The sequence below is a fragment of the Dryas octopetala genome, chromosome 3 (assembly GCF_963921425.1).
Source record: "Dryas octopetala chromosome 3, drDryOcto1.1, whole genome shotgun sequence".
NCBI classification, from domain to species: Eukaryota; Viridiplantae; Streptophyta; class Magnoliopsida; order Rosales; family Rosaceae; genus Dryas; species Dryas octopetala.
This window is the reverse complement of record NC_141368.1, coordinates 27,496,728-27,636,697: the sequence shown is the minus strand read 5'-3', so window position 1 is coordinate 27,636,697 and position 139,970 is coordinate 27,496,728. Positions and strand designations below refer to the sequence as shown.

The window sequence follows — 139,970 nt, the reverse complement described above, 5'->3', positions numbered from 1 at the left end:
TTAAAAAAAGAAAGTGAGTTGACTATTTTGGAGAGTGGTAATTAGGGGTGCAACTTGGGAATGTAACGAATGTTTGAAAGCCTTGGGATTAGCTCAAGTGGTGAGGGTGGGTATGGTATGGGTTAGAATTAGGCTAAATCTAGGATTCGATTCTTTCCAATGTAACCGAAAAAAATAACTTGGGAATGTTGGAAGGTCAACCCAAACATAACTGGTCCTTTATATTTGGGTTTGTTTGGGATTAAAAAAAAAAAAAAAAAAAAAAAAAAAAAAAAAAAAGAGGATACCACATACTCAATTGATGATAATTTCATAAGAACTCTTGCCCATTTTTATCGAGATGGGCTCAACCCAACACCACCTTGAACTACAAGAGATGAAATGACAAAATCTTATTATTTTGATCATTCAAAAATAAATATAACTATTGATTTATTCAAAATCCAAACTTAAAATATATTTTTAGGGTAAATCGTAAATTAAAATTTAATATCTCAACCCCTCCCTGCAACCCCTCCCTGCAACCCAGCCTCTCCCCACAACCCAGCCCCTCCCCCTCCCTGCAACCCAGGCCCTCCCCACAACCCAGCCCATCTCCGCAACTTAGCCTTTCCCCACATCCCAGCCCCTCCCTGCTGTTGGCAAAACAGACAGATCCGTCGCCCAGCATCACCATCGCCGTTGACCACCACCATCTTCTTCACCCTTCTCCCCCCTCGCCGCCCCTCTCCCCCCAACCCAAAGAAAAGAGAAACCCACTAGGATCGCATTGCTGGAAAAACTTCTGAACATCTGCAAAAAAAAAAAAAAAAAAAAAAGGTAAACTCATATGGAGGAAATTGAAAGAGACCCCATATCTCTTTCAACGCAAATAGATATGTAAATGATGTAGGACAAATGCATGAGAAGGAATTGAAGGAGTTGGAGGACCGGTCCACCAGCCCAAAGACCGGTCCTTAGATCCTCTGCCAGTACACCTTAGTTCCTCTGCCAGTACACTTAGTACACTTAGTTGACTTTTAACTTGTCTACTCAGTGATAGCCGCCCTTACTTATTTTCATTAGTCATGCTGATTGTCTTCCCCTGTTTTAAGGATTGCTCTTTGTGTTGAGAGGCACCTTACTGTTGGACCATTGGTACGTGATGAGTTCTCTCTTCCCTTTTGTACTTAGTGTTTCAGCTAGCTCCACCATGATGGTGGCTGATTGAGTGTTAGTCACTCAGCTCTCTTTTGATTGTATCTCAGTTCTCTTTTGATTGTAACCTCCCTATAAAAGGGATAGCCTGTGTGTAACTGGAAATTAATGAATATTGAAGATAATTTGTTTCCCCATTCTGAGAGTATCCTCTCTTTCTCTTTGTGTGTCAAAGAGAACCGTCCCTAGCCCAAGAGCTAGCCTCCCCAGCAACCCTGCTGCGTCAAAAGTGGTATCAGAGCGAGGACTACCCTTGCATCGATGGCCGCCGGCGACAATCCCGATTTGGCTAACCTCGCGGATTTACCCGAGGAGACCCGAGTTGTGATCACACAATTGTTCGAGACGTTGGAGCAGAGAATCGAGCGACGACTTGAACGATTAACGACCACCATGGAGCGCCTCCTGCCACCACCACCACGTGAGCGCGAACGTGGTCCAAGGGTAGTGAATGCCCCTCATCAAGAAGATAATGGTGACTCCACCGACGAAGAGATTGAAGATGCACTCTTTAACGAAGTGCCACCCCGAGGGAACAACCATGGTGATTTTCGAATGAAGATGGACCTTCCATCTTTCAATGGCAGACTGGGGGTTGAAGAATTCCTTGATTGGTTAGTCGAGGTTGAAAGTTTCTTTGAATACATGGAAGTTCCAGAAGAGAAGAAAGTTAAGTTTGTCTCATACAAACTTAAGGGAGGAGCATCAGCCTGGTGGGAACAACTGCAAATGATGCGAACTCGACAACAAAAAGCTCGAATACGGTCTTGGCACCGGATGAAACAACTAATGAGAGGCCGATTTCTTCCCCTTGACTATGACCAAATCTTATTCCAGCAATATCAGAGTTGTCAACAAGGTAATCGATCTGTACAAGATTATGATTTTGAGTTCAACCGTTTGTCGGTTCGTAACGCATTGACAGAAACAGAAGGTCAATTGGTTTCCCGATTCATTGGAGGGTTGAGGCGAGATGTACAAGACTTGGTCTCTTTGCACCCTGTTTCTACTTTGAATATGGCAGTTCAGCTAGCAAAGAGAGCTGAGTTACAGTTGAATCGGCGATCTCCTCGTGTTCCACCCCCTGGAAGGACGTATAATGCTCCACCTTCCCCACTTCCTAATCTAGAGCAAGATAAGAGTAAGATGGCAACCCGAGCCCCAGAGCCGAGCCAATCAAAAAACCGAGCCCCCACTCGTAACCCTGTTGGTGCTAAGCAAGATGCAAGTTCTTCCAACTACAAGCCTAACAGCACCAACCCCTATGCAGTCCCTAGAGGAAACACTTGTTTTAGGTGTGGTCAACCTGGCCATTACTCTAACCGTTGTCCCAACCGTGCTGTTAACATAGCCACCCATGAAAATGCAGATGGCAACACCGAAGATTACTACCCAGAAGATGAACACACGCAGGAGGAAGATCCATCAACATGGACTTTTGGAGACGAGGGCCTATCCCTTGTGGTTAGGCACTTATTATACACCCCGCGGAAGGAGGCTGATACTCAGCGTCACAGCATCTTCAAAACTCGATGTACCGTCAATGGGCGAGTTTGTGACGTGATCATCGATGGTGGGAGTAGTGAAAACATAGTCTCAAAGACTATGGTGGAGAAATTGGGCCTAAGTACAAAGAAGCACAAGTACCCCTATAGCATCGGGTGGATTAAGGAGGTTGGCAAAACAGAGGTAACTGAACAATGTGACATCTCCTTTTCCATTGGTAAAAATTATCAAGATGTTGTGATTTGTGATGTAGTGGATATGGATGCTTGCCATATGTTACTTGGGAGGCCATGGCAATTTGACAAAGATACTCTTCATAGGGGCAGAGATAACACATATACCTTTTACCAAGGTATTACAAAGATTGTCCTTGCTCCTGTGAGAGCAGGAAGTCGCCCTTTACCACCACAATCAGAGGGCAATTCCTTCTTGGTAGTCCCGGATATTGCTAAGGAGATGGGAGAGTCCAATCAAGTCTTTGCTGTAGTAGTAAAAGGAGAAATGGAGGTTCCAGGTGGAGAACTCGAGATTCCAGATGAGGTGAAGCCATTGTTAGCTGAATTCATGGATTTGGTACCGAAAGACTTGCCGGACGAGCTACCACCCATGCGCGACATCCAGCACCATATTGACCTCATACCGGGAGCGAGCTTGCCAAACCTTCCCCATTACCGAATGTGTCCAAAGGAGTTCGAGATCTTGCAAGGACAAGTAGACGACTTGTTAAAGAAAGGACTAATTCGGGAGAGCATGAACCCATGCGCTGTGCCCGCCTTACTCACTCCAAAGAAAGATGGTAGTTGGCGTATGTGTGTTGACAGCCGAGCTATCAACAAAATTACGGTGAAGTATAGGTTCCCTATACCACGGCTAGATGATATGTTGGATCAATTGGCTAGTTCCAAAGTATTTTCCAAGATTGATCTCAAGAGTGGCTATCACCAAATTCGTATTCGACCGGGTGATGAGTGGAAGACGGCTTTCAAAACAAGAGATGGGCTCTTTGAGTGGCTAGTCATGCCTTTCGGATTATCTAACGCACCAAGTACATTCATGAGGCTTATGAATCAGGTATTTAAGCCCTTTATTGGAAAATTTGTTGTTGTCTATTTTGATGATATCTTGATTTACAGCCACCATGAAGCCGATCACCTACATCATTTGAGAGAGGTGTTTATGGCATTAAGGCAAAACAGCCTGTTTGCTAACATGAAGAAGTGCACCTTCTTAACAGATAGCCTAATCTTTTTGGGTTATGTGATAAGTGCTGAAGGCATTAAAGTTGATGAATCCAAAGTAAAGGCAATCCGAGAATGGCCCACACCGAAAACAATTAGTGATGTTCGAAGTTTTCATGGCCTTGCCACCTTCTACCAAAGGTTTGTGAGGAATTTTAGCATTGTGGCTGCCCCTCTCACTGATTGCTTGAAACAAAAACAGCTCCAGTGGAGTAAAGCCGCTGAACAGAGCTTCTCTGACATCAAGGAGAAATTGACAACTGCACCAGTCTTAATTCTGCCCAGCTTTGACAAGGTGTTTGAAGTTGATTGTGATGCATCTATTGTGGGCATTGGGGCTGTTCTATCCCAAGAAGGCAGACCTGTGGCTTACTTTAGCGAAAAGCTTAGTGAATCTCGACAGAAATGGACAACTTATGAGCTTGAGTTGTATGCAGTGGTTCAGGCCCTACATCATTGGGAGCAATATTTGATTCAAAGGGAGTTTGTGTTGAACACCGACCATGAAGCCCTTAAATACCTCAACAATACCACGAAGTTAAACCGTATGCATGCTCGGTGGGTTGCCTACATTCAGCGGTTTACATTCTCCTTGAAACATAAATCCGGAAAACTCAACAAAGTGGCGGATGCCTTGAGTCGTCGAGCCTTGTTACTTACCACCGTGCGCAATGAGGTAATTGGTTTTGAGTACTTGAAAGGCTTATATGCAGATGATGAGGATTTCAGGGAAAAATGGGAGCAATGCAATTCAGAAGGACCAACCAATGGGCAATTTCAGATTCAAGAAGGGTATCTCTTCATGGATACACGCCTCTGCATTCCAAGAGGTTCCTTACGTGATCATATCATCAGGGAAGTTCATGGTGGAGGTCTGGGAGGACATATGGGCAGAGATAAAAGCGTTTCTATGGTGGAGGAACGATATTATTGGCCTCAGTTGAAGCGCGAAGTAGACAAGTATGTTCGGCGTTGTTACTCTTGCCAAACTGCCAAGGGTGTAGCTCAAAATACTGGATTATACACGCCACTCCCAATCCCATAAGCTCCTTGGGAGGATTTGTCCATGGACTTCGTCTTGGGTCTTCCGCGAACTCAACGTGGTATGGATTCTATCTTTGTTGTTGTTGATAGATTTTCAAAAATGGTACATTTCATACCTTGCAAGAAGACATCAGACGCAAGTCACATTGCCCAATTATTCTTCCGAGAAGTGGTTCGCTTGCACGGATTACCTAAGACAATCGGCTCGGATCGTGATAGCAAATTCCTTAGCCACTTTTGGCGTGATTTATGGAAACGATTGGATACTTCTTTGAAGTATAGCACTACATGCCATCCCCAAACCGACGGCCAAACTGAAGTGGTAAACCGAACATTGGGGAACATCTTAAGGAGCCTCACAAGAGAGAAACCGAAGCAATGGGACGTTACATTGTCTCAAGCAGAATTCGCCTTCAACAACACACCAAATCGTTCCACTGGCAAGACACCATTTGAGATTGTGTACGGTCGTCGTCCTTCTCACACTCTTGATCTAGTTCCACTACCAAAATTGCCAGGAATGAACATTGTGGCAAAACACATGATTGAGAAGTTTGCAACAGTTCATGCGGAGGTAAAAGAAAAGCTGGAAAAATCAGCTATGAAATATAAAGAGGATGCAGACAAACACCGCCGTGAGAAGCTCTTTGATGTTGGAGACATGGTCATGGTTCATTTGCGGAAAGAACGGTTTCCTGTTGGCACGTACAACAAACTTAAGCAGAAGAAGATTGGCCCATTTCAAATCCTACAAAAGGTTAATGACAATGCTTATGTGGTGGACCTACCAAGTGAGTACAATATCTCCAAAACCTTCAATGTGAAAGATTTATTTGAGTATCACACCCCAGAGTATCAATTCTTGCCCATGGAGAACTCGGGGTCGAGTTCTTTTCAAGAGGGAGGGACTGATGTAGGACAAATGCATGAGAAGGAATTGAAGGAGTTGGAGGATCGGTCCACCAGCCCAAAGACCGGTCCTTAGATCCTCTGCCAGTACACCTTAGTTCCTCTGCCAGTACACTTAGTACACTTAGTTGACTTTTAACTTGTCTACTCAGTGATAGCCGCCCTTACTTATTTTCATTAGTCATGCTGATTGTCTTCCCCTGTTTTAAGGATTGCTCTTTGTGTTGAGAGGCACCTTACTGTTGGACCATTGGTACGTGATGAGTTCTCTCTTCCCTTTTGTACTTAGTGTTTCAGCTAGCTCCACCATGATGGTGGCTGATTGAGTGTTAGTCACTCAGCTCTCTTTTGATTGTATCTCAGTTCTCTTTTGATTGTAACCTCCCTATAAAAGGGATAGCCTGTGTGTAACTGGAAATTAATGAATATTGAAGATAATTTGTTTCCCCATTCTGAGAGTATCCTCTCTTTCTCTTTGTGTGTCAAAGAGAACCGTCCCTAGCCCAAGAGCTAGCCTCCCCAGCAACCCTGCTGCGTCAGTAAAAGAAGGAAGAAGAAGAAGAAAGCGGTAGATTGGAAATTATGAGGAAGATTTCGGCAGCAGATCGGTATGTCTGAGATGGGTTTTGGGTTAGCAGAGGAAATTATGCTCTTGCTTTTGGTGATTGGAAATTTCAGATAGGAGGTAAACAAGTTGGTATTGTTGGACTAGGAAACATTGGTTACATTGGTATTGTTGGTATTGTTTAATGGTTTTTTTTCTGGATCTAATGCTTTTCTCCATCTGCAGGTGTTGAGCGGCGACGGATCTACGACATCGTCTTGGGTCATCGACATTGTCAATTTTGCCAACAGCGGGGAGGGGCTGGGTTGTGGGGAGGGGGAGGGGGAGGGGGAGGGGGAGGGGGTCGGGCTGGGCTGGGTTGGGTTGGGGGGAGAGGGGTGAAGAAGATGGTGGTTTAGGGGATTGCTCAGGTGGGTGAGGGAAGGAAAAATATTTTGTTTTTGACCAAAAAAAAAAAATTAAAAAGAATTTTTTTTTTGTAAATGATTTTTCTGTTTTTTTTAATATAAAAATATTTTTTTTTTACATGTGGCAGCTTAGGTGGCTAATTAGAGTTCAAATGGATGAAATTAAGGTGAAAAGACGAAAATATTCATGACACGTCATCAAAATGAAACAAAATGAAAGTTGAGGCATGTATTTGTAAGTTTTTGAATTAGAGATACTAACTTGAAATTCGAGATAAAATTGAAGTATTAAATTGTAATTTACCTATATTTTTATTTTTACCGATATCATACATGCATATATAATGGTTCTTTAGAAGGATGAACACTTTTTTTTTTTTTTTTGTGGTGAATTTTCTTTGTCGAACATTTGGTAGTAGTGCCTTCGTTTGACGCAGTGAGAATTCATTGCAATTGTTCTAGAGATGGACTATATATATGTGTATATAAATTCAGGTTAAAATCAGGTTCGAACATATAGAGTCTCGATTCAAATTAAATAAAATAAAAATAAGATAAGTTATTCCCAAGAATAAAAAAAAATGCAATGCACCTAAAAATATCAAACTAAAGGACATTATAATGCGCATATGAGCTTCCAACAATGTAAAAAGGCTACCTAGCACTGGGCATTCTTGCCGAGGGCTCAACAAATGCATATTCAGCTTGCATCTACATCTCCAAAAGCTGCACATGCATCTACATTTGCATTTTGTGCTAATTTTGGAGTTATATATGTTGTATTTATGAGATTTTAAGTTAATTTGGAGTTATATATACAGTTTTTATGTTTCAAATGCAGACTAATTTTTTCCTACGAGGCAAGTTTTGTGACAAGTCAATTATGGGTTAAGTTTTTTTTCTCATTTTGGCCTACTAGGTAAAAAATTCATAAAAACAATGGTCGGGTTGACATTGAACTTGAGTTTGAGCGGGTTTTACTGTTTCTAACCCGTCCATACGGATTGAAAAGGCAGGAATTGGATTCGGCGGGTTGGAGTTGACCCGCCCCAGGTTGTGAATTTGTGATGTATCTGTCCAAGAAATCAGGCTAGGGAAGCAAAATAGACTTACCTTTATTTTTTCGGGTCTGAAATAGAAATATAGAATTGCCACCATCTCCAACTTGGGCTATATATGTACATATTTTGCTATAAAATCCAGAACACGAGCTCTATCGTCTTTGTTCCCAAACTTAACTCTCAAGCTGAAAAAATGCCTCTCAAGCTGTTGGATGCCACCGTCTCCACCTTTGACAGTGTGTTTGAGAAATTCAGGGCTGACGCACCCAAAAACAAAGCCAATCTCATCCTCTTCTTGGCTGACAAGGACCCTTCTACCTCTCTTAGCTGGTGCCCTGGTATTTAATTTACTTCCAACATTATTTTTCTTTTTTCTTTTTTGTTTGGTGTATATTGTGCAAGAAAATTACTAGTACCCATGATAGAGTTCTTGTGAAATTTCTGTTTTCTCTCTGGGCTTTTATTTTGATTGTTTTGGTTTGGTATTTACAACCATCGTATACAGAAAAGGTACTAGCATTGTACCTCATGATAGAATTCTTGTCAATACTTGTAAGTTGTTACTGTAATCTCTTTGGTTTTGCAATACTGATTCTAGGTGTGTATTTGTGTTCATTGAAAATTTGTTAAGAAATCTGGGCAAAACTGATTCAAATCAGAACATTCAAAATCCAAGAAAATTGACTTGGACTCTTCATAGATTCAGTTGTGTAGATAATGTCGCATTTTTCACCTTTTGAAAAATCTCTATTCTTTTGTTTTGAAGGGAGCTCATGATCACTGTCTTCTTCAACTTCATTGGCCAATTTACATTGAGGGTCTGCTCACTTTATATACCATTTTTTATTCCAAATTCTACATAAACCTTGTCATTAGTTTTTCGATAGTTTTGGTTGAAAATTGCTTCTTAGCCTTTCTCACCATGGATACTAAAAGAAGGAAATTGCTATTGTGCCATGAGAGCTTGCAGCACAATAGCATTCTCTATTGGTTTAAGCAAGCTTCTGTTTTGAGGGAGCCCTGATGTAAAAATGGGTGCTCGGTGCATTTTAGAAAAATGAAGTTGGTTCCATGCCCGTCATTTTAAGAATAGCTTGTGTATTGAGGGAGCTTGAATGTGAAAATGGATTCTTGGAGCTAGTTAGCAAAAGACGCTGCTATGGTGCATTGAGAGCAGCTCATTTCCTAAAATCTCAATTTTTTTTTTTTTTATTTAGTATTGGAAAATCTTGTGTGATGAAGGGCCCTTGGCATGAAATTTCTCCAATAGGACAATTGTTACTTGCTAACATGCTCTGAGCATCCATGATAAGAAGGAAGGCTGCAAAGGGCAGACCTTTACCAGATCTCTTCAAATTGCCTTGTGAGAGTTGTAGATATTGAATCAAGCAGAGAGAGGCAAAAATGATCATGATCCTGATCCTATTGAAACTCATCCTGGTGATGCATCCTCAGACATGTCAAATCATGAAACATTATTTTGCTATGTCGTCAAGTAAAACTACAGTGATCAGGAGCTCACATAAAAGAACTAGTATTATGCTTCTCCTACTAAAGACTGTCATAGAAACTTCTTGGGAGGAGGATCCTCTAATTTATTGAGAAAATTATTTTCAACATAAATTCAGTGTGCAATTGTATGTCACTGATTTGCCCTTTTCTGTGCCAGATTGTGTGAGAGCTGAACCTGTTATCTACAAAAAGTTGGAAGCTACACCTGATGATGTTGCACTTTTGAGAGCATATGTTGGAGATAGACCAACATGGAGGACTCCACAGCACCCATGGAGAGTAGACTCAAGGTTTAAGTTGACTGGAGTTCCAACACTAGTCCGCTGGGAAAATGATGCAGTGAAGGGTCGCCTTGAAGACTATGAAGCCCACGTTGAAAACAAAATTGATGCACTTGTTGCTGGAAATTAAGCTTTTACCATTTCAATATCTAAGATGGATGAATTTCGGTATGTCTTATGACTTGTTAGACTTATGACATTATTGTGTTTCTGGATACTTTAATAGCTGATAAGAATAATGTCATAGTTTTCAGAGACAATGAAAATAAAGGCTTCATGCTGGTTACAACATGCAATTTACAACGTAGATATTATGGGTGACCGATTAACAATACTTTAAACTTGTTGCAGTTTACAGCAGCAAGTTGTTCTTGTTTCTTCTGTGAACTTGCTTTTGATTACAGTCTAGCAGATAGATGTATGTCCACTGCCCAGAATTTGATTTTCGAGTTCAACTGAATTCTTCAACTATAATCCTCTTTTAAAAATGATTGTCTTCTCTCACCAAAAAGTGTTTGCCTTCTTTCTTGTTCATATCCACGGTGGATTTGAAACCTAAGACATTACCCAAACTCACCCTTTATAATAAAATAATTAACAAAGTAGCGAAAAGGTTACAGAATTTTTATCAATTTTCGAAGAAATTAAAGTGTAATTGGGTTGTATTCTGTTGTGTCATTATGGATTCGATATTATATGACCTTAATGCGATTGGTTTGGTGAATCTTGTTAGATATTGATATTAATCTAACCTATTTATTAATTGTGTAATGCTTATTTCATTCTAATTTGAAACTCAAAAGACCGGTGCATATCTATTAACTAAAACCATCATTCGTAAAATAAAAATGATTGAATCCATTTGATGCATATATATACTAATAAAATAAAATAAAATCCTCTAATTCTACAAGGATTAATACAATACTAGATTAAGAAATGAAAAAAAAAAAAAATATTAATTTTCTTCTCACTATACTAGTAAAACAGGGTTTTCTTGTTAAGAACAGAGTGTTTAGATAATGTATGCTAGAGTTGGGAAAGATACGTTATTCAATTCAATAGCAAGGTTGGCTTATAAATAGCCTTACAAGATAACTCAAATGAAACAAAGTGCAGCCCACGTTTAACAACCTAATAACGTGGTAAGTGGCTAAAGAATAGGTCAAACTAAACAACAAGTCCCTTAACAATAGGGATTATTTAACAGAGCAGTATACCCAAAATACTAACAACTTTAACATCCTCCCTTAAACTAAATGCACTTCAGTTTACACATGGATTCAAACAAACTCCAAGCAGGTTGGCATCTTCACAAAGGCTTCCAGTTTCAATGGTTTTGTAAAAATATCAGCTATCTGCTCTTGACTTGGGCAATGAATCAGTTCCACCACTCCCTCCTTAGTAAGATCACGAAGAAAGTGAAATCTGATATCTATGTGCTTGCTCCTCCCATGCATTACAGGATTTTTTGACAACTTAATAGCTGAACTATTGTCACAGAAAATTGGAGTAACCTCATGTTGTGAGCAGCATAACTCTTCGAGCAATCTTCTCATCCAAACAGCCTGACATGCACACGAAGCTGCAGCAATAAACTCAGCTTCAGTTGTTGATAGAGTGACCACAGGTTGCTTTCTCGATGACCAAGCCACAGCAGCTGAACTTAACATAAATGCATATCCTGAAGTACTCTTTCGATCCTCCAAGTCACCACCATAGTCATTGTCACTAAATCCCACCAAATTTGATTCAGTTTTTCTTTTATAAAACAATCCAAAATTGACAGTCCCCTTTAGATAACGCAGAGCTCTTTTTGCTGCTCCCAAATGTAGCTCTGTAGGTGATTCCATAAATCTGCTAATGAGACTCACTACAAACATTAGATCAGGTCGTGTGGCTGTTAAGTACATCAAACTTCCCACAATCTGTTTGTAATGAGTGCTATCAACTTTTATCCCATCAACATCCTTAGTGAGCTTAGTTCCTGGCACAATCGGATTTTGAACAAAGTTGCAGTTGCTCATTTGAAATTTTTCAAGCACTTTCTGAGCATACTTCTTTTGCCCAATAAAGATCCCACTAGTTGTTTGCTTTACTTCAATACCTAGGAAATAGTGCATTTTCCCTAGATCTGTCATCTCAAACTCATCCATCATAGACTTCTTAAACTCATCATACATTGCCTCATGTATATATAAGATCATCTACATAAAGGCAAACAATTAAGATCTTACCTTTATCGGCTGTTTTGATGAACAAAGTATGTTCATAGGGGCACTTCTTGAAGCCTTCTTTCACAAAGTAAGACTCTATACGACTATACCAAGCTCGAGGAGCTTGTTTAAGTCCATATAAAGCCTTTTTGAGTTTATACACCTTCTGCTCATTGCCCTTATGTTCATTCCCAGGAGGTTGTGCAACAAAGACTTCTTCACTTAGTTCACCATGCAAGAAAGCGGACTTCACGTCTAACTGATAGATTGTCCACTTCTTTTGGGTAGTAAGAGAGATCACAAGTCGAATTGTGTCTAGCAAGAGAGATCCACTCCATGTTGTTGAGTGTATCCTTTTGTGACCAACCGTGCCTTGTATTTGTCCACTTCTCCATTTTCATTGAGCTTGGTCTTATATACCCACTTTACCCCAATCTTCTTTCCACCATCAGGTAATTCTGTCAATTCCCATGTATTATTTTTTTTTATAGTTGCTATCTCGTAATCCATTGCCTTTCTCCACTTTTCACTTTTCACAGCTTCATCATATAAAATGGGATCACTATCTGCAAACATGGCAAGATAAACCATGTCTTTCTCCTCAGAAATACCTTTTCCACTCTCATAGTCATGCATCCAAGCTGGTTCTTTCCTGATTCGTCCTTCATTGAGGCTAGACGAATTTGCATCCAAGCACTCATCTGCAACATCGTGGTCTTCCATTGCTTCTTCTGTGTTGTCATTGAGAATGGCTTCATGTTCTCCATCATTGACATCAAAAACAGCAGTATAATCATCAGCTATGACATTTTCTTCATCACTTTCGCTCCAGTCCAAATCAGCTATGATGGCTTCTTTGTGATTCTCATCCCAATTCCAACTATTGTCTTCTTCAAACACCACATCCCTACTTACTATTATTTTTTTTGAAACTGGATCATATAGCTCATACGCCTTTGACTCGTCACTGACTCCAAGTAGCACACATTTCAGACTCTTATCATCAAGCTTTGTCCTCTTGTTATCTGGAACATGGACATGAGATATACAGCCAAACACTCTGAAATAATGAACTGATGGTTTGGAACCGCTCCAAGCTTCTTCTGGAGTTTTGTTTCTCACTGCAAAAGTTGGACTTCTATTCAGAACATGAACTGTCTAATTGACTGCTTCAGGCCAGAGAGTCTTTGGAATATTCTTTGCTGAAAGCATGCTCCGCACCATGTTCATAATGGTTCGATTCTTCCTCTCCACAACACCGTTCTGTTGAGGAGTGTATGCAGCTGTCAATTGTCTACGAATTCCATGTACATTGCAAAAGTTGGTGAACTCTTGTGATGTAAATTCTCCTCCACGATCAATACGAAGACCTTGTATATATGCACCTGTTTCTTTCTCAACACGACTCTTATAATTTTGGAAAGTAACAAAAGCTTCTGACTTCTCTACCAGGAAATAGACCCAAGTTTTGCGGCTAAAGTCATCAATGAAACTGATTAGGTACCTTTTCTTGTTGTTTGACATGGGTGTGATGGGTCCACATATGTCGGCATGCACCAGTTGAAGAACATGAGAAGCTCTCCATGTGCTCTCCTTTGGGAAAGGATTGCTTTGTTGCTTCCCCACCATGCAATTTTCACACACCTCCGAAGATGCTTGAAGTTGGGGTAGGCCACTCACCATTTGCCTTTGTTGAAGAGTCTTTAAACCATTGAAGCTTAAGTGTCCATATCTGCAGTGCCAAAGTCGAGCTGTATCTTGAGTAAGAGAATTGAAGCAGTTGTGTTCTCTTGGCTGAGACCGAGCAAGCAAGGTGAACATTCTATTTGAAGACATTGCAGTTTCCATTATCAGTCCTCTCTCAGGATGATAAATTTTGCAATTCCCATGTTGTATGAGGATTGCAAGCCCCTTCTCTTGTAGCTGACCAATGCTTAACAGATTGTTTTTCAACTCTGGTACATAGAACACCCCAGTGATTACCTGAATGAGTCCGTTTACTTGCATTCGTATATTGCCTTTTCCCATCACAGCCATGCTTGAATTGTTCCCCAACTTCACTGATTCTTTGAAGCTTCCATCAAAATCTGTGAAAAGTGCTTTCTTGCTGCACATGTGATTACTACAACCTGAGTCGAGGAACCATACTTCTTTTGTGCCATATTGATGGGCGTCTACGACCGTCATTAATAGCATCTCTTCATCAGCTTCGGTGTAGTGAGCTTTGGTCTCTTTCTCTTTCTTTGGACACTCATATTGAAAATGACCAAGTTCATGGCAGTGGTAGCATTCAACTGTGGACTTGTCAAAGCTTAGTCTACCTCGTCCTCTGCCTCTTCCTCTAAATTCGCCACGACCACGTCCTCTTCCTCCTGATTGATCGTCATGAGTCACCTTCAGTGCTTGTTCTTCCATAACATGACTATTCATACGTTGTTCATGTACCAGAAGGCTGCTTTGTAGTCCATCAATGGATAAGAGGTCTAGATCATTAGACTCCTCAATGGAACACACAACATAGTCGAATTTAGGAGTCATAGATCTCAAAATCTTTTCAATGACTGCAACATCCCCCATTGTCTCACCATGAATCCTCATCTTATTGGCTATAGTGAGTGTTCGAGCAAAATACTCATTCACATATTCCCCACCTTTCATGTGAAGAACTTCGAATTCCCTTCGAAGAGCTTGAAGTTGTGCCCGCTTGACTCGTGTTGTCCCTTGGTACTTCTGCTTGAGGGAGTCCCAAATATCCTTTGCTGTGTCTTTGTTCAAGATGGTCTCCAGGATTGAACGATCAATTGCTTGGAAGAGATAATTCTTGGCCCTCAAATCTTTTAGCTTTTGATCTTCAATTGCCTTCCTTTGGCCTTCAGTGAGATCAGCTCCTTCTGCTACTGCAGGTATCCCATGTTCCACCAAGCTCCAATATTCTTTCGAACGCAAGAAATTCTCCATGAGCATACTCCAATGATCGTAGTGGCCATCAAACTTTGGGATCGTTGGTTGCACAAATTAAGCTGCTACCTTCAGTCGTCATATCCTTGTTGCTACACCCTTAGAAGACTGCTGCCTCTCAAGGTGTATTCAGGCCCCTTAACGGAGCTCTGATACCAAATGTTAAGAACAAAGTGTTTAGATAATGTATGCTAGAGTTGGGAAAGATGCGTTATTCAATTCAATAGCAAGGTTGGCTTATAAATAGCCTTTCAAGATAACTCAAATGAAACAAAGTGCAGCCCATGTTTAACAACCTAATAACGTGGTAAGTGGCTAAAGAATAGGTCAAACTAAACAACAAGTCCCTTAACAATGGGGATTATTGAACAGAGCAGTAAACCCAAAATACTAACAACTTTAACATTTCTGGTGTCTGAAAGGTGTAGGCCCAAACTATTTCATCAAGATTGAATTATTTGTTTTGTCACTAATTTGAACAATTTATTCATGTTAACAATTCGTGTCAACCTTATAGTACTAATTTCATTTTAAGTTTTAATTTTGTCGAAAAGTTTCACTTTTAACCTAAATTTACAATTAAATAAGTAATTTGAGTTGGGCAACCAAGCACCTTAAACCAAGATAGATTCTTACCTAGTTACCTGAGCTTATCATTTCTATACTAAATTAAACAAAATCAATAAGTTGGCCCAACCAACTATTTCTCTCTAATATGTTTTAAGTTCGAATCTCATATTAAAAAAATGGGTTAAATACAAAAATAGTCTACAAACTTTATAGTGAATCTCAATTTGGTCCACTAATTATAAAAAGTATCAATTTGGTCCACGAACTTTTCAAATTGTATCAAAGTAGTACAAATATTAATTTCTATCGAAAAATTTAACGAAAACTGGTCATGTGCACAGCAAATGACCACATTTTCAGAGACATTTTAGTTCGTTTATCACATTTTTATGTGACCAATTCTGTTAATTTTCAGATGAAAGTTAACGTTTGTATTGTTTTGAAACAACTTGAAAAGTTTGTGGACTAAATTGATACTTTTAATAGTTAATTGACCAAATTGACATTCACTGTAAAGTTGATGGACTATTTTTGTATTTAACCCTAAAAAAATTTACTTGCAATCCAAATGATGTAACGTCGGTCTTCTTTATCATATGATTTGACCATTAAAAAAAAATGCATTCCAAAGCCGTGTCATGGCAAGCCTATTTGATAAAAATAAGATAGTTCACATACATGTTGCGTTCTTGAAATGCATTGTCTGACAAAGTGCTTCCTAAAATGATTCACATCCATATTGTTTCATTCTTAAAATGAATAAATGATTGACGTACTCACATACATATCTTTTAATTCCTAAAGAGGATTGCTATTTTGCACACCTTTTTTTTTTTTTTTGCACACCCCTAATCACTTAATTAGTAATTTTACACATTTGCCCCATTGTAAAAATACCCTAAAGCCCTCCTCCAACACACCTCATCTCTCTCCTCCCTCCCCTCCCAACCTCCCTTGTCTCTCCTCTCCGGCTCCTCTCTCCTCCCAGCTCGCCGACCTCTCCACAACACCACCCTCCCAGCGCAACATCATCCTCCCTGCTTGCCGTCCGCAGCACCACTCTCCCCACAGCAACATCCTCCCAGCTCTTCGACCTCCCCGCAAGCCGCAACACTGACCCTCATTTCTCTCTCTTCTCCTTGCAGCACCAATTTTTTTTTTTTTTTAAGTTACAGGTTCGGCGAACCAGTGCCGAACTTGGCTGATTTGTTCGGCAGACATCCACCGAATAGAAGAGGATTGTTCGGCGGGTACCTGCCGAACGAAACAGCCAGGTTCGGCACTGGTCTGCCGAACCTGCAAATTATTTTTTTTTTTTAAGTTGGTGTTGCGAGGAGGAGGTGGTGCTGCGAGGAGGAGAGAAATATGAGGGTCGGTGCTACGGGGAGGAGAGAGAAAGAGAGAAAGAGAGAAGGAGGTGATTGGGTGAGGGAAGGAGAGTGGGAGGGAGGTGGTCGGTGAGGGAGGGGAAGGGAGGAAGGTTGTCGGGGTGAGGGAGGGGGAAGGGCTGGGATGGCAGAGGCTTGTGGGTGGCTGGTTTCAACATTTTTTTTTTTTTTGTTCTTTATTTTTTTTAATTTAAAAATTCACTTTTAGGGTAGGGTGTGTAGTGTTTGGATTAGGTGGGTCTGTAGTGAGAAATTTTGGTGAGATTAATGAGGTTGGGGTATTTTGGTAATGGGAGGGGTGTGTAAAAAAGAAATTTTAAATTTTAGAAGATGGTAGGAGGTGTGTAAGAGAAAAAGGTGTGCAAAAAAAAAAAAAAGGTGTGCAAATAGCAGTTCTCTTCCTAAAATGCATATTGTCTCCCAGTTACTTCGATAGTAATCAACAGAGCAAATGACAATAATGGTCCTTAAATTTTACTTTTAGTATCACTTTAGTTTATGAACTTGTTTTTTAAATTTTATTGTTCGTGAATTTTTACCCATGTATCACTTTATTCGTCAATTTCATCCACTTTTTTCGTCAATTTTAATCATGTGTCAAACATGTGAATCCCTTTTAAAAGATAATAATAATAACTCACCTCCTTTTTTTTTTCTGAACGTGATATACGTGACTAAAATTAACAAAAAAAACATAGAAGAAATTGACTAAATGGACTAAAGTGATACATAGATGAAAATTCGTGGACTATAAAATTCAAAAAACAAGTTCACGAACCAAAGTAATAATCAAGATAAAATTTGAGGACCTTTGCTATATTTCTCTCTAATCATTAACGGAATGATGGTTAAGCTCTTGCATCAAATTTCAAAAAAGGAGTGAAAACTAACACCATAAAAATCTTTTCATTATTTAAATGTTTGAAACTTATAATTTATCATTCCTTTCACGTTTATGTTAAAATAAATTGAAGTTTACATATTCTTTGTATCACCAACTAGTTTGTGGTCTAGTGGTATTTTGGTCTCACAATGTTGCAATCTCGAGTTCGAATACTCTTAAATAAAAAATAGGGTCAAATATATTTATATCCACCAACTATAGGATCCATTTCAAGTTGGTCCACGAACTATAAAATATTTTAAATTTCCCCATTAACTATAGGGTTCATTTCAAGTTAATCCACGAACTATAAAACATTTCAAATTTCTCCATTAATTATAGGGTTCATTTCAAATTGGTTCACGAACTAACAAAAAACATACAGAATGGTAGACAAAACCGGGTTGAGAAAAAAACCAAACCAAACCGAACCGGATTTTTTATTTTTATTTTTTTATTTATTAAATAAAAGTTATATATTTTGAATAAAAAATGTATAAGGTATTTTTGGAACATGTTGGATTCGAACCCATGACCACTTGAGAAGAGTGAAAGTAAGAATTCCCGCTACATCATTTAGTCACTTATGATATTTAAGTACATGCAATATATTTATAGGCATACTAATACTTGAAATATAATAATTTATCAAATTATAATTGGTATTCTACACCATAACCTTATACACTAAACCATAAAATCTGAAACCTTATACCTTAAAATAACCCTATACCCTAATAATTTTAGTATATACATTATAAATTATAATTTTGGACTTTTAGTAATATGTTTACAATCTAGAAACTATAAATTATATAAAATATAAACTAGTAAAATTTTTAGACTTTTTGCAATGATAATATTTAAATAAAGACCTAAAATAATATCTTAAAAAAAAGAATCATATATAAAATATGTTTAATTTTATAAATTATTATATTTCAAGTATCAGTATGCCTATAAATATATTGCATGTACTTGAATTTCATAAGTGGTTAAGTGGTGTATTGGGAATTCATACTTTGACTCTCCTCACAAGGTCATGGGTTTGAACCCCAACATGTGCAAAAAATACCTTACATCGTTTTTTATTCAATATATATAACTTTTATATAATATAAATATCTAATAAAATATATAAATAATCCAGTTCGGTTTGATTTTTTTGTCAACCCGATTTTGTCTACCCTTCTGTATGTTTTTTGTTAGTTCGTGGACTAACTTGAAATGAACCCTATAGTTAATGAGGAAATTTGAAATATTTTATAGTTCGTGGACCAACTTGAAATGAACTATATAGTTAATAGGAAAATTTGAAATGTTTTATAGTTCGTGGACCAACTTGAAATGGACCCTATAGTTGGTGGATGTAAATGTACTTGAGCCTAAAAAATATATATTATTCTTGGTACCATTCATACCTTGAAATATTGGAGGATACTAAAGTAATTATAATGAATGTTAATCATTATCTAATATTGGCAATGTCAATTACCCATGGTCAACCATGTATTCCGTAACATAGTGGATCATTAGTGTTCAAAAAATGAAGGTTTTTTTACTCAAATAACACCTGAACTATAGAAGGTGTGTTCAAATACCACCCAAATTTTTTTTTTTTGTTAATTTACCACCTGAACTTTCACATATTGGCCGATCTACCACCTACCGTCACTTTAGTTAAATTTTCTGTTTATTTCAAGGGTATTTTCGTCAATTTATATGATAAAAGCATTTTAAATATTAAAAAAAAATCTAAGTAAACCCCCTAAAAAAAAGGTATTTCCATTCTCTATTTTTTACTTTTTAAGTTTTTTTATAATTATATTTTAAAAAAAGTTTTTAAAATAATATTATTTTTTTATTGTATTTAAGGACAAAATGGGAAGTTTAGGAAATTTTTTGATGATTTAACAGAAAAATGGATGTTAGGTAGTAAATTAGCACATATTGATAATTTCAGGTGGTAAATTGACAAGAAAAAAAGTTTTTGTGGTATGAAAGCACACCCCCTATAGTTCAAGTGGTATTTGGGTAAAAAAGCCAAAAATGAAATGTGCGTAGTTATATATATCGATCACAATTCAAAATAGGGATGTACAAAGTGAATTTACGATTCCAGTGGCAAGTTCATCTGCAACCAAGCCATGGGTTCCACGACGACAATAAGAATAATCTAAGGCTATACAAAAAAAAAAACAAAAAAAACCTGTGTAAATGAAAAGAAGACCGACAATATTCAATATTGGGGGGGGGGGGGGGGCTATTCAGACCACCCCCTCATTTGTTTGCCCATTTTTTCCTATTTTGCCCTTGCATTAAAAAAAACTCATTTTTCCAATTTTGGCCGGCTACCCATCCCCACCGCCGGCGCAACCCCACCCCTCTCCTTCGCCGGTCGACCCCACTCCTCCCCATCATCGGCGTGACCCCACCCATCATGATCTCCCTTTTCTCTCTCTCTTCCCTCTCTCTGCCGCCCTCCCTCACCGAACCACCATGGGTGGCCGACGCGACCCCATAGACCTCCAGATCGGGGGTCGCGCCAGCCACCCATAGTGGTCCGGTAAGGGAGGGAGGCAGAGCGAGGGGAGAGAGATGGAAAAAGGCAAAGAGAGGGAAGAGAGAGAGAGGGGAGATCAGGGGTGGGTGGGGTCGCACTGGTGATGGGGAGGGGTAGGGTCGACCGGCGATGGGAGGAGTGGGGTTGCATCGGCAATGGGGATGGGTGGTCGGCCAAATTGGAAAAATAAGTTTTTTTTTTAATGCAGGGGCAAAATAAGAAAGAATGAGGGGGTGGTCAACAAAGTAGTTTTGGGTGGTCTGAATAGTCCCCCCTTCAATATTTCTAAAAAGTATGGTTCACTATTTTTTGCAATTAGAAGTCTCATTGACTATTCAATGCAACAACCTAATGAAACTTTGCGCCTTCTTATATATCTTCTTCCAATCATCTATAGACATACTTTGTGGCTTGCTCAAGAAACCCTCTAAAGCAACGTCCATATCATGTTGAATTAAGACATTCATCATCTTCCTCGACCACCGTGTAAAGTTATCATTCTCGTTGAACTGCTTAATCAACGCCTTCACACTATTATCCTTATCATCTATCATCACTAACCCTCGAACCTGAAACCTTGAACCTAGAACCATGTCTAGAAACTTGCTCTGATCGATACCACTTTGTAGTGATTAAATCACTAAGTGTGATTCAATACCCCTACAAATCTTGTTATTGATGGACTTTGATGAAATCTCACAAAGGAAAACTATATTTCCCGAAAAAAACAAAATTAAGTAATGACTCGCGCACCACAATTAATGTTTTTTGACAATTTGCCTACGCTCACGGAGAGCACCCAAAAAGATTTCACTAACTCTGAGAGAAAATTACAATGATAACACAAACTCTCTCTTCAGCCCTTTAGGTCTCTCTCTCTCTCTCTCTCTCTCTCTCTCTCTCTCTCTCTGGGGGTCTTAGGTTACAATCCAGGTTGAAGTAGCAATCCTAAAAACTTCAAAATGAGGCTTTGCCCAACTTTGACATGGTAGGTGCTAGAGCCCTTTCAGGGTGAAGCTCGAGCACCTCCAAAGAGCAAGCAATGTGCTTGAGCACCAACTAAATTAGCTCAAGCACCACCCGCGGGTATGATGCCTTCTCTTGCCATGTAGCTTTTTTCTGCCTCCACACTTCATCCTAACTTCATCCCAATGCTCTATGAAGACTCTCATGGACCCGAAACACTCCCAATGCGAGCCAAAACACTCCCAATGCGAGCCAAAACACAACAATATGGAATTTTAACCCTTTGAAAAACCTTGAGTTTTGTTTTGTAAGGAGCTCATGATCATTGACTTCTTCAACCGCCCTGCCAAATTGTCATTGATAGTCTAAGCACTCAGTAGGATGCATATATTGCAGCATAAGGTCTTCATTTTATATACCATTATTAATTCCAAATTATAATACCTTACCTTTATTTAATTGATTCAAGATTTTAATTTTGATAGGATGAGTTTTGGTTGAAATTTGCACTTAAATATGTTCTTTCGCACCATGGTAGCTAAATGTAAGTTGGAAAAGAAGGAAATATCAATTGTTCTATGAGAGCATCTCTATCGACTTAAGAAGAGCTTCTTCTTTGAGGGAGCTTAAATGTGAAAATGGATGCTCCATGCGTGTTTGAAAAACAGAAGCTGTTTTCTTGCCTATTATTTTAAGAATAGCTTGTGAATTGATGGAGGGCGCTTCAAAGTGAAAATGAATTTTTGGAGCAACTTGACAAAGCTGCAAAATAAGAAAACATCTCAAATTTAAAATCTCCAGATTTTTTAAATTGGAAACTAAATCTTTTGTTGTGTGATGAGGGGACCTTGGTATGAAATTGCTTGTAGAGGACAATAGTTAGGTTCTAACATGCCCTGGTATCCATTGCCCAACAGATGCATCCTCGATCTCAAACATGTTGAATCAATTAAGAAACATCGATTTAATATGTCATGGAGTAGAACAACAGTGATCATGAACTCCCATAAAAGACTACCATATGAAAAACTACTTAAGAGGAGGATCCTCCAATTTATTGACAAAATTTTGTTAAAACATAAATGGAGTGTCCAATAATTTTGTTAAAATTTTGTCATTTTTTTGTGCCAGATTTTATGAGAGTTGAAAAGCTGAAATCTACACCTAATGATGTTGCACATTATAAACTAAGATATATCATTTCCTAGTTACCTTTTTTTTCTTTGAGAATATTGCCTAGTTACCTTAATGTGCAGTATTTAAATGTTATTTTAACTAGTATTTTTTTTTTCCTACTAGTGTCATACTGTCATGTGTAGTATTCAAATGTATGATTAGTTGGTATAGAAACGAGTGATTTTTTAGGTTGGTTCTGAAAAAGTTGTGATTGTCTGCTTGCTTTATAATTTTTCTATTCGATGCATATCCTTACATTTTTATAGTGTGGGGATATACTCTTTATTAAGCCACTGAGATTAGTCCAATTGATGAAGTGATGAAGGTTAAGATTTGTGTTAAGATTATGTTAGATGTAGATAATAACAAATCCAAATAGAGGGTTGCATGATGTATAAGACCCTTACAAGTCATGGCATGGTTGGCTACCTTGAACCATGCCATGGCAAGGAACATTATAAGGCAGAGATGATAGTGTGACAAGACCATGGGCTGGAGAGGGCAGCGACAAGCATGGCATGGGTAGCAAGGCCTAGCATGCAAGGCGAAGGCATGGCATGGCATAGACAGTGCAACCTAGCATGCAAGTGATGGGCAGTGTTGGTGCAAGAATGAGGATGGTGGTGGTGGTGGGTTGCTGTCCGTGGAAGAAAGGAAGAGATAGATGGTTTCGGTGGTGGTGGAAGGGAAGAAAAGGAGAGAGAGAGAGAGAGAGAGAGAGAGAGGGATTATAGAATGGAGGGGGACGAAGGGTGGTAGCTGGTCGGTGCAAAGGGTAAGGAGGGTGGTCGGTGGGTGGCTGGTCAGTGGTGGTGGGATTAGAGGGAGGGGTTGTGGATGGTTGCTGCATTTATTTTATTTTTTCAATTTTTTTCATTTTTGGTTTAATTAAATTTTCAACTTTATTAATTAGTTTAGTTTATTTAATTTAAAGTTTTGTTTTTGTTTTCTAAATATTATTTTAATTTATTTATATATAGTTTTATAAAACAAAATCTTATTTTAATTTATTTTAATATATTTTACGGTTGAAATGATGAAATTATTCCTAAAAATCGGTCATATTTGACACATATCAATTTTTAACGGATGTCCTAACAAAGTTAATAGAAAATACTTGATTGAGCCGTAAATAAAAGTGAAGTCATTAATTGAAACATTTTGAATGTTGCATCCTCAACTGTGAACGGGTATAATGTCAAACTTATTTTGCTCGAATTTTTCCCTTTTTTTTTTCTTTTTTTTTTGTTGGGAAGAGAAGGGTAGTCTGTTTAACATGAAAAATCGGGCGATCAAATTTCCACGCCATTTCTTATCTCTCCAAATTTATTTAACAATCACACTACAATTGGTCCCCTGAAGAAAAATTTATTTAGTGACAAGATGGCTATAAATTGTTTGAGAGCAATGCCCAAAATTCCACATCCCGCAAAGCCCAAAATCACCAGACCACACTCATTCTCGCACTCTCTCTTATTCTCCAAAAGGACCTCTTTAGCAATACAAGCAGCAGCATCTTCTTCGATGTCTTACGAAAATGAGCTCGCTGCTGCCATAAAAGCTGCCTCTCTCGCTGCTCGCCTCTGCCAGGCATTCTTCTCTCCTTCTCTTCCTCTCTTTTTGCTTGAAAATGAGTAATTTTAAGAAGGAAGCGTTAGTTTGAGCAAAACCCAGAACCAAAATTGTAAATTGAGGATGATAATGCGATTTGAGGAAAATTCAGAATGATAATATCTGTTTAAGCAAAACCCATGTCGTGAATTTTCCATTCTTTGTCTTTTATGCATATATGGATATGGAATATCATTGTACTTATTATGTATAGCTATAGTATGCTGCTATTATGAGACAGTGAGTTCAATGTTTTGTACCATCTCAATTCAAGAAAGCTTCTATCCCCAAAATATTTCTCCCCCCATGTATATGTGCAGACTTTTTTCTGTTCTCTCCTTCTGTGCAATATTGGAACTTCTCTTCCTTCATAGATGATTTGGATATTTAGGACTGAAAATCATTATTTTAGAGCAAACCCCCAGAGCCTAGATTTTTCATCAATGTAAAACCCTTGCTGTGATTTTACAAAGGGTATTACTTTGTCTTTACTTTGTTTACATAGCATGATCCTTATGTAGTGGTTAAGCAATATATTATGTTATTGCAAATCGATTTATTAATTATTGGTTTCATTTGCTTCAGAAGGTGCAAAGGGCGCTGTTGCAGTCAGATGTTCATTCAAAATCAGATAAAAGTCCTGTCACAGTGGCCGATTATGGTTTATTTTCAGACTCTTCTGTGAATGCTTTTCAGTTACATACAATCTATTTATACTCTTTTGGGGGTTTTATAATTAATCATAGGCATCTTGATATTTAAAGGGAAAATTTTATCTGAAGATGGCTTAGAACTTTAGAAGCTATCTTATTGCCCAATATTAGGCTTTTTGTTTGGAAGAATGATCTACTAAATAATTTTGTATTGCTAAATTGTTAGTGCGAGCAAGATTCAAATCTATAAACTACCCCTACCTCACCCCACTCTTTTGCCACCTGAGCTAATATGTCAGGGCATTTGGTTTCTAGAAAAAGGAAAAATAATTGTTGTGAGAAGCTTTTGCACCTAGATCATACCATTGGAGAAGCCTTTGGTATTCCCCTCCTTAATTTAGTGGCAGGGTTTTCTTGAATAGATTTGATACTAGGTTTTCTTGAACTTGTGTTTTAATTCACTTTAGAATATAAATACAGCCATTCTACTGAAATGTGAACTCAAACATCTTGCCACTGGATTTAACCAGAAGAAATTTCTAAAAGGCTTTAGACCACTGTTTGAGGCTTATATACCTGATATGAAATTCAAAAATATATGGTTCACCATAATTGTTTTTAGTTCATACCCATATCTTATATTCTCTTTATGTCCATGCAAGGATGACAAATTGCAGTTAGATGCATTTATAATGCCTACTTTGGTTTTTCACTTTTTCCCTTTGTATAGTGACCATTGAGCTGTGCTTGTGCTCTGTGGCCAAGAGTTCCACACTGAGTATCTTCCTGTCTCATTAAGTATTCCCCCAAAGTAGTTTCTATTATAGCCTAGCTGGTGTGAATGGAAGTTATATGATTCACATAGAAATTAACCCATACAGAAGCTAGAAGATAGTATTCATAGGATGGTATTCATGGACAGAGCAAGCAACGGACATTGGTATACTAGCCATATATGTGTTTATCTGGTAAAAGCAGAGAAGTAAAATACAACATTTGCATGGACATAATGAAAATGGTATGCTTATATTCAAGAGGTCCATATATCTAAATACTTTATAGATGATGAGAATTTTTTTTTTTTTTTTTTTTATCAAAACTTACATTACTTCACACTGAGTATCTTCCTGTCTCATTATGCATTTCCCAAAAGTAGTGTACATTATAGCCCGTAGCTGGTGTGTAAGGAAGTTAAATGATCAGTAGTGGTATACTAGACATAAATGTGTTTTTCTGAAATAACAAAGGAAGGGATGTAAATGCAACATTCCCAAAGATGTATGTTAATTCTGCATCCCTTCATTCACCGAAAGAAACTGTATATACTTGTGAATTTTCTTAATCTGCCTTACCATGGCCTTCATGCTTAGTGGAAGGTTTATATGATGGCATAAGAGTATAGGACACATTTTATCGCGCACTCGAGATTTGAAAAATTGTCAAGTTGTCTCAGTATAAGAATGACCTTGTCCATAAATTTGCTAGGCATGCATGAATTTTTATAATTATGGTAATATCGTCAGGGTTATATCATGATTCCTTGTATGGACTCCTCCATTTCATTTCCCCAAGCTTTTATGCTTTTTCTCCCATTGTCTTTGTTTTTACATGCAAATTTGCAATCTATACTACCCATGAATGTTCTGCAAATGGAGCACATTGTATTTCTATTAATAAAATTAGGTCTTTTAAGTGGATTGCACATAAGCCCCAGGATTGTGGTCTCTCTCTCTCTCTCTCTCTCTCTCTCTCTCTCTCTCTCTCAACTACATTTTACTATTAAGTACTTCAGTCATGGTGTTTGTGATTTCTGTACTTCTTTCACTTAATTCAACTATTAGGTTTGATATAAAGGAAAGTGTAAATGACTACCTTCCTTTTTCTGTTGCTTAATTGTGATTCCCAGGTTCACAGGCTCTTGTTAGTTTTGCACTGGAAAGGGAACTTCCTTCTGAACCATTCTCACTAGTGGCTGAGGAGGTGAATATGTAAATTTTTGCAGAATAAAGAGGCATGAAGCAACTGTTTTTTTTTTTTTTTTCCCTTGAATTGTAAATCCTCCTTCCAACTTTTAAATTTCTCTAGGACTCGGGAGATCTTCGCAAAGACAGTGGCCAAGCAACACTAGAGCGCATCACAGGACTTGTTAATGATACTCTTGCTAATAATGACTATTATCGGGTTTCTAACTTAACCACTGAAGATGTTCTTAGGGCTATTGACAGTGGCAAATCTGAAGGTGGTTCTTGTGGCCGGCACTGGATTTTAGATCCCATAGACGGTACCAAAGGGTAAGCTTCCGAACTTAATATTCGACTAGCTCTTGGCAGTTGCAAGATAGTTGTCCCTTAAAGGATTAGTTAAGGGTTGGGAACTATGCTTTTTAATGTCAAATTGAAAATTGTAATTGATTGATGTTATTATCATTCTGACCATTTTATTTCTTCACCCATTTGATTTACATACTCTTTGATTACCCTTGCTGAACATCTCTGCCTCTTATTGATGGATATCAGATGAAGACTTATGTGAGGCAGCAACGTCAGAACAAATTTTGTCTTCTAGAGGAGTTGTAAATTATTTTTTTTATATTCTGGAGTCTTATAGTTGTTGGAGAGTGTTCATTGTTTTGGGTCATGTCTTTTGATTTTTTAAGGCACAAGTTCTCTGTTTGTGTGAGTCATTAATTAGCCTTTTGGGATTCTTGGAAGTCATTAATAAGGGTCATTTTTACCTAGTTTATTTCTAGGTTCTTTGTATCTCCAGTCCCTATATAAGGGCCTCATTGTACTACTGGATATCAGTTAATGAAAATTGCTTTGAGTTTTGTTCAAACACTATCTCTCAAGTGATTCGTGAGAATTCTTGGTGTGATTCCAAGAATCCTTTGCTGGAGTGAGTCCAGATTCTTCTATTTCTTTCTTTCCCTTCTCTATTCCCAGAATAATTAACCCCAACCCCCACAACCACAGATCAAAACCTAATACCTCACCTTCATACATCTTAAACAAAGCTTGAACCAGAATTTCCAAACAGAAGCATTGGTCGGGGTCTAAACTGCTACTCAAGGGCTTTACTCAAGGTCTGCAGTTTCCTTTAGAGAACTGAGGAGTCCTATGGTGATTTCTTACCTTGACTTGGACTTTCTATTTTCTCGTCTTTAATTCACATTGTTGATTTGTTATTTACTTTTCACCTCAGCTTTCATATTTGCATTTCATATCATTCATCAATTGTTATTATTCAGTTTTCATTCATAGTTTGCTAATCTGGTTCAGTCAGTGTTTCATGCATTTAGAAACCCGTAGGTTGTCCTACATCACTTATGTCTTGCATGCATGCTTGATGCATGTAACATGAATTGATGAGTGTAAATCTGGTACTGAAATACATTAAATTTGATATTCTGTTCTGCGATGTATGGCTCGCCCACATTGCATGCATGGAGTTATCTCAAAGCTATTAATCTCTTGGTCAACATGCCAAAATTTCAGGCTCCTAACAAACAGTCATGCATTAATTTGAACTAAGTTGTAATTCCCTTTTGGGTGCTACAGAAGTCCTTTTCTTTGTAGAAGACTATGGTCTATTCCATTTAAGTGATCATTTATCATCTTTTTACTTTTAGCTTTTTCAATGTGATCTCAAGCACTTGTGTGTTTTAAATTTGGTTATTTTCACAACTTTTATACCTTTTTACTGTGTTTACTTTTCAATTCGAAAAACTAATTAAGATGTAAAGCCAAATGTCCAGTTCAAAAATTATTTGTTTTCCATCATTGAGGACATAAATCTCCATGTGGAAAAGTTCAATACATTTGAGTGGTATTAAAGAGAGAGAGTTCTATTAGGTTGTGACAGTAATTATAATTAGGCATAGTGGTCAAGATTTGGCAGTTTATTGAGGAAGCCCCTTTTGATGTATATATATTACATATATATTCTGGGAGTTATTGTAGTTTGTTAAAATTTGTTTGCTTTGGTTCATCTGGTTTTATTACCTATCCTAACTATTAGTTTAAAGTTTAATTTCGATTCTCTTGCTAACCATGTGCTCCATATTGATTTTATATGCTTATAATCCTACCATGTAATATTAGCTTACTCTGAGATTGTGTTGTAGGTTTCTTAGAGGAGACCAATATGCTATAGCATTGGCATTGCTGGATGAGGGACGAGTTGTGTTGGGTGTCCTGGCCTGCCCAAATCTTCCTCTGGCATCTATCAGTGGTGATAATCAGCATTCTTCACATGATAAAGTTGGTTGCCTTTTCTTTGCTAAAGTTGGTACAGGAACATATATGCAGCCACTGGATGGTTCTTCACCGATAAAGGTCAGCACTTATATAAAGTTAATTCATTGTACTCTTTATTTGAAAAGGTTTGACAAGGAATCTTTTTGGTCCCTTTCAGGTGCATGTCAGTGCTACTGAAAATCCTGAAGAAGCTTCATTATTTGAGTCTTTTGAAGCAGCACACTCCTCGCATGACTTGTCTAGCACCATAGCTAAGGTACTGTACTGCATTTCTCTTTCCTCTTTAACACTATCGATTTTGTTTGCTCTCTATTGAATATTCTTAATAAAACATTGTTGAGAACAGAAACTTGGCGTCAAAGCCCCGCCAGTAAGAATTGACAGCCAGGCAAAGTATGGGGCACTTTCCAGAGGAGATGGAGCAATATATCTTCGTTTCCCCCATAAAGGATATCGTGAGAAAATATGGGATCATGCTGCTGGGTGCATTGTTGTGACTGGTAAAGAAGCTATTCTTTACATTGTTCTTTCTTCTCTTGTCTTCTCTGAATTTAGGAGGTGTGGGCATGGTAATATACCATGCTTGAAGGATAACCTGCAAGGCTGCAACCTCTGATCCCTTTTAGGAGAGGATGAAATTAATGGGGGTTGGGATGGGTTTGAGATTATAATGTTCAACTTGTGGTGGATCTAGATAATGTTTAGATCATGCATTCCCAGGCTGCAACGATTAGACATATCATTTCTAGCTCATAATTATGGCTGTGTACAGTAAGGCATTCAGATAGAACACTGTGTAGTCACGGATTGAGGAGTTCATGCATAAAGATAACGGGATGAAAAAGAACCATCAAAGTAAATGATTTTCTTTTGCATTTAATTTTCAAGTCTCATTGGAGTCAGTTTCCTTTTAATTTGTTAATCCCAAAGTTGATATTATAAAACCCCACATCAGTTATGAACCCAATAAAAGGGGCATTTCTCTGTTTTCAAAAGGAAATTCCGTCCCTCCTATCATGCTATGTTGTTCATTCACATAATATACTAAGTTGGAATATTTCCTAAGCTTCGACAGAGTCGTTCCTGCTAAGAGAGCTGCAACAGTTGAATGATGGTTACTTAAATCTCTGTGGATAGCATTTCAAACCATAGATAAGATTTCTTATGTTGGATTTTGTTAGTTTCATTCCGCGTTTAGTTCTGGGAAGAAAAGATGTCTGGTTACATGTATTCATTGGTTTTATGCTGAGATGTTCTTGTTTTCTAGTTGCAGTGATAGAGATTTAAGAACTGAAAACTTTTTCTTGCTTTTCTGACGCCTGTTTTTACACAAAATTTTACAGAAGCTGGGGGTGTGGTCACAGATGCTGCGGGGAACCCATTGGATTTTTCAAAAGGGAAATATCTCGATGTTGAAACAGGCATAATCGTTACCAATCAGAAATTAATGCCATTACTCTTGAAGGCAGTTAAAGAATCCCTGGAAGAGAAAGTTTCATCTTTGTGATTCTTTTTGTAGGCAGGATTTTAATATTATTTGAGCTTCAGCAACATGGATCCTGAACCTACTTAATCTTAATTGTGAGTACTTTTGTCTAATCAAGGACCTTTTGCATTTACATTTTGTGTTAATAATCTAGACTCTATAACATATGAACACATTTTTAACCTTTAGAATTTGTGAACCGTTAAATATGTTTAAATATGTTTATATGTCATGTGATGCCCATATTATAGACGTAATCAAGGATCTATTGTTAAAGTATTTTCCTCGTCAAAATGGAAGAAGGGGTTGAAAAGAAGGATTAATGTTCATTACATAAAAAAGCATTAATTTGGAGATAGGAGCTTTTCTGCTGGGATATTAATTTTCATCAAAACATGATGAGTAATAGACCTTGAAGCATACTCAGCATAATTGACGCGTGTTTGTTATAAGGAAAAAAAAAAAAAAACCTAAATTTTCCTTTGAATTCGTGTGGTTCACGAAATTAATTTATTAAAAAATTAATTTTTATGCATTTTTCTATGGGAAAAAGACTATAAGATTTTCATTCCTGTGTTTGGTAATGTTGGGAAAGTAAATCAGGAATTACCTTTTTATTTCTATTCTCATGTTTGGTTTATACAATAGTAGAAAATGAAAATTATTCAGTTTTTCAAATTATACCCTTATCTCTTATATATATAATGTGAATAGTTTGTTGTGGATAAACTTAGTATTATCAAATATTAAAAGGGCTATAATTGTTTTAAAAAAGTGTAATAAATGATTTCTCAAAAGGAGGGAAACAAAACCCAAGCTGAGAGGAGTAATTCATTTTCCTCCCTTTAAGAGCATTAGATTCCCATGGCCAAGAAACAATTAATTTCTCATATATGTACTTACCAAAATGGGAATAAAATTATTTTCTCATTCTCATCCTTCCAAAATTTGAACCAAACGACCCTTAGTCCCTATAGTTTGAGCTAAGTTTCAATTTCGTCATTGTAGTTTAATTGTTTTGGTTTTAGTTATGTATTTTACAAATCGTTGTAATTCAATGACATGTTAGCAATTATGTTTATTAAATCGTCAAATTTGTTGTGCTTTTGATCATGTTAGCGAGATGCTGCCTTAATCTCTACTAGCTGCCATAGGTGAGAAAGAGCCAAACACACCCTCTGAGGCAGCGACCATTAGTAAGCCATGATTGTCTCTGATACACCCAAACCTCTGAGAGCTACCAGTGTATGGGCAGCTCCATCCATGTTTAACTTAATAAAACTAGCCGGTGGAAAGAGCCATGAAAAGGTAATTGACCCAAAGACGCAAGTCCTTAAATTTAGCCAGTGACGAATGCGAATGAGCAACAATGAACGTACGTAGGTCGTAAAGAGTTGTCATGAAAAGCTTCAGTGACATGAACAAAAGCACTTTGTGTTGAGTGAATCACTTGAGGCAGGATAATCTTTAAGCCACCAGTTTGTACAATACCACTCTTTCATTTATAGAATAAAAATGATTTTTTTTATTTGACAAAATAAAAATGGTTTTGTTTATTTGACATAATAAAAAGATTGATTACGCTCAATGCAGGTACTAATAAAATCGAAAAAAAAAAAATTCCTAATTTTACAAAGGCCAATCTTATTGTTTCAAAGTTTCACGTATATCTGCATGTCTCATTCTTGAAATGCATATCGTCTGACAACTACTTCAGTAGGAATTAATATGGGCATGAGTACTAATTCATGCATGAGAAGTGAAAATTATAATTTGGGATTCCCAGTTTCATCTAATGAGGGACTCTCATTATAATTTTTGTCATTATTCAGATAATTTGAACTTATAATTTAACATTTTTTCTCTCAGATAAATTGAAGAACCATTAGTACTTCTTTATGATATACATCTTGAAATATTGGAGGATATTAAAATAATTATGAAGATACTTAATCATTACATAATATAAGAATGCAAACTCTTTTATATTCTGCTATTATTCAATTGTATCTTTCTTGTTATTCTGATTTTATATTCTACTTTTCCATATGCCTTGAAGATATTGGATAATTATGAATATATTACGAGTTTCAATGTGAACAATTATCGTTCTATACCGTTGTTTTGAATCAATTCTCCGACTTAACCAAGGAAGAGCTCAGAGCTCTAACGTCGACTTCCCCAAGACGAGGACTCCAACACTCAGTCTGTTTGCCAACAACATCACCATTAACGTGCATAAGAAGGTCAGGATCGGACAGAGACCAATCGATTGGAGGCAAAGAGGCGCAGTCACCAAAGTCAAAGATCAAGGTTGCCGCAAGTCTTCTTCATCTTTAAAAAAAAAAACATTTTGCTACTATCCTATGTATGAAGCATTTTTTAATCTTCAATGGACTCTACAACATTCCACTACATAAATAGTCTACAGCATTCCAATGGACTCTAGCTATAGTATTTTTGAAACATTTTCATTAGAGCATCTCTCTACTTATTATAAATAATATATATATATATAAAGCAAACACTTTCATCACGTTAAATTTTTAAATATCTGAAAAAAAAAAAAAAAAAAAAAAAAACCCTTTAAAAACAAACAAATATAATAAGGATAAAACAATAAAATTATAAAACATGTATAAAATTTTTTGATAAATAAAACATGTTTAAATTTTAAAAAGGTTTTTATATTTTACTTACCTGAATTTTGACATCGATCTCATTTCACCACCTATATGTCCCGAAAATATCAATAGGTAATATTCTCATCCTCCTCTCTCTCTCTCCTCTCTCCTTCTTTCTCTCCTACCGCTGTCACCACTACCACCGCCTCACCTCCCACCATTACCACCACTTGCATCACTGTTAAATTTCATCATCCTTAATACATTAGCCAAACAAGAAACTTTACAAATTATATAACTTTAAATCCCGTATTCTAAAATTACCATGTAGTTCTAAACTTCATCCAAACACACCATTATGGTCATTTTTGAGTTGAAACTTTCTTTTTCTTTCTGCCATAATGTCGTTGCATTGAAACAACACGAAAATATAGTTCCTGTGTGATCACTTGTAAGTTGGAACAACTACACCCTTGGACCCTTGTTAATGAATTTAATGGAGCGCGTTGAGGATAAAACATAGTTATGTTATTACAATACATAGCACAAATGATCAAAATAAAATACTTTGTTGCAGCAAAACTTCATAATTCAAAGCTAGACAAGCCAGTGCCTTATGAAAATTCAATGAAAAACTCAACTTTGTTGTATAAAATTGATATATATAAAAACTATATTTATAGATAGTGAAATGGATGGAACTATCATTCACTAAAACATGACTGCAATAATTTACCATAACCTCCACTAATTACACATTGGGAAGCTTCTCTATAAGGTCAAAATTCCATTACAACTGCTGTACAAACTCAATGCTGCATGCCCTTATTTATTCTTTACCTGGCAATGCCTGCAATTCATAGAAAATAAAGTTATGCCTAGAAATTTCTTAAGGCTGAAGCCAATTCCAATTCACACAGAATGTATAACATAAAGTCCACATGAAAACATAAATATATAAACTTCAACTCTTATCAGCTATTGTTAGATTTATCCGGATCCAAAATCAATGAAAATATAAACCTCAACTCTTATTATTTTATTAAAGCCTCTTGAAACTATTGTCTACTGTTGGAGCACATCTTTACCATAAAGTTACAGAAAAGTAAATTAATTAACCTAAATTTGTTTGTTTTGTATTCATCCTTGCATATTATTCTTTGAACTGACTTGAAGTGACGGAAATTTTAATCAGCTTTCTGAAAAAGATAACACAATCCTCTGTTTCAAAATCATCTTCCAAACATTTTAGTCCAAATTTACCTCGATTACAGTCTAGCCACCTTTATAGTGGAACATCATAATATGACAAAACTTGCCAATCATGCACAAGTTTTACGAAGTGGTTAAAAATCAGAAAAGTAACCCCAACACACCAACAATGACAAATTAGTTTCACATAATCTGTAAGTGTGCAAGACAGCATATCAAACTGCATATAGAAAATTATTAACCGATAAACATCATTGCAACAAAAGCTTGTCAAAACACTGCTCACTGGGAGTAATAAGATCCTCACCCAAATACCTGAGAATCCACCAAGCGCATTAAACAGCTTCAAATCATCTTAAATTTGAGCCTTTGAAAGGGTTTGAGTCAATGTCAAACTAATATCACCATAAGGTACTTCTTGTTCTACATCAACAAGACCATTACTCTTCAAGACCTGAAATTTACAATGAACAATCATATTAATTAATATACCAACAAATGCTCCTCATTACCAACAAGTTTTGCTTGTTCACAAGGTATAAAAGAAGCAAATAAACCAATTTAACAAAATACTCGCATCCAATACATTGCATATTTTAGAAGAAAGAAACACAACAGACCATTTTCTAATAAGCCTTGGAAAAGTAAAATCCACTTGAGAAACTTCTGCTGCTAAGCCACATATTGTTCTAGCTAATATTAGCGGAATGACATTTGCAGAAGCAAAAAGTGGAGGTAAAATGATATATAATGAAAAACTTGAAGATAAAATGAATTTAACGAACCCATATTTTGAAGAATTTAATAGTTTCTAATTTCATGTGACATGTGACATGTTTCACTAAAATATAGTTACGTGCACATGGCAACAGGCCCAAGACAACATAGGTAGAGCTCATTACCAACTTGACTCTGAATTTTGGTATTTTAATTATTGCTCCTATATAAAACCATATCATCTATTGGTCAACATAGCAAGCATTCTGATACCACAAACTATCAGAAGAGGCAACAATATGTAGGCTAAGTATTAGTGCTTTTACATGAAAGCAGAGCTGATAGCATAGCAATTTAAACTAAATCACTGTGCCCATCTAAGAGTTTCAGATGTCAAAAACTGACTCTTAACATGTCTTGTGGAAGAAACAGAAAAAATAGTAAAACCAATATACTGACTAAAATGAAGTTCCTGTTCCAGGCACTCAAAACAACTGGACAAAAGAAAAGGCAAGAAAAATGGAAAGCAAGATTTGTTTGAAATTATACTAAGAAAAGACTTTTGAGAAGAAAAGACTTTCCTCAAAGCATTACTTTTCAATAACTAGGTTGTTATGCACATCAATTATTCCCAATTGTGCATACTTCACTTAAAACATATACAATCATTTTGGTCAATTGTGCATGCTACATCTAAAATGCATACAAACAATTTTCTCATAAAAATCCATGATGTACCTACAAGGTGCATGCTACACTAAAGAACTTGGAATAATTCTCCTTGTTTACTTTCCAATAAAAGCACTTGCATTCAAAACAATACAGCTTAACAGAAATGTCTTGAAAAATTACCAGTGTTTCAAAAAACATTCGAGCACATAGCTTTCTTTTTTTTCCTTCTAAAATTTTGTTCAAGCTGAGATCTCCAGATAGGTCTTCTGAGGTTGGGGTCATAGGAGATTGTCTTTTTAAATATTGAGCCACAGCCCTGCATCAAATGGGTAAAAAAAAAATAACACAAATTTTTTGAGCAACTGAGAGTACAGAAATACCATGACTAACAAAATCCTTTATTTATAAAGAAATGAAAGGATTGAAAGAGAAATACCTGGTTCTCACAGACAATGAATCAACTCCTTGTGTCCCTTGAGATCCTGGTATAAGCATCGACATGTCATCCAAATAGTGTACACAAAAGTAAGAAAACATGAATTTGAAGGTAATCTTTAATATTATTCATACAAGTAGCCAAGAAAAGCACCATACACAATTTACAGAATCACCAAAATCACAGAGAAAATAAAAGATTTCTGGGTTTACCTGTGGGTGTATTGTTATCTGCTTCCAGAAAATAAAGATCCTACAATGAAACATTTCAACAGTTTAGAAAGATGCTTAATAGTTAACTGGTTCAGAAGGGAAACCACGAACTAATGCATTTATACAGCTATTGCATGTGGAAAATGCTTTGAAAATGAAGTTCTATGCCTCTCATAACTTTATTTAAAATGATAAAAAAAAAATTAAGAACCATTACATCACATATTAAACAAAAATGCCTGGAAGGTCCAAAGTACATAATCATGTATCGGGGAATAAAAAAAATAATTCAATAATTACATAGATTATTTTCTAAAAAACAACCAGTATAACAGTAGTTAAAGACTTGAGGAAGAAATTACATGCGGACCATAATCATTAGAACTTTAAATCCACTAGGAAAAGGAGGTCAAATTGAACAAGGGTCTTCAATAGTTTGAGACAGTTTAATAAACTAATATTTGAGACATACTAATCTTCATTTTTTTATTTTCTTTTATACGTATCCATCTCATATTTTACTAAATATATGAGCTGAAGACTTGTACTGTAGATATGATAATTGCATATAATTTTAGTAAATGTTTCAAATTCAATAGATTTAGTTATTATTAGTGAAGTGAATACATATAGATAAGCCTTGAAGAGCAATGCATGCACTTAATGAACACAGCTCACTCAAGACTCAGTGAAACACTATAGAGCTCAATAGGGTGAGCTGATTATATAATGTTAGAATTATACAAGCCTTAGATTCTCTTTTGCTGAGCTCTATAATGTTTCACTGAGCCTTACCTTAAGGCAATCTTAAATTAATGCCTCTCACACAAAGAACTTAAGGCTTGTAAAGTTCCAACAAAAGGCACTAATCAGTAAAATGAAAAGCAAATGATGTCAAAGATAAACATAATTTATAGAAAAGCACATATATAGACCAAATACTAAATAACTTACTTCTGCTTCTGCAGAATTCATTAACTCAGGAATATCTGAAAGACCAGTGTTCTCTGGACCTAGTCGCTCCTCTAATATGGTCCTTGGTGTTTCAAAATCAGACTCACTAAATCCAGTTGACATTGGTAGATCTGGTGTCTGCAGAATTCGAGTTCCAGTGCTTGTTTCCAATGGAGGAACTGAAGACGACCCTAAAGTTTGAGATGGGGAAGGCGTAAGGTCATCTCTCCTGGGAGAAGGCATGAATCTAGGTGAAGGTATAAACTCAGGTAAGATATTTCCCCCATCATGTTCTTCAACATGTCTAAGATGTTCAATTTCTTGGTCGAACAAAGTAACAGGAGATTGCGCGCCCCTATACTCTGGGGAAGCTTCTGTGGCAGGAATAGACTGTGAAACCCTATGCTCCATGGACACTTCAGTTCTAAGAGGAGGAGAAGATTGGGCAACTCTAGGTTCTGAGAAAGCTTCAGTTGTGGGAGAAGGAGATCTTGTAACCCTAGAGTCTGGAAGAGCTTCCTGAAATAAATGAGATTTTGTGGATATATAGTCTTTGTTGAAAATGTTACAAAGATCTGAACACAACCCTGCAGACGAATACCCAGATTCTCATAAATAAACTCATTAAAATGGTAGACAAGGAGCAAGAGAAAACTCATGAAGAAAAATACCCACTCACCACTTAATGAAGGCTGAAGGAATACTTGTTCCTTTCTTAAACTGTTGTTCAACTTCCAAACACCCAAAGAAGAGGACGGAAGATCCCTCCTTCTACGCAATAAAGCACTAGTATCATTAATTGTCGTCTTCATAAACCTACAAAATTCACAACCTTATCTCAGTAACCCATACAAGAAGAAATATTGGCCCGAAAATGAATAATAAACGCAACCATACGTATTAGACAGCACAAGGGGCTGATCAAAATACTGCCTTCTCCTCCTTCGTCTTGCTCTTGGCTGCTCAACACGTGGCTGCTCAACAGGTGGTGTTGATTGAATTGCTGCAACAGGAGAGAGAAACATTCAAAGGCAGATCAAATTAAGCCTTATTGAATTTTACATCCCCAGAAGCTGTTAGATGATGAATAAGAATGCTACGCACCAAATGAAACAGGTGCATTAATATTCTGTAGACCCTCTGGCAAAGAAGCAAAAGAAGTCGGTGCTCCTGAACTTGGCTGAAACAATGGAGATGGCCCACCAGAAGGTATATTCTCCTCCATAATTGGAGAAAGAATGTCTTTCTCATTCATTGCTGGGTCAACAGATCTGTGAGGTTCAGTAACATCATTCATGTGATTGGGAGAAACTGGAAGGAGGGTTTCTGAGCTAATATCAGGGACAGCATTTCGCAGAACTTCTATTTCTTGAACATTATCAGGGGAACTGTCATGACTATTCCTCAAATCAATGTTTTCTGTCTGGTTACTTGGAGCAGGATCTTGAAAACCAAAATGACGCAGACCCTCAGCTTCTTGAAAATTTGGAAGAGTAAAGTCATCACTAGGCCTCATTTGTTCATCTGTCTGATTGCCTGGACTAGGAGCACCGCCACCCGGAGGTCTATGGAGAATGCTGTAACCATTGAAACATAATAAATTATTACACTACTTTTTCAAAGAATCAAAAAAATATTTAAAAGCACACATAGGACATTCAAATGCACTAGGAAGCATACTCCTCATCCATTGGAGCAACATCTGAACCAAGAGCCTCAGTTTCTTGAAAATTTGGAAGGGTAAAGTCATCTCTAGGCCTCATTTGTTCATCTGTCTGATTACCTGGACTAGAAGCACCCATACCCAGAGGTGTATGGACAATGCTGTAAACATGGAAACATAATAAATTATTTTACTACTTTCTCAAATAAATATTTAAAAGCAACATAGAACATTCAAATGCACTAGGAAGCATACTCCTCATCCATAGGGGCAACATCTGAATTAAAAACCTCTTTTGGATGTGATAGATCCATGAGGATATCCTAAAAAGAACAGAAGTTTCAGTCAGTAACAATGCAACACACTTCAAACAATAATATAAAAACAACAGCCTTTAAAAAATAAAAATAAAAAGCATGTTCAACCTCATCAAAAGTTATAGCAACATAACGGTCTGTTCCAATAGGAATTTGATGATCTGTGACATAAAATACAAATATGTTAAGACTTTCATCAAACAGAGAAAAGGACAAATAAGAAACATAAGATGAAAATTCCAAACAATTCACTTCTAGAACCTTGTAGTGTGATGTCCTCCTCACTCGTGAGATTATTATCATGAGCCCTGAGGAAACAAAATCATTGCATCATACATCTATTTAGAAACAGAGCAGAAAGATGGACAAAAAGGGCCTTTGGAGAATATTACCCCTCACCGAACAAGTCGGCATCCAAATCCAAAGCATCAAGGTCAAATGTGTCAGGCAACGTGATAGATTGAACGGGTGCTTGCCTTGCGTTCTCTGGCAAATTCAAGTCTATAGAAGCAAAGGCCTTTCTTAGGCCAGTCAAAACAACATTACAGTCATGGTAAAGATAGTCGACTTTCTTCGAGTATATCCGAACAACACCCAATAGAAGGTGGCCTGACATTCTCAAAGCAATAGGAACCTCCGGATACATGATGCGTTCTAAAAGAAACATTCATATGAAAATTGTTAACAATTCACTCTTTAACATTTAAGTTTCAATAAGATGAAGATGAAGAATGCAAACCAACATAACATACCCACACAAAGAAGAGAGAACCAAAGAGCAAGACCATAAAGTTCTAACTGAAACGAGTATGAGAAATCACACAGAAATAGACCAACAATTATATGACCCAAAAAGATGGTGCAATTGATCCCACAATAAACACATTATTCCCAAAAAGTGATAAACAAAATCAGAATAGGGGGAAGTTAAAAAAAGTAACCAAGTGATTTGAAGCCAAACAAATCTAAAAGTGAAATGGGTATGTGAATGGGGATATAAACCAAGAATACTAGTATACTAAAACAAGCGTTCAATTACACAAAATATAGAATGGCATTGCATATCATATAAGACAAAAATAATGGATTGGCAAACTTCTATAAACTACAAAAGTTAAAGGTTTACATTAGCATCTTAAATAAGAATTTAATAAAAATAAAAAAAAAACAGATAGTTACAGCCTGTTGGTAATTTAAAACAAGAAATTTATGCACAAAAAATTTCTCTTTTAAAAAAGCAAAACAGAAGATTCAACTAATTAATTGGGCAATTAAAAGAAAAGGAAAAAACTTTCCCGCAAACTTCGAAAGTATTGCTAAAAAGAATCAAAATTTCACAAAAAATATCACGAGTAGCATTGGATTAAGCGTTTCAGACCCCTCCCCCCCCCCCCCCCAAATAAAAAAATTATTGAAGGCAAAGAAAAGTTTGTACGGACCAACGGTGGAGAGGATGTCGGTGGAGGTGTAATGGGATTTCTTGAGCCTGTGCTGCAGATGCGCTGCGCACCATACCGTTCCCAACGGGCCCTTCCGAGCCAAAAACGTCTGCGAATAAAACATTCTTCTTTAACCTCCTTCGTCTTATTCTTCTTCTACTATTACGATAACGGACAGAGAGACTGATAAATATACAGATACACCGTTTTATGAGAGAGAGAGAGAGAGAGAGAGAGAGAACGGAGAAGAAGGGGTTAGGGTTTTTGGAGAAATTTGAAGAAGGACATTGGGGCGCGCGGGAAACATAAAATTGGCGCCATTTTGGAGGGCGTTTTACGGTAATGACCCGTGTGGTTTCAGAAATTACGACTGCTGCCACTCAGTTCTCGGTAACAATGTAACATAACACGTACTCGGTAGTGTACGCTTGTCCCAAAAAAAAGAAAAACATTTCAGGAATATCAAGATCATATTGTAACCTCCCAAATCATGGGATATGGTCTTTTACTGAAAGAATCTCAACACAATCAACATCTCCTCAAGGGCAAAATATGAAAGTGATTAGAAAAATGATTTCTTAACCAAGTTTCTCTAGATTTTCAAACAATCATCCGTTTCTTTATTTTTTCTCAAAATCTCAAATTATTATGTTCTTAATTCCTTATGACATTGAAAGAAAAAAAAAATTTGTGTACCCGTAAACATGTGTTTGTACCCTATTTAACACCTCCCAAAATTGAAAGAATTAAAGGCCCTACAAGTGGTGTTTGGTGTTTATTTAGTGTTCCCATAATATTGATATTATTTTGAGTGATTTCTAAGTACGATCAAGTTTGGTTATCTTAAGAAAAAGATTGGAGGAAGGCTTTGGTGGCATGAGTCTGCAATGCCTGTCGAAAAAGAAGAAAGAAAAATGCTTATGCATGTCATGCCGAAGCCACTAACTAGGAAGAGTGGGATTATTGTTATAAACTTATAATACTTTAACTTCTCAAATAAATATGCAATATGCCGGAAACTTAGTGAACTTGCCACGTGACTTGGGCATTATGTGCAGGGTGCTTAACAAAGTGATTGGTGGACAGATTGGGAATAAGAGAAGTATGTAACATAAGCCAAGACATTTTCGGCAGAAGAGAATGGCAAGGTCGTCGACCCAATAGCCCAGCAAGGAGTTGAGCTGTTGAGGTCATTTGGTGGACATCATTCAAGTATTTTGGCAAGACACAATTCCACCAAACCCCTCCAAAAAACAACAAATCAAATCAGCCTAGCAACTTTTTGCTATCAAAATCCCTCAATATTTAGTTTTCATAATCTTTAAGCCTTTCTTTGTAGTTGTTGTTGGTTTCCTTTTATGTTTATCCCCCGTCTTGTAGCTCTATTAAGACTTTCTCTTAGTATAATTCATTGTATATTAGTGTCATCTTTTATGAGCTTTTAATCAAATTTTGTTGCTCTTTTTTTTTTTCGCAAGGGAAGCTCTTTTATTTTTCTTGGTTGTTCATGTTTAAAGTCTTTTTTTTTTGCAATTGGCCAAAAAAAAAGTCATTTTTTTTGCATAGAAAATAAAAGAATCTAGATAAGTTTTCTATTCATTTTCTTATCATACAATTGTTTGCTATAAATTAGATTTTATGTTCGGCACAATACATTTAATTTTTCTCTTTTTCATTGATCATTTTCTAATATGGCTACTCCAAGCCAAATAGTGGCACACCCGCATTCACGCCAAAAGGTAGGAAATCTCGCTTTCATTCACAGCGAAGCATGTTGTAGTCAACCTTGGGCGTCCCACATTGTTATAGCTAAAAAAGATGAATACAATTTCTTAAGATTTAAAATATTAATGATTGTACACATGTTATAATTTGAATGAATTAGTAAAATCATGTTAGTATGTCACATGGTGTTACAGTCATTAAAAAAATTTCTTGACAAGCCAACTTTGCAGACGCTGCATGTGTCATTCTCACAATGTTGTGTATTAGTAGCAAATGCCAAATTCAAATTAAGTGTAATACACCAGCTACCATCTTTTTCTTTCGATTTTTGTATTTTCAAAATCCAGTGAACTTACCAACTATTAATATATATATATATATACATATACAGTAATGATCACTCGTTCATCATAGAACGGAGAATTTCCCGCTCACCTAACCACCTGCTCATCACAGAGCGGGAAATTCAATGATCGGGACCGTCCATTTTTTAAGTCTATCATCAAGGATCATCCCTGTAAAAAATTAGCCAAATCAATAATTGTTTGGTCCTTCAAACTTTGCAAACAAATACAGTTCGTCACATAAAGTTAAAATGATATTGACAGTAATACACTGGCTAAACAGTTTTCAATTTGGCTAATTTTTTACAAAGGTGATCTTTGAATGATGCTCTAAAATATGAACGGTTCCGATTATTGAAATTCATTGTTGGGTGGTTAGGTGAGCGGAGAATTTATTGCTCTATGGTGAGCGAGTGATCATTTTTGTATACATATATATATTTATATATGAAGGAACACAAAATTCTATTTCTATGTCATTTTGTCATTTTTTAAGATATTTTTTACATGGTTCGACATGTTAGGGTATAGAGTTTTATATTTTAAGGTATAAAATTACTGTTCAATGTTGTATTTTAGGTTTGAACTCTCGAGTTTTGGACGGTAACTCAAAACTTGAGAGTCAAAGCCTAAATTCTAAACGAGGAACCGTAAATCAAAATCATGAACGTTAAAACCAAGGATTAGGTCTTGATTTATACCCTAAATAATTAATTCCTGTCAAATTTAAGATCAAATGGTGAAAAAAAAAAAAAAAAACCATAAAACATATCCGTCTGACGGAAATACTGCAGAGAGAATTTCTATATAGAAGAATGCTCTAGAGCTAATCGATTAGTAAGATAATACGGCAATACCCACCCTTCTTAGCCCACTATACAACATGAACGGAGTGATTGAAGCCAAAATATAGATGTATTGTGGCAAGAGATGTAATCTTGGACAAAGCTTGTTAAACAAGTAATCTTGGACAGAAATTTTAGTAGCAGCAAGCACAATCAGAATGCACTGAATTTTACAAAGTTTTACAGGTGCTACAAAGCCAACAATGGTCAACTGAAAAACTATTGATTGATCTAATAAGTGATAACCACAGTTATAAACTCAATAAACAAGCTCAAGTTCAACTAAATCTACAACAAAAAGCTTGAGCAAGATTACTTAAACTCGAGTGACACTCAAGTCTACTTCAAATCCGCGAGAATTTCAACCAACCCAGCTTGAACACGCCAGACTTGGATTAGCTTGTTAAACCCCCCCTTGGAAGAGAACGATGATCAAAGGCACCGATTATGCCATATCATATGCTTTTTTGATAACTACCAGTCTAATCAGCCTCTATCAGGAATGATTGCAAAACCTCATGTCATGACAAATTCATTAAGATCAGAACCATATGAAACTAGAAAAATAGACTTCGATTTGTGTTCCACATATAAATTGCCTCTCCTAAGTTCTGATACATAGATACAAACTCTACAAAACCCAAGAGTTCTGCCAGCTTTTCTATGCCTTGTTTACGCGAATTTGTTGGCCTTCGAATAACTGCAATGAACAATAAGCAATAGATAGCAACAAATCCAACTGCTATGCAAACAAATGCTCAAAACAGTTTCAATTATGTACAACAAAGGAATGATGATTTCCATGAAATTCAAGAGGAAAGCATAATCCATCCCAATGAATACAATTTTTCTAAGCATCCATCCCAATGAAAACATAGACACCATACATTATGAGTAAATTGTGAAAATAAGCAGGACAGAAATCACAACGAAAGCATACATTATGGAGGATCAGATGGGATATTGCTATACAAGAATTAGCCAAGGAAATTATGTAGACAACAGGAGAAACTAGAAATGAAATTCCATGCACATGCAAATTCAATAATTGACAAGTAATTCTACATTTTGGGCTATTGCAATTTTTATTTAATGTCATTAGTTCAATGAAGAAAAACAAGGGAACAAAAATGATGCCTTTGAAATATGTGAAAACACAGGAGTGAGGAACATTTGTGAACCTAAGAACACTAAACAATGAAATTAAGTTAGATAAAAAGGATATATACGTATCCTGTATAAATGCAAATATAGAGTATAGCCATGATTTGCAATAACGTTTTCAACAATGGTTAATGTTGCCTGTCATATGTTCTATAGTCAAGAAGTACATGAAACTGCCATAAGTACACATAGAAGAAAGAATAGGAACAAATGGGCTCAAGTACATCAAAGATAACATCCATATATACGCATGCATAGTTAGATTCATAAAACAGCAGCAAGAAACTTACAGTATTGTTGAATGATGAGATGGCAACTTCTACATCCTCCTCTGAGGAGAAAGAAACAAACCCAAATCCAGTAGACTTTGAGGTCCCTGGAACCCGGGAAACCTTTGCACTAAGAACTTTTCCCTTCTCAGAGAAAAGATTTTTGAGTGTATCTGTAGTCACTGTCTTGGCAAGATTTCCAATATAAACTTTGTGGGGGCTGTCAATGAATTGTGACTCTTCAGCCTGGATAAGTGATAAATCCGCTTGTAGCAAGGGTTTCTTGGTTATGTTTACTTTGATCTCTCGCCCTCCAATCTCCTGCATTAACAAGCAGATGAGCAGATGGAACTAATCAGTGTTTGGAAAATAACAAATCACACTAAAGAAAATGAAAAAGTGCTAATCGAGCACGGAGGAAATATACTAGATGTGATTAATCCGTCTTTAATAGTGTTCTTAATCCATATAAACCTATGAAGCTTGGCAATACAATACTTACAGTTCCATTCAGTTTCTCAACTACAGCATTTGCATCTTCAACAGTCTTCATCGTAACAAATGCAAATCGGCGACTTCTTCCAGAGTACTTATCAAACATCACCTATGACCAAAAGGAAGGAAATAAAGTCATCTCTTTTTTTTTTTTATAATTAGGCCAACTCAAATTGGAAAAGCATTCTATTTGTTGGAGGGGAAAAAATATATAGACACCTTGCACTTTAAGCATTTAATATACTTCAGCCAATATTTTCTTGTTAAAGCTAATTCTGTTACTAGAAAATCCTCATTAATCTGAAATATAGTATAATTATAGTATGCTTAAGCATGAAAATAGTAAATTGTTTGACTATCAATGACAAAGATAATTAAAGAAGATCACCAAATCGTCTCATCAACAAAATTAACAATATCAGGAAAGCGTTTCATCAGCAAATTCAATACCAGTATTAGCACAAACAAAAAAAGTAGTGGCTACCAAGTACCAAATACTTATCAAGCTGAGCTCTCAAATCTTCAATAACCCAACAATTTAAAACAGAAAAAATGAAATAAAAATGCTTGAAAAAACACAAAAAGAGATAGAAAGAAGATGGGGATAACCAAATACCTCAGCCTTCTCTACAGCACCGTGTTCTTCAATAATTTTGGTAAGCTCAGCATTATCCACAGTCCTGGGAATGTTACCAATGTAAAGTCTCCTCGCCGCCTTAGAAGCTGGGTCGGCAGAGACTTCTTCGGCAACAGCATAGAGTCTCTGTGAGTATTCTCTGGGGGTCAGAATCAGATAAGAAGAAGTGAGTTTGTGAAGGCCATGAAATGGGGTTGGTTTGAGGATTTGGAAGGACAGTTTTGGTGCGGTTTTGGTAGGTTTTGTGGGGTGGTGAAGGAGATTGGGTGGTGACAATAGGGAGGAGATTGTAGCCATTTCTTTTGGGTTAATTGGGAGTGAACGGGGTTTTAGAGCAGAGTGAGACTGAGAGAGAGAGAGTGGGAATGCAACTGAGGAGGCTTCAATTTCATCATCACATTATCTAGTTGGGGTCTTGATCCTCTGCCATTTGTAATTGTGCTGTTCTCTACATTCTATAAAATCTGAATCATCCAAATAATCCAATGGTTTGGAACGACACACCAGCCTGGATGATAAGATTTACCTGTTGATTTTGTGGGGTACGTTGATATAAGCAAGGAATAAAATTTCGAGTTTCGAGGAAATTTCGATGGAAATTTCGACGAAAATTTCGAAAATTTTTAAATTTCGACAGAAATTAGATGGAAATGACGGAAATTACTATCAAAATACGGAAATTTTGAATGAAACTTTACCATATGTTTATTTAACATATTATCTACTTAATTGATAAAAAACATTGAAGAAATCAAATTATATAGTAGGTTTCATGTAATATAAGGTGAATATAATGCGCGCTGGAACAAATACTGTTAAATAAAATTAGTATAATGAATAAACAAAATTAGTATATTCTTAATTTATACTGTATAATTTAATTATACACTAAAATCTAAACCCTAATACTCTATATATTCTATATACCCTAATACTCTATAATCTATACATTAAACCCTATATACTCTATATTTTTTAGGATCTTAAGTTTTAAGCCCTTTAGGATACTTTTAATTATTTTTTTATATAGAAATGTATTAAAGTTTAAGGTTTAAAATAACTAAAAGAAATCTCAAACCTTTTTTTCTTCTTTCCAATTGCCCAAAGGCCCCAAACCCCCCCCCCCCTTTTTTTTTCTTTTTTTTTTATTTCCTTACCTTTTTTTCCCCGTGCCTCTCTCTTCAGTCTTTTTTTTATTTTTTTTCTTTCCTTCCTTTTTTCCCATGTCTCTTACTTAGCCAAGCTTTGTCTTCACTAAGTGTAACAACCCAAATTTTGGCTTATGGTAATTTTGTTACTCAAAATTTTCAAATTTGTTTTAAGTTTTGTTTAAAGAAATTAGAAATTTCTTTAAATTTATTTTAACTAACTTAGACCTTTGGTTGTGGTTTTAGAGCTTAGTTGTGTGGAAATGAATTTTAGAAAATGAAAAATTCAAGAATTTGACGATTATTATTTTTTTCAGAATTAAATTATAAGAGTAGGATTTTTCATAATTTTTTTGAAAGCAATTTGACTATTTTGAGGTTATAGGAAATTAGTAGTCATCAATACGAGTTCATAGAATTTTTCGGTGAATTATTTGGAGTCTCGAGCTATTTTTGGTGAATTTTTGAAGTTGGAGAAAATGAAAAATATGAAAATTTCGAAAATTTCGAAAAATTTCGGTAAATTTCGATAAATTTCGATAAATTTCGGTAAATTTCGGTAAATTTCGATAAATTTCGATAAATTTCGGCGAAATTTCGAAAATTTCGGCGAAATTTTCCCGAAAAATTATTAAACATGTGTTTCGATTTCGACACCCTAAAAAAACGAAATTTTCAGCGAAATTTAATTCCTTGGATAGAAGGTGACTGAGGAAGATGTTCAAAGTTCCAAATCTGAAATTTATTTGTTTCAGATCTGAAATTTGAATGAAGCTTCATTGTCCTCTTACACCCATTTTATAAAAGTCGAATTTTTTTTGTTAACATATTATCGCCGGTTCGTCCTCATATGGTCGAGTTGAGGACGAACTTAGCCGACTTAAAAGGGTATTTGGTTCTAAAAGTATTTAAAAAGTAAAAAAATATTAATTTTGGAGCTGATAGTTAAAAAAGTAATTCAAGCATTAAAATGGATTATTTCACAAAATTACCCAAAAAAAAAAAAAAAGACTTAGATTCCTATAGTTTTAATTTTGCTAATTTTGTCAATGCAAAAGAGGGCTATTATATGAACATTCATATTTCTCTCACTACATACCCTTTTCTCACCTCACGCCTCTTTTTCTTTTTAGTTTATTCAATTTTTCACTACACGGCCCTAAAAATTTTAAAATATCGCCATTCCACAAGGAAAAAAAAAACCTAAAACCCAATAACCCTCTAACCCATCACATGCCTCCATTGTTGCTGGCAGTCCATGGTAGCAGTGGTGGGGTCAGGGTCGAGGCGAGGTCAAGACTTAAAATGGTTGGGTTAGGGTGAGTTGTCCTTATGATCATTTAAGTTTGAGCTAAAATTATAATTCACTAAATAAAAGAGAGGAGTGTGTAATTGGAGGAGAATGGGGTGTTCATATGGCAATGCTACTACAAAAATAGGTCTAGTGTTATAGCTTTATAGCAACTGCAATTTAAGGTTACGTATTTAATTTCATCAAATTTGTTTCAATCAACAACTATTGCCAAGAGTTCTTTGACTCTCTTGTTTGTAGTTTTGAGGATTGGTTTTTAGATGCAATTTGAAGTTATAGTCTCTTGTGCTTATGGCATATCTGGATTTGGCGATGTAGAATTATTTTTAGCACAGGGTTTAGAATGCCTTTCTTGCGTCATAATTATTTCGAAGTTTGTTGTTAAATGGTATAAGGCTAATAAGGTCTTGGTGAGTTATGCTCCTTGATGAGGATCATTTTCGAACATAGCCACCAACTCAAAGAGAACTTGAAACACAAGAGTAAAGGATAAGGTACTCCTGCTTGCGACTAAAATAACTGATGTATTATTCTATTAATCATAAAAAACAAAACAAGACCATCACAAATCTTGGCTTAAATAGCCTAATGTTCCTTGCAGTCAAAAGAAAACAATAAAGAAATTAAATATAATATGAAATAAAGATAATTAGGCTTAGTTTCTTTAAAAAAACATTTTTTTTATGGAAACCGGAAGTATTTTAAAATTTATAAGAAAATCTTTTTAATTTATAAGAAATTTTTTTTAATTCATAATAAAATCATTTTAATTTATAAGAAAATCATTTTAATTCATAATAAAGTCCTTCCCCGATTTGAAGGGTATTTCCTTTCCTAGGGTGTAGAGTGAGCTTTATAGAGACTGCATATTAGGTTTTAACTCCAGGATTTTGGACGGAGCTCAAAATTCCGAAGTTAAAATCTAACATAAAACTGTCAAAGAAGAAAAATAAAAGGACTTGATTAAAAACCCTAAATCACTAACGATTTTAGTCTAAGAAAGACTAATAAAATGGACTGAACTCTAAGTCTCCCTATGAAATATTACATTAAATACTAATTAGGTAAGAAATCACAATTAATGGAAAAGATATTCGCCGATTATTTTGGAAATAAGATTTGAGATAATTTGTGGCTTGGTTAATCTTGATTATCCCCTATGCTCCTCCATCAGACTTTCCTAGTTGGAAATAATTCGTCCTTGAATTCGAGCCATTGATTAGAGAGAATCTCAGCACAATCTTCCATTGTAATAAAGTCATTCTCGATTTGGCTTGCGATCGATTGAAGTCTTCCTTTCCAAATAAACAAACATTTGGAATATTTGTTATTGCTTGAATTGACAAATTTCTTTTTGTCAATAAATCTTGACATCCAAAATTCCTTTCAACACGTTTGACAATATCAACCAATTGCTTTAGTGTCTACAAACTAAAAATATTGATCCCAAGAAAATCAATTGAGTGAAATTTATCATCCGATTAATTCTTCTTCTCAGTTTTTTCTGCCTGAAAGTTATCATAACAATTCTCACACACACTTTGTGCACAACAATCAAATTTCAGAGGCAAATCTAAATTTAATAAATCTGATGAAAAACATGATCCACTAGAATTATTAAACTCATTTATACCTTCGTTTTCAAAATACCTAGCCAAGTCATTATTGAATGGTTAGTCTTCATGTCCTTCTTCAACCTGCTCATATGATGAAGCGAGGTGATGAAAAGGGTCAATTTCTCCCTCCCCGTTGAAACCCTCACCGTCTTGGTCTAGAGTTTTGATGGAAGTGATACGTTGATGATAGAGGCTAATGCCTCCCTCCCCGTCAAAACTCTTACCACCCTAGCGTCAAGCTTCGATGCAAGCGATACTATCCGTAAGTTGTTGGATCATCATTTTAATCTCTTTCATGTCATCATTAGAGTTGTTACAAGCCTCCATACGAAAACCCCCCCAACCACGCATGTTGTCAGTCATGGAGTTCACTGTTCGAACAGACACCAACATGCTCTGATACAAATTATGGGGATCAGATTTCGAACATAGCCACCAACTCAAAGAGAACTCGACACTGGAGTAAAGGATAAGACACTCTTGCCTGTGGCTAAAATAGTTACTGTATTATTCTATTAATCATAAAAAACTAAACATGACCATCACAAATCTTTGCTTAAGGCTTAGTTTGAGATTGCTGTAAGAAAAAACTGTTGTGAAGTAAAGTCAGTTATGAAGTAAAACAGTTGAGTGTTTGGTAAACTATGTTTTCAAAAGTGCTGTGAGTACAAAAAGCAGTATGAAGGTGTTAGGTAAATTGTAATGTAAAACTGTTGTGGCTATTTATAATTACTAAAATGGACATGATGCTGAAAATGCCTTTTACTTATTTGTTTGGTAAAAATAAAATGTTTTTTTTACATGTTTTTGAAATTTTTGGCTACAAATTTGTATTAGCATTAATTTTTCAAAAAACAACATTATTAAATAAGTATGCCTATTATTTTTTGGGTATATTATAATTTTAATCGTACAAATAAAATATTATAATTAATGTTCACAATATTAAATAGGCTTTATTACATTTTACCCACCTACACTTTGGGCTCAATCTCACTTCACCACTTAAAAAAATTGTGTCAATTTATCACCTGAATTAAAAATTTATTGCAATGTACCACCTTTGGATCATTTTGTTTAAACTTTTGTTAAAAATAAGAGTGTTTTGCTTCTGTTCAAGTTCCTATTGTTAGAAAAAATGATTTTTTTACACTTTATTTGCTTTAACACAACAAAAACTGACTTAAAAAGACCAAAACACTCTTATTTTTAATAAAAATTTAGACAAAATAAACCATAGGTGGTACATTGCAACAAATTTTTAATTCAGGTGGTAAATTGACACAATTTTTATTTAGGTGGTGAAGTGAGATTGAGCTCGAAGTGAGATTGAGCTCAAAGTTCAGGTGGGTAAAGTGTAATAAAGCCTATTAAATATAATTAACAATTGACATATTTTTTAATTTAAAATAAACAAAAAAAAAATCTAGATGTTTAAATAGTTATATGATATTGATCGAATAAAATAGGGATAAGATGTGATTTTCAAAAATCAATGAAGGTATTACGGGTAAAATAAAATTTTCATTGTTACTGTGATTCAATGCAGCTTTCAAAAGTATATACAAACCTGCTTTTATTTTTGCTGTAGGGAGTTGAGAATTATGAGCCAAGACACTTTTTCATGTTTTTACCAAACACCAAAACTGTTGTGGATGATTGAGAATTGTCATCCATTTTGGGTCATCCACAGCTCAAACGGCGCCTAAATAGTCTAAGGTTTCTTGCAGTCAAAGGAAAACAATAAAGAAAATATAATATGAAATATTACATTAAATACTAATTAGGTAAGAAATCACAATTAATGGAAAAGATATTCGTCGATTATTTTGGAAATAAGATTTAAGATAACTTGTGGCTTGGGTAATCTTGATTATCCCCTATGCTTCTGCATCACTCCTCAATCCCCTGGTCTTGTGAAGTGGATGCTTCCCCTAGAGGGTTGATGGAAGCTTCAAGAGGGATCCTGGTATCATGTGTGCTGGCGGGGTGATTAGGGATTCTCATGATAGATGACTTGCTAGTTTTTAGGCTAATTTCGGAAAATGTCATGTATTGGAGGCTATAAGGAAGTTATTGGTTGGCATTGGACTGTGGTGGTTAGGCATGTTTTTCCGAGAGCATATGTCAGTCGTTGATGGGCTGGCTGCTTTGGTAAAGACTGAAGTCTTGGTTTTTTGGTTCACCACTCCCCTTTATGTTGTAATTTGTTTTGAGGCCGTTAGACCTGGTCTTGCCAGTTCTAGGGTGATTCCTGGCTAGTTTTGTGTTGTTTGGGATGTAAGGCCTTCATTTTACCAAAAAAAAAATGGTCATTGTCCTTAATTTCGTTAATTTGGTCATCACAAATAACATGTGTCGTACACAATTTAAGGTATTATAGATAAAGATAATAAAGTTAAATTACTTAAAGCCTAAAATATAATCACTCATGTACTTCACGTACTATATTTTTATTAAAAAAATTGACAAAATTAAGAATGTGTTACTGAATTACAACTACTAAGAAACTATACGAGACTTGAGTGGTAGAGACCAACAATATAATTTGGGCTTGATTTAATTATTGAGAATTTTGAGAGCAACGGTGTTATTGTCGGATGAAGGAGTGACTGAATGAGGTGCGAGAGGAGTTAGGGGAGCTACCGTTATTACAAAACGGTGAGTTTAATTAAGATACATGTGCTGACGTGGAGTAAACCACACCGTTGGATTAGATGGATGGTCAAAAATTCTTTAAACGCAGAAAGAATCCGAGTCCTCTACATATATATACATAGCAGTTTATCTAGGGTTTTGTGGGTGGGCATTTGGAGACGGAGAGTAGTGAGTGAGTAAGAGAGTGTTTACAGAGCAATCGCGATGGCGCCGAAGCAGAGGACCCCAAAGGTGACCCGAAACCCAGATCTGATTCGAGGGGTTGGGAAGTACTCGAGGTCCAAGATGTACCACAAGCGAGGGCTTTGGGCTATCAAGGCCAAAAACGGCGGCGCTTTTCCTCGCCACGATAAGAAGCCTGCGGCTGACGTCCCTGCTGAGAAGGCCCCCAAATTTTACCCCGCTGACGATGTCAAGAAGCCGCTTATCAACAAGCGCAAGCCCAAGCCAACAAAGCTCAGGTCCCTCTCTCTGTTCTCTTTCTGTATGGATTTTTATTTTTTTTTTGTATTTATGTATGTGTATGAATGAGCTTCTCTTGCTGTGAATGATTGGGTCTGGTTTGCTTTTTTTTTTTTATGAGAAAATGTGGGAAATGATTTGAATTGTAATTCTGCATGTGTGTTTGTTTGCGTAGTGTAGCACTGTAGGAATGATTGGATGCTGAGGTATGCGTGTTTGTATGTACTTATTTTGGAATTCTAAAACTTCATAGATTTGTGAATGTAAATGGGTATTTTGTTTAGCTATCTATTCTGTTTAATATTTAGCCGAGAAAATGCTGAAAAATCAGTAATAGAAGGAATGAGGTCCGAAATTTGTTATCTGTATGTGTTTTTTCTGTCTCGTTGTTAGGTGTCTTGTGGGTCTTTCTGTTGGTGGTAGAAGTGGAAAATGTTGAGATATAAACGTTGATTTTGTATATTTTTATCAATGCTCATGTTTGCAGAGAAAGTGAAAAGACTATTCCCTTGGTTGGGATTTTGGAAAATTGTTAAAACTTTTTAATATGAAAATTCTTTTTCTTCAGGTATTTGAGGATATTATCGTTTTTCATTGGTTCTATTTTAGAATTACAATATAGAGTAGAATTTGGACCTCTTTGTTATTTTCGGAATCAAACAAATATAAATTGTGAGATGGAATGTTTAATTTTCTATTTTAGGGATTATTTGTGTGTATCTGTTGTTAAGGAGTTTTGTTATTTTTAGTAATCTTCTGGTATTTTCTTTTCTTTGTATTATTTAGGGCTAGCATTACTCCCGGTACTGTACTGATCATTCTTGCTGGGAGGTTCAAGGGGAAGAGGGTTGTGTTTTTGAAGCAGCTTTCATCTGGCTTGCTTTTGGTTACTGGTAAGTTTTTGTTTTTCCTTAATTGAGTTTATGTTTTTGACTTGCATGTTATTTTTGCTCATTCATCTTTTCCTTTGTTTTCTTATCAAATCAGTCTGATAAATTTATTAGTTCTATAGATAACTAATAATTAACTATTCCCAGATTGGGAATATGATAAATTAATTAGAGTCCATTTTTGCTCACCACAAAAAGGTGGTGGTCAGCTTTACCACCATCATGGATGGGTGGCACATGTCCCACCATCATGGTGAGCAAAAATGAATCCAAATTAATAATATAGCAGCATTCTTCTATTTAACTTTCTCTGAATTAACCTGGGTTGATATCCTTTCTCTTGCCCAAGACTCTAGGGTCTAAAATATATGGAATTGTTGCTTATTCCTTTTAAAATTGAAGCATAGCATAAAAGTGGAATTTCAGAGGTAGAGAGAAAGAGAGAGAGGCTTTTTTAACACTGGATTCATACTATTTAGTACAAATGCTCTCACAAATATAACACTAAGAAAAACATGCTTGTATAATGTATCTGTTGTAATTTCTTGAAGTGATGGTCATTTATTGCATGTACACAAGGTCATAGTTTAAATTGTGTGATTAAAGTGATTATTTTTTGTTAGTGTGCTTGAAAATAAGTTCAAGAGAGCCATTTGGTTGTTGTGCATTTCAGAGAATGTGATTAGTAGTTTTGATGAGCATTCTTGTTTTTTATATGCTGTACATGCCTTAGATGTCACAGTTATTTCAAGGTTTTTTTTCACTGTGGTTATTTCTTCTCAGGACCATTCAAGCTTAATGGTGTTCCTCTAAGACGTGTGAACCAATCTTATGTTATTGGAACTTCAACCAAGGTGGACATCTCTGGGGTTAACGTGGATAAGTTTGATGACAAGTACTTTGCAAAGGAGGTTCAGAAGAAGAAAAAGAAGGGAGAAGGAGAGTTCTTTGAAGCAGAGAAGGAGGTTAGTTTTGGATATTTTCTGTAGTTTGAGTGTGTATCATTTATGATATTCTTCAGGTCATCTGATTTTTTCTTCTAACCTTTGATTCCTTCTTCAAATTGAAGGAGAAAAATGTACTCCCACAAGAGAAAAAAGATGACCAGAAATCTGTTGATACGCCATTGATTAAAGCCATTGAGGGAGTTTCAGATTTGAAGACATATTTGGCAGCAAGGTTTTCTCTCAAGCAAGGCATGAAGCCTCATGAGCTTGTTTTCTAGGGTGAAGAAATTGAAAGTATTAGATTTTGCTCTTATATCCAACAATTGTTCCATTTTTGTTTGAACTTGGTCCAAATGCTTGTACTCTTAAGTTTTATTTGTAATTGACATCCAATCAGATGTTATTTCAGGTCATGCAATGTGAAAGTTTCCATACATGCAATGATTTGATATGAGGCCTTAGTTGGGGTCATGTGAGATGGGTAATATTATGTGGAAATCCGTATTACTCTTTTGGGGGTGGGGGTGGTTGTGCACTTGTGCTTGAATTAAAGTCTCGAGACATAATTTTTACTATAAAATGCATTGAAGATAATAGCATCTAATAAGGAACTTTTGCTATTTTTTCAAGTTACAAGTTAAACTATATAGTAGCCTATAGCCAACACGATGGGAAAATGCTACATGGATATAAACTCAGTTGTAGGAGTAATCTACGAATGGTCATCATCTTCAATGGATGCCTGGTACCATTGTGTGGTTATTGTTCTACTTATTGTGATGCGGTTCTCTTTGCGATAAAGAGGGAATTCAAACATGGCATTTATTCAAACTCGAGCAAGGTAGGTTAGATGAACAGAAACTAGTAAACGTTACACAGGACTTGTCACAGTTAGTTTCATAGCAAGCTGTCGGTTTGAGCAGGCAATCTCTTGAAGAAATTGCTGGGAGCTGAAGGCAGCTTGCTTCGGAACTTAGGGTGCCTCAAGTGGTACAATCCTGCAACCAAAGCAACCACCCTAAATGGGGTCACATAAAGCACCACAGCAGTAAAAAAGCATAACAGTATGAAAAGGCTGGTAGCTCTTGGGTCTCTCCAGCTGAGTAGAGACTGAAACCTCTCCCCTTGTGTTGCTATGTCACCCACAACTGTCTGTATCCTTCCTGCTACACTTCTGATCCTGTCGTACCTCATTCGAACTATATCATGGGGTCTAGAGCTTGGAAATGTGTCAAACTCTTCGTCAAGCTCGTCCGGGTGAACTGCTTCTGCCCATGAAAGCTTGGTATCCATATGAGGAGGATGTCTAGGCCTGAACCTATAGTTCCACATTCCAATGAGGAACATGTAGACAAAAAGAGTTGGAAGTATCAACTCTGGATACCATATCAATATCAGAAACAGAATGTGAACAAGAACTGTTGTGATGGAGTTCTTCCAATTGCATACATCACCAAACCATCGGCTCATGGAAAACATACTGGAAAGCAGTGACATAATTCGAAAGAAGTTGGCTTTGCTCCTTCTCATGCTCCACATGTGGGAATCAACGTCTAACATGTACTCCACCACCTCTTTTCTAAGAGGTGGTTCAGCTCGGCCAAGCCTTGTTGCCACAATATTCATTGCTTGGTAACGTAAATTATCTACTTGGTTCACTGTGAAAGGATACAAGTAATGCATTTTTGGCAGCAAAGGGTGGCCGTAAACATATATCATGTTAGCTACAGAGAAGGTGGTGAATCGAACTGCTAGTTGGAGCTCTCCCATTTTCTTTACTCCATTAGGTTGCAGAACTAGAAGTGGGTATGAATGAGTATACATCCGATGAGCTTCAAGTGTTGAGAGTCGAATACGTACCTTCCCAATTCGTGAATCTCTTGCTGCTGCACTGGGTGCAGTTGGTTTCTCACCTCCACCAAGGTGGCAGTTATCGAAAACTCCCAATGTTATCACGGTGCAGGGGTCGTAGACTTCCCATGTGTATTGCTCATTCCATTTAGGACTAAATGTGTCAAGAATTGTTCTGGTACGAACCCATTTCTGGCCGTACTTAGCTACACAATAAGCATCTGTACTACCTCGGCCATCCTTCATCTTCATTGGAAGAAGCCCTTGTGCACTTAGAATCCCCACTTCCAAAATCCCAACAGGCTGCTTCCAGAGCTGCCTTGCTGTTGGCCGCTGATCACTTATATACATAGTTGATTCATCTAGTACATGGTATCCACCTTCAAGACAAACTCTTAGGTGAATTTTACTGGAAAACTTGAGCTCCTTCCTCCTATCAGGTTCCAAGACACCAAAACCATACTTCTCAAGATTGAACCAGCGAGAATGAACTGGCCTGTGGTCAAGCCGCTTCTCAAACATGTCAATTGGCATGCTTATCTTTCCCAACACCTCATCTTTTGAAGGGTGGATTCGATCCTCAACAGTCACAACCAGGTGCTCCTCAAATGGCTCAGCTGCCACAAAGACTAAATCTTCATTCCATAATGGATTAGCGGTACGACTTGGGCATATCTTGGTTCTGAGCACTTGGCTTCCAACCTGAGCTTTAACAAAGACTTCTGGAAGGCGGCTTCTGTCATTAGGCAGCACATCTTGAGCTTCAATCACATTCACTCTCAGGTACCATAGTTTTGGTGATACATATACCTTGGATCGGATGTTAAAAACACCCTCACCATAAACTGCTGCAGCATCTGAGTGCCATGCATCTGGAAAGGCCTCATCAGCCTGTGTTCCCATCCAAACTGCAACCATGATTTCACCTCTAACCTTCCCTTCTCCGCGGCGGTGCTCCAGTCTGTACCACTGAGGAGCCAGTGCGCTGTCAGGTGGAACTCTGGTGGGAATCTCATTCAAGTCAAAAACCACTCTTCCAAGATAATCATCTCTTCCAAGCATCTCTTTATCTTTGACAAAAACTTCTAGCACTGATGACTGCACTCGGTCTTTTGAGAACGCAAACACCTGGTTCCACTCTGGATTGATTTTCCTCTCAAAATGCCTTGTCCGTCCCTTGTAGTTCCCCAACTTCACTTCCACATAAGGATCACAGCTTCCGGTAAGGGAGCTGGGAGGGAGATCTTTGGCTTTCACAACTCGGACATATAGATAAAACATCTGCTCAACAAGGTCATAAGGGCTTGTGAATCTCTCACCGTTCATCCATCCTCTTCCTCCACCATTTGGCCACCTCTCACCAAGCTGTGGATTGGTGTCCTTCAGGTTGAAGTCGTCTTGGTGGCTCTCATGGGCTTGCAGATGAGTTGGCTGCATGGTTAATGGGAAACCTTGAGGTTGTCTCTCTACTGATATGCCTGGTTTCTGCAGGACTTGATGCTTGTGTATCTGATGGGCTGTTTCTGCTCTTACTTCAACTGCTTCTTTGGTCACCTCCTTTGGATCTTTAGACTTGGCTTCTGCAACAGAGGAATTCAAAGCAACAGTAGCAACTTTTTTGTTGTATTCTTTTGTTTTGGGAACAGCAGAAAATATTTTGCTATCAGTTCTTGAGTTTTCTGTAGTTGGAGGAGTATTAGGAGGAGCAGGGTGACTAGAAGTTGGGATTTCTGGTGTTTGGTGAGACTTGGAAGGAGGGGCTTCTAGTGGTTGTGGTGGAGAGTATGGAGTAGATTTTGATTCAGATTCTAGTGAAATATAGATTTTTAGGCCAATCTCACCCTTGACAGATGAGAAAAACCACTTCTTTTCTAAATGGAATCTTTGATAAGCTTCCTCACCTTTCTTGACAATATTTGAGCAAGGAATTCTTACCCTTCCAAGGAAATTTCGGCCAGGGATAGGTCTCCTCTCATTGTACACAGAGGCTTCAATGGTTTGGTGATGGAAGTTTTCGGTTTTGTCAATATCAAAGAGAAGTTTCTGGTTCCAAATGGGGTTGAGGTTCTTTGGAATGGTTTTGGTTCGGCTAAGCTGGTTTACGAAATCAACTTCTACAAATGAACTAGCAGACCCTTCACCATCTTTGGGCATAAGATCATGAGCATCTACCACTTCTACCACCAGCTTCATGCTCCTTTTTTTTTTGTTTACTTGGCTGCTGCGAGAATCTAGAGGAAGTGGCACCCAACAAGTAATCTGAAACTAGCTTCTGAAGCAAAGAAGATCTATCTAGGAAGGAACACAAGGAATATCGGTTCAGCTTCTTTCTCTTGCACAGTGGTGCTGGTGTTATTTTGGTGAAGCAAAGAATGTTTTGATGAAGAAGCTGCCTGTTAGTTCTTTAAAAATCCAAAGATAGGCAAAAAATGGAGGGAAGCCTTAAACTTTTTTTAAAGTTGGGAAAGTGAACCCTTAATTCCCATAGTTCTCAATGTTTTGGTCAGTTTGGTTGCCAATATATCAGAAAAAAAGAAAAGAAAAAAGAAATGCAATATCTCATTAATTTGGTTCTGAATGATGATGCAAGTTTTAATTTTTGTTTATCCTTTTTATTTGAATAACCAAACAAGGGATTAGCTATACAAAGAGAACCTTTAGATATAAAATATATGTTCTGGAGGGTGCTAAGAAACTTACATGGCTACTGCCACTTTCTCTGGAATTATTTGTCAAGTTGTCATGCATTCCATTTCTTGGTGTTATACAGATATGGCCCTTTATTGTGTTACAGAAATTTGCATCTTATTTTACAGCAATAGGTATTTGATCAAGGGTAGAACTGTCAGTTTCTTGAAAATATATTTGCTTGAATCCCATGTGTGTTGAAGGGACATCAGACATGATCCCTTTCTTGGCTAGGCAGCAATTTGGATGTGAATTGTGAAGAAAGGAAGTTGGGAAAAGAAAGGGTAAAAGGCATAGTTGTGTTGGAGCTGAAAGAAAAGCAAAAGCAAAATCTGAAGCTGCAGGGCTTGTGAGCTTGCTGCTCAAAGATGCTTTTCTTTGTGCTTTTATACTCTTCTTGCTTTAACCTTATTTATTTATTGTTGTCTCCCTCATTTACTGCAATGTTGAAGCTGCTAAACATCATGTTCAAGACAGCTCAATTCTATTCTAAAGTCATTGATATGTTGGGATTGATGCACTTTCATAGAACTTGCATAGCTGGGCCACATACCATATAAACTATATTAATTTGTTAAATACTTTCATGTTCCAACCCAGCTCAATTTTTTTAAATCTCAAAAGTGTCCACTTGGCCTGATATTAAGCTCCAATTTGAAGTTTTTGTGCTCCAGCTACTTAAGATTCCTTTATAGTGTCATAGATTATAGGCTTTGTTAGAGATAGTTGAGGTAATCACCACTCTTTTGGGAGTTTGAAACATATTTTTTTTTTTCACAAGTAAATGCTTTGAGCACTGCTTGCTATCAATTGACTGGGCTTTTAGCTCTATGATGGACATGAATAAACTATATAAACTAGCCTATAAGACAGCAACTTTTTGTAATAGAAGACCAATATATATACAGTAGTGAACTAGCTAGTGCATGCACTTTCTGGGCCTCTGGCAAATGTACTCATTTCAGCTCCATCTTTGTGAACATTGTGAAGTGAATAGTAGATTTTTCATTAACCTAACTTTTGAAATATAGGAATTAGAATTTTGGTTTTTTAGTGGTGTAACTGGTGTTAGAACGTAATTACAACTAGACCATATATGCTTGTTAAGGGCCAAATTTTGCTCCTTTGGTCAAAGCTTCGATCAACAAGATGAAGTTTTAAAGCTTGTACACCTACAATAATGGAGAAGATGGTTATCAAATAATGGACCTCAAGGACCAAAACACTACTTTTCTGAGTTCTTTTTAATATTTCCATCATAAATAATTTGGTTTATTAATTGATCTTTCATGTGCTCATTCACTGTCAGGTTTAGACCAGTGTGCTTGTTTTGATCCGTTTTACTGCAATTGTGATACTTCCCATAACCCTATAATACGGTTAATACCTTAATTGGGGTGGGGTGCTCCCTCATAATTATATGTTTCACCCATTTTTTACTCTGCTACTGCTGTTACATGTACCATATAGTTGATACATTTTTTGTTCTTTCCTTGTTTTTTTATTTTGTATATTCTTACTGGGGTGACTATGGAAGCATACTCAAGAGATGCCAAAAATGATGAAAAAAAAATTGGGCCTCCTTATGGTGTTGTCCAGTTAATTTTTCGAAAATAGTTAAATGGAATGAATCTTATTTGAACTAGGATGCCTAATTCACAGCCTTGGAGGACAGGGAAACTTTCTTGGTATTGCATATATATACAAGGCCCATTCAAGTAAGGATGCCCAGGCAGATACCTTAAAAGTAAGAATATTTTCTCTGCGTAACATCTGACAATGCAGTTCGATGATCGAAACTGTTCATTTTTTAGGTTCCTTCTCAAGGATCATCTCTGTCAAAAATCAGCCAAATTGGTGATTATTTGGTCATCTAAAGAATTTTCCTTCTCAATTATCATATATATATTTTTTGATTTAGGGGAAGAGATCGAACTTGGGTATAGAGGGGCAATTCTATGATCCGTTCAACTAGGCTATCTCATCAACTGTAAATTTTAAATAGGTTAAATGATTAATTTTGTCCTTGTAAGTTTGGTCAATATATCAACTTTATTCCTGTAATTTCAATTCCAACAATAATCATACTCCCGTTTAGTTTTAGATTTATACAATTTACAGATTTTTCATCAAATTTGTTGGTAAAATAAATTGAATTGCACGTGACTTGTTATGTCAATAAATTTGACAAAAAATGGAATTTGTCCTTAAACTACAAACTTCTAAAACTATAAAGGCATGATTTTTGAAGTTAAAATTATGGGTACGAAATCGACATATTGATCAAACTGCATGGACAAAGTTGATGACTTTGCCTTTTAAGTATACCTTCCTTTCAACAATAGTAATAATATTTAAAAAAAAAAAAAACAATCATAATGATAAATTTTAAAATTAAAGATAATATGCCAACGACTATTTGGTTTAGTGGATAACATTCAGTTTCTCTTTGTCGGTCAGTCATGAGTTCAAATAAACAAAATAATAAAGACAATATAATAATTTCAACTAGTTTTTTTGATATGAAATTATGCAGAATGATTAGGATAAGAGAGAAGGTTGGAGGGGAAGGTAACTATCATTCCTCTCATCCCTTTATAATTTCAATCAATTTAATCTCATTCAACTTGTCCCACTTTTATGCTAATCTAGATCCCACTTTCTTCATTACCTCAATTATACTTGCACACACATCCCTGAAAATAGTTAGGCTTAATTTTTTTTTTTGGGTGTCTATAGTTTAGGTTAAGTTATACTTTCATCTTTATACTTTCAATTTTGCCGATTTTGATTTGTAGTTCACAAATCGTTGCAACTTAAGAACATGTTAACATTTTAATTAATCAAGCTGCCAAATCCGTCCTTAAATTGTTAATAGACCTGTAGATGGACCTAGTTTTAATATGAATCCGATGTAATTAATGAGATATGAATTTATAATTTTAATACGATAATCCGACTATGATTCGAATTCGAAAATCTGTTAACAAATTATTATGGATTAGAGGCTTAGAGCTAATTGGATCCGATAACAATTTGATCATACTTGATATTATATTTAATATTTTTTATTTTAATAAAGACTGTATGTGTATAAAAGTAATCCGAGATATTTTATACATTGAAAATATACTTAAATGATTATAATTATTTATATAAAAGTTAAAAATAATGAATACACACATACAAGAAAACAATGGGACTAAACCTAATACAAATAAAATTTTAATTATTTATAGGCCTTTAATAAATCCTATAAAAATCTGATTCGATTCGATGCTAATCAGATATGAATTGGCATGTTAAATCCGATAATCCGCATATAATTCGTATCTAATAATTCAATTATAAATATATTCGCATTTGATTTTAGGTAAATTCAATCTGAATCGGATCCACGTCTAATTGCTGATTGTTAGTAAAGTATAAGATCACAACTCAAAATGGACAGACTTAAAAATATAGGGATGAAAATGAAATTTTACGCAAACTATAGATTACAAAGTGAAATTTAACCAAGAAGTTAAATCTCAACGAAGTAAAAAAAAAAAACATTAAAGAACAACCTACTGACAAAAAAATAAACCACAGCCAGTAAAACTGTAAAAGCCTACTAGCCACGTGACCTCAAGCCAAGTTAGCCAACAGTTCCAACCACACACGCACACATGCACCAAACTTAGATCCTTAACACGCGCTAATTCTTGGCCAAGAAAAAAAACACGCGCTAATTACTTTTATTTTTTTCTTAAATTTTAAACCAATCGAAAAAGTATCTCCCACATTCCCACAAGCTTGGGCCAGTCACGCTCTCGCTTTCTCTCTCTCTCTTCCATCAACTACTAGAACCTTCGACTGTCTCATAATTTAGGGTTTCTCGAGGGTTTATCAGAAAGCAAAAACCCTAGAAAAGCCCGATTTCCACTAAAGCCTTAACCTTTTTGGTGATTCACAGAGCTTTTCCCCAAATGGTTCGCTCCAATGGCGTCAGGCTTGTCCACTGGCTCGCTCGTCGCTCTCTCGCCTCCAACCCCCTCCACAACCCTACAGCCTCCGTATGCTTCCTCTTCATTCTTTTCTTCTTCAATAATAATAATAATAATAACAATCAGTTTCATTTTCGCTTATTTTTGTTTTAATTGTTTGGTTATTCTGTGATTTTTTCTTTGTTTCTTAATTTTGGTTAATGTTTGAATTGCTTTTAGGCATATGGGAGGGTTCTTGGAGGTGGTTATAGGACATTCAAGACTGGGGCTTACAACAATTCTTGGGTTTTAGGAAATTGTACTACTTCTAACAATGGTATGTCAAAGACTCGAACACTTTTTTCTTTTCTTTTGTTTTTGAATATTTAAGAAATGGGTTCCCTTTTAGGTTTCTATATATTAGACCAAAAGGAAAAGAAGTGAGACTCTTGTATTTATTTTTGTAGATTATTTGGTGAATTGGTCTCAGTCCTAGTAATAATTGGACTCTAATATCTGAGCATTAAGTTTCTTATTTCTCCACTTTTAGGGACTCTTTTCTCACTTCCTGCCTCTCCCTCTCCCCCTTTTTCTGTTTGCAGTTTGCAGAAAGAATTGTTTTCGACTGGGAGCTCTGAATACCAATTGGGCCACGACGAGATCGATTCATGGAACTGGTATTGTATATGTTATCATTTTTAGTTTATTTATGTAGTTATGAACATTCCAATTTATCAGGGTCATTTACTAATTTAAAATCCTGTCTAGTATACCATGAAACTCGGGGTGTCGGTGTCTTGTTTATTTGAAAAGTCATTTTTTTAAAGAAATTTTTGGTATAAATGTTTTGTGGGAAATAACTGGAGCTGAAGGATTTATTTACTTTGTCGGGTAGTTTCTTGTATTATCATGCCATATGTGTTGTCACTTCAATGTGGAGGACATAAGAGGATATGTGGAATTTATTTACGGGGCTTTTTCTGCCTTTTCTGTTCCAGCATCTATGGCTGCAAGAGATTATTATGATACACTTGGTGTGAGCAAGAATGCAAATGCATCAGAAATAAAGAAAGCTTATTATGGGGTAAGTTTTTGCCGCACTTCTCTTTTTCTTGTTTCACCTATTTACATGCACTAATTCTAATATGATGGAGGAGTGTCGCTTCTACAACATTCCTTGGACATGCAATTAAGATGCTTGGATGCATTTTATATATATTTATGAATTATATATTGTTTCTCTTAAAAAGAAAACTATATATTAGCTCTGGTGTAGGAAGAATAAGAGTATGTGTTCATCATAAATGTGTAATGTCAGTACGCATTTTAGTTATGTATGTAGAAATATATTCATTTCTCTATGTGTACTCCATACCCACTGTGTGTTGTGATCTGAGTGGCATATTCTACCTCCCAAGGCCAAGTTGTTTCTGCTTTAAATCATGCCATTTTTTTATCCTTCATCTTCCCTATTTATTTTTGCAGCTAGCAAAGAAGCTTCATCCAGACACAAATAAAGATGATCCTGAAGCCGAAAAGAAGTTTCAAGAAGTTCAAAAGGCGTATGAGGTTATTCCTTATATTCCGTAATCTGTTTTCTAATTCCTATATATAATATACTAAAAGCAACCTTGTTAATTTTGTTGTAGGTTTTGAAAGATGAGGAGAAGCGTCAACAATATGATCAGGTAATTAACTGTTGAATACCTCCTTCTGGCTGAGTAGGAGGTGGAGTAGGTTAATGCTTATTGTTCTCTTTTTTGGTTATAGAGGGATTTTTTTTTTTTTTTGGTTGTTCATTTGATACAATCTGAACTAAGTTATTCTATTCACTCTTTTGTCCTTGCTACATTTCCCTTTAAATCCATTTATTTATTTATTTATTATTGTTTTGAACATATGTTTACTTGTTGTCTTATCCTTTTAGCTCCAAAGTGTCGTTCCTTTGCTTTTTAAGAATTCTTGACGTGCTTAGTCCATTCACAATATTTGTTTGATTCTCAGGAATGCATAGCTTTCATTCTTATAGCCTTTCTTTCTTTTTCTTTTTTCTTTTTTCAAAATGAGAAACACAAAATTTCATTCATAATCTATAAACAAAACATACAGCAAAAGTGGACAAGATGCCCACTAAAACACATTAAATATCCATAACCAAACAGCTTGTACAATCATAAAAAACCAGTTCCAAAAGTTATAAGTTAGAATAAAAAACAGCTATCTGAATACTAACAATCTTAAGAGATCGCGGGCCTCCAATCTGCATGAATAAGAAAAAAGGTACATCCCTAAATTCAGATGAGATTAAAGGCTGCAATGATGCCCAAAATGAACTCTATCTCATAGGGTCATAATCTCTTCATTCCTCCCCCATATTTTTTTCAAAGATCCTTTTACTACCTACACATTAGCCACACAACCCATAAAATTCTTGCTTCTCCCCCCCCCCCCCAAATGCCACATTGAAAAGAAACTAAGATATTCTTGTGGATTCTTTGTGAAGGTAAGGCAATTCATAAACAATGATTTTTTTTTTGTCTATAGAAAAACAATTCATATTCCTTTTGGTTTCGTGATCATCTCAACCAAAGGACTCTTGTTGTACTATACCTTTATGGTGTGTGGTCCCTTTCATAATTATGTTATGTTGCTCATTGCTCAACTCATTTTTGTTTATCTTTTGCATAATTTTATGTATGCACTTATGTCACTAAGCACACTTTTGCAGGTTGGCCATGATGCATTTGAAGCACAAGATGGCTCTGGCTTTCCCAATGATTTCAGGAATCCATTTAAAGATATCTTTGATGATAATGTAATGACCTTTTCTTCTTGCTTGTTGAGAGATTTTATCAGTTGATACTTTTAAATTATTGACATTAAAATTTTGGAGGACTGAAAATAGAACCATTTCGGAAAATGGTGTTGCATGTAGTGTTATTGCTATGCAACAACATCAATGAAAAATACTTCACACAACATCTTTGTATGGTTCATGAATTTATTATGTATATTCTGCTATTCTTAATTCAGAATTTGCAAATTTTGTCAAGGATTTGTAGTGAAACCCCCATCACATAATCTTTTTTCATCTTGATTTGGATGTGGGACTAGATTGATACACTCCAATCTCAAGATGTTAGTTCTTATTTTCATTGCATCATGAAAATGTTACACCCAGTTTGATACAGCCTAGTGAAAATGTGTTGTGCTTAGTTTGCTTTATTATATCAGTTTGAAATTTCGTCTATTTAGGCAGGATGTTCCTACTCCAGTGCTTTTTTTTTTTTTGGGTATTTCTAAGTGCTGTAAAAAAATTTGGAATCTGTTGCAACTGATATTTTGATGGTCAGTGCTACTGCATTATTCGTTTTCTAATCATCATTCCTGTTTTTTCATTTTTGATTGTATTTGGTATGTGGTTTGCAGTTATTCTTTTTTTTTTTTTACTGATAAACATTTGAATATAATGATCATAGAATGCATATGATATGTTCTAACAACAAATGAAGTACCATGCATATTATTCAAATTATTAGATTTTGTATTTTTATGGATGTTATTTTCACTTTGGGATGGTATGTGCATGATATTTGGTGGGGTACTGTCTACGATGGAGATTAGATCTTCAATGTTTTCCGTCAGAATTTCGGCGGTCAAGATATCAAGGTTTTTTCCTTCTTCATGTATATTGTTGACCTCTGTATGGGCTTTAGAGTCTGTTCCATGACATGCATTTTCTTTTATAATAATATGCAGGTTACTTTGGAACTATCTTTCATGGAAGCTGTTCAGGGATGTGCTAAAACTGTGACATTTAAAGCTGAAGTGCCCTGTGATGCTTGTGGTATGCTGATTCTATTCACTTCTAAATCTCTTTGCCACTTCTGCAAGTTCAGTGTTCGTGTGGCATTTGGCTATTATTTAGCTGTCTTTTTCTCATTAATATTGGAAGGAAATTTCGTAACCTAATTTCTCGTGCTTCTGGATCTTTGCAGGTGGAAGTGGTGTTCCTCCTGGCACCAGACCTGAATCATGTAAGCGCTGTAGAGGATCTGGCATGGTCAGTTTTACTAAGAACAAAAATCTTTATCAGCTTTTATTTATTATTATTTTTTTTAATCATAGAGGATATCATCTGTCCTTGGTAACTCTTGGTTTTGCTGCATATCCAGACTTTCATGCAAACTGGCCCATTTAGGATGCAGACGACTTGTTCTCAGTGTGGTGGGACTGGTAAATTTTTCCCGGTATGGTTCACATGTTATCTATAATAACACATTTTTACTACTCTTTAAACAACAATGATTGACTATATTATTCTCCAGTCATGTCCATATCAGTCCTAGCGTTGTTAGTTAATATGCGTTTTATTGTTGCTTTTTTTGGCTAGCTATTGCCAGAAATTTGCTTATATTTAAACCATCTGAATGATATGAGACTATGGAGTGACTTGTTTTGGGAAAGTTATGTATAGGGGGTCGCAGTAATGCTTAAGATACTCTGTTTATGTGTGTGTGTTGGTTTGTCTCACTTTCTCATGCAGCACCCATAATATATATATTTTAATTAGTGAGAAAATGGGAACAATCATAAGAATCAATGTGGGCAGGATTCCCTATGTGGTGAATGATGATAGTATTCCAATAGTGTGCTTGAAACTGAGTTCCATGAATAATTCATGGGTCTAAGAATATGTTCCTATAGATAGAAGTCTGTAAAGTTGGTAGTTAAATTTGTGCATACCTTTGTATGTACTTGCGAATATCAATGAGATTTACTTATTAAGGGTTGATTTTATATGGGCTTTCTTCCTGTATAGATTTACTTTGGAAATCCTAAATTGTTATGATGTATTCTTGTTGTGTGTGTGTGTGTGTGTTTTTTTTTTTTTTTTTTTTTTCAAATGTTTACTATATGAATCATTAATAGTCATCAGTTTCTGAGTTATAATAAGGTTGATGAATTTATTTTGGTCTCAGAGACTTTGCAACTCATGTAGTGGGAAACGGGTGATGAGTGGAATGAAGTCTGTCAAGTTAGATATTGTACCAGGTATTTCCTATAATTTTGAGGCGTTGGGGTTGCTGTCCAATGGTCATTTTGGTTGTTGTGCTACCTGAGGAGCATTTTGTTTTTTCTGAATCATTTCATATCTAAGCTATCAAATAGATGGATATACTTTGGGTTTGTATCTTTCCTGCCATTACTGCCTTTGCACAAAATTGTTATCATTGTTTCAGTATGTATACATGCTTACTATGGAAATAAAATCTGATAGAATTGTTGGAGAGTCAGCACCTATGATATTGTCATTACATTTGATTGCTCTACGTACAAATATTTGTATTTGATACCCCAATGCCAGTTTGCATGAAAGAAAAAGAAAAAAAGAAAAACACAGTACACTGTAAGGTGAAAGTAAAGAAACTTGTCATGAGATGGGGAATCGATTGTGAAATTGTTATTTATTGTTTCAGTGTGTGTGTGGGATGGATTGCCTGATAGAAACTAATATAGCGGAAGCACTTTGTAGAACAAAACTCCTTACAAGACTAAGGATTGTAGAGAAATCCTCTCTGGAAGGACCTTGAATCTTAAGGGAAATAGGAAAAGATAGACGGAAAACTCTCTGAAAATTGTATTTCAAAATATAATAATCTGGATGCTTCATCCAGGCTAAACAAAAGGGCCTTTATGTGGGCCAAAAATAGGTACATTCATAATAAATGTACATTATGCATTATTTACAGATGCATTAAAGCTAAAAACAGTCATTAATACATTAATGACAGATGCATGAACATACTGTACAACATCATAAACCCGTACCTTCTTTCCCATCAAGGAGTTTTTGCCTTGTGTAGGTGAATAATTGCAGTGATTCAAATTACAATTCATCCGAATTTATGACATTGGCATATGACAACTTTAAACATCCTGTGTTTGCTGCAATTATTTAATAATCGAATGTAATACTCAATTCAAAGAACGTCAATGCCATTATCTCTTCGATGAGGCATTTTCTGATTATTCAAGCCTTACCCTTTTGTCCTTTTAAATTAAATGTTGTTTTGTTATTAAAATAATCATTAATCATCGTTCTCAATGAAGATGTCAAACTACTAATTTTGAACTATTATGTCTGCTAGTTTCTGTATAGGTGGGTTTGATGACTCTGTTTATTTCCATTTGCAGGAGTAGACGACAATGAAACTATAAAGGTGTTTAGTAGTGGTGGGGCTGATCCGGATGGAAATCAGCCCGGTGATCTTTATGTTATCATTAAGGTGACCTGCATAAGTCTTAATCCTCGATGAGCCCTTGCTTTCTTTCTCATTATGGATACCTTAGGATGCCTAATAGTTTTTCTTCTAATAATTTTACATACTGTTTACAGGTTAGGGAAGACCCAGTTTTCCGTAGAGAAGGTGCCGACATTCATGTAGATTCTGTTTTAAGTATTACTCAGGTAATGCTTAGATATTTTAGTTCTTAGGAAGTTATTATTATTATGCTTTAATAAGTGAAAGTCTTGAAGAGTGTATATGAGATGGAGAAAGTGTATAATCTTTTTTGACCTTGACTATCTTTTATTCAATTTGAGCTCACTGACAAGCACAAGTATAAACGACCTGTTTCAGTTTCTATGAGTATTGTGTTGTTGGGACTTGGGAGTTATGATGTTTTTAGGCAGAATAATGGAGCATATAGTCTGGATGTTTCTTGTAACATGTATCATATTTGATATCTTTCTTCTAGCAAGATACTTTCATCCACTTTTTATACTGATGTTTGTTGGAATGCTTTTGTACAGGCAATTCTGGGGGGAACTATTCAGGTCCCAACTCTCACTGGAGATGTTGTACTAAAGGTTAGCTTTGGAACTCATGCATGACCAATAGCTTGTTCCAAAACTGGAAAGGACTGAAAATTTTGTCTCATATAAAGGCGCTTCTTGTTATAATACTCAATTTTACGTTGCTTTCTCATTTGCAGGTCCGCCCTGGCACACAACCTGGTCAGAAGGTAGTCCTGAAGAAGAAAGGTAAATTGGACTTATTCCTGCTGGTCATCGTGTTTGCTTGATAATTGCTTGCGCTGATAAGAATTTTTGGGTTTCTCCTTCAATAGTTCTAATTGACCTTCTAAATGATCAAGATTGATTGGGAATTAGTTAATCTGTTATTTTAAATGGCAAGTTTCTCTTTACAAAAGCAGAGGAAAATTGGTGGACGTGATGAGGTTTTATCGAAATCATTGTCTTGTTATAATTTTGTATTCCTAATATTTGGTTACCAGCCTTTTTGTTTTCTGTTCATAATTTGAGGTGCTTCCCATATTGGTGTATTACTATATTTTGAAATGTGGAAAAAAGTTACTTTTGGCACATGTGCACAAAAAAAAGTGAGGAGTCATCTTTGGCAGGATGGAAGTATTTAGTTTTAGTTTTCAAGGTTATTGAATTGGTCCTACCTCTTGCTACATGTAATAAATTTAGACATGTATGATTATGATCCATCCTTAGTTTTAACAGTAGCAAATTCTGATTGATTTGTCTCTAGTGTTTGGTTCCATTTCTTGAAATTGTTATTATTTGTTGCTTTTGCACAAGCATTTAATACCAAGCTTGTTGCAAAGGAGTATAATTTAGGTCTGTACTCTCTGCAGTTATATGCCATTTCTGAAGTGGGAATAATTGGATTTTCTGAATTGTTTCTTTGACTTGAGTAAACAATGAGTGGGTGAGAGGTGCCTCAGGTTATATCTATGGCATACTAACATCCCTAGTACTTTGAGCTTGTCCTGAATCTTATTATAACTGATATCTAGGGCAATGAACTGTGCCGCTTTAAAGAAGTTTCCTCTGTATCTTTATTGCTGGATATGCTCTAGTTTTTTTAATTTAATGTATAGTTTATGATTTACCTTAAGGCATGTCCATTTTGCTTTGCAATTTAGTAGTTTCACAAGAATATACCATTTATCAGTCTTGACTTTATGTGAACAAGTTCAGTTCTCACTCTTCTTCCTGGTGATATTTAACAGGGATCAAGACAAGGAACTCTTATTCGTTTGGTGATCAATATGTGCACTTCAATGTCAGCATCCCGGCGTAAGTTCTCTTGGCTTCAAACAATTTGTTAATACAGCTTCTTTTGCCTGGTAACATATGGTTGTATGGTTTAGTCAAGAGTGTCTGAAGTTAATAGCTTGGTATCAGTCTCTTAAGAAAAAAGAAGTGTTATATGAAGCTATTATGGTAGCCTCTGCTTTGACTCAAAACTTTTTGGGTTGGTGGTCTATCAAGGCAAGTCTAAATAATGCTGGACACTTAATTATATGCAGGAACCTGACTCAAAGACAACGTGAATTAATTGAAGAGTTTGCTAAAGAAGAGCAAGGCGAATATGAGAAGCGTGCTGCTGCTGGAGCATCTTGAAAAAATGGGCTGGAGAGGACTTCTTTGGCTGCCTATGAATCTCAAATCGTGCATAGCTACCTGGGAGAAAAAGTAGACATACCCTACCCACCCCATCCATTCTGGCAGAGGAGTTATTTTAGGTTCCAATTGACCAGTTTTATTTGTAAGGTTATGTAATATTTTTGGTCCTGCAAGTCATAAGTGGTACTTGTCATTTAGGCGAGGTGATCTGTGATCATCATGCAGTATTTTTGCGGCAATGTACATATTCTTTGACTTACAATCTTTAATAATCACGGGCTTGTTTATGTCCAACAATTTTTTTGTCACAAATGTATCGTATAATGACTGATTTGCCCTTAATGAGATTGAGATGTCCTAATTGGAATTTCTTGTGGAACTCTGATTATCAACTGCCATTTAAAACAAATGCAGTGCTCTCTTTCACCGGAAGTAAAAAAGCAAACAGAAATTTGAATTTGCCCTTTTTTGGGTCTTACATGGTGAATTATTTGAACTTCCTTTTTTTTTTTCCTTGAAAAGTATAGGCTTTCCAGATCTTCTCTAACAATTTATCTGCAATTCTGTTTAAAGAAATTTTGCAATTCTTATTAGAGAAGATAGATTCTGCAATTCTGAAATTTGACTGGAGTTTAGGTTCCCTATTGAATTTATAGAAGGAAAATATAAATGTCATATAAGTTGAAAAAAAAAAAGGTTCGTTGATTTTAGGTACCAAATTATAATGTTTTTTTATTTTAACTACTAAAACATTTATATTTATTTACTTTAGGTATTAAATTTCAGTTTAGGTACCAATTTTAAAAAATATGGTTATATCGAGCTATGACTGTCTAACAGTCATAACTTTTTTATTGATTTGTTGTTTTTTCAATATTTGCAAGACTTAAACTTTAATGTTTAGTGTTTGAGTTATATGACTTTATCCCCCAAGCCTAAATCAAAAGTATTAAACTCTTAAAAATTTTAAATTTTTATAAATTTGAAACAGTCACAGTTCAATCACAACAGTGACTATTCGACAGTCACAACTATATAACAAATTGATTTGTGACCTAATCCAAAATGTCTTACTCTAGGTTACCTAAACTAAAAAAAATTAGTGACATACTGCTTTATTGAAAAACTATTGATATTTGGTATTTAATCATAATTTTTTTAAAAAAAAATTGAAAAATTGAAACAAATAACATATTCTCAGACATAATCATGTCTTCAAGACCAAAACTATATGCTTTATTTATCCGTCCATTTGTATACTTAATTTTGTGCTACGCATGTTAGGGTGACTGGTCATTGACTCGTGTTCATATTCAGTTACTCTGAACATTCTAACCAAAATTTTAAAATAAACCATAATATATTCACAATAAACACGATCTGGAGATGATGCTATTGGAACATATCTACCTATTCAGTCTGCAAAGATTACAAGCATGTTACAGTGGACCTTTTATTTTTATCCAAACCTTGTAATGAAGTAAACCTCTGATTAGACAATGCATGCTCAAATTGAATTTATTTCATCAGAGTAAAGCACGGCAATCACAAGGAATGCTGTTTTATCAGAAAATCAGGGGAACAATCATCACAGTTTTACATGTGGTACATAGAAAGGAAAACATTTATCTTGAAATTCCATTCAGATAATCCTTAAAAATAGGCCAAATATAGAAAAAATGTTAAGTAATCCATAAATACTAAGGCAAATTACATATGGGACCTATTTGCATCAGAAATTGCTATTCTGCTGCCTGAATCTATCTGCAATCTTGATTATTATATTTTTAATTTAAAAAAATACAGGGAACCTCCATGGATTCCATGCACATCATAAGACTTCTCTACCTTCCAACAGTTTAGTGGGCTGGGTTCTCATCCTCAAACCAATAGATAAAATTCTTCCCTCAAAATAATCCAAACCTCACAAAGAAACCTACCTTGTCAATCAATCCAATCTCTAATATCCAAAATCTCAAGATGCAGCTTTGGTTTTTGATTTCTGTTTCTTGGCATCCAGTGCTGCCAAGCCTTTGCCCAATCCAACTGGAGGCTGACCTTCCTGCTCTGGTGTTGATTGGTCTTTCTTGGCATCTTCCACACCATTTGGAGGATGGCCGTTGGCTTCCTTCACTCCATCGGTTTCTCCATTTTCCACTGCATCTGGGGTCACACCTGAATTGATGATATTAAGGAGCTGAGTTAATGGAGGCAATGCTTGGACTGGAACACCGTGTGGACGTATTAAGAGGCCCCTTGCAGCTGCCTTCTTTCTGACTTCAGCTGCTGCACGAGCAGCCCTCTCATCAACACCCCTCCCTCGGGGAAGAGTTTCACCAATTATTGCAGCATTAAGAGATTTGTTCGTGGAAGGGTTAGAACTCCCAGACCCACCGGCTATAGCAGCAGACTGGAATGCATGCATCAAATCAGGATGCGCCTGTCATGCAAAGTCAACTATTAACTAACAATCCAGATTCCTGGTGCAAACTATACCCAAGATTTTTTTTTTGGCCAGAAACTATATCCAAGATGGAAAGCAGGGAACCAAAATATTTTAGAGATTTAAGGATTACTATACTATCCTAGCAATATTTACAACAATTCTCTCCGTAATAAGTACACAAAATTTTTCCTTTTCTGATAAAAGATTCTGAAAACGCATCAGAATTTTTGCAGTGTGCTGAGGCATCAGGACGACAAATAACTAAATTTCTGAGAACTTTAACAGTAAATTAGAAATAAAGAGAATGTAAAATAGAAATAGGTGAAATGAAAACGTCAAAGCACAACATTGGGGAAGCATATTTAAAAACATACCACCAAATATCCATCAAAATATCCAATATTAGCAAAAAAGAGTATCCAAAATACCTTCAAGATGTCAATTGCCGTTTGAGCTGAAGCAGCATTCAAAGCTTGACCTTTTTGCTTTTGTGCATTCATCTAACAAAATAAGATATCAAAGTTTACGAATCAGAAACAAGTAGTATTTTAAGAATATGCATCCAATTTTAAGCTTCACATATTGCAAGATATTTAAGGATACCATCTATTTACCTGTAGTTCACGCATCTTAAATGTCTTCATCCAGTTTTGAGAGTCTCGTGTCCTCGAATCCTCCTCACCCAGTTGTTTGACAAGTATATCATAGGTTTTCTTCTCATGCTGCCACATGAAGTGTCATAATTATTCAATTACACTCTAAAGTTTCCCACGGATAAATAGCAATCATTTTTAATTAAGTACAAATTACACTAAAAGGCAAAATGTCACTACTACACTTTCACTTATTCAACGACATCTGAATAAACTAATTTTGATATTCTTCTTCTCTTTCTCCTTTTTCAATGTATTTTGAATGTCAAATGAAGGATAAACATATTTTTGAAAGCAACACAAGGTTAAGGGAAAAAGGACTCTTTCTATAAAGACACTACAATTTTCAATTTTGTAAAGTATTCTTCAAGCCTCCATACATAGATCCGTACACATTACATATATCCGTGCACATACATATTTGTGTATCAGCCATACAGAATCAAACATCAAATGCACATGGTGTGCATACAACACCCATCAAAAACCCCATTCAACGGCAGATGACATCTCTATCACCACCCCATGAGCACTTTTAAAACCCCAACACCATAAGTCCACAAATTTTGTTTTCTGGATCAGCCATTACCCATTGCAATATCTACTTATTCAAATCACTTTCTTTACCTGGTGAGAGAGCTTGAAGGCACCCATACAATTAAATGCAATAGCAAGCGCATGATAGCATACAGCAGTTTGGATATGTTCCTCGCCCAGAAGCCTTTCATTCTTTTTCAAAGCCTCTTGCAAATATCGAAGGGCAGTGTCCATCTTCCCAAGATCCTGGTACATCATAGCAACATTAATGAATGTTGCAGCAACATCAGGGTGATCTGGTCCGGATGACAAACTTAGCAGAAGCAATGCCCGGGACATGTGTCGTAGTGCAAGTTCTGTTTGGTTAAGTCCATGATAGAAAAGAGCCATATTTCCGTAGCTGCAGTAGTAAAGTTGCAGAAGAAGTGAGCCCATATTAGATCCAGAAAAAGAGGGGAGATAAATAGAGATTAAAATTAACAATGATAAGCAAGTGTTTGAACACTGATAGTATGAAAATTCAACTATTTGATATTTAAAAATAAAAACACAATAGGAAAAAAAAAGTATTTTCTCATGCCATATGCAAGTTTTCAAACAGATTGCGACATTACATCCTCTCTTAGTACATTCATTTCATGAACTCACAGTAGATATTTAAATACATTTAAATACATCAACAAACATCACAAATACATTTAAATCTCATCAGCATCGAGAATTTCTCTTATAGGCATGAGATACATAGGCATATGACATTTGAGTCATTGGATTGCCAAACTCCTATTTATTTAGTTTAAAATCTTGCAAACTGATGGCTCAAATTTCAATGCTTATGTACCTCATGCCAATCAAACAACATAACAAAAGGAATTTATTTCAGAATTAAGTATTCCACAGCCATCTCAGTTACTGAAAAAAACATAAATAACAGAAGTGAATACCTGTGAGCAGTGTCAGGATGATCCAAACCCAGGCAACGTTCATTTATAATTAGTTCCTTGTGCTGTTGCATTATGGCTCCAGCCATATCTCCTGCATGATACAGAACCATGGCAAGATACCTGAAATTCAGTACAAGGACAACCTTAGCCGAGAGGTTATGTGCATCATGAAAATCTAATTTAAATTAGAAACAAATCAGTAGCAAAATTTTTAAGTGTCAACATGTACCGACAACAGTTAGCAACCTCCCGATGCATTGGGCCAGTAACCTGAAATCAGAAAAGGAGATAATATTACTAGACAGACACATACCAAGGAATGTTTAAGATAGCAACCCAAGTAAAACTACTTACCTGCTGAAGTACTGAAAATGCCTCAGAAAATAATGTGTACGCTTCACTTAGCATTCCCTGAGAAAATATAAAAAAGTGCAAGGTAAATGATTATTTATTATTGAGCATGGTTTCGAAAATAAAAACTGACAATTGTTAAGGACTTCTTAAAGAAAATTTGGGGAAGTGGATTTTTTTTTTTTTGGGGGGGGGGGGCGGGGCGGGGCAGAGGTATATATATTGGTAGTCTGGATTTCAGAAATATCGGTGGAAATATAAAAATGACAGAAAATTGCTTTATAACATGGAAATTTTGAATGAAACTTCTAGATGGAAATATGAAATGTAAGGTGAAAAGAATGGACGTCAAGTACGCCACAGACACAAATAAAACTTAAAATCTAGAATACAAAGTGCAAAAAGAATCTTTGTTCCATTCCATGTTAATAAATTGAAACAAACCTCGACGGTTTGAGGTTTGTTAGAGAATAAACATATGAACTTCAATTGAGGTCTTTGTAGTAGAAAAGAATAACAACCTATACTTGCCTTTGCAGTTTTAAAGTTCAATAATTGAGATGAGATAATGGTATAAATTTCCAATCCCATTTACTGAAATTTTTGTAATTTATTGACTAAAAGATATAGATATTTTCCAGATACTTCAAAATTTTACCAAAACTACCTGAATCACCAAAATTTATCCCATATTTTGGCAACCGTTGAAAGATACACCTTCCACCCCCTATTGCATATATATACTTATTGAATGCATATATATATATATGTGTGTGTGTGTAATCCAGCTCTAGAATAAGTAACCGCACCACAGAAACCTGCACCGTTTGAATGGCCAGCAAAAGAGAGACAAACGTGCTCGTTTAAGACTTGGGTTTCAGGTTTTTAACTCTCTTTTTTTTCAGATAACACAACAAACACAACATTAGGTTGTTCAAACAGCATTGCAACATTGCGGTTATCCGCTCTTGAGAATATACATATATCCAGGTCCATTCAGCTGCGAACGTTCGCACATAGCGCCAAGCGCTCGGTAGTGTATAATTTTTTGTACCAAGCGCTCGGACCTGGTTTGTCAGCGTTATGTTTGGGTTTCACTCTGGGATTTTGGAGTTAAACCTTAACATAACGCCTCCACAACGGCCATTCTATACTCTAGAAGCCTAGAAGGGCATGAGGTGAACCTATCAGCCTATACCCTCAAAAACGCGGGAGGAAGCAGTGCCGAGCGTTGCAAGAAGTGATCGCCTGTTTTAAAAAACTTCAACAAGCTCTCGGAGGCGTTACCGAGCACTCGGTATCAGGTGCGAACGTGCGAAAGTTCACATCTGGACGGCTTCGTATATATATCAAACTCATAATGGGTTAATCAGATTTGTGTAAAGTTGCAGAGTTTGAGGGAGTTTTACCAAATCTATATACTCTTACATGAACAATTCCAAGTTAATAAAAAATGATTCTAACACCTTGAAAGTTGAAACACCTAATTTTCTATATCAGATACTCCAAAATCTACAATATACTTTTCAGTCATGGTAAATGTAGCATCCTAACCCATTCTAATACAACGACAAAGTAAATTCCTGGCCGTCTTTTGGAATTAACATGGACTTCAAGGTTCTCACACAAGACTATATTTCTGGTTCAACACATCAACTAGCATCCTAAACATGACACTAAGATATGCATTCTTGGAAGATTAATTGGTAAACAAAAAAGTACGGTGCATACCTCAGCCAGTTGGATCTTCCCTGTTTCCACAAGATCCTTAGCTTCTGAACAAACAGGAACTGAGTGTTTCACTACAGGTTGAAGATTTAAGATATCTGATATTTGGAAAGGTGCTGCAGAATTAAGATCATATCTACGAGCTGCAATCGTAATGCCCACCTTGAAATGAAATCAAAGTCGAGTTGTTTGCCATTTAGAAGCTCAAGCGATTTGACTTGCAATTGAGTAAATTGGATGAGATGAATTTATAGTTACCTTTTGGCAAAGATTACGTATAACAGAGTCTTTCCTTACACGCAACCTAGCATCCTCCGGCAACTCAAACTATTAACAATGTGAGATTAAATCAAAAATTTGAAGATGCACACCACTCAAAGATATCATGTGGGGACCATGTAATAAACTTGGAGATCCCACAAAACATAAATTAGTCCATTTTAATTTCTACAGCCCAGAAAAAGGCAAAAGGCCATGGGGTACAATGAAACAATATAAAAAACATCCCATAATCATAAATAATAAATTACTGGAAATATCATCAACAAGATCCCCCAGGAGTGTACATATTTTTCAATTAAGCATGGCAGGGGACGGGGCAGGTGGAAGCAAACTCAAGAAAATGGTCTAAAACATAATTTCCTATGTCGAAAGGTTATTTTTTTTTTTGGGTAAAACATGACGTCAAATGGTTACTCAGGGATGTCTGATTGTTCTTCAGATATTAGTGATAATTAATACCTGATATTTGAGTTTTGCAAATTCTTGAATGTCAGACCATAGAGCTTCTGAGCTGACATGCATATATGAGGATTGGTTCTTTCTTGTCGATGCTCCACCCTTCCATCTTCCTTGTCCCTTGGACAGTTTTCCTGAAGACTGATGGCCTGTTTGTTCCTGTAGACAAAAGAACATGAGTCAAAAAATCCTGATCAACTTTTGTCAGTCAATGGACCAGTTTTTCCTGAGATATACTTGGTGACAGTAAACTTGTGGTTCCCCAATGGAAGTTCAAATTAATAGTCAACTGCATCTAGTTGCAATATCTGATTGCAGAGAGTACTTAGATGAAGTTTGAAGGGATTACAGAAATCAAGAATTAGCTGACAGCATAAACTTGTACAAATAACTATGAAACATCTTGATGCTATTAATTACTTTTAACAAGTCAATATAAGACGTACTTTTTTGGCGGTTCTAGACTGCGTACTATTAGCAGTGGCTTTTGAGCCAACAGCTTGACAGCTTCCGAAAAAACAGTTAAAGAAATGGGAGATTGCGGGCCCAATATCATGATCCTCTGTATCTCTCAAGACATCCTGCAAGCAAGAAAGATAGCAAAAATATGAACCACTTTCCACCAGAGACATAAAATTGAACAATGACAATTGTGTGCGTGCAAAGTCAATAATAACTCATTGGATGCATGGACCATAATTCCAAGAATGCAATTGATTTTTACTATTGCTAGAGACAATAATAAGAAAAGACAGAAGGATGGATCTGAAATCAAAATTGTGCCACGAGAAAATCAATCCAAGGCCACTTTTTTCAATCAGGTCCAAGGACTAAATTATCATGAGTACAAATTGTCACCTAACACCAACAGCAAGCAAGAACAAGGTCTCACATTCAATGCAAGTCATGGTTATGGTGAGGAATGAATGAAGAATATGTTAAACAGTCCAATCAGATATAAGAGCTAGGTTCCAAATTGTAGGTATCAATCATGAGAAGTTGCGATTCAAATTCATAGATTAATAAACAATCCACAATGCACCAAGATCACGGGCACAAATATAGGGAAGTTTGTTTATTTTCTTTCTATGGATTTCCTTTTTCAACTTCAGTGTGTTAGGGAGGAGAGGGATAGTGTAGAAAGAAGATGAAGCATATATGATGCATAAAATTACTACTTAGAGAAGTGATACAGCCAAACAGACGTTGATTAACTGTGAGGCAGGCAGATTCCAAGACCATTTTGACCAAATCCCTTTCAATATATTAAACAAAAAGGTTTAAAAAGGCCACCATCTAAGAAAGGCATAAATTATCAATTTACAGCTCTAACATAGGTACAAACAAAATATTGAAAATACTGAAGTGCCTTAGAGGTCAAGTTCCCCACTACTATAGCATCTAAGTCACATATGCATCATTGGTCTGCACTCAAACTCCAATCTGAGAACTTAAGAGCAGTGGTATCTCCCTAGAAACCTGAATCAAATACTTAGTTTATGACTATAGGATTTTCATGGCAATAACCCAAAAGATGTCACATTTCCAAGTCCCCAAAAGGACAACACTTTACATTTTATAAAATAATAGATTATTTCATAGCACAAGAATGCGCATGCAAGGAAATGTGTATTACCTTGAGTATGTGCTTGGCTGACCTAACCACAATCTCATTAGAGCATAGATCCCAAAGATGAGGCAAATGTCTGGTCCCATCAGCCACCTGTCAAAGGAATCCAAAAGGTGTCAAAAGCAATATTCCAATTATATATTTGAAAGGACTCAGACATCATGCTGACCAGTGCACATTCCATTTATATAAACCTTTAAAAGGGAAAGAAAAAGGTTTGCTTCCATAGTTTCTATATGTGAATACTAACAAATAAAATTGTGAGAAGTATTGTCTAAAAACCATAATCCTTACTTTTCCAATATACCGAACATTAATGCCATGAGCATGGAGTGCTTCAGTTAGTGTCTGCCCATCCATGGGTGATACTTCAAGTGTGCAAAGGTCTTGTATGAACTTCGGAAGCACAATATCTGTAAGATACAAACTGGCTTTCCTCACATTTTCTTCATCTGCTGCTATCTCCTGGAAATATGAAGGAAAACCAATAATTTGATAGAACTTTAGACTCGGTGAGAAATAAAACAGACAATTACAAGGTCCAAAACTTACGTCCTCACTTCCAGCCAACTTGAACTCAGTAAAGACATTAGGGTTGAAAAGAATTTCCTCGCTTGAATCAGAGCTTTCAGCGGGTGGAGAGGCGATTTCTTGTGCATCTTTGGTCTTCCCTTCTTCCGTTATGTCCTGTTAAGAGCAATAGAAAGAGCCATGTTGCCCAAATTACTAGAAGGCTCAATGGGGATAAAAAGAATTCATCTTATACTATGCCAAATAGCCAATAACATGTGTACCTACGGCATTTCTTAATTATTACTAACTCCAAAAACAATGACAAACCCCTTTGTTAGCATGTGAAGACTAGAATAGGCTAATTAGTTAAGGGAGACTTAGAGTCTAGTCCATTTTATGAGTCCTTAGACTAAGACCGGTAATGATTCAGGGATTTTAATCAAGTCCTTTTATTTTTCTTCTTTGACGGCTTTATGTTAGGTTTTAACTTTGGAATTTTGGGTTAAAACCTAATATGTAGCTTTTACAAAACCCACTCTACACCCTAGGAAGGGAAATACCCTTCCAATCGGGGGAGGATCAGGGGAGGACTTTATTATGAATTAAAATGATTTTCTTATAAATTAAAAGGACTTTATTATGAATTAAAAAAAATTCTTATAAATTAAAGGAGTTTATTATGAACTAAAAAGATTTTCTTATAAATTTTAAAACACCCCCGGTCTCCATCTAAAAACTATTTTTCTAAAGGACCCAAATCTAATTATCTCATTAGTTAATTAGCTGTATATTAGCTGCTGTAATTTAGCTATTAGTTGTATGATAGCTGTAATTAGCTATTAGTATAGTTGACTTTCATACTTTCCTTATTATGACTATTGTAATATGTTTATATTCAATTCAATGAAAGGAGAAAATCATTCTGCCCAATTCTAACTCCCTTTCCCCCAAATAAGAATAAATGGCATAAAAATTCTAGGAATACACTTTACTGCCATACCGAAAAGGCAAAAACTAGTTTAACAAAAATACTATTTTCATAACTTCTATAAACTGTAGTTGCAGCAGCCAAATTCTCACCTGTTTGGCGTCAGTGATGTTTGGAGAATCACTTGTAACATGAGCCTCTCCTTCACACTTAGACGTGCATTTTGGTTTCTCTGCAGCTTGGACCTTCTCCCAATATAGAAAAGGTTCATGTGAGAAATGTATGAACTAATTCACAGATAGTGTTGATATTAGGTATCATTTTTACCTGACAATAGGCAGTAATTAGTTCTGGTCTCAAGATACAAAATCGAAACCCAGGCCCAGTGAAGTTTGCATCACGAGGGGTTACTCTCATCAAGTCAAGGAGATAATGCCTGAAGCAGAGAACAGAATTATAAAGTATGTGTGTGTTTGTACACCAGTTCAGATTTAGTAAGTTGGATCTACATGAGTGTAACTCTTGGATTGCATAAATCTTTAAATGTATGAGGTTTTATATGAGCTAAAGAGATTTTGTTAAAAGGAAATTACCAATAAAGGAGCTCTGAGAAATCAAGCATCACAGACATGAATACAAACTAATAAACAAAATTTACCTGTCATCACTACCAACAATACCCTTGCATTCCACTGGTGCAGCTAATTTGAAAACATTTCCAGATCCATCAAGGACTGTGTGTTCTTTCAAATGAAGGCGTTTAGCAGCCTCCACTACCTAAACATAAGAAATCCTTAGCATTTGCACAAGAACTTCTACTCTTTAAGAAGAATATAAGCAGTTTCTCTCACATAAAAATATGTAATATGATAAATTTGGCAGCATAAAGAAATAATCCAAGCTTCAGATGCTCCCTCACCTTCGAATGAAACTCTTCATTCCAGCATATTTTCTTGCCATTATCAACAGAACCATATAGAAGAGAGTCTGATTTATCCCCTTGAAGAATGCCCGGTAAAACACTCTGCAGAAGAATGCAGAGAAAATAGAATAAGGAGAGAGCAATCAGATAACAAAAAATTGTTTCTTATAATAAAACAAGAAAAGGGTAATTAAAAAAATAGCTAAAGCAAACAGAAAAAATTTGGACTTTGGACTTTGGACTTACATAAGAATGAGAAAAGCTGATGGATCATTTACATTTTGAATGAGAGATCAGTCAAGTTCAGCAATTAAAAAGGCAATTTTAAGTATAATCTTTCTTCTAAATGGTGGTTTTCCATAAATCCTAAAGATGGAATTCAGAAAAAATGATGAATATCTCACAAGGCAATACAATTAATATTATAAGAGAAATGGAACAGACATATAAGCATAAAAACATGTGTGGTATGGGTGTGTAGAAAGAGGGGTATGAGAGAGCTTCAGGTTCTAATACCCAACTTTGTTATCGAAACATGACCTTTGTATATAGTTATATCATAGGAAAGGCTATGGACCCCAGGAGTACCAGCTTCTTATAAGAGGACAAAGTTCCAAATACAATGAACATAAGATTCGAGGCACACCTGAGCAACTACTCTATGTCCCCTGTAATCGATTATGGCCATAGCAAGATTATAAAGTCCAGGGACATCAGCTTCCTGGTATGCCTTGGTGCCTTTCAAATCATTATTTGCAGAAGCATAAGTAGCTTGTTCAGTTTCACCCAATTGTGTTTCAGCAGAAACATCCGCAGCTGTTTCCATGGAATCATGACTTTCCACTGTGCTTGACCTATCACATTTTTCCCCATTGGGAATTCCACTCTCTCTATTCAAAAAACTATCAGAAGCCTTTTCGGAATTGCGTAAAGAGCCAGTGCTCCCAATTTTTGAACTAGAATCTGATACATGTTTCTTGGGCAGCTGCTCAAGGTCCGCATCAACAGCAAAACTGAAGAATATATTATTGTGAACATACCTACGGACCAAAAGACAAAAATATAATATTAATTCAGCAGATAATAAACATACTAATATAATTTTTAATAAATGCCTAACTATCAACCTTTTATTAAGAATGCATGCACACATCATAAGAATTGAAGTTACAACCATATGCATGAGAAAATATATGCACACACGAGTCATGACAATACTGTGCTTATCCATCATAATTAGTATTAGAGGTATAATAAAAGAGATAAAAATGATATGTATACATATGCACAAGCCATACAAGTAAAATTGACAAATATCATGAATATTACAGTATCTTTGATCTAATTAATCTACATATAAATAATGACCATAAAAAGGTAGTAGATAATTAGCGTACCAAGAAGCTGGGATGTGTTTACAGCATTAAAATACAAAGATAAAAGTAACCGCAATTAAGGCAGATGATCCAATGCAGTATACTCAATAAACATATAGTGTCCTGACTGAATTTCTTCAGGGAAAACATATACTTTAAAATAATAATAAAAATTCTTATCAGGTCAGACTAACATGTGGAAGCACTCTGGATCAGTTGGATTTATAGGTGGTATGCATCTGCTGATGACTCCAACAGCACCACTAATTGCTGCATCAACGAAGTCTGAAGTCACTTTGTAAAGAGCCCTATCCCGCAAAATTCTGAAAAATATGATCTTCATCAGAGATAGACACAAGAAATCCAAAAATCACAGATTTAATTTAAGTTATTAACAAATATAAAATGATAAAGGACACACAGAACTTATAAAAGTCACTCTATTAGAGATCATTACCTTTCCTGAGGAGTTGTATGTGGAAATTCCCTACAAGATTGCAACTCCTCATTCCAATCCCTTTGCATGCCAATCAGCTCACTACCATAGGAAAGAGTGAGTGCATCCTCTGCTCTGGCTGCATCACGTTTGTGATCTGACAATAGCAGTTCTCTTAATACGTATTCATATGTGAAGAAGATAAAACACAACATCAAGCAAAAACCAAAATTCAGAAAACCAAACTCATTTCTGTCCTATAATGGTTCCATAAGTAACGAATAAAAGAGTACTCTTAGAAAAAAATTCCCCAAAATATTACTAATAAGTTTTATAGTCGACATACAGCAAGAATAATAACCAAATAAAGTGAAGATACATTACATGTCTTTTAGTTACAATTTCCCACCTTAACTATGGATTCTATTATGATTTACCTTTTCATTTGTAGATTATTCATAGTCATGAAAGACAAGAAAAAACAGCTGCTAAGAATTTTACAGAAGGTTCTCAAAAAAGAGTACAGGTAAAATTGAACATTTGAACATATTGGATGATAAGTGAAACTTCATAAACATCTATGGTCAAATAAGAAACATTATGTAACATTATAGCCATGTAAACGTACGATGTGCAGATGAGATTACTTCCATCTAAAACCATAAATATTTTACAAACAAGATTGTGAGATGTTATCAAAATCTGAACTAAAGACAACAAGTTTTAATGCCAACTTGAAAACATCTAGAAAAACTTATCATCCTCAAGTATCATAAAAAAGACATACTTCAACTTCAGTGTATGTCAAACTAATACTCTATCTGAACATTAAATTCTAAAATCGTTATGATCTCTTTTTCTTTTCCTTTTAGGGAAGAAATAACATTCAGTAAACAGAATTGAAGGTGAAATTGGCAAGCCATTGATCACTATCAGTAGCAATAATGCCTGAAGAAGGCAACCAGCGAATTAGTCAGACTAATAGGTATCCTAAATATGAGACGCATTGTGAAATTTGCTCAAGTAAATTAGTATTACAGTGAATAGTGGCACCTTCTACTTCTACGACTCAAAGATCCTAATTTTTAAGTAAAAAATTTAAGTCCAATGAAGTCAAACTCACCTGGAACTGGATACAGCCCTAGCCATGAGTTTGGTGGCAACAAAGATTGAACATTTTCGAAAGGATGTGCAGAAGCCCTCCGCTCCAAAATTTCACGAAAAGCTTTAAAATAAGAAACAATAGAAGATAATGAATCAAAATTCCATACAACTTTAAATATATATATAAAGAAGGTCTCAAGCCTCAACCATTTCAATTACCCTTTTTGAACTTAGAGCTGATCTTTTGCAGAAGCCCAACAAGGGTGGTTGCTTCCGAATTAGTTTTACTTGGCCTGGGGTCAAGGGTATTCCCAGTGCTTGAATTGACATAGAACATTTTTGTGGTCCCCGTAATACAATGTTTATGACCCTCCAATGTTACTACATCCAAATAAATCAAATCCCCAACAAGCCTGACAACATAAACAACAAACAGCACATATTTAAGACATTTTCCATGAAAAAAGACATTATATTATATATTAAGCAATAAGGTGCAAGTAGAGATTTCATGGTTCACCTTCTATAGCTTGGCGGAGGATTTAAGGATGAAAAAACAATACTCTCTACGCATTTGATCTCTTTCGAGGGTGATGATAGTAAATTACTCAATGAACCGGCAACGTCCTCCATAAAACCCAAACCATCAAGCTCTGGGACCTCAGTTTTCATGGTATCTAGATCACAGTAAAATAAATATAAGTGTCGAGTCACAAGTAACTCCCAATGTTTATAACAGGTAAGGCAAATGAGAACATCAAAATAAATTCATGTTAAATGATGAAGGTTTCAAGCACAAAATCCCAAACCTCCAGGACTTGGTACTTTGTTTTGCGCTGTCTCATACTGTAGTGCAAGTGATGTTGATAATGACGCGTGAAGTGTGGAAAGGGAAAGTAATTCTCTCGTACGATGAACATGAGCCCTTATGGATCTATCATCGTATAAAGCTGCCAAAACAATATCCACATTAGAAGATGTATAAGATCTTATAACCCCAAAAGCAACAGAGTGTTAGTATACCAGGAACCATCTCCAAGGAGCAACCACCAATAGTAATGTCAGCAACTTCAGAAATTTCATTAAAGTCTTCCAAATGATGAGTGGAGCCATCCTTTGTGTGTAGCAATAAGTCATAGCATGTGAAGAAACATGTCTCTGGAGCATCAAGCAGAAATTGTCTTATATCCATAACAGAATCTCCTGGGTTCAACTGAAAATCAAATGAACAATCGGTAATCTCCAAATTATAAAGGGTAAAAAAATGGATTGTGAATTGAAGGATGAAGAATATCTAATTAGATTACATAATATCTCAAATTCCATAATTGAACTATCAAAGTAATGTGTGTTTAGGAAAGGATGCTCAAATTGCGTCACCTTCTGCACTTTGCATCCAATTACATAATGAGTGAAACTACCATGCAATATATGAACAAAATTAACTCACTTGTAGATCAAGCTTCTCGCCACTTTGTGTCTTGACAGAGACAGGATACAGATGAAGGTCACCTGCACTCTCAGGAATAGGGAAATCAGAATGAGATAGATAACTCTTTTTATAAGAGAAAGAGATAGACAACTTAAAGGCATAAATATGTTGGGAGGCTCTGTTGAATTCAGTAAAAGAATATGCATCCAAAATAACAATAGAAAACTTAAAATAAGCGCTGCTAATTGGACCTCTTAATAGAGCATTCAACCATGAACTATTAACATGATGAAGTCAAACTAACAATAGAAAACTTGAAATAAGCGCTGCTAATTGGATGTCTTGATAGAGCATTCAGCCATGAACTACTAACGCAAAGAAATGAAGTCATTATTTGTATAACAAAGGGAAAATTAGTTCGTTGTTCACCTTAGAGCAAAATAAGTCAGGAATAAACCACCTAAATATCATGTAATCCAGAATGCAAGGAGATGCAATTGAGTGATTTGTTATGTTAAAAAGAAGAAGCTAAAACAAATATATAAAGTTTATCATCAGGTTAAAAACAATTCAGATAGTGCTGAAAGCCTGTTTCAGTCCAAAGTTCTCACTCCACCATTGCTACAATAAAATGAGACACTTGAGAAATGGCATATTGACTTTTCGTCTTTCCCATGAAAGAAATATTAAAAGGCCTAAATTCACCTTGCTTAGGTTGACTGGTCGAATTTTCTGTTTCAGACTCCTTTACCTCCAGCTTGACACTTGTTGACTCTTCCACAGCTGAAACACCATTAGCATCAGCTTTGATGGGTTCTGAAGCGCTTGAGTTATCTTTCACAGAAGCATCAGATGGGACCACTGATTCAGAAGAATTTGCAGCATTATTTGATCCTCTCCGGTTCCTCCCTTTATTTGATTTTCCAGCCATTTTCAGCCCCTATTCTGAAAGCATTTATCAATACACCCAGATCATAAGCACCACACACAAACACAAAAAAAAATGTACAGGCACATATATTTTATATCATAAGCAATTAAACACTTTCATACTAGCTGAAGGAGACAAAGAAGCCCAAAAAACAATGAACCAACTCAAAAAGGAGAGAGAAAAATTTTTACTTTGCTCAAACGAATTTGTGTATACACATACATAGAGTGCTTATTACAAAATATACCCAGTTCAAAAAACTGGAAAGCCCCCATCTTTTCTGCTAATTTAAAATGCATACGCAACTCCAACTAAGATAAAGGGGCGAAAACAAGTACCCAATAATAAGACAGGAAAGCATTATTTGCAGAATAAAGCCACAATATAAACGGAAAAAAAAAAAAAACAAAATAAAGACAATAGTTCTAATCGTAAACCGTTAGACTAAGCATAAAAGTAAGGCCTATATATGACACAGAGCAAGTTGTGATAACTAACATACTCTGTTTGGCTACTAAGAAAAAGCTAGCAATGAAAAGAAACAAAAATCTTCAACTTTCAGTTTATTCAATCAACTGAGCCAAGTACAATAACAATAACAGTTCTTTCTTCAAAACGCAAAAAAAAACAGAAACACAAGAATCAATCTTTTTGTTTCGTTTTCACTCTTTTCTCAGGAACCAAACGGGAAATTAAGAAGAAGAAAAAAAGATAGAGAAAGAGTATCACATATATTACCACTGTCAAACGCTGAGGTTGAGGTTTTAGGAGGGGCCAGAGAGCGAACGTGGCTGACAAGCTGAGCTGAGAGGCGGCGAGTGAGAGAGAGACTGAAAGAGAGATGGGTTTCTCTCGTTTTGCAATTTGTTCAAATGGATCGGGTCATGGTTTAAGTTTTCTCATTTGGGTTTAAACACTTCGTTAAACATCAGCGGCTCATCGAATCTGACGGCTCACATTACTATTCCGCACCATTAAGAGGGAAAAAATCCGATTACCCATTATTGGTGGGCTTGGGCTTAGGTTCATATTTTTTTTCATTCTCATTTTTTTTTTTTTTCATACTTTCTTCTAATTAATGATTTTCTTTCACATTGGGTTTTTACTCTTTCTTTTGGCCGATTTTCAAGGAGGTTTGAAAAATCTATATAATAAAACATTAAAACATAACAGTTTTTAAATCTTAAAATTTATTTCTCAGTTTGAATGACTAAGATCATTTCGGCTTTCATCCAATGGTCTGTTATCTATTTTTCAAATTTACTTTCCCGCTCATGAGAATTGGTTTGCCGCCTCTCTTTTCTTAATTAATTTCCCCTTAACATTCAACTTTCTTAATTAATTTCTCCTTAATTAAGTAAATTAATTTCTCTTTTGAACATGCCACGGGTTACCCTAGTATTATATAGAACCTGGATCCTCTGCCAGTCTTTTGGTACCAGACTGGTACATGACTTTTAATCCAAACCCTTAATTTTCTTTCATAGCTGAGATCTTACCACTTAACAAATTTTTTTTAATAATAATAAAAAAATTAAAAAAAGAAAAAGGAAAACCCATTGTCCACCCCAGTGACCCCACCCACGCCTCCTCCTCACTCCGATCACCCTTGCCACTGACTCCCCTTTCTTTTTCTCTCTCTACACACTCTCCCTCTCTCCTTATGGTCCTAGCTGGTGGATGATTTTCTAGCCCAAGCTTGCTCCAATTTTGGGTTTCCTCTCAAATTCAAAATCAAATAGGAAATTATTGCAGGGTATATCTCCAACTTGTGTTAACAGTGGAGGTGGAGGCTACAGATCAAACCCAAGCTTGCTAGTTGGTGGAACACAAACAAATATGTATAGCAAAGGGATATTACTGATCTGGGTCTTGGCAATTTTTTAGAAAAGGGAAATTACTTTTTAGTTTTGAAAAGAAGAGTATGGAGAAAGTTCTCTGGTGGAACACTAATCAAAAGTTGGCAGAGATTGTAAAAATCTTGGGAAGCAAGTTGGTTGAGGATTTGGGTTTGTGTTGCACACAAACAAATATTGCATTGTTGGTTAGCGTACCAGTCCTCTTGGTTCTCTTTTAAACCACGTGGGTGTGTACCTTTCTGCTTCAGAAGGGGAGAAGGTGGGGATTGGGAAATTGTCACCGAAGAAGAGGGGGAACAGTGGGCTGGGCTGGGATCATATTTTTTTGTTTTTTTAATCTTTATTTTTAAATGTTAATTTATGGAAACTAGGTAATTTGCAAATGTGGCAAGATCTCATCCATAAAATATTATTGGAAGGCTGAGATCAAAAGTCAGGCACGTAGCCTAGTATAATTTGCCTGGCAGAGGATCCAGATCCTATTATATATATTTCCTCATATTAATAAACTGTTTTGTTAATGGGCCTTCTTATTTGTTATTTTGTTTTAGGGTGTTTCACATACCGATCCAATTCTCTCTTCTCTTAGACTAATACCTTAATGCTTTTTTATTTTTGGTTAAGGTCAAAAAATATTATCTAGATGTTTTTAATTTAAAAATGTCTAATATTATCCTAAAATTAATTGTGGGATTTAAATTATATAAATATAGTAAAAATACATCAGCTCACAAAATAGAAAATAATCAAACAAAGAAAAAAAAATTTATGGGTACATTTCAATTGTACCAATTGATCGATGGTTTATTGGCGTTTATTTTATGATTTAGTTTCGGAATTATGGGTTTCGCCCAAAATTTCAGAGCTAAACCCTAACATAACACTTCCATCAAGCACATTCTATAACCTAGGAAAGATGAGGTGAAAAAAAAAATGAAGATTTACCCTCAAAACTCGGGGAATGAAGCAACATGTCAATGTGGCGCTGTTACGTGCCCAAACCTTCTAGGCCGTGGTTTTGAGCGTTACAGAGGTTCTTCTCATTCAAACTTAGAATCTGGAGAATGAGTGGTTGTTCCTAAATTCTAGGCTTGAATGGAAATTATCGACACTGTACTGACCTATAGGTCCAAATCACTTGAATATTTTTGTGCATGATCCTTTAGATGCCTTTTGCCATCCCACCAATTTTTAGGAAAATCAAAGTTGTATTTATTTTTCTAAAAATATGAGAGTATACCCTGCCACTTTGAACCCTTTTCTTAGCAGTCAACAGTGTGTTAGTCTTTTCTCCTTTCAAAACTCTCTTTGATTTAAAATGTGATTTGTAACATTTTGAACATACTCTGGAGTCTATCATCCAGGTCTTGTCATCTTTAATTAATACCTAAGACCACTCTTACTTGCCAAACAAGCATTGCTACTCAATCTTGGAACTCGACCTAACTTTGGACTTGTGTGTGACCTAGTGTGTGGTTGTGCCTCTTTGCAAGACTTTGTTGGGTTCTAGAAACTTTGGAGTTGAGGCAGCTACTTGAAAAGGTAAAGGGCTTGTCCAAGTTAATTTTCTAGAAAACTAATAATCGGACGGTCTTGTTTGTGATTGTGCTAGTGCATGATTCTTTGTGAATGCCTTGTGATTCTATGCTTGTTGCCTTCTTTGACCAATGTTGATGCAAATATCGTTGAGTCAATGCAACAACTTCGTACAGTGGATCAAGTATTATGTTTAGTCTTCTCTATAGATGATCTCAAGGGGTTTTGGATGAGCTAACTTGTTGAGAGCTTCAATGAAAGCAACCTGCATGAACAAAAGTCACCGGAAGTAGCACTGATATGGTACCAACCAACTATACTCCATGGTTAAGTCAGACAAGTTTTTATGGGTACTCTCTCTAAGAGCTTGTGTTTGTGTAAGTAGGTTATAAAACCCTGCAATGTTTTGTGAGGGTTCAATGTATAGGCAAAGAAGAGATATAGGATATTTACTTGCATGTTGATGAGAGGTGGAGATGAAGACAAGTCACTGTCTTGAAATTGTACGTGACACAACCATCCAGGAAAGTGGCATTTAATATAGCATATTTGTCTTTTTGCTAAATATTTTTACTTTCATCTGCATTCTTTTTGTGTTGCATATTTATCTTTTTTCTTTCACCATTTTTATTTTCATCTGCATTCTTTTTGTGTTCATCTACATTCTTTTTGTGTTGCATATTTGTCTTTTTTCTTTCACCATTTTTATTTTCATCTGCATTCTTTTTGTGTTGCATATTTGTCTTTTTGCTTCAATCAGTTCATACAGTTATGAATTCATCTACTTCTTCCGTTTGTTAAAGTTCATAATTAGAAGATCTATGTCTGTCATGAATTTCCTTTTTATGTTGTTTAAAAACTTGTAAACATGTTTGTTTTCGGATTTTCTTGAAATTCAAATCACAATTAAGGTAAAAAAAAAAAATCACAATTAACTCTTAGCTGAAGATTCTCATCAGAAAAAACACTGTACAAATATACGTATACATAATTTATTACTATATTAAGTTAAGAATAACTGCTTTCAAGTTTCGATAGATTAGAAAGAAAAAAAATTGTGCTGTTTCCGAGAAAGAATATGATTTTGACACATGGCCGACATGTGTGAAGCAAGCAAGCAACCCATGCTCCATTTAGCTTAATTTATTTCACCTTTTTCAGCATGTTAAGCAAGCAATCTGATGAGTATCAAATGAACATGTGACAAATCATATTGAGTATTGTTGGTGGCCAACTTAGACTTGTAAATTACAACACGAATAAAACGAAAAAATACAGTTAAATAAATGTTTAGCAATAGTATCATTGAGCATATGCTTAGCTGCAGTACCCTCTTCACATAACAACGTATTGTACGTAACGTTATTCTGAGATTACTCTCAAGTGAAGGACAATACATTCAAGCATTGGATTTACTTCGTTGAATTATTGATTTTACAATGGTATTAAATCCAATCATTAAATGTATTGTCTCACTCATGTACCTCATATGGGCCGGACTGTCCAAATTCGATGAGTGAGACCATTAAATTACACATTACCTCCGAAAAATTATTTTTGCAATATAAATTTGTCTAAATATTCTCTTAAAAATTTGATCATTTTTTAAGGCTAAATTAGCTTATTCTGCGCACAACCAAAATTTGTATGTTGTAAGAATAATGTCCATCTTCTACAAAAGAAAAAAAAATTGTATGCTGCAAATATATAAATTACATCTACTGGTAAGATTTGAACTTAATTAGTAAAAAGTATGGAGAATAGACAATCTATGACTTCACAGGAGTTAAATTTGTATCAACTAAAGTTTGAATCCCATAAAAAAAGAAAAGTTAGATCGTTATTTTAAGGCTTAGCCTATTTAACACAACCAAACAAATATCGTTAGAATTTTGTCATAAGAAACTTTCAACATCAGTTGATTGAGCTTATGACATGTAGGGAAAAAATTACAAAAAATTATAAAGGCATTAATCAACACCAATTATAAAGCATACTTTATCTGAGACGAACCATGCATAAATGAAAAGGTCATAAGAAAATCAAATCAAATATATGCAAAATTTTAATAGCAGAATTTTTATGAGCCAAACTAAAATTATGCAGTTGCACTAAACAAAATAAAACATATATGTTATTGGAAAACCTTAACATCATTTATTTTTTGCCTCAAAGTGTCCTCAAATCCCAATAAAAATTGCAAATTAACTTCTTATAAGACAATCCAATAAGAGAAATAAGTGACAATGACCATTCACTTGAGCATCAACATAGAGATTGAGAGAGAGAGAGAGAAAGAGAGCAGCATTTCACTCTTGGCAGCAACTATTTTGCTAATTATTCATTTATTTCCTTCTGATATGCTTCCATTGCTTCAACAGCTTTATATTCCAAACATTTCTCTCTTCTTCATTCAATTCCTTCCATTTCACTAATCAGTGCATTAAGGATGTCCAAACTGTATATTAAGTCACTTTTCTCACCCTTACAATTCACCAATTATAGAATGTTTCAAAACAAAGTAACATGTAAGAAACGGATCATAAACCCATATGTAAAGTTTTTAGATCATATAGGAAATAGAAATTTTATGATTTATAAAACTCAATCAAAGAAAAAGTAAAAACAATATAAACTCATATGTCTTTAAAGCAGTTCAGATAGTGAGCTTAAGTGAAAGGATTTTTCGAAAATCAACGAACATTTGTGTGATTTACTAGCCAAAGACACATTGTTTAATTTCAATGAAGAGTTCTTAAAGGCGTTTAACACCTTAAGGTTGAATTGTCACAAACTCCTATCATAAGAGCTCCAGATTAGACTCTTCCTTTTAAAATTATGTGCGATGCTTCAGATTATTCTATAGGGGCTGTTCTGGGGCAGCAGGTTAATAAGCTTCCTCATGTTATATATTACGCAAGTAGGACTCTCAATGATGCTCAATTAAATTGTTCAACAACGGAAAAAGAATTGCTTGCAGTGATTTTTGCATTGGAAAAGTTTAGAAGCTATTTACTGGGTTGCAAGGTGATTATTTATTCTGATCATGCTGTCCTGAGATATTTATTGACGAAAAAAATGCTAAGCCACGCCTCATAAGGTGGATCCTTCTTCTACAAGAGTTTGATCTGGAAATAAAAGATAAAAAGGAAGCTGAGAATGTAGTTGTAGACCATCTTTCCAGGTTAATACATGATGAAGGGGGTGAGATTCCTATCAATGATCATTTCCTCGATGAGTAGCTTTTCTCCATCGAACAACTTCCTTGGTATGCAGATATAGTGAATTACTTGGCTCATAAATTTATTCTGGCTGATTGGGATAGGCAACAAAGGAAGCGCTTCCTCTCTCAGGTTCGACACTACTTCTGGGATGACCCTTATCTTTTCAAGCATTACCCTGATCAAATCATCCGACGATCTGTTCCTCAAAGTAAAGTGTAAAGCATCTTGACGTTTTATCATTCATATGCTTGCAGATGTCATTTTGGTGCAAAGAAGACGGCTATAAAGGTATTGCAAAGTGGATTTTATTGGCCTACTCTATTTAAGGATACATATGTTTTTGTTATAACATGTGATAGGTGCCAAAGAACGGGTAATTTATCCTCCAGATCACATATGCCTTTACAAAATATTTTAGAGGTTGAATTATTCGATATTTGGGGTATTGACTTTATGGGGTCGTTTCCAGTATCTTATGGTTATCTCTACATTATTGTTGTTATGACCTATGTTTCTAAATGGGTGGAGGCATTGGCGACAAGAACCAATAATCACAAGGTTGCGTTAAATTTCTTGAAGGAGCACATATTTACCCGTTTTGGTACACCTCGTGCTATCATTAGTGACAGAGGTTCCCACTTTATTAATAAGTCTTTTGAAGCTATCATGAAGAAGTATAACATCACTCATAAGGTTGCTACTCCCTACCATCCGTAGACTAATGGATAAGTTGAAGTGTCAAACAAGGTGATCAAGCAAATTCTGGAGAAAACAGTGAATCAAAACCGCAAAGATTGGGCTTTGAAGGTGAGTGATGCGTGTTGGGCTTATAGGACAACTTTCAAGAATCCCCTAGGCATGTCTCCTTATAGGCTAGTCTTTGGGAAAACCTGTCATCTTCCAGTGGAGTTGGAACATCGTGCATATTGGGCTCTCAAGAAACTGAATTTTGACATTGACAAGACTAAAACATCCAGGAAACTTCAATTGAATGAATTAGATGAATTGAGGAATAAAGCTTATGAGAATGCAAAGATTTATAAAGAGAAAACCAAAGATTGCTCATGACAAGGCCTTACTTTTGAAGCGCTTTGAGCCAAATCAGAAAGTCTTATTATTTAACTCACGACTTCGACTATTTCCGGGCAAACTTCATTTAAGATGGTTTGGACCTTTTCTATTTGTTCAAATTTTTCCTCACGGAGCGGTAGAAATCCAAAACATGACTGATGGCTCTGTATTTAAAGTGAATGGTCATCGTTTGAAACCATATTTGGAGCATGTCGAAACATTAGCGGAACAAACTCAAGCCACTGAGGTCATGTACCTCAGTATACCTCAGTGTTCCTCTATTATGTAAATGTTACTGAGTTGAGCTGTAGACTCTAAATTCAACGCTTCTTAGGAGGCAACCCAAGTTTTGGATGGCTGAAGATGGGAGCTTATTCTTAGTCCTCGTGCACTGCTAGAAACTATGACTTCTAATATCCATGGAGCTCTAAACTCAATCTCTTTGTTCTTTACATACATCTATTTATCTTCTTTACTTTGTATGTTTATCCTTCCTTTACTTGTTTGATTCATTGTGTGTTCTTTCATTATTTTCACATTGAGGACAATGTTTTATTTAAGTTTGGGGGGAAAGTTTTAGATTTCTATTAGTAAAAAAAAAAAAAAAAGATTTGCTTTTTCTTTGAGTCGTTAAAAAAAATAAAATTTCTTTTGTGTTTTGAGTCCTATAGGATTTAGCAATTTCTTCCCAAAACAATGTTGAACATGTAATTTTACTTGTTGTATGGAATTTAAGAAATACACGAGGTTGATATTGAAATTTCGATTTTCTAACAATTTGAGCATTAGTTCTTTGTATTATTCTTATTCTAGTCATGTTTCATGATGTTTATGCTAGATAATTTATTTCTCACATAGCCATGTTAATGCAATTATAAGTGAATGAATTTGCATAGATTAAAAAATTATATGAATATTAGTGGAGACTTATATCCTTGTGAGCTTTGTGTCATTTTTCTTTATGAGGGTTATACATTAAATCCATGTTTCATTTCAGCTTTGCTCCAATTTTTCTTATGATCTCATTATGTTTTGATTTGGTCATATACTGGAAACAATATTATTTTGAATCATTTCACTAGAACTTTCTTCTAAGTCTATTTGAGGCATTTAATAACCACATGAAACTTAGGAGTAATATATGCATCATAATGATATGATAGTGGAGCTATGTTTGAAAAAAAAAAAAAAGAGTGGTACAGTGTGCTCAAGGTAGTGGTAATGAGTGTTCTTTCTTTGATTTGAGATTTGTGGTTGTTGAGGCTTGTTATTATTGTTAATAAGTAAAGTAGTGACATAAAGTTGCAGCAATGTTTTTCTGATTGGGAATTGAATAATTTCTATTTTTTTTTAGGGATAAAATTTTAAATGTTGTCTGCAACATATTGATGAAAGTTTATAAGGAATTTGAAAAAAAAAAACAAAAAACAAAAAACAAAAGGGTTGAGTTCTTATGGGTTTGTTGTGGCATTCAGGGAGGAGAAGTTCATGATTGGCATATAGAGTTGTTTAAAAAAATGATGAGGTGCAGCGAAAGAAAGGAAAGAAAAAGGGTTTGACTTGTTTGTGTTGTATTGACATATGCCAAGTTCATAAAAGGGGCCAGTGAATATGAAGTTGAAGTACAAAAAAAAATAAAAGATGTACAAGTTGAGTTTGGTCTGGAAAATTTATTGTATATGCATAGATACTGCAACAAACTTGTTTTAATATCACATCACCTCTTATTTGTTTATCCTTGTTCTTAGCTTCATTACTACTCTGTGTGAAATTAATCCTATTTACTCTTAGGTGTAGTGTGATTAAAATGTGGAGAATAGATGAAGAAGGAACTATGATGTTTGATTCTATGTTTTCATGTATATGGCATTCCTTTCATGAGATCAATATACTTATTTTTCTTGACTGACCCGTTCTTCATGTTAATTATATGTGAGTTAATTTGCATTTATGTACATATAATCCTACTCACGTATACATTGAGTGTTATCTATTAGGTTTTGTTCTGAGTGATTTATCCATGGAGAGAATTGAAGTCAAAGCTTGAATGCATATGGTGATTTGTTCTATGTGGAATATGAAATTGAGGGTTGTATTGCCATTGGCTATGCACACACAACACTTTAGCATGAATTTTATGGAATTTATCTAGCATATGGATAATGCCTATAACTTTTTCTAATTTTTGTTGGTCTATTGAAATAGAAATTTTGATTGATTGTATCCTTTAAAGCAAAATTGCTTAGCTTTGTATCTGTTGGTTTAGCTAGAGTTTTATTTGGTTTTGTTTACTTGAGGACAAGCAAAGTTCAAGTTTGAGGGTATTTGATCTGACTATTATTTCATACATTTTTATACTCTTGTTCTTGGATTCTTGTTATGTTTTTAGGTGAATTTAATTTGTTTTAATTTAGTTTTGTATTTTTATAGGTTTGAAGATTAAAGAAGTGAAAACACAACAAAAAAGACACTTTCGGAGTAGAAATTCCTGTGCAAATCAGTCAGCTTGCCGGAATAAACTGCACCTCCTCGGATCAAATCAGATGTCAAGCCTTATACCGTTGGAAAGATACGGATGTTAGCTTTCCAAGGAATTTTACTGTTCGTGATTTGCATTTTTCTAGGAAGAGTTATAGCTATTTGAGTGAAGACAGTTCAGGTATAAGATTTTGTGAGAAAATTGAGAGCAACTCCTTTGAGATTTCTTTCTCGAAGCCTATTGTTGTCATGTGCATTTGGAAAGTATCTAGAAACATATAGGTTTATTTTCTAAGGTTTGATTATATTTTTGTTGAGATTTTGGATACCAAATCATCAATGACAACTCATCATAAGGATAAATTCAGTCAAACAAGGAAAGTCTGAAAAATATTTGTTTCTTATTTAAAGGGAGGAGATCATCATCTTAAAGTAGTCTTTGGAGGTGAGAAAAGAGAACAAGAAATTATTGTATGTGACCGTAACACCAATCAACTCAAATTATAACACGTGTATAATAATTAATTTCTAAAATCCTAAAATCTAGGAAAAAAAACTCTAAAATCTAGGAAAAAACCCTTAAAATCGTCCACATGTTATAATTTTAATGGATTGGTAATACCACGTCATTATATCACGTGATGTTATGGTCCATACAATAATTTTTCCAGGGGCTGCCATCATCAGTTTCTTTCACTCATCATCGTAGTTTATAAGTTTTTAATGCTTTCTAGATTTTTAATTATGTTTTCTTTGAACATGAGTAGCTAAACTCTTTTTCTAGGGATAAGATGATGCCCTAGCATGAATGTTTATGGTTTTTAATACTTATTCAATGGATTTCTAGTTTCTTATTCAATGAATTTCTAATAATGAGGAACTAAACCATTAGCTAAACTGAAGGAGGATAGGAAGTTGTATGAGGCTTATGAAGAGGAGGAAATTGCCTAAATTTGTAGATTGAAGGCCAGAGGTTGATTTGTAGATTCGTAGTTCTGTTTTAGGACACAGATATGCAAATGCAAATGTGTTTAGAGAGGCAGTGACCGAGTTTTCTATAAGGATTAATTGGTAAGGAGGTGAAATTTGTGAGGAATGACAAAGATTTTGTAAGGGCAAAATACAAGAAGGGTTGTGGGTTTGAAATTTTTGCATCTTCTTAAAATGACAGCACATAAATGTAATTGAAAACATTGAAGTCGAAGCATGAATGTTCTAAGACAATAAAAGAGTAAATCTCACTTCCAATTGGTTGGATAAGAGGTATGCTCACCAATTAAGTTGTAACGCATGATGAGATTTGAACTCATTCAAAGAACAGGTTTTGCTGAAGTGAAGTTGAATGCTTCTAGGTCCCATATATATAGACTCAAGGCTAAATCAGCTGCTTTAATCCAAGGCACATACACATCATAGTTTGAAGTCTTGTAGGACTATGCTGAAGAGCTAAAGAGGGTAAATGTGGGGAGTACATTGAAGATTAAAACCACAAATGATGGTGCTAGGCATGTGTTCCAGATGATTTACATATGTTTGGCAGCTTTGAAGAAAGGTTTCATTAAGATTTGCTGGCCTTTCATAGAGTTGAATGATTGTCACATCAAGGGACTCCACCTTGGCCAAATTCTAACTGTTGTTGGAATAATTATCAATAATAGCATGTTCCACATTGCATATACAGTGGTAGAAATAGAGTACTATGACACTTGGACTTAGTTTATAGATTTTTTGGTTGGAAACCTAAAGATTGAAAATAGCCATAGTGTTATTTTCATGACTGATAAGCAGAATGGTCTAATATTGGATGCAGTGACTGATTTGTTCCCAAACTCAAAGCATAAGAATTGCCTTAAGCATTTGTATGAGAATTTCTGGAAAGAACATAAAGGGGTGGCTTTAAAATTACAAATGGAGAACATAGCAAGGGCCACACATATTAATTGCTATGAAACAAAAATAAAGAAGATGTTGGCCCTAGATGAGAAGACATTTAAGTGCCTGCATAAGAAGAATCCAATGCAATGGTGCATATCACACTTTGACACTCATTCCAAGTGTGATAGTCTGATGAATAACTTATGTGAAACATTCAACAAGGCTATTCTTGAGACAAAAGATAAGCCTATCAAGAATAGCCTATACTGACCATGTTGAAGAGAATCAGATTGTATTTTATGTTGTTAACTGCAAGTAAGAGGGCAGAGTGTAAAAAGTGGAAACATGAGACTAGACCAAAGGTATACAAGCATTTGGATAAAATTAGGGATGAGGTTGCATGGCACATACCAAAGCCATGTGGGGTAGATAAATACGAAGTCTATGCTCATCATGGAAGACACTAAAAAGTGGACTTGAAGGACCACTCATGTGAGTGAAATGGTGGGTAATCCTAGAAACAATTTCTAAGTGTGGAAGCATGATGAATTTTCAATTTTATTCACATATTCCCTTAGCCCTAGGATCCTTAGGTGTGATGAGACATGAAAAACTAGAAATATCTAAGAGGAAAAGAAATTACCCTTGAAGACCATCTTGGGTTCAAAACCCAAGATTTGCTCACATCTATGAGGATGCCTTCTTTCCATGTCCATCTTCACCATTTGGCTCTACCAAGAGGATGAACTCACTTTTGAGTAGAGGCTTATGATTGTTGCCACTTTTTGTACAACTTGTTTTACCTAGATATTTGAAATGAATATCAAGTTGTAGCTCGGAAGTATACGAATCGTTTTGTGTAGCGATAACGTATAAATACGAGGTCGATCCTACGAGTAATGGAATTGATGAGGCACACATTCACTTGAATAGCATTTATTGAAAGTAGTCAAAGAATGAGGGTTGAGAAGTAAGACTATCCTAAGTGCATCAAAAGTAAATTGGTTGACATGATAGAGTTTAGAATCTACCTTAACTTCAGAAATACCACCATTAGAGGAGTCATGCTCTACATTTCAAGTAGTATCAAAGTTTTGCCAACTAGCTAGATTTGGCTAGAGACTAGTGGTAACTGTTATTAACATATTATATTCTTTGTTCATACTTAGATCTCAAAATAGTATCACTAAATAGTTAACTATACATATTCTCCTTTGATTGAAACAACACCTCAAAGTTGTTAACCATGCATAGAGTCAATAAAATTTGTGAACGACAAAACATGCAAATCATAGAAGTAAGACAAAGCATATATCCCTTACTTTCTACAAAATCAATCCCAAAGCCCTTGTGAATTCAATGTCTTTGTCTATTACACATTAAATCATAATATTAGCTAGATGCAAACAACCTAGGGTGACCAATCCTAAGAAATTAACAATCTAACATGTTAAATCAGAAATTAAGAATTTGATACTAGATAGACATTGCTATGCATGCATGTCCTTTGGTTAACCTCGAAGTCTCCTGTCACAATGTTATGGTTTAACTTCGATTAAGGTTCACTACTACAATAATGTAAATAGACAACACTTAATAGATAATGGTTTTGTTAAAACTGTTGTCTAGTTTCAAAGCATAACGGTTTTTAAAAAAACTGTTGTATTAATACATGGAATCTCATGATTTTTGGGCCGTTGATTGTTTATGTTTTGTCTAAACAACGTTTTTAATTTTTAAGCATTGTGTAAGCGCTAGATTTATAAAAAACCGGTGTACAGTGATTTAATTAAAAAAATTTACTGTAGCTTAGGCCGGTTGTGTAATGTTCCATTCCTTATATTTTCACATTACCTCTTCCACTTAGTCGAAATCCCTCTGCTTCTCAAACCTCTCTCTCTCTCTCTCTCTCTCTCTCTCTCTCTCTCTCTACCACTATTAAACTCTCTCTGTCTTGTCGCACACCCTCCCCCTAGTCCAGCCAAACTCTCTATGTCTCTGTCTCTGTCTCATTTCTCTTCTTCATTTTAGCCACCATGATTACAATTAAACAGATTTCATTCCCACTTCCAGAAAACCCCAAAAAAATTAGGGATTTTGATACCCACTTCAAGATTAAGGTAAGATTCGCAATTGGATACACGAAGAGCTCACGGAGTGGAAGGTCAATCCTCTGGCAGGTTTCAACGTTCTAGTCTTGGCCCCAGCGGTGAGTTTTGAGCTTCGCTTGTTGGTAATTCCATCTGGGTTTGTGTGTTTTTGCGCGAATCAAGCTGGAGCAGCAGTGTTGTTTCCTCTACTACAGTTGTTCTTCCACCTTGTTGAAGTGTCATCGGGTTTTACTTATCTTTCTGTCTATTTCCTGATTAGGTTCTTCTTCAAAGTTAGGGTTTTCTTCTCATTTTTTGTTTAAATTTCGGTTTAGATGTTTTAATTTTGGGGGTTTTGTATTTTTGTTTGCTGGGTTTTTTTTTTTCTTTGGTGTGATGGTTATCTTGTTAATTTTTTAAAATTTTTTTGGGCAAGGTTGTGATTTAGTTTTCTGGGTTTTTGATTTTGATTTTTGTGGTCACTTTTGGCAAATCTTTTTGTTTTATACCTTCTAAGAAAGGGAGATTGAAGAAAAAAGCCTTATGTTACAGGAAGTAGAGGAGTTTTAATTTTTTTTTTTTTCCTGGGGAGTCTTTACAAAATAACAAGTCAGAGAATTGAGTTCAGAAGTAAGGCATTGTTGTAACTGGGCATACTTACTTAGATTAGGGACCCTCAATAGTTCTACATAGCTCCAAATCATTGTTTTTGATTTCCAAATCTGATGAATCTAGTAAATTGTAGTAAAAATTTAACTTGTATACTTGGGTTTGTTTTGTCTTGGCCCTTATTTTGAATGGCCTGCATTTTGCAGAATTAATGTTACAACTAATATAGCAGAGTGGGGAGGTTTAAAGGTTGGGAAATTGGACACTAATATAGCAGAGAAAAAGAGAGATAGAGAGATAAAAGAGGGGGAGAGAAAGAGAGATAGATGAAGAGATAAGGAGACTTCATGATTGAAATTTGAAAGCAGGGGTTGGAATATGGAGGACTAGCTAGATGGTGATAAATAAATTATAATAAAATAATGGGTTAAATAAAGGTTAAGAAGAACATGGTTGCAAATTGGAAGCAGCAAGAACCCCTCTCCTCTAATTTTGAAAGCAAGCCAATTCCTTTTGACTGGAGGCAAAGAAAAATAACAAAGCAATCAGCGTAGGCAAGATCACTTTACGCATGTCTATTTTTGCATCTTTTTGATCTCTCTTATCTCTTTGTTCAGAAAATAAATATTTGGTGAAAGCAACCACTTACTAGCTGTCTCATGTGCAAGCTAGACTATTTTCTTTTGGGTTTAACTTGATCTTGTATCTACTTTTGGGTTTAACTTGATCTTGTATCTACTTTTGGGCTGACTTGAACTTGTTTGCCATGTGTATTTGTAGACTTTGCAGCACCTAAGAAAACTTGCAGCAAACATTGCTACGTGGGGCTTGGAGCAAGAGAAATAATTTGTTTATTTCTTTGGTAGTGTAATCCCTTTCACGTGTCCTCTTTTTGCTAACTTTGGATTTCCATACTTTTCCTTTGTCTTATACCAACAGTAGCTGACCCTTTTTATTAATTTACAGGTGTCAACTAACTGAAAAGGAATTCAATACCCCCATAGTTCTCCATGTGAGACTTCAAAGAGTGAGGTTCCTTTTCTTTATAATGGACATAATTTCTCCATCCATTTTTTTTTTTCTTATGGTGTGTTTGGATAGAGAAAAAAAACTTAGAATTTAAACAAAACTCAGCATTTAAGAAATTACATGCTCTAATTTCCTTGTTTGGGTCCATAAATATAGAATTTCGTAAATTCTATGTGGAAAAAAAACTTGGGATTTGAAGGCTATAAATTCCAAGTTTAAATTCCACATAAATTAGTGTCATTTGCAAAATTCCAATTTTTATAAAAAAAAAAAAGTTGTGTCCACCCATCACCTTGCCAATTAATTACAATACCACCACCACTACCACCATGTCGCCGCTACCACCACCACCATCGTCACCACCACTGCCACCGCCACAGCCACCTCTGCCGCCACCATCACCACCGCAACCACCGACACCACCTCCGCCGCCACCACCACCTTTGCCACCACTACGACCACCACCGCCGCCACCTTTGCCACCACCACTACGACCACCACCGCCGCCACTGTTACCACCACCACCACCGACACTACCACTACCCGCTGCCACCACCACCAACACCACCAAAGCCGCCACTATTACCACTACCATCACCGCCACCGTCACCACCACTGACACCGCCATCACCGACATTGACACCGCCGCCGCCGCCTCCATCACCAGTGCCGCCGCCTCCATCACCAGTGCCATCACCACCACCATCGCCGTTGCCGTCGCCACCACCATCACCATCACCGCCAATGTCGCCGTTGCCACCACCTCCAATACCCCAATTTTTGCCACCACCATTTCTCCCCTCGCCCGTGGGCCATCACCCCTACTACCATCATTAACTTACCACAAACATCATTTTTATTGTTGCCACCATCACCATCACTCTTTTATAAAACTACTATAAATTTCGTATTTAAATTTCATTATGATTACATTTATCCAAACAAGAGAATTTACAAATTCTAGAATTTTAAATCACGTCATTTTTAATTCTGTCATTTGTGAATTCCTTAGTAGTTTCAAATTACTTCATCCAAACGCACCATTAGTGTCTTTTTTTCCATTCTCTAATACATGCTTTTTTTTTTTTTTTGGCAGGGAGGGAAGAGAAGAGACCATGTTCTTGATTTATTTCTCCAGGTGCCGACTGCCTCTTTTTTGTTTTGCTATTTTTTTTTTCATATGACTTTGTTGAAAACCTGCTCTTTCATCTTGCAGCAAGCCACTCCAAAATCAAGACTTAAGACACAAAGAAAATGAGTCACTCCTCTTTAATCTTGATGGCTGCAATCCCTTTTTTATTTTTTTTCTTTTAGCAAATCACAAGACTAGCTTGTGTTATTTTCCTGCAGGAAAGGTGCCGAAGCAAGCCATATCTCCTTTGGAATTTAAAGTGAAAGGTGAGACCTCTATATATATATATGTATCTATACATCCAAGAAAAGCATGTGTATTCCTCAGTGGCTTTTGTTATTTGAATTGCCTTGTGATTCGGAATTGTGCCAGGTACTGATGGCAGCAGGGGATATATTTCGAGCAACTGCCTATGACTAGCTGGAGATATAGGCTAAGAGGACTGGGTGTGAAATTTCTTTAGTGGAGGTTAAGAATGATAAAATTGATGGGCCATGTGTGCTCTTTTAACTTTACAGGAAATTGGACATCTATCAATGTATACTTGTGAATAAAAGTTGTGCATGAAACAATTTTTCGCTAACTATGGTTTTATTTTTTTAATGGTCTTTGGGTTAACTTCATAGCCAATATGTACTTGAGTGAATTTTTTGTATCTTATATTAGCTGAATGGTTTGGGTATTGATGGATGGTTGGGACGACAAATGAATATTTTCACTTATGATGATTTGTAATAAATTGGACTGGAGATGTATAATTTTATAACTCGATATGCAAGAGAACCACTCAAAATTAACTTGTTTATCGGTAGGTAAATTGATAGATCTTGCAGATATGGTTAAATGACATGCAAAACTAGAACATAGAATTTTTTATTTTTGTCTCAGCATTTTTAGTTAGAACTTTTAGTTTCAATCAACCTACTTTGCTTTCTTTTTTTCTTTTTAATTCTTTGCAGGTTTATTAAAACATAAGGTCAAGGAAGCCTACTTCTATCATCAAAGTTCTAAATCAGGTTCCCAAGTATTTTCATACTTCATATTATGAAAGGAAAATGAATCCTATTGAATTTTTTTTTATAGTAAATTTAAAATAATAGAGTACAGCTTAGAAGTCTAAATTTTGGTCAAAGCCAAGTACTAAACGATGATGTTTCCTTGCTAAATGGCCATATAGAAGTACTGTGAGGAGTTGTTAGCACCTATTTTTTTGGTTATTTTAATTACTTACTGATGAGAGTACATTTTCTGCAGACTGCAACATCATATTCAAAGAGAGCATTGGAATGTGCATCTTACTTTGTATGGCCACATACTTGATGCAGTAAGTGATATCTTAAAATGAGGTTCTAGTGAAATCTCATTTTCTTATAATCTTAATAAATTATCTTATTGTCAGCCCATCTCTCTTCAAGCACTCTTGAAAAGGGAAAGGAAGAGGAATGACAAGAAAAAGTCAAAGCAAAGGAAGAAGAAATTAAGAAGGGAAAAGATAGTATTAAACGGTTTATATTGGTTGCCCTGTCTGATTTTTAGCTACAAGGCTCTTGTAATTACAGTATTGTTTCCTAAAATAAGTTTTAAATGAACATATAGACGGTTGGCTGTGTTTGTTTTTTATCAGTATAATATATGTAACAAGGTTTTTCCCAAGTGTCCCTTGAAAATTTCAACTTGTAACTTTTCTTTTTGTATGATTTCACGTTGCAGTGAAGTGAGCATCACTACAAAAAGTCATTCTTGAAATCGTAAAAGGAAAGTGGGAGCAGGAGAGGGACTAAGTTCTGCTTGCCACCATTGATGACTCTTGTAAGCATGTTGAGATTTATTAATTATTGCTTAAACAAGCATGCATTTGTAAGTATGATTGTGCATGTAAAAGAGTATTATATGCCAAATTAGATATGGTAATTACATACTGCTTTTCAATCCTCTAAATGGGTCTTCTTAAACAGAATTGATACATGCATGCCATATGACTCATTGCAGATTAGCTTCCTACTATTTCGTATCTTTCTATTGGAATTTCTTAAACTTGGGAATGTATCTTAACATTGTTCTCTTAACATCCTACTTTTTGTGAAGCTTTTTCTTGTTCTTTGTATTTGGAAGTCTAAGTTCCTGCCATGTGTTAGAACAAGGTTCTGTTGTGACAGTAGCTAATTTTATTGCATTTATTTTTGGGAAATATCTAGTCTTAGTAGCTAATAATTTGATGTAGGACAAGAAATGGTTTTGAAGATTGAGGACCGGACCTCCCCTTTGAGGACATGTTTCATTTTGTTTAAAATGTGCTTTGGATCAATTGTGTAAAAACCCTTGTTAATTATGATGATGATGGATTAACTTGATGGTTATGACAGGTTAATTGTTTTTTAAGTCAATTAGATCATTAATTTGATGGTTGATGATTAACTTGATGGTTATGGCAGGTTAATTGTTTTTTAAGTCACTTAGATCATTATTTTGATGGTTTGTTCTTGCTTTGTATGTTTGTTCTTTGGTTCAGGGGTTTCCTCTGCTCCTTTTTTTTTATTGATTCATTCAATTACTAAAAAAAAAAAAAGGTTAATTAAACAAAAATGTTGAATTTCTTATTGGTGTATTCCCTTATGTTAATTTCTTTGTTACTCCATGGTTAATTTCAATGGAAAAGGAGAAAGGACAACACCTACTCACAGGACCAGATTGATGAAGTACGCGCTGAATGGGCGGGCTTTCTGGTGCGCTATATGTAGATGCAATACGTACTCCTCACTTCCCTAAGTCCGCCGGCTGGGTTTAACAAGCATTTTTTGGTAAATATTTTGTATAGCTAACTAGCTAGGCTGTGTAGACATGCAATATTATGATGGGAGCAGTTCATTGACTAGCTAATCTTGCAAAGTCAGATATTTTGGTATGTATATGGCTGACTTTGCACGATTACTTAGGTTAGACCATGCCATCCCTAGCTTTATAGTTTTTGTAATCAACAAGTACTTTTTGTAGTTATCAAGTTACTTATAATTTTTTGGGCTATACATTAATTGGCAAGGGATGTGTGAATGGGTTTGTTATCATGATCGACTTTGTAAACTCCAATTCCAATTTAATGAATTCATGGATCTTTTTGAGTTATCAATATTTGTGGATTACTTTGGATGCAACAAGCAGGGATTTAGTGGGATTTAATTCCAATTGGATATGCAAGCAGGGAATTAATGGGGATTCAATTGGATGCAAGTAGAGGTATAAAAATGTGAATCAAACAAACAACAGTTTTCAATTTAAAAAATTGTGTTAATTAATCCTAGACAACGGTTTTAGTTAAATAACCATTGTATAACACACCTACTAACAACAGTTAAAACGTTTAGGGTTTAGGGTTTACAAAAAATTGATGTGTATCATCTATCTATACAACATTTTTGAAAAAAAATTACTTGTCATACGCATATCTTAACATCACATATAGTTAAAAGAAGTAGTGGAGATTATGATTACCCAACGGTTTTAGAGTATCAAATGATATGTATAAGTAATTAAAATAACATGTTTTAGTTAAAACTGTTGTTGAGTTTCTTATGTACCAACATTCATGCCAGTTTAATACTTAATTATGCAACGGTGTTTCTTAAAACTGATGTTTAACAATACTTTGGACAACATTTATAGTAAATAAGTATTGTCAAATCATTACTAATACAATAGTTTTGTATCTGTAAACGTTGTGTATTGTGTTTCAACACAACCGTTTAAGATGAAAATCATGCATTTTGGTGGATACTAGACAACAGTTTTAAATTATAACTGTTGCATTAATCCATTCAGACAACAGATTTTTACCGTTGTCTAATTATGCTATAGATGTCACTCGCCTAGACGACGAAATTTTGGGCAAATAGACAACGGTTTTTTACCGTTGTCTATTAACTTCATTGTAGTAGTGGTTTCATCATCCCTTTAGCATGTCAATACAAACTAATTCATATTAAAAAGATGGATTAGATCCATCACAAATAAGAAAATCAAAAGCATGATTGAAATAAAAGATCAAAGAAACAAAATGTACTTGAATTAATAAAAATAAGAGTTGTGAGTACAAAGAAGAACTGAGAACAAAGCTAGAGGGTGGCGGCAACAAGGTAGTGGCCGGCAGCTGCTTCTCCTATCCTTCTATCTCCTTCTTTTGCCTTCTTACTCTCTCAACTCTCTAACTATGAAATCTGAATTCTATTGATGGATGAGATGTCTGAATGAGAAGTGAAGAGGTGTATTTATAAGGGAGTAGAGGAGGTGGAGGCGACTAGATAATGGAGTGGGCGGCAAGAAAAAAAGAGGCTTTGTCGTGCACTCCACCCTAGGCGGTGGTTGAGTGGGCGGCAAAGTGGAGGTGTGTGATGGACCGACCTTGGACCTTACGCGCACGTGTGTATGGGAAGATGGATGGGGACCTTATGTGGGCTTTAATGGAGCGGCGACTTTAGGTGGAAACCAACCTTGAGGGCGTGTGCGCATGGCCTTGGGCTGCCGTGAATGGTAGCACGTACACCTCCTTGTGGGCTTGGAGAGCTGGCCTTGTGTGGTGATGTCTCATCTAGTTGTCTAATTGGGCCTCTCTTGGTCTTTTCTTCCTTCTTGTGTATCTGGAAGCCCAATTACATCTTCAAAATTGTATGCTTCAGCTCATTCTTTCCATTATGCCCTGAAAAATCTAAAAATACAAAAACCTACAAAAATATCGATTTATAGCAAGCTAAAGCGAAAAAATAACTGTATAGAAAGATGGTATAAAATGTGTCCAACAAAGATCACAAGTGTGATATCTCTAAAGGTAGTCTACACCAACTGTGGGAGAATGAAAGATGAAAAATATAGAGGGCTGCTATTTGCACACCCTTTTTTTTCTTTTTGCACACCCTTTTATAAAAAAAAAATCAAAAATCAAAGGAAAAGACACACTCACCCCTCACCCAACACACCCCTCACCCAACACACCCCTTACTCTCAGACCAAAAAAAAAAAAAACACACACCCCTCAAAAAAAAAAAAAAACACCCGACCTCCCCCTTCCCCTCCACCAAGCCGCAGCCCCGACCAGCCCACCTCCTTCCCCTCCACCCAGCCCGACCTCCTCCCTCCCAGGCAGAGTTAATTAACCAACTTCTCTTTCTTCTCCTTCAATCTCTGCAGCTTGGACTCTAGGCTTTTTATGTAGTTTATGGCTTCGTCTATCTGATCTGGCAGACTTAGTAGCTCCTGCATCCATTAATCTAATTAATTAATTATGAATAAGAAAACGGTTATAGGTATAATTAATCACAATTAAGCTTCTGTTCATGAGCTTAATTAACTCAATGCATGGGTGAGATGAAATGAGGACTAAGGCCCTGCTTGGTATCCTTCCTGAAAACTGATTTTGTTTTCATCTATTGTATTTATAGCTGAAATAAACAAGAAATTTTTAAAACGGTTTTTGAAAAATGCATACTAAATTTTGGGTTCGGTTTTCATAACTTGTAGCACAAAAAAATAAAAGATCACTGATATCGTGTTGGACATGTGCCATGGGGTATATGTGTGCGAAGAGAGAGAGAGAAAACAGAGAGAGAAAGGGAGGGAGGGAGGAGAGAAGAGGAGGAGGTTGGGAGCTGCTTGTGGTGGTCGGGTGAGGGAGGGAGGGGGCTGGGTGGGTGGGTCGGGGCTGGAGGGAGGGTGCAACGGGGCTGGCCGGCTGGGGCTTGGTGGAGGGAGGGCTGTGTGGGTGGGTGGGTGCGGTCGGGTGAGGGAGATGAAGGGGGTGTGTGTTTTTTTTTTTGGTCTGTTGATGGGGTGTGCAAAAGAGAAAAAATGGAGTTAGTTTTGGGTGTGAGAAGGGTGAGTGTGTCTTTTCCTTTGATTTTTGATTTTTTTTTTACAAAAGGGTGTGCAAAAAGAAAAAAAAGGGTGTGCAAATAGCAGCCCTCAAAATATATATAATAGGGGATTTGATTTACTCTATAATAGGTATTAAAACCATATATAAACCAATTAAAAAATATTATAAGTGTCGGTTCGGTTCGGTTAAAATCAAAAATTTCAATATTGAAAACCAATACCGAACCGCTCACTTCGGTTTGATATCCTAAAAAAAAAAACCCCCAACCAAACCAAACTGTTTGGTTCGTTTTAAAACTCAGTTTTTTCGGTATTTTTGTGCCCCTTTAGTCCAAGCACTCTTTTTGGGCTTAGAATTTCGGACAGTTTTAGTTGTTCAAAATTACAAATTCAGGCACCTCCAATTAGTAGGATCCACTTTAGTCACCCAATTCCACGTGTCCAGACAACACCGAATCTGGACATACATGGCGTGTACGGTGCCCCACATAATCCTTCTCCCCCACTACACGAAAACAAATAAAACCCAAAAAGAGAAACGACAATAAAAAATCTCCCGCCATGCCAAAAACATTTATAAACCCTCAAAATCAAGAATCTCTCACAAGTTGGATTTGAGTTTGAAGATCGAATCCAAAAATGGAGCTGCCGGTGATAGATCTGAGCCTGTACTTGGAATCGGAGGGCGACGCCAGGGACTTGTGCGGCGAGGTGAGTCGGAGTCTGAGAGAAACTGGGGCTCTGTTGGTCAAAGACCCCAGATGTACGGCCCAGGACAACGATCGCTTCCTCGATATGATGGAGAGGTACTTCGACAGTCCGTCGGAGTTCAAGCGAATCCAGGAGAGGCCCCAATTGCATTACCAGGTTTGTTTGCTGTTTGACTGTTTGTTTGGTTACCGAGAAAATTATGCTAACCAGAATCACAAAAATGAAATTTTGAAATTTGAAACCCAATTGGGTGATTAACTGATTGGTAGCTTATCTGGGTTCGCTTTTGATTTTACTTTTTCTATTTCTTTATCACTTATATTTGAGTTGAATATGGTGGTTAACAGTGTAAGTGAATAAGTTGTGGTGTGAATTGAAATTGCCAAATTGGTTTGTTGTGGTTCAAAAACTTCAAATGGGGGATAACATTGGCACATAACAGGTTGGTGTAACACCGGAGGGTGTGGAAGTCCCGAGAAGTCTTGTTGATGAAGAAATGCAGGAGAAATTGAAAGAAATGCCAAAAGAGTTCCAACCATCCATTCCCACGGGGGCAGATCGCAAATGGAGATACATGTGGAGAGTGGGTCCTCGACCATCAAAAACCCGCTTTCAGGTCTCATTCTTTCTTTGCTTTTTGGTTTTCAATTTTCACCAATATGTTAGTCCCTGTTGTATTTCGATGCATACTGTTCTACTTGCCATGATGATGATGATGTTATTCTTCTTATGTAGGAACTTAATGCAGAGCCTGTTGTACCCGATGGTTTTCCTGAATGGAAAGATACCATGGACTCGTGGGGGTACAAGATGATATCAGCAATAGAGGTGAGCCATTGATGTGTTTTGTCAGATTGCTCAATAATGCTTGCTTGTTTTGCATATAATTCATCTAATGTTCATCATGCAATTTCTTTTTTTCTTTCTTTTCAGGCTGTTGCTCAAATGGCTGCCATTGGTTTTGGCTTGCCAAAGGATGCATTTACTTCTCTTATGAAGCAGGTGATCAATGATTGTCAAATAAAAGTATATTCATGAATGTATGCCTATCTCACGCTAATGGTGGGGCGGCATGGAGTGAAATCAAATTAATAAATTATGATTATTGGTGGCCTAGGTTTACAATAATTGCCTATATCCATCACTTTCCATATCATCTTCTATAGCCATTGCTTCCATATCTTTAGCCACCATGGCCACATATGTGTCCCCAAATATAAGTGTCATTGTATTGAGTGCCTTTTCTATTGCTCCATAATGGCACTGATACTTTATTTTGTTTTCCAGTCTGCCAAGTACCAACTAATGCATAATTCAAACTATTTAGTGTTGGATACATTCGTTTTTTTCATCAATATATTCATGCTTCCCAGCTTGGACTGAAGTTTTGAGTTCAAAGGTTCTAGCCCTTCTTGCTTCACTCTCTCATTTCTTACCCTTTGCCAATACCTATTTTGCTTTTTGGCATGCTGAGTTGTTGTTTCCCAAGTGGAATTTGTATGAACACTATCAGGGTATCATTTTCTCTTTGCAGAGTTTAAGGAAAAGAAAATACAAAAGATTTCTTACACTTCTTTTTCTTATACTTTTTCCTAAACAAATTTGGACTGGTCATATTCTTCAACAACTTTATACCTTTATTAGATACATTTGCTAGTGATCAGATAGAGAGCATGCATTTTGACATGTTGCATTTTTTAAATTCACTAACTTTGGAATTGATTTCAGCAAAAAAAAAAATGGGACTTTGGAATTGAGTCGTGTGATAAATTAGACTCTCTTCCTTTCTATTTGCCAATTTCCTGGCACTTTATGCTAAGTGCCTTTTCTTTTCAAACCCAGGGACCACACCTATTAGCTCCAACAGGAAGTGACCTTCAGCGTTATGGCCAGGAGGGTACTGTGTTTGCAGGATATCACTATGACCTGAACTTTCTAACTATTCATGGCAGAAGTAGATTCCCAGGTCTGAATATTTGGCTAAGAAATGGGCAAAAAGTTGAAGTGAAGGTTCCTGTAGGATGTCTTCTCATTCAGACTGGGAAGCAGGTAATATTATTAATGATCATTATGCTTAACAATGACCTAATAGTTTACAGGCTAGTTTTTTTTTGGTCGAAAGTTTACAGGCTAGTTGACCACCTGTATATGAGCAATTTGGAGTGCAGTTACATCAATGAAATAACACATTCTATAATGCCTAATTTATGAAAATGACAGGGATTAAGACTTTATTATAACTATACCAATAATATCATGTTCAAATCTGAGTATATTTCAGAAATGGAAAGGGAGAGGGGGAGGGTTGTTGCTTTGTCATCAATGTATCTTTGGTATATCATCATCAATGTAGAGGGTTTAGTAGTACATATCAGAAGAAAAAAGTTATGCACGAATGCATGCCACACATTTATTAGGTGTTATAATTTGTAGTTTAAAAGTTCTCTTTTCTGCAAGGTGCTTTGATGTTAATAGCTGTTTAGGTTGGTTAGCTATGATATATGTGGTTTCGTTTTAAATCTTTATGCTAGTTGTATTCCATTTACACACTTTTTCAATTTTCATGTGCAGATAGAATGGTTGACTGCAGGAGATTGCATAGCTGGAATGCATGAAGTTATTGTAACAAACAGGACAATTGATGCAATCAAACTAGCAATGGAGCAAAATCGCTACCTATGGAGAGTATCTTCTACAGTGAGTGAAGGCAGTCATGTTATTGTCATCGTTACCATTTTCATTCTTTTACTTTTAGTTGGAATTTTAATGGAGATTTATAAAAATAAAATTTCTCAATGTGTCTTATGCTTATATATGACATTTCTTGTCATGTAGTTGTTTGCCCACATAGCATCTGATGCTGTGTTGAAGCCCTTAGGCCACTTTGCAGAATCCCCACTTGCCAGTAAATATCCACCCATTGTTGCCGGAGAGTTTGTTGAACAAGAGCTTGCGGTAATCAATCTCAAGGGAAACAAAGGAGAACTTTGATAACTTGTAATAGGTGAAAATCATATCTTGTTGTGCCAAAGATTTGAACAGCATTGTGAGGAGCCCTTTTGGGATAACATGAATTGCAATAAAGAAGGTTGAGATGATGATCAACTATGGCCACAAAATGAGGAAAGACTGGAGAATTGTATTGAATTATTATTTATCTTAGTGTCAGTTACTGACCTTTTCTTCTTCCAGAAAGTATGTATAATGTCTTTGCATTCCCGACTATCTATTTCTCATTTGTTATTCGTGCTGAACTATTTTGATTTTCAGCAAAAGTTGACAAATGTTTGAGTTCTGAAGCAATTTCCTTAGGAAATGAAACTTTAACTGAAATTAAAATATATCTTCATGAATTCCTCAAATGTTGTAATTATATTAATCATGAACTAAGTTTGGATTCTTTCTTAACTTAGTTGATATTGGTGAAATTACATTTTATATCAGTGTAGTTTCACATAGACTTTCGTCCTTGCAGTTTAAAACTTGATGAATGTTTTATAAACTTTTTTAATCACATTAGATTGGTCTAAATAGTAAATCAGCTATTCTATTTATTTTTGTTAACAAAATGTGCAAGCCGTCAATTTTTATTGGTCAAATTATGCTTTTTGTTCTTATAATTTGGCTCCGATTCTGCCTTAATTTTTGTAGTTTGATCTCATCTACATTTTGTTGAGTGCTTCATGCATGTTCCACCAAAGAAAGTTGATTGAATGTTTTGAGTTAGACCAGTAGACATGATAAGAAAATTATAAAGGTATGTTTGTTGAGTTTTAAACTAGAACAGAAACTGTAAATTGATCTTGGTTGTTTGCGGACTAATTATCCAATATTATTATTATTATTTTGGCCACTTTTAAAAGGTATAGGATGTTTTCATACTTAATAAGATTCAAGAAATTGGTCAAGTCTAATTGTCTACAGAATGATAATCGTAGTTGATCGACCATTATCTTTCTTTTCTCTATTCTGGAAATGCATTTGAAAAATGTAAAGGGTCATGAAATTTGAGTTTAATAACTGCTCCACTAGCACACAAAATGTATTTTTGGTCTGGTTTCTGTATACAGATGGGACCAGTAGCAAAGATGGCAACAATGGCCTCATAGGTGTGACCTTTGGGTAGGATGGACATGCATGATGGCATGAACCAACTCATCTCCTCTCCTATATATTCAAATTTGAGACCCCTAGCTTCTCTGTAACACACTCATTTCAAATTAAGATCATGAGGCTTATTAGCAGCAGTATGGCTCTTCCAATTTGGGTGCTGATGCTGGTGATGACAGGTTTGGTGCAGCAAGGGCAGGGCAATACCTGCCCAAGTACCTTCTTCTCAGCACTAGTTCAGCTAATACCTTGCAGAGCAGCAGTGGTGCCTTTTAGCCCCATCCCACCAAGTGAGACCTGCTGCAGTGCCCTCAAAGCTCTTGGCCAGCCTTGTCTCTGTGTGCTTGTCAATGGCCCTCCGATATCTGGCATTGATCGTAACATGGCCATGCAGCTCCCGGAGAAATGCACTGCCAACTTTGAACCATGTACTCTCTAGCTCCTCCTCCTCTCACACACTTTTTTCTCTGGTACTTACCCAATTAATAGACAATATTGTTTACACATTAACTATATATATACTGCACAAAATGATCATTCCTTATAATTAATTAAGCAAATTGTTTGCTGTTACTTTGATATACATTTTTGACCCATTCCTTAATGGTCTTAAACTTTTGGGTTCAATGATTGTCTAATATGATATCAGAGTTCTAGTTTTGAAGTAAGGTGTGATTGCACCTATAAGTTTAAACTTTTTAAGTGATTTAGTGGGTTTCTAACATTTGGTACTGCAGTGAACCATGTACCAGTCTACCAGATGATGAAGCCATCATTTTTATCCATTTGAACAATATACTGATTCTTACTATACATGTTAATTACCTTGCACTTATTTATTGATTAGTAATATTGTAGAAATATTTAGCAAATAAATTGAAAAAAAAAAAATGGAAAAAGAGAGATATATCCATTATCCACCCCCTTTCTTGCTTATTTCTGAGAATTTATAATTGATCAATCTGTTTTTTTCCCTAATGCAGGTGAAATCATGAAGTAGAAGTTCATGCATAGAGCTGAGGACTATTCTAGAATAAGTGTCTTAGAGTTATAGGGATCCTTTTGGTGTTCTATTAATATTTAATGTTGCCCTTAATAAGAGGCTGTATGTTAAGATTGTGATCTGAATCACGTGGGTTTAAACTTTGATCTAGGATTTGTACTCGTTTTAATTCGATTTCTGATGTAATAGATTGCTAGTTTAATTTAGTAATTAAGTTTTTATCATTCCTTTTTCCTTTTTCTTGCTATCCGTTTTGTTAATTCCAATTATCTTGTCATTATTCCTTGTTCCTTATAATTGGTGGCAGCAGTCATATTTGACTCTTAATTTTACAAAAGCTAGATAATTTTGATGTCTGTTTTTGAGCTTATTTGTACAAGAAATAGGCCATTAGATGCCACTCTCTGTCTTTCCTTGACCTTAATTCCTAACCTGTAAACACATAAATGCAAACCACAAGGACATATAAAGCATTCAATATTCTTAAAATACCACCATTACGGATCTTTTAAATGCTTCACTAGTCATCATTCTCTCCATTACCTCTTGTTAAGCTAGAAATAAAAGTGACAAAGAAAATTGCTCACAATTGGTCCAAGTGCCTAAGCTTATTTGGCTTAAATGAAATTTGACATCAATCTTGAATGAATGTCGGGCAACATTGGCGGGCTTGACCACCTGGTCTAAAAGTCTAAAGCCGCCCATAACCCCAACCTTGCTGCCAAAATAATATCCTCATTGGGTTCTGTTGAAATTCAATCCATTTAAAGCAGAGAAATGTTAATGAAATTACATTGTTAAACCACATTAGTTTAACCAATTAAAGCAGAAAAATGTTAATGTTAATATAATTAACTCTATCACATGGAAGGACACACAGATATAACAACCACTAAACAGCAGGGAAGTTAAATTAATAATAGGGATGAGTTCAATATGTACACTCAACTATATAGGTCATTTCAATCAGGTCTATGAACAAAAAAATATTCCAAATGTATATCCGAACTAAAATCTAATTTGAAAAATGACTATTTATCAGTTAAGTGCTTAATGAGAGTTGTCGGCATGTGCAGTGGGTGGGAAAAGAGGATGGCCGGCCTGCGTAGTGGGTGGAGAGGGAAGAGTTTGGTTTGGTTTGGTTTTTTTTAATTTAATTGAATTTTAAAGATTTTATTTTTTAAAGATTATTTTAATTTAAAGTTTTATTATTTCAAATATATTTTACGGTTGAAATAACAAAATTACCTTTCCACGTCAACATTTCTAATGTCGGTGTTGACGGAGTTGACGGAATCGGGTAACGTGGAAAACGACATAAAAGTTCAAGGGGTAATATGAGACAAATAAATGTGAGGGGTCAAAGTGAGAAAAAACCTAACCGTCATGGGCCAAATGTGCTAATAAGCCATAATATTATCTATCTTCAAAACTTTGACGTCAGACCTGAGAAGCAACCCTTTCTCCCTATATACTACTACTACAAGTGAACTCACCCAAAGGGCCTAAACATTTACTTGTGATAAGCCATGAGCATCAATTTGAGTGATTTCCAATACTACTTCCTCTGCTGCCTGCTCTGCTTTATCTCCACCATCTTCATCAAATCCTTGTTGAACAAACCAAGCAAGCAAACCACCACTCTCCGCCTCCCTCCGAGCCCACCGGCCCTGCCAGTCATCGGTCACCTTCACCTCCTCAGCTCATCCTTATCCCAATCCTTACACACCCTCTCCACCAAGTATGGCCCTCTCCTTCTCGTCCGCTTCGGCGCTTCTCGGATGCTCGTGGTCTCATCAGCCTCCATGGCCGCCGAGATCTTCAAAACCCATGATCTAGCTTTCGCTTCTCGTCCCTCGTTTGCCTTTGCCGATGACTTGCCGTACGGAAACTTGGGATTCTTTTCCACCCCATATGGTGATTATTGGAGGTTCATGAAGAAGCTTTGCATGACAGAACTGCTCTCACCCAAGCAAATTGAGCGATCACGCTCCATTCGACATGGAGAAGTTGCAAGGTTTTTGAGGAAGATGTTGGAGAGCGGTATGAGGAAAGAGGTGGTTGATGTGGGTGCAGAATTGATGAGGCTCACAAACAATAGCATATGCAGGCATGGTCTAAAACTTTAATATCCTCGAATTTTTCAGATACTTTTTTAGTTAATGTTATAAAAATTCTGTTACTATCAATTTTAATAAGCATTTTTTATGCAGGATGGCTATGAGCACAAGTTGTTCAGAGAATGGTGAAGAGGCTGAGAAAATCAGAGTGTTGGTGAAAGAATCATTTGAATTGGCTGCAAAGGTTTGTTTTGGGGATGTGTTGGGCCCACTAAAGAGGGTGGGTTTCTGGGTTTATGGGAAGCAGCTGGTGGATGTGACCATGGGGTATGATAGACTTTTAGAGGGGATGCTGAAGCAGCATGAAGAGAGAGCAGAGAGAGAGGGTTGGGACAGAGAAGATATGGATTTAATGGATATACTATTGAAGGCATATCAAGATGATCAAGCTGAGGTCAAGATTACCAGAACTCATGTCAAGGCTTTCTTGCTTGTAAGTGATTTCGATCTTTTTCCTTTTCATCTCTAACCACAACTTTTGTAGCACCGTGGTTAATTTACAGTCATCAATTACCTATCCAAGGAAGAAGAATTTTTAAACTCTAATGAAAGAATAAGAGTAAGAGGCATTCTCTAATCTCTAGTGCAGGTTGCATCATGTGAGAGAGTGTTCACACGCTCTTGATACAGTGTTTAAACGTTCTCTCATATTCCACATTAATTAATCTCATAATCGTCTGCCATTATAGAGTTCTTGACGAGAGTGGAGGCACTCTATGCTAAAAACATAAAAACAAATCCTAGCTATACATGATGATGTGTCATATACTCATATGTTTATTTTAGGGCTAAATTACAAATAAATTAATAAAATATTTCAAAATTACAAATAGGTCAATGAACATTTTCTTAAATTTCAAAATAGTCACTATTGACCTATTTGGCTATTTGTAATAAATAAAATTATGCATTTATAAAAAATGACATAACAAAAACTACAAATTACAACCACTGCCACTAGGGGTGGGTTCGGTACGGTTATTGTACCGAAACACCCATACCGAATTCCGACCGATATGGGTCGGTAACCGATAACTTCGGCATCGGTCGGAGAGTGGCGGTATCGGTCGGCGAGCGGCGGTCCGACTACAACACCAAAATAAAAAAAATCACAGATAAGGGGGAGAGATAAGACAGAGAGAGGGAGAGAGGGAGAGAGGGAGAGAGGGAGAGGGTGCGACAGAGAAGGAGAAGGGGCTGGGGCTGATGGTGATGGTGATGAACTGATGATGAATTGATTGTGGTTGGGGCTATGGTCGCACACAGAAAGAAAAAGAAGGGGAAAAGAAGAGAAGAGAAGAGAAGAAAAGAAAAGAAAAGAAAAGACACGGGTAGGAGGAGAGAGAAGAAGAAAAAGAAAAGAAAGAAAGGTTGTGGTCGCACACAGACAGAAAAAGAAAGGGAAAAAAAGAGAAGAGAAGAGAAGAGAAAAGAAAAGAAGAAAAGAAAAGAAGAGACACGGGTGGGCCGGAGGAGAGAGAAGAAGAAAAAGAAAAGAAAGAAAGAAGAAAGGGGGGGGGGCACGTGGGTTAGGGGGAAAGGAAAATAAAAAATAATAAAAATAAAGTTTTATTTTGTATATGAATAAATAAGGTATTTTGGGGTTTCGTTTAGGGTTTGGATTTTGGGGTTTCAAATTTCAATTGGGGTTTGGACTTTGGGGTTTGGAGTTTTATATTTTTATTACATATGTTTTTTATAATTTATAGTATATACTCAATAACTTAATAGTTTACATGTTTTTTAATTTATATCATCTTCTAAACCTTAAGGTATATGGTATAGGTCATATACCTAATAGGACCGTTAGGCTAAATGACTAATACCATATACTAATAATAATATATTATACCATATTATACATTTATGATTGAGGTAATTACATAAATCATAATAGTCCATAACTCCACAGTTCATATTGATATTAATATATTATATCATATTATACCATATTTTACTATATTATATCATATTATACAATATATTAAATTACTAATATTATATCATATTGATATAAATTATAGAAAATTAGAAATGTATTATATAAAATTATAAATTATATAGAAAGGTAATACTAAGTATTTTATATTTAGGGTATACCAGTATAGTATAGAAATGTATAAAAATGAATTATTTTAATTATACTTTTTCAATATAAGATCGGTATCGGTATACCGTCGGTACCGGGTTTTGTAAACCAATACCGTTACCGAATTCATCGGTATTTTCGATATCGGTATTTTTCGGTATAAAATCGGTTCGGTATCGGTATTTTTCGGTATTTTTACCTAGCTCTAACTGCCACTTACATCACGAATTAACGTATGAAAATTTTAATAAATTACAAAAAGGTCAATCAATGCTTACCCATCGATGATGTCAGCAATACATCCTAATTTTGAAAAAAAAAAAAAAAAAGGTCAACAACTAACCATAAGCTGACATATGTCCAAAATAAAGGTCAACAACAATTTTTTTATTTTTTTATTTTTTTATTTTTTTTATTTTTTTATTTTCCCCTTTTACCAAAAAAAAACAATTTTTTTTTTCCCTTTCTCCTTTTTTACCTACAACAACGTGTAACTTTTTTTTTTTTCCCCTTTCTCCTTTTTTTATTTGTAGCAACGTGTAACTTTTTTTATTTTTTATTTATTTTTTATTTCTCCTCTTTTTACTTGCAGCAACATGTAAGTTTTTTTTTTTACTTGCAGCAACATGTAACATATTAGACACTGTGTAACAGTTACTGATTCGAAATCAATAATTGTGTGACCTGAAAATCAGTATCTATAAAAACCTAAACAGATACTGATTTTCAGTATCTGTAAAAACCTAAACAAATACTATCACACAGATACTGAAACTGATAATGCCACACATATACTAAAACAGATACTGTCACACATACATTGAAATAGATACTATAAATCTGTTTCAGTATCTGTGTGACCTTATCTGTTTCAGTATATATGTGATTGTCTATTTCAATATCTATCAGATAATGTTTGTTTCAGTAAATTGACCGTGTTTGTTTTAGTATATGTGTGACAGTGTCTGTTGACAATGTCTATTTTAGCATCTATGTGACAATGGGCTGGGGCCCGCACCTATTGACTTTATCAAAATTAAAACAATGGGATGTGGGCAAAAGGATAAAGCAAACTAAAAAAAAAAAAATCAGTAATGGGCTGGGGCCCACATGATTATTGACTAAAATGGGATAGCAAATTATGTATTGACCTTTTTGTAATTTGCAAATTATTTATTGACTTATTTGTAATTTGCTATTTATTTTATTTATATCTAGGTTTGGAAAATGTTTTGGGTGACTTTAATATTATTGCAAATAAAAATGCTTCAATCCATTTCAAATTCTTGACAAGGCGTCAAAGACTTCTAATTTTAGTCCAAATGAAGCTTGAAAATGTACCTTACAATTTGGACTAGAATTGTTTGAATGCCTTTTCAGTTATGCAGTCAATTGCATGCTTAACTAGTTAGAAAGCTTGTCGTTAACTATCTACTTTCAATAAGTAAATAACAAAAACTCATATCAAAGCTTTTCTCATGGTGACTCTCAAATTGATTGGGAATTTTTACCATTATGTTAGGATATTTTCATTGGAGGCACCGCTACCACCGCAGAGGCCATGCAATGGGCAGTAGCTGAGCTCGTCAACCATCCTGACATATTCAACAAGGTCAGGGAGGAGATGAGATCAGTTGTTGGTAGCAGACTAGTTGAGGAATCAGATGTTGCAAATCTACCTTATTTGCAGGCAGTGATAAAAGAAACACTAAGACTGCACCCACCAGTGCCATTGTCAACAAGAGAAAGCCGTGAAGCTTGTAAAATAAAAGAGTTTGATATACCAGAAAAGACTTCAGTAGCAATCAACCAGTATGCAATAATGAGAGATCCAGAGTTATGGGACAATCCGAATGAGTTTAGGCCAGAGAGGTTTTTGGTTTCCCCTAAAGAGAAAGATGATATGGGTCTTAATCAGAATGAAGCCAAAGGACAGAATTTTCAATATGTTCCCTTTGGATCGGGAAGGAGAAGGTGCCCTGGTTCAAATTTGGCAACCATCTTGTTGAATGCTTCAGTTGCTGCCATGGTTCAATGCTTTGATTGGAAAGTTGGAGATGGAAATGAGGCTAAGGTTAATATGCAAGTTGGAGCAGGCATGTCTTTGCCCATGGCTCACCCACTTATACTTTTACCTGTTGAGTACTACAACCCATTTGCTTCTTCAACATAATTCCATGCACACTGCATCTGGTTCATGCAAAACCATCGGCTGCTCATAAATATAATCAGCATATATGTATTTGAGGTATTCAGTACCATATTACAAACTCTTTTGAGCATGGACTTCTCACACGCACACTGTATTTAGTACGTTGTGAAAGATATCCAAAAGCATATGTGTCCCTACATAAAGTAGTTTAAAAGGTAAATTTGCACTCTAGCATACGTAGTTTTCTTGCACATTGTGATACTAAGACTAAGCAAGAGTCGGGAGAAGATTTCTTAATTTTTCCCTGCCTTCTCTCCCCGTTCAAAAAGTTTGCGAGTGCATACCTGATACCTACTTGAAATTTGAAAACAATAATAACTATTTAGACCACATTTAATAGAGATTAGAGATAGAGGTGAAACCCAGTGGATTCTAATGCAAATACAAAATATGCACATAATTATTCCTGTAGTCCAATTGACCAAACCTGATTAATATCAAGGGCAAGACTACAGATAGAACTAATGTAATTATCATTGAATTGACTCAGGTTGTACAACTGAATTTTCACATTGCATACAGTAACCACAGTTAACAGAAGAACAATTTGAATCCCTGAATGTCCAGTGTAAATGCACAAGTTGACTGGATCTTGTTATTCATTACAACTCTCATTTGATTTGTACAGCCTCAAGGTTGAACAGCCTCCAGAAGTTTCTCATATACTTGTCTAGCAGACAAATCCTCCACCTGAAACAAACACTGTTAACAGACCCTTGCAAAGCCTAGCAAGATCCGTTTAAGCAGTTTCTAGTTAAATTGGCATATGCTACATATCCTACAGCAACTAAACTCAAACACATTCAGGGTCCTATTCTGTGTACATTGCTTCTATCTGGATGCTGCCCAAATGGGGTTTGATAAGGGCATTGCAGTTACTCTTATTAATCAGTCCAATTACTTTGATAGGGAAGCAAGATTATGTCTAATTTTTATCCTAAATTATCAGAGTAGATATATTCGTTTATCAAGGTAGTAAATCAATGAATCATGCCCGATAGCAAAATTATTGTGTATACAATGTTCTGAAATTTTTTTTTAAAAAAATGATATCGTTCTCCATATCATAGGCACATTTGAAACAGAATATGAGCATTAACACCCAAGCAGCCACCAAAACCTATGAGAGGAGAGAGAGTAAAATTGAACTCACCACAAGGAGTTTCGATTTGTTGTTCCATCCTCTCTGAAGAGTCATCTGGCTTAGTCTCAGACCCAATACCTGTGTAAAAAGCAAATGTGTTAAGGTTTGGATTGACACTTCGAACGAAAAAGATTGGGCTTAAGTTTGACAACCCAAGATGAAGCAGAATCTTACTTTGCCCATGAATTCCAAAAGTTCATTGTTTGCTTCTCCTCGAGTTGTAGGTGCAGCTACAGTAACTCTAACATCATCAGCATTCACTCCTGGCATAAGAGAAAAAAGTTTGAACATGGAATTTATAGTCAAGGAAACAATATACAGCTACAGTACATGTAACTTTAACATCATCAGCATTCGCTCCTGGAATAAGAGAAAAAAGTTTGGACAAGGAATTTATAGTAAAAAAAAACAATATATTCAGAAACTTAAATTTCCAGGAATGACTTTCTTTTGGCAAGTATTACATATTAAAACTGCCGAAGTCGACAGCCCTTGTAATGAGTTGAATATAATAGACATCAAACTTTAGAAGCCAGCAAGGACTAGTAATTGCAAATTGAAGTCCAAAAAATCAAAAGTAGCGGGAATGGCTTATGATTGCCATTTGACATAACAAGGCTATGTTTGTTAAATAAGATAACAGAAAAGCACAAAATATTTCTCTTACTTGTGATTGCTGAGCGTTGTGCACGATCTTCCACTTCTATAGCCACTTGAACGAGCCCTCCTTCTAGGTTTGATATACAGGGCGGAACAGGAGCATCCTATGTCACACATCAGAATACCCAATTATGATATAAACGTTCATGACTAAAAGATATTGATCACTTGGCAGATGGAAGTTTGAATTGCTTTGCTCATGCAGAGACAAATTGGTTAGTAGTTGACACAAAATCTTTTTTTAGCAACCGAAAAGATGCATGAGAAGGAGGATACAATGAGGTATAAAACTCCTAATTCCCTTTATTTACAAGAAAGAATCCTATTCCTTATCAAATATGACTATATGAGGCAACTTTTAACAATCAAATCTACACATGATGACATAAAACCTTCATAAACTTTATTATACCTGTGGGTTGGTTTCAGCAGCAACTGTGCTTAGAGCACCATCAACAACATAAATGAGTGAAGCACTTTCCAAATCTTCTTCTGAGCGATAAAAAACAAAGAGTCCACAGCCCACACAGTTCATACGAAACTGCTTCTCCAATTTCCCTTCACCCCTGGATAATAACAATGATCAAGATTTCACAATTGTACGTGGAAAACAAAAAATCACAAAATTCAAGCTTAATGGAAGAACATAATGCATTGACAAGAACATAATGTAAAAACCCAATTTTTTTTTTCTTCTTAAAAACTGCTTATTATTAGCACCATCAATATATCATATATAAAAGATGAAAAAATGTACCTTTTCAATACAACTTTTCCACCCTCACCAATGTTTAGCCTTGCAAGGTGTTTCTTCTTGTCCAACACATAAGCTTTGTCAGTCTTCCTTTTGGGCATTTTCTGCAACTGGGTATCTTATACCAGACACACTTCAGTATAGCAAAGATTGTAATGCCCTAGATTATTCAAAAAAACTTACTTTAACGATTAACAATAATTATGAAAACACAATAACAACTCAAATGAGAATTGCACTATTTTAAAGCTTATTAATTTTAGCTCAAATAAACCAAGTAATTTTTAATAGGGTTAAATACATTTTTGGTCCACGAACTTTGAGCAGTTTCTCAATTTGGTCCACCAATTTTGAAATGTGACAAAAATAACCCCGAATTATCCAATTTGTGTCGATTCAGGATTTTCCATCCAAATATCTAACGGAAGCTGACGTGGCCGTTAAACGCTGACGTGGCGCACTGAATGTGCGCCACGTGTCACCTCTTTTATTTTATTTTCAGATTTTTTCTATTTTCCTATTTTTATAAACTTTAAAAATTAATTAAAAATAGCTCCGGACTCATAAAAATACACGGAAAATTCCTACGATCTCGCTTTGACTAGTACTAATTTATTATGAGGCCAAATTACCAATTTGCCCTCTGAGAGTTTTTAGAAAATTTGGGAAGTCCAAATTTATTTCTAAAAAATTAAAATACTCTAGACTCTTTGGAAATTTATAGAATAATCTCCCAAGCTTCAAAAAATACGAGGTTTACACCGTTGGTCTTCTAAAAACTAACACTACCTTTCTCGTGAACACTTACTACCCAAAAGACCTCTCGGTCTTAGAGGAAAATAAATTTTCCTCTATAAAATAAATTTGGACTTCTCAAATTTTTTAGAAACTCTCAGAGAGCAAATTGGTAATTTGGCCCCATAATAAATTTGGACTAGTTAAGACGAGGTTGTAGGAATTTTCCATGTATTTTTATGAGTCCGGAGCTATTTTTAATTAATTTTTAAAGTTTATAAAAATAGGAAAATAGAAAAAATCTGAAAATAAAATAAAAGAGGTGACACGTGGCGCACATTCAATGCGCCACGTCAGCATTTAACGGCCACGTCAGCTTCCGTTAGATATTTGGACGGAAAATCCTGAATTGACACAAATTGGATAATTCGGAGTTATTTTTGTCACGTTTTAAAATTGGTGGACCAAATTGAGAAACCGCCCAAAGTTCGTGGACCAAAAATGTATTTAACCCTTTTTAATATATATAGAGAGAGAGAGAGAGAGAGAGAGAACCAGTTATGAGGAGGTGAGATCCACAGTGCTTGCAGTAGTAGACGAAGAGGTCAGAGTCAGGTCCATCTGGAGCTGCGTCCTCGCTCGAGTACGTGTGTGTTGTTCTCTTAGGCATTCCTTCGTTTTCTTCTTCTTCTTCTTCTTTCGGACTCTGAGCTTGACGAAGGTGGGTGAAGCGCTATTGCCAAGGCCCAAGGTAGGATTTTCTACTGGCAAGGAACGTCGTTTCACGTTTGTACCTGCAGCCCTCTACTCCTTAAAACGGCGTCGTCTGTACTTTCGTCCCATATTGTGGACCTTGTGGTCTACTTACTCTATAGTTGGTTGACAAGTGTTTGTATTGGGCCGGCCCATTTTAGATTACTCAGGATAGAACCGGACTGTATAACCCATTGTCTAGAGTTTTAAGATCCTTAAAAACCCTAGACATCTCTCAGCCTTTCTCTCTGTTTTTCATCTTCTTCGCTGTGTTGCTCTGTTGTGCTTAAGGTAAGCTCAGATCCATTGTTCAATACACTCAATTTTTATCAAATCGGAGTTCTTTAGCCTGTGATTCATGAATCTCTTTGGTATTTTGTTTTCTCGGTCAATTGAAATTGTTGTGTTGTTTTGCTTCGATATTGTGTTGGGTTTCAAAACTACGTTTTTATGGGTTAAATTAGTTACTTTACACCCTGGAACCGCACGTTTCGGAGAAAATTATTGAGAATAGACCTTAAAAGGCTCTTAATTATCTGTTGAATAAAAATGTAATCATCTCTCAGATAATGTAATGTTTGACAGTATTTTCTCTGTTGGGGTATGCCTAATTATGTATCAGTTGGGTGATTTTGGTACCTATCATTGACAGTGAGTGTGTTACTCATCCATGAATGAAAGACTTAATTTGTTGTCATATGGGTTGCAGGGAAAACCACAATCATACCTAGCAATGGCAGTAGCATTCTATGACGTCAACTCGGCCGCTGGTCTGAAGAAACTGGACGAGTACTTGCTTACTCGCAGTTACATCACTGGGTATCAGGCTTCAAAGGATGACCTCACTGTCCTTGCAGCTCTTTCAAAGCCCTCATCATCAGAATACGTGAATGTGTCTCGTTGGTACAAGCACATTGATGCACTCCTTCGGATTTCGTAAGTGGTTCTGTGTTTGTTTTGTTTTTATTATTACATTCTTATGAATTTCTTCTAAACTCGTATATATGTGTTTTATCTGTGACTCATTTGATGATATTTTGTGTTGTAGTGGTGTTTCTGGAGATGGTTGTGGTGTCACTGTTGAGGGATCTGCTCCCATCACAGCTGAAGCGGTTGCTACACCTCCTGTAGGTGATTCAAAGGCAAGTATTTCCTCTCTCTTACTGAGTGCTTATTTTCATTTCCTTAATTTTGAGTTTGGACAATGTTCTTTTATCTGCTTTAAGAAATTGCATAAAATAGTTATACTCAATGTTCAGAATATGATACAATTTTCAGGCCTCAGCTGCTGAAGATGACGATGATGATGATGTGGATCTCTTTGGTGAAGAGACTGAAGAGGAGAAGAAGGCTGCCGAAGAACGTGCGGCTGCCGTCAAGAAATCTGCGAAAAAGAAAGAGTGTGAGTTTCCTTCTTGTTTTTTTTTTTACTGTTTCATATATTACTTTCAGGTTGCTCCCTTTTGCAATTTTTTAACAGAAACTATACTCTTGTGTGTTTACCATTATCAGCTGGAAAATCATCAGTCCTGTTGGATGTGAAGCCATGGGATGATGAAACTGACATGAAAAAGCTTGAGGAGGCAGTACGAAGTGTTAACATGGAAGGCTTGCACTGGGGAGCATGTAAGTTCTTTATTCTTCTAAGGATTATTTGCAGTTCAAATGCTAAAGAGACCACGTTTTATAATCATATTAGCTGATCACCTGATGAGGCTGTTGATGTGCACTTCATTACACATCAACTGCCACATTAGAAGGTTAATCAACTGCCACACCATGTGGTTAGTCAGTGTTGTCAGAAAATTGGTCTGTAGCACCGCGTTTTATTAAATTGCAAACCATCATTCCTGAAATTTATCTAATTCGGCTGGATAACCCATTAACTATGTTAATAGAGAAGAGTGTGCATAAATGCAATATGTGGATGTTACTGTTGTATTTTTGTAATTTTTATTCCTCTTGATCTTAAACCAGCCTTTATGTTTTGTATTTGGTTATTATCTTGTCGATGCTGCAGCAAAACTTGCAGCTGTTGGTTATGGGATAAAGAAGTTGCAAATTATGCTTACAATTGTTGATGACCTGGTCTCTGTGGACACTCTTATTGAAGAACATCTCACAGTTGAACCGATTAATGAGTATGTCCAGAGCTGTGACATTGTAGCCTTCAACAAAATCTGTAAGTATTCCTTTTAGCTTGTACTTGTATCTATAAATTTGATGCTGCAATGACCATTTCTTGATTATATGGTAATAAAGTCATCATTGTATGTCCTTGGAGAGATATAATTGATACTTACTGGCTTTTTTGAAATTTATGCTTACTCTTGTTTCTCATTGCAGGATTTGAAGCATGCAGAGTTCTAGTGACACAGAGGTTACTAGGTTTGGAGATCTTGTTTATGGCTACTAGAATATTTAATATCTACTCGTATCTTGTTTCTTGGGATATGATTTGAGACTTAAGCTATCTCGTCATGATATATTTTAGATTTCATTTAATGAATGATCAGCCAGACCATTTTAGGTTTGGTATGATATCATTTTATGTTTATCCATTGTTCTCTCAGGCTCTTACATTAGATAGGTTAGGTGCTTGAAGTTTGCTTTGTTTTCGTAGGAATCTGGTCTTATGGTTGTGGAAATAGTTAAGGGGTTTTCACATTCCCATCCCTAGCCTGTCGACCTGTTCTACCTTTTCTTTTTTCCCCCTTTTATCCTAAACTTTAAAACATCCTAATTTTTAGTTTGTGGAAGAGAAAACTGAGATACAAATACACATGGTTCTCATAAAGCTTGTATTTTTATGGGTCCATTTGTTGAGAATTATTATCAAACAAGAGTTGTGATAACATAAAATTATGTAAAAAATTGGATAAATTGGATTGATGTGTAGTTATTTATAGTCCAATAATTATATTAAGGTGTGGGTGTGGTGGAAGTACCGGTGGTAGTGACCACGACCAAGGATGGTAATGGTGGTGGGGATACGAAGTATATATGGATGTCATTGTAATACTTGGTGAAACATTTTCATATTGAAATCAAGATATTGTCCATTATTACATCAGTTTACATACATGTCTGTAATAATGGACAATATCTTGATTTCTGTTTGGGTGTTAAGACAATAACTTGACAGTGGCACTGTGTAATAATGGACAATATCTTGGACATTTTCTCAAAATCTTGGTGACATGTACCAAACACCCTAGCAGAAATCAAGAAAAAAGCAGGGGTGGGCAGTAATATCGGAAATACCGAAACACTCATTTCATCTCGATTAATCCCATCTCGAAATTTTGTTTTCTCATCTTGTCCCATCCTGTTTTCTAAATGGGATGAGAACAGTTCTGATGTTTGAAAACTATCTCGTTCTGTACTGTCCCGGATTATATTTTATTTATTATTTTGAATTTAAAACTTTCTTTCTCTCTCCAATCATTTATTTATTGTTTAAAATTTTAAAACTCTTTCTCTCTCTCTCTCTCTCTTTCTCTCTAACTCGTGACAACCCAGGTCCACAGCCTTCACTTTCTCTCCCTTCTCTCTCCAACCCGTGACAATTGACAAGATCTCAGCCTTCACTTCTCTTCCTTTTTCTGCCTCTCTCTCTCTCTCTCTCTCTCTCTCTCTCTCTCTCTCTCTCTCTCTCTCTCTCTCTCTCTCTCGACCAACACCAGCCAGGCCGCCACCCAGTCACCTCCAGCTCGCGCCTGACCCAGTCCAGCCCAGTCGATCACCCACCTCACTGTCGGCCAACTTCTTAGCGACCCAACCACCTCTTTGTCTTCTTCTTTTCGTTTGGGATCAGGTTCCTACTGAATCGATACTGAACTAGTTTGGTCCGAGACGAGACCGTACTAGGGCTCCAAAACACCCACCCCGTCCCGTACTGATCTTGAACCCAAAGCATGATGGGAATGAGATGAGGTTAGTCCCGTCCCCCCCCCCCCCCCCGCGTCCTGTGCCCACCCCTAGAAAAAAGGGGAGAGGGAGGATTTTTCTTTTACTTTTTTATTTTTAATTGAATTTTAATTTGTTTTAAGCTTTTTAATATAATTTTTATTACTTTTTCATCTACGTGGTATTGACAGTCTCGATGATTTTAAGAGAGGTGAACACGGTTCGGGTTTGGGATCTGACAGTTTAGATGATTTTAAGAGAGGTGAACACGGTTTGGGTTTGGGATCTGACAATCTAGATGATTTTAAGAGAGGTGAACACGGTTCGGGTTTGAGATCTGACCAATGTTTTCGATTTACAAAATTTATAAACCATACCAAACCAATTGGATGAAAAAAACTGAACCGACTTAAACAAATTTAATTGGTTTGGGTTGGTCGGGTTAATCGGTTTGAAAATAAACTCAAATTAATAAACATGGCTTAAAATACTTTTTAACTATAATATAAACAATTGACTAATAGCCCAAATAATTGGCTATAGGCAAAAAATATGGTCTAAATGAACCTAAAGAGAGGCTCATATGTTGATTTGAAAGCACATAAGAGCCGCTTTTATAGACACAAAAGGGATGAAGGAAAGCTATTCTCATCGATGTGGGATTCATTCACATTTTACCTTGCACTCACTTTGGAATGCAATAAATAGATTTTATGTGCTAATATAAATAACAAAACAAATGTGGTATAGTGGGTTAAGGTGCACAACAATGGTGGAGTTTATAGGTTTGATCCTTGAAGTCCTTAAAATGCCATTATTTTTTTATAGCATCAGTTTACATCGTTTTTTTTTTTTTTTTTTTTTTTTTAAATAAAACCGCAGGCCGAATTGATCTAGTTGGTTTGGTTTGTTTGTAAACTGACCTCCATTTTTTAAGGCTCAAAAACTAAACCAAACCAACCCAACTAGGTCGGTTTGCATTAATCCGTGCCCACCCCTAGTTTTAACTTATACCTTAAAGGAGTTGACATAGATGATTTTGATTGAAACCTTGAAGGAGTTGACAGGAGGGGGTGACTTAAATGATGGAACTGAGTTTGTGGGAGCTGAATCATTGCAACTTCCAAGAGGTAATGTGGATTTGGAGACAAATTTATGTGGAAGAGACATTTGAGATACAAATACAGAAAAAAAAAAAGAAAATAAAAGAAAATAAAAGTCTCTTTAGTTTGCATAAGGTCAAAAAATGACATGGATCATCTACTAATCTCTTGTGTATTAATCTCATAATAATCAATTAAAATACGTCATTTTGTTAATATTAAGCATGTCTTTTGTATTTTATTTTAACAATGAGTTCATACAAGTAAGAAAAAAAGAGAGTTTTATTTACATACAAACTGACATGAAAGAAGTGAAACAACGTAATTTTGATTGGTTAGTAAAACAAATCTCGATATCTCTGGAAATTCGGAAAGCTTCACCAAGTCCACAACATGTTTTGGAACAATATCATAAACTATAGAATATGGTGACTTGCCTATAGCACTATGCACTGCACTATTGTAAGCAAATTCCACTTGTGGTAACACGAAATCCAATTGTTTTGGCATATCTCCACATGTGCTTCCAATCATATTTCCCAAAGTTCGATTTGTGACTTCAATTTGGCTATCAGTTTGTGGATGAGCAGTGCTATTGCGGTGCAAAATTGTGTCATACATCTTCCACAGAGTGATCAAAAAATGACTGAGAAATTTGGTATCTCGATTGCAAGTAATTGATGATGGAACCCCATGGAGCCTCACTACCTCTCGAAAAAACAATCTTGCTAGGTGAGATGCATCAGATGTCTCCCTATAGGGAATAAAGCGTGCATTTTTCGAAAACCTGTCAACCACTACAAAAACATAATCTACTCTTCTTTGTGTACGGGCTAAACCCAAAACAAAGTCCGTAGAAAAATCTTGCCAGATATTATAAAGCTCTTTTTGAAACTTGAACCCAACAAATTCTCGTGCCAAAGTCACCAATAATTGTGCTCGCCTACTTAAAACATTAGCAAATCAAGTCAAAGTCCCATATTTATGTTTAATTAGAATAAGGAATTTCTGCAAATAGGTTGCTCATCAAATATGCAATTTCTCAACACTTATTTGGCTAGTTATAAACTTCAAAGCTTGGTGATTTGTGTATAGTACAAATTCTTTATAAACCAATTAATGCTCGCATGGCTTTAAGGCTTGAACTACATATTGCATAAAATTCTTGGTCATAGCTACTCGAATTTTGTTGGTCTTCACTAAATTCTTCACTAAAGAATGCTATCAGGCCTTCTCTCTTAGGACAAAACTAGATGCACCAGTATATTCTTATTCCACTTGCATCACATTCAACTTCGAATACTTTAAAAATTAGGTAATTCTAAAATTGGACCGGTGCACCATCTTCTCTTTGCATGATTAAAGCAAAACTCTTCTCTTGTTTGTTGCCCTAATTGAATTTTCATTTATTCAAACACTCAATAATAGGCGGAACAATTGTACTAAAATTCTGAACAGAGCGTCGATAAAAGGTAGCAAACCAATGAAAACTCCTCATGTCACTTGACTGAACTAACGGTAAGAGCTATTTTGATACAAATATAAAGTTTGTGAATCGATTTGACACAAAAAAATTTAGGAATCAATTAAAGTGGAGCTAGAGATAAAATTCAGGGTATATAGCTAATTAAATTACAAATTGGAATTGAGTGAAAATAATAATAATAAAATTGTAACTTAAAACCGGCCAAATTAATTGGCAACTGTTGGGGTAATTCAATTGTAAGAGCCGTAGAATTTGCCCCCTCACACACAAGTTTGATACCCTTCCTCCAAATGAAAAAAAAAAAAAAAAACTTAAAACATGACCGCAACGACTATTTTGCTCATGCCGTCATTTTTAATTTGGTCCACGGGAACTCCATTTTGTCATTTGATGGAAATGACCATTAATTCCCTTTGCAGTTTTTGTGGCAGGTTTTCACAAAGCCTTCTTTATAAATTGCATCTGCATTTAGTTAAGATGCCCCAAAGATTATGAAATGATATAAAACATGCTAAATATAAAGGCTTTACCCACATACTCTGACTGAAAGGAGTCATTTGTATAAATTATGTCAAATGAAGTAAAAAAATAAAAAATAAAATAAAAGATGATCATCTCGATCTATATGATGAAATATATATGATAGAATAAGAATTCTCTAATTCAAGATGAGTAATGCAGGCTAGACCTTAAATATCGGCATCGACGGAAATATCGAGTAACCAAAACATGAAAATTATTAACTGGAGGGCAAACATGGAAATTCTCTAGTTCAATGATGTTTATGATCGAACTGGTGTCAAAGAGTACGTACAAAAAAAAAATTAAAAAAAAAAAGATTAGTACCTGGTCCGTGATCGTTTTCATCCAATAACTTTACACATGCCAATATACAGTTATAAACATTGGTGGTGGAGTGTAAGTGGTATTGGTCATTAATTATCAAATCTGCAACTTATTTTACACATTCTAACACAAAGTTTGCGAGGGACAACAGTGCCATATAATTTAGTTGGGCAAACATTCATACATCTTCGGTAGCACTTGAGAATGTAAACAACATCAAGTGATATTGTTGGAGAGGGAACGAGTGATTGAGTGGGAGAGGGTAGAGGAAGGGACAATGGTTTGACTATTTCAATTTGCCAAAGTATTATCATACTAATTAGTGTTCTCAGGCTATTTTCAACCATGACTCACTCCTCTCTTAAAAACATTATTTTGTGAGGTTGTATTCAAAAATGTTATTTATAGTGTCTAAATCTTTAGAATTTGTGTTGTAGGAGGCGATTTGCTCAATAACGCTTTAATTGGTAGCACTTTTGTCAAAAGTACATAATTTTTCTTAACTAAAAGTCAAAGTAGTTATTTTTAGGTTCAATTACAAATATATCCACCAATTATAGGGCGTATTTCAGATTGGTCCATGAATAAAAAATTATTTCATATTAGTACACTAACTAATAGAAATTTACAAATTACCACATCCATTACAAATTTCGTTAATAAAGACGTTAAATACCAGTGTAGACAGTGTTGACGTAGATTTTTTAATGATGTGGACACCAAATTTAAACCACATGAATTAATGATGTCATATTTAATTATATTTTTAGAGGGTTTAAAAGTTTTGTTAGTTTTTATTTTTTATTTTTTTAATCAATATGACATTATTAATATATGTGGAACAAATTTGGTGTCCACATCATTCAAAAAATTCACATCATCGTTGTCTAAAGTAGCATTTAACTATCATTTTTTACGAAATTCATAATAGATGTGCTATTTTGTAGCTTTCTATTAGTTAGTAGACTAATATGAAATAATTTTTTGTTCATGGACCAATCTGAAATACCACCTATAATTGGTGGGTGCATTTTGTAATTGAGCCTTATTTTTAATGTAGTTAAAAGCTCCTTTTTCTTGAGAAAGCACCTGATAGCTTATACTAATTGAAAAAAGAGATAATTAGGCTGAGATTTTTAAAAAAATAATTTTTAGATGAAGACTAGAGTGTTTTAAAATTTATAAGAAAATCATTTTAATTTATAATAAAGTCTTTTAATTTATAAGATTTTTTTTTAATTCATAATAAAGTTCTTTCAATTTATAAGAAAATTATTTTAATTCATAATAAAGCCAAAAGAAAAATAAATGACTTGATTAAAAACCATAAATCACTACCGGTCTTAATATTTTAATTGTTGGTTGTCAGTCTAAGAAAAATTCATAAAAAATCTTATGAATTTTTTATAAACCATATATGAATTTTTTATAAATCTCCAGTACGTAGGCCTGCATAGTAATTAGTACATATATATATATTATCATATTTTCTCTAGGGCGGATGCATTAGTTTGTTTGTTTTTTTTTTTTTCACGGATATCCAATGCCAAGCATTTGGGAATGGTGGCAAGTGCTCGAAAATAATTTGTTTATAACATGCGAGCGTTGCAACAAGTGTTCGGTATCGTTTCCTTCACCGATTTTTGTGGGAATACCTCAACGGTTTCGTCCTATACCCTCCTAAGGTATATGATGAAGTTTGTGGAGGTTACATATTAAGTTTTAATTTTAAAATTTTTTGCGAAAAATTAAAATAGGTGCCGAGTTCTCAGAGAAGGACTTATATTTATTATGATATAAGATATTATAGACCCAGCATGGCCACATCCAAAAGGGTTGCGATTGTGGCATTTTCTTTGTGTCCTGTGTAGTACGTACTAGTGTTAATTGGTTGGACTCCAATGTTACAAGTTTACCCATTTATGTTGCATATGACAAGATCAACAATTTGTGTGGAGCTGTTCTTACTTGCAACGTGGCAGTATTGAGTGGTAGAACGATAATGCATGTCCAAATTTTATGTTAATCTTTCATTTGACATATATATGTCATCTTTTTAACTGAGCTGTTCTGCAGCTAGCACTGCCTCCGCCTCGTGACATGAACGGTTTCACACAATTAGTTCTTCTCTATATCTGAAGTCGATCTGCTGGTATGTGAATTATGGTGAAAAAGGGAGATGCTAAACAAGAATAAAACATAGAAAGAAGAATATGAATGAAGTGTTTGAAATGTGCTAGCATTGTTGCCTTATTGAACTAAATATTTCTACCCCCGCAAATTTACAATGAGAAACAAAAACGTACAAAAGAGAGAAAAGATAGTCACATTATGAATTTATAAGAAGAGAGAGGAAAATGGAAGTTTAAACTCTGTTATAACCCACCGACTGGCTGAATAGATTGCGGATGTATACCACTTGAAGAGCACTTGCACCGGCAAAAACTATGTACTCTGCAAGTGTCAAGTAGATAACACGTTTTCTGGTGCTAACATTTGCTGCAAGGACAAAAAGCAAGAGTACTTACTAAATTAATTAAGGTGTAGTAAAGCAAGTATTTAATTTCCCATAAATCTAATTCCCAAGATGTGAGTGTTCAATGGCTGTCAGTCGCTCACGTGTATATAAGAGAGCTCGCAAATGAGAGACTTACTGTATCGATGTCTGGCATCACGTGCTTTAAGGTACTTTTGCTCTGTTGTGATAGCTTCCAATGCCTCTCGCAACTCAGCAATCTTAATATGAAGAGGGTCCATATGTTCTGCACCAAAAGTTGAAAAAAAGAAGGCCTCGTTGTATTATACAGAAAAAAAATTCATAGTACAGCATATATACATATATATATACATATAATTTGCTAGCAGGTACAATGCAATGTTGAACTAACCGTCTTTGGCCAAGTCATGCTCATTTGGAATATGGCCAACATGAATGTAGAATGATACAGTTTCCGGAGTTGCAATCGGATTTCGAAAACAAAACTTGTAGATTCCTTTTTGCGGTGCCTTGAACTCAAACTTGTCCCCTGACGTTCCTTTCAAAGAAAACATTGTGTCACCTGATGGAGATGTTGCCTGCATAATAAAACACATACAAAAGTTACACTCCGGCTTTCAGGGGCAATTTAGACTATACATTGGATTTTTGGGCACACAAATTAGTTATTTTCTCAAATAGAAACATTATGATTTGGTAGAAGTATCAATTTCTTAACATGTTATGTTATCAAAATGTGAATTTAGGCATATCGGCTTTCAAGTATGATATATGTTACGTTGTCTTACCAACAATTATGATTTACAATTTGATAATGTAACATATTAAAATTGTCCGCCAAGAGATATTTCTGGAATTCACATTTTCATAACCATTTTTTTCAATATGAAACTAAAGAAATAAACAGTGGGATTCTCCCAAAATAAACGTATGTGAATTCCCAGTGGAATTTAATCAAACACCTATAAAAATGATAGAAAGTGCTAAAAGGAGCTCACGGTGAACTCGATACCGGGATGATCGGAGCTCCAGAAGATGTCATGGTCAATGGCAACAAAGTTTCCAGAGATGGTGTCTCCCTCATGTAGAACTTGCTCCGAGACGCATTCCAACTCGGTCACAGTGATCGAAAGAGCCGAAACATTGCCAATGCCAATAAGGCTCATAAGAAAACTGTATGTTATACAAAACTTGGCGTACACAAATCTGTTTCTTGTCTCCATTTTTTATCTTTGCCCTGAAATTCAATTAGCATTGGATCTTCCAAGAGAGACAGAGAGAGACTGTTTCTTGAGATATATATATTTAAAGCACATACTAGAGTCTAGAGTAGAGGTGGTCTCCGTAGCTTTATTCTCTCTGTTAATTGAGACTCAGTGGGCAGGTCCAACCTATGAAAATGAGTCGCTTGTGAAATTACCTCAGATACATAACAACCTCAGAAAATACCTCTTCCACATGTCAGTCAACTTCCTCAATCTTAGGCCCATCTCCAGAACCACCAGAGCAAAATCCACCACCACCCATTGGCACATCCCCACCAGCACCTTCATACATTTTAGCTATGATTGAGTCAAATTTAAGAAAAACTATGACCATCCTCGAAATATGAGCAGTGAACTCCATTTGAAATTTTCAGAAATTCAACTTCAGCAACAAAAAAAAGGAAAAAGAAAAACAGAAAAAAAATAGGAACACTTGCATCTTCAATTGTTGTTAATAATTTCTAGAAGAAATTTTTCTAAGGCACCAACAGTATTATAAGTTAAATACCACATTTATCCCTATTTGCATATCAAATGTTCAAGTCAATTTGCACACAAAGCATAAGCAGGGTATCCGAAATCAACTTTGAGAGGTTTTGCAATGATTAGTGATTGTAGACAAGGGATAAATGGAAAATGAGGCTATAAACCTTGTTTGAAAATTTGAAATTGAAATGCAAATATTGGGTGAATGTATTGAAATTAATTAGAACAAATAACTATTGTAGACACATGTTATTTGTTATTTTACCTCGATGTGGGTTCATCTAGATTGGCATTCTAGAATTGATTTAGGTAGATGGTTACAAACCCTACATCAGCAATGAATTTCTTCCTCTAAAACGAACAAAGTAACGCGTTTTGACGTAGAACGAATGACAGAACGGTTCATGTAACAACTCGACCACTAGAAGGCCAAGAAAATGAACAACCTTCAGCCCGGCCTAGTGTCAGAAATGGGCCCATGATATACCAATTCGAAAGGAAC

At 35.7% G+C, this 139,970-nt stretch overlaps 15 protein-coding genes and 1 pseudogene across 21 annotated transcripts; 9 read left to right on the top strand and 7 right to left on the bottom strand.

The window, feature by feature from the left end:
• The first annotated feature begins 1,458 nt into the window (after window positions 1–1,458).
• LOC147292210 (uncharacterized) lies at window positions 1,459–4,986 on the top strand. The gene has a single exon (XM_086236148.1). The coding sequence runs from the start codon at window positions 1,459–1,461 to the stop codon at window positions 4,984–4,986; it is 3,528 nt and encodes a 1,175-aa protein (XP_086092274.1).
• A 3,033-nt stretch (window positions 4,987–8,019) lies between these two features.
• Window positions 8,020–10,027, top strand: LOC147292209 (Thioredoxin superfamily protein). The gene is made up of 2 exons (XM_086237410.1): window positions 8,020–8,265; window positions 9,597–10,027. Exons 1-2 carry the CDS (start codon window positions 8,043–8,045, stop codon window positions 9,848–9,850), a joined length of 477 nt encoding a protein of 158 aa, XP_086093536.1. The 5' UTR covers window positions 8,020–8,042; the 3' UTR covers window positions 9,851–10,027.
• Window positions 10,028–11,003: 976 nt separating this feature from the next.
• LOC147292208 (secreted RxLR effector protein 161 pseudogene) lies at window positions 11,004–11,747 on the bottom strand (annotated as a pseudogene).
• An 11,996-nt stretch (window positions 11,748–23,743) lies between these two features.
• On the top strand, window positions 23,744–30,579 carry SAL1 (SAL1 phosphatase-like protein). The gene is made up of 8 exons (XM_086238458.1): window positions 23,744–24,030; window positions 24,637–24,712; window positions 26,611–26,684; window positions 26,790–26,995; window positions 28,828–29,038; window positions 29,118–29,216; window positions 29,307–29,460; window positions 30,304–30,579. Exons 1-8 carry the CDS (start codon window positions 23,824–23,826, stop codon window positions 30,465–30,467), a joined length of 1,191 nt encoding a protein of 396 aa, XP_086094584.1. The 5' UTR covers window positions 23,744–23,823; the 3' UTR covers window positions 30,468–30,579.
• A 3,064-nt stretch (window positions 30,580–33,643) lies between these two features.
• On the bottom strand, window positions 33,644–40,831 carry SYN3 (Rad21/Rec8-like family protein). The gene is made up of 14 exons (XM_086238243.1): window positions 40,693–40,831; window positions 39,646–39,907; window positions 39,515–39,561; window positions 39,362–39,414; window positions 39,192–39,259; window positions 38,378–38,850; window positions 38,171–38,276; window positions 37,953–38,089; window positions 37,274–37,860; window positions 36,308–36,359; window positions 36,108–36,168; window positions 35,852–35,987; window positions 34,590–34,736; window positions 33,644–33,920 (listed from the first exon to the last, which is right to left on the bottom strand). The coding sequence occupies exons 1-13, from the start codon at window positions 40,814–40,816 to the stop codon at window positions 34,638–34,640; spliced, it is 2,205 nt and encodes a 734-aa protein (XP_086094369.1). The 5' UTR covers window positions 40,817–40,831; the 3' UTR covers window positions 33,644–33,920; window positions 34,590–34,637.
• A 2,979-nt stretch (window positions 40,832–43,810) lies between these two features.
• On the bottom strand, window positions 43,811–46,548 carry PSRP2 (RNA-binding (RRM/RBD/RNP motifs) family protein). The gene is made up of 4 exons (XM_086236709.1): window positions 46,151–46,548; window positions 45,542–45,643; window positions 45,061–45,360; window positions 43,811–44,306 (listed from the first exon to the last, which is right to left on the bottom strand). Exons 1-4 carry the CDS (start codon window positions 46,466–46,468, stop codon window positions 44,268–44,270), a joined length of 759 nt encoding a protein of 252 aa, XP_086092835.1. The 5' UTR covers window positions 46,469–46,548; the 3' UTR covers window positions 43,811–44,267.
• A 6,499-nt stretch (window positions 46,549–53,047) lies between these two features.
• On the top strand, window positions 53,048–55,638 carry LOC147292204 (large ribosomal subunit protein eL6-like). Its single transcript, XM_086235299.1, has 4 exons — window positions 53,048–53,366; window positions 54,154–54,260; window positions 55,041–55,222; window positions 55,327–55,638. Exons 1-4 carry the CDS (start codon window positions 53,110–53,112, stop codon window positions 55,480–55,482), a joined length of 702 nt encoding a protein of 233 aa, XP_086091425.1. The 5' UTR covers window positions 53,048–53,109; the 3' UTR covers window positions 55,483–55,638.
• A 140-nt stretch (window positions 55,639–55,778) lies between these two features.
• Window positions 55,779–59,248, bottom strand: LOC147292203 (C2 calcium/lipid-binding plant phosphoribosyltransferase family protein). 2 transcript variants are annotated; one of them, XM_086235298.1, is made up of 2 exons: window positions 58,670–59,248; window positions 55,779–58,612 (listed from the first exon to the last, which is right to left on the bottom strand). In XM_086235298.1, the coding sequence occupies exons 1-2, from the start codon at window positions 59,246–59,248 to the stop codon at window positions 56,102–56,104; spliced, it is 3,090 nt and encodes a 1,029-aa protein (XP_086091424.1). In that variant the 3' UTR covers window positions 55,779–56,101. The 2 variants fall into 2 exon arrangements, with proteins under 2 accessions (XP_086091424.1, XP_086091423.1); XM_086235297.1 differs by having other exon boundaries at window positions 55,779–59,248.
• Window positions 59,249–63,540: 4,292 nt separating this feature from the next.
• On the top strand, window positions 63,541–72,501 carry GFA2 (gametophytic factor 2). Its single transcript, XM_086237246.1, has 18 exons — window positions 63,541–63,798; window positions 63,949–64,045; window positions 64,311–64,385; window positions 64,707–64,792; window positions 65,194–65,277; window positions 65,358–65,396; window positions 66,437–66,523; window positions 67,333–67,377; window positions 67,468–67,555; window positions 67,707–67,771; window positions 67,884–67,958; window positions 68,691–68,763; window positions 69,907–69,998; window positions 70,109–70,180; window positions 70,526–70,582; window positions 70,708–70,756; window positions 71,758–71,824; window positions 72,058–72,501. The coding sequence occupies exons 1-18, from the start codon at window positions 63,712–63,714 to the stop codon at window positions 72,149–72,151; spliced, it is 1,332 nt and encodes a 443-aa protein (XP_086093372.1). The 5' UTR covers window positions 63,541–63,711; the 3' UTR covers window positions 72,152–72,501.
• A 1,196-nt stretch (window positions 72,502–73,697) lies between these two features.
• NOXY38 (tetratricopeptide repeat (TPR)-containing protein) lies at window positions 73,698–89,698 on the bottom strand. 4 transcript variants are annotated; one of them, XM_086236211.1, is made up of 29 exons: window positions 89,562–89,698; window positions 88,598–88,837; window positions 87,911–87,972; window positions 87,484–87,673; window positions 87,270–87,410; window positions 86,981–87,137; window positions 86,680–86,873; window positions 86,480–86,581; window positions 85,378–85,513; window positions 85,115–85,243; window positions 84,191–84,584; window positions 83,542–83,646; window positions 83,281–83,399; window positions 82,950–83,058; window positions 82,775–82,870; window positions 81,734–81,868; window positions 81,476–81,646; window positions 81,188–81,274; window positions 79,998–80,132; window positions 79,555–79,710; window positions 79,072–79,140; window positions 78,817–78,975; window positions 77,089–77,145; window positions 76,964–77,004; window positions 76,735–76,854; window positions 75,881–76,190; window positions 75,215–75,322; window positions 75,029–75,100; window positions 73,698–74,594 (listed from the first exon to the last, which is right to left on the bottom strand). In XM_086236211.1, exons 2-29 carry the CDS (start codon window positions 88,821–88,823, stop codon window positions 74,130–74,132), a joined length of 4,245 nt encoding a protein of 1,414 aa, XP_086092337.1. In that variant the 5' UTR covers window positions 88,824–88,837; window positions 89,562–89,698; the 3' UTR covers window positions 73,698–74,129. The 4 variants fall into 4 exon arrangements, with proteins under 4 accessions (XP_086092337.1, XP_086092340.1, XP_086092339.1 ...); XM_086236214.1 differs by having other exon boundaries at window positions 82,775–82,867; XM_086236213.1 differs by having other exon boundaries at window positions 89,565–89,579.
• A 22,401-nt stretch (window positions 89,699–112,099) lies between these two features.
• Window positions 112,100–115,491, top strand: LOC147292200 (2-oxoglutarate (2OG) and Fe(II)-dependent oxygenase superfamily protein). Its single transcript, XM_086237058.1, has 7 exons — window positions 112,100–112,452; window positions 112,739–112,912; window positions 113,032–113,124; window positions 113,230–113,298; window positions 114,139–114,345; window positions 114,868–114,993; window positions 115,132–115,491. The coding sequence occupies exons 1-7, from the start codon at window positions 112,225–112,227 to the stop codon at window positions 115,285–115,287; spliced, it is 1,053 nt and encodes a 350-aa protein (XP_086093184.1). The 5' UTR covers window positions 112,100–112,224; the 3' UTR covers window positions 115,288–115,491.
• Window positions 115,492–116,524: 1,033 nt separating this feature from the next.
• Window positions 116,525–117,523, top strand: LOC147292199 (Bifunctional inhibitor/lipid-transfer protein/seed storage 2S albumin superfamily protein). The gene is made up of 2 exons (XM_086238650.1): window positions 116,525–116,876; window positions 117,390–117,523. Exon 1 carries the CDS (start codon window positions 116,525–116,527, stop codon window positions 116,843–116,845), a length of 321 nt encoding a protein of 106 aa, XP_086094776.1. The 3' UTR covers window positions 116,846–116,876; window positions 117,390–117,523.
• Window positions 117,524–118,888: 1,365 nt separating this feature from the next.
• LOC147292198 (cytochrome P450 705A22-like) lies at window positions 118,889–123,989 on the top strand. The gene is made up of 3 exons (XM_086234700.1): window positions 118,889–119,519; window positions 119,623–119,962; window positions 123,141–123,989. Exons 1-3 carry the CDS (start codon window positions 118,939–118,941, stop codon window positions 123,789–123,791), a joined length of 1,572 nt encoding a protein of 523 aa, XP_086090826.1. The 5' UTR covers window positions 118,889–118,938; the 3' UTR covers window positions 123,792–123,989.
• A 297-nt stretch (window positions 123,990–124,286) lies between these two features.
• LOC147292197 (UPF0235 protein At5g63440) lies at window positions 124,287–127,927 on the bottom strand. 3 transcript variants are annotated; one of them, XM_086234703.1, is made up of 7 exons: window positions 127,679–127,927; window positions 126,392–126,506; window positions 126,047–126,200; window positions 125,642–125,738; window positions 125,149–125,237; window positions 124,984–125,052; window positions 124,287–124,545 (listed from the first exon to the last, which is right to left on the bottom strand). In XM_086234703.1, exons 1-7 carry the CDS (start codon window positions 127,791–127,793, stop codon window positions 124,501–124,503), a joined length of 684 nt encoding a protein of 227 aa, XP_086090829.1. In that variant the 5' UTR covers window positions 127,794–127,927; the 3' UTR covers window positions 124,287–124,500. The 3 variants fall into 3 exon arrangements, with proteins under 3 accessions (XP_086090829.1, XP_086090828.1, XP_086090830.1); XM_086234702.1 differs by having other exon boundaries at window positions 124,287–124,520; XM_086234704.1 differs by having other exon boundaries at window positions 124,287–124,520; window positions 126,392–126,498; window positions 127,679–127,811.
• A 100-nt stretch (window positions 127,928–128,027) lies between these two features.
• Window positions 128,028–130,433, top strand: LOC147292196 (elongation factor 1-delta-like). Its single transcript, XM_086234701.1, has 7 exons — window positions 128,028–128,167; window positions 128,586–128,812; window positions 128,925–129,018; window positions 129,155–129,278; window positions 129,389–129,502; window positions 129,897–130,058; window positions 130,223–130,433. Coding segments are annotated over exons 2-7 (699 nt in total). The 5' UTR covers window positions 128,028–128,167; window positions 128,586–128,609; the 3' UTR covers window positions 130,225–130,433.
• Window positions 130,434–137,585: 7,152 nt separating this feature from the next.
• Window positions 137,586–138,940, bottom strand: LOC147292195 (transmembrane emp24 domain-containing protein p24beta3-like). Its single transcript, XM_086238311.1, has 4 exons — window positions 138,716–138,940; window positions 138,109–138,295; window positions 137,875–137,982; window positions 137,586–137,719 (listed from the first exon to the last, which is right to left on the bottom strand). The coding sequence occupies exons 1-4, from the start codon at window positions 138,938–138,940 to the stop codon at window positions 137,586–137,588; spliced, it is 654 nt and encodes a 217-aa protein (XP_086094437.1).
• Window positions 138,941–139,970: the final 1,030 nt, after the last annotated feature.

What these genes read in the sequence shown, in the direction of transcription:
- LOC147292210 (XM_086236148.1), top strand. Translation starts at nt 1,459, where the DNA reads ATGGCCGCCGGCGACAATCCCGATTTGGCTAACCTCGCGGATTTACCC.
- LOC147292209 (XM_086237410.1), top strand. Translation starts at nt 8,043, where the DNA reads ATGTACATATTTTGCTATAAAATCCAGAACACGAGCTCTATCGTCTTT. An exon ending in CTCTCTTAGCTGGTGCCCTG is followed by an intron (nt 8,266 to 9,596) that starts GTATTTAATTTA and finishes TTTCTGTGCCAG; the next exon opens with ATTGTGTGAGAGCTGAACCT.
- SAL1 (XM_086238458.1), top strand. Translation starts at nt 23,824, where the DNA reads ATGGCTATAAATTGTTTGAGAGCAATGCCCAAAATTCCACATCCCGCA. An exon ending in TGTCACAGTGGCCGATTATG is followed by an intron (nt 24,713 to 26,610) that starts GTTTATTTTCAG and finishes TGTGATTCCCAG; the next exon opens with GTTCACAGGCTCTTGTTAGT. An exon ending in TGGGTGCATTGTTGTGACTG is followed by an intron (nt 29,461 to 30,303) that starts GTAAAGAAGCTA and finishes AAAATTTTACAG; the next exon opens with AAGCTGGGGGTGTGGTCACA.
- SYN3 (XM_086238243.1), bottom strand. Translation starts at nt 40,816, where the DNA reads ATGTTTTATTCGCAGACGTTTTTGGCTCGGAAGGGCCCGTTGGGAACG. An exon ending in GGAGGACATCACACTACAAG is followed by an intron (nt 39,415 to 39,514) that starts GTTCTAGAAGTG and finishes TTTATGTCACAG; the next exon opens with ATCATCAAATTCCTATTGGA. An exon ending in TCATTGTCTGTGAGAACCAG is followed by an intron (nt 35,988 to 36,107) that starts GTATTTCTCTTT and finishes CATTTGATGCAG; the next exon opens with GGCTGTGGCTCAATATTTAA.
- PSRP2 (XM_086236709.1), bottom strand. Translation starts at nt 46,468, where the DNA reads ATGGCTACAATCTCCTCCCTATTGTCACCACCCAATCTCCTTCACCAC. An exon ending in TTGAGAAACTGAATGGAACT is followed by an intron (nt 45,361 to 45,541) that starts GTAAGTATTGTA and finishes TTGTTAATGCAG; the next exon opens with GAGATTGGAGGGCGAGAGAT. An exon ending in TCTCATCATTCAACAATACT is followed by an intron (nt 44,307 to 45,060) that starts GTAAGTTTCTTG and finishes TGTTCATTGCAG; the next exon opens with TTATTCGAAGGCCAACAAAT.
- LOC147292204 (XM_086235299.1), top strand. Translation starts at nt 53,110, where the DNA reads ATGGCGCCGAAGCAGAGGACCCCAAAGGTGACCCGAAACCCAGATCTG. An exon ending in CCCAAGCCAACAAAGCTCAG is followed by an intron (nt 53,367 to 54,153) that starts GTCCCTCTCTCT and finishes TGTATTATTTAG; the next exon opens with GGCTAGCATTACTCCCGGTA. An exon ending in TCTTTGAAGCAGAGAAGGAG is followed by an intron (nt 55,223 to 55,326) that starts GTTAGTTTTGGA and finishes TTCAAATTGAAG; the next exon opens with GAGAAAAATGTACTCCCACA.
- LOC147292203 (XM_086235297.1), bottom strand. Translation starts at nt 59,248, where the DNA reads ATGAAGCTGGTGGTAGAAGTGGTAGATGCTCATGATCTTATGCCCAAA.
- GFA2 (XM_086237246.1), top strand. Translation starts at nt 63,712, where the DNA reads ATGGTTCGCTCCAATGGCGTCAGGCTTGTCCACTGGCTCGCTCGTCGC. An exon ending in GAGATCGATTCATGGAACTG is followed by an intron (nt 64,386 to 64,706) that starts GTATTGTATATG and finishes TTTCTGTTCCAG; the next exon opens with CATCTATGGCTGCAAGAGAT. An exon ending in GGTAGTCCTGAAGAAGAAAG is followed by an intron (nt 70,757 to 71,757) that starts GTAAATTGGACT and finishes GATATTTAACAG; the next exon opens with GGATCAAGACAAGGAACTCT.
- NOXY38 (XM_086236211.1), bottom strand. Translation starts at nt 88,823, where the DNA reads ATGGCTGGAAAATCAAATAAAGGGAGGAACCGGAGAGGATCAAATAAT. An exon ending in ATTGTTGGTAGTGATGACAG is followed by an intron (nt 83,059 to 83,280) that starts GTAAATTTTGTT and finishes TCTCTGCTTCAG; the next exon opens with GCATTATCTCCTTGACTTGA. An exon ending in CATTTTCAGTACTTCAGCAG is followed by an intron (nt 77,005 to 77,088) that starts GTAAGTAGTTTT and finishes TTCTGATTTCAG; the next exon opens with GTTACTGGCCCAATGCATCG.
- LOC147292200 (XM_086237058.1), top strand. Translation starts at nt 112,225, where the DNA reads ATGGAGCTGCCGGTGATAGATCTGAGCCTGTACTTGGAATCGGAGGGC. An exon ending in CATCAAAAACCCGCTTTCAG is followed by an intron (nt 112,913 to 113,031) that starts GTCTCATTCTTT and finishes CTTCTTATGTAG; the next exon opens with GAACTTAATGCAGAGCCTGT. An exon ending in AGATGATATCAGCAATAGAG is followed by an intron (nt 113,125 to 113,229) that starts GTGAGCCATTGA and finishes CTTTCTTTTCAG; the next exon opens with GCTGTTGCTCAAATGGCTGC.
- LOC147292199 (XM_086238650.1), top strand. Translation starts at nt 116,525, where the DNA reads ATGAGGCTTATTAGCAGCAGTATGGCTCTTCCAATTTGGGTGCTGATG.
- LOC147292198 (XM_086234700.1), top strand. Translation starts at nt 118,939, where the DNA reads ATGAGCATCAATTTGAGTGATTTCCAATACTACTTCCTCTGCTGCCTG. An exon ending in ACAAACAATAGCATATGCAG is followed by an intron (nt 119,520 to 119,622) that starts GCATGGTCTAAA and finishes TTTTTTATGCAG; the next exon opens with GATGGCTATGAGCACAAGTT. An exon ending in ATGTCAAGGCTTTCTTGCTT is followed by an intron (nt 119,963 to 123,140) that starts GTAAGTGATTTC and finishes CCATTATGTTAG; the next exon opens with GATATTTTCATTGGAGGCAC.
- LOC147292197 (XM_086234702.1), bottom strand. Translation starts at nt 127,793, where the DNA reads ATGCCTAAGAGAACAACACACACGTACTCGAGCGAGGACGCAGCTCCA. An exon ending in ATCTCACCTCCTCATAACTG is followed by an intron (nt 126,507 to 127,678) that starts GTTCTCTCTCTC and finishes GTCTGGTATAAG; the next exon opens with ATACCCAGTTGCAGAAAATG. An exon ending in ACAACGCTCAGCAATCACAA is followed by an intron (nt 125,238 to 125,641) that starts GTAAGAGAAATA and finishes CTCTTATGCCAG; the next exon opens with GAGTGAATGCTGATGATGTT.
- LOC147292196 (XM_086234701.1), top strand. Translation starts at nt 128,610, where the DNA reads ATGGCAGTAGCATTCTATGACGTCAACTCGGCCGCTGGTCTGAAGAAA. An exon ending in CTCCTGTAGGTGATTCAAAG is followed by an intron (nt 129,019 to 129,154) that starts GCAAGTATTTCC and finishes TACAATTTTCAG; the next exon opens with GCCTCAGCTGCTGAAGATGA. An exon ending in AGGCTTGCACTGGGGAGCAT is followed by an intron (nt 129,503 to 129,896) that starts GTAAGTTCTTTA and finishes TCGATGCTGCAG; the next exon opens with CAAAACTTGCAGCTGTTGGT.
- LOC147292195 (XM_086238311.1), bottom strand. Translation starts at nt 138,940, where the DNA reads ATGGAGACAAGAAACAGATTTGTGTACGCCAAGTTTTGTATAACATAC. An exon ending in ATCCCGGTATCGAGTTCACC is followed by an intron (nt 138,296 to 138,715) that starts GTGAGCTCCTTT and finishes TTTATTATGCAG; the next exon opens with GCAACATCTCCATCAGGTGA. An exon ending in GCATGACTTGGCCAAAGACG is followed by an intron (nt 137,983 to 138,108) that starts GTTAGTTCAACA and finishes CTTTTGGTGCAG; the next exon opens with AACATATGGACCCTCTTCAT.